We start from the raw sequence: 144179 nt of genomic DNA, 5'->3' as shown, positions 1-144179 counted from the left end.
ATTTTCTATACAATCCTATTAATCCAAAAAGGGATGCCAATTGCTTTTTGTTTCTTGGAGCATGGAAACTAGCGATGACTTTAGTTTTGTCAATGTCTGGTAATGTCTCCCTTGGTGTCCCAAAAACTTTGTTTATTTTACGACAAATTTACATTCTTTCAGTTTTAACATCCCCTTTCCCTTAATTTCAAACTAACCTACCTTAATAATCCAAAATATTCTTCCCTAGTCCTTCCAGTTATTAGAGTGCCATCAAAATAAACAGATAATTTAGATAAAATTTCATGCCCCAAAAATAAAGGGTTATTCATGAAGATATGCAGATATTTTAATATGTTATTCTACAAGTAAAACTAAAGAACATAGGTCCACGAATGTTTAGTTACAGAATTATGGCTAATGAAAGATTTTGCCTGAAATTTAGCAACTTTGCTAATATGTAGCCATCACAAAACTGTACAAGGTTAAAGTAAAGCACTATTTCCATCTTTTTGTTGTTATTGATCTAATGAATCTATTAAAACATCTACCAGGCATGTATATGCAGTAGTTTTCCAGAACATCCAGAGAAGCAAAGACATGACTTCATAAAATTTTTAATTTATTAACTACTAGATGCAATTTGTTTTTTAAATTTCAGGCAATTGCACAAAGTTTTCAACAGAAGTTGTAGAGAATTTAATTTTGTAAAAATGATGGTAATAACATTAACTGGCACTGTATTAACGTGTCAGATAATTTGCTTTTATTAATTAATTCATGTTAAACCAGAAAAAACAAAGCTCACTGTTAAGGAAGTTGTACAGTGTACATACAATTTCACAATACATTCACAATAAATGTTCAAAAATGTCTCCACTGAGTTCAGTGCATTCAGCTTCATGTGTATGAACAGATTTTGTTGCTAATTTCAGTTTCACAGTGTTGCTCTTTTAATTTTAACTATTGCATACGTAATGCGAGCAAGTAATGCCTCATGTGGATTGACTTTGTCCTCATAAACTATGTCTATCATCCATCCCCATACACAAAAGATCCATTGGTATTAAATCGACACTGAGCTTTGTTTTTTCCAGTTTAATGTGAATTCACATGTGCTATGGTATTAATAAAAGCAGATTATCTGAAATATTCATACAGTTTCAGTTAACGTTATTAACATCATTTTTCCAAAATTAAATTCTCTACAATTTCTGTTGAAAATTTTGTACATTTGTCTGGAATTTAAAAAAAAAAAAAAAAAAAAAAAAAAAAAAAAAAAAAAAAAAAAAAATTGGGCCAACTAGCCGATAAATTAAAAATTTTATGAAATTCCATCTTTGCTTCTCTGGATGTTCTGGAAAACTACTGCAAATACACGTCTGGTACATGTTTCATTAAATTCACCAGATCAATAACAACAAAACAAATGGGAATCATGCTTTACTTGAACCTCATACAGTTTTGTGATGGCTTCATATTAGCAAAGTTGCTAAATTTCAAGCAAAATCTTTTATTGGCCATAACTCTGTAACTAAACATTTGCGAACCTATGTTTATCTAAACTTTTTCCTTTAGTTTTAGGTGTAGAGTAACATATTAAAATATCTGCATATTTCCATGAGTCACCCTGTATTAAATAATGCCCTAATAAGCTCTGCCACAGAAACATTTAATCAAAATGGAACAACACGTTACTGGTAAATCTTAACTCCATAGAGGATAGCAGTGCACTGCCTTGAGTCAGGATCAAGTGGTATCTCACAGAAACCTGCTGTTAAATATACACCGCTCACGTACTTGACACTTTCAAATTTATGTGAAAGTTCATCAATATTTTCCAAATGCTCATTCTCTATTTATAAAATATTTCTTGACTGACTAGAATAGATCACCAGCTGAACAGCCCATCATTTTTTAGACTACTACCATAGGGTTATTGGACTGGCTATTACTCTTCTCTATGACCCTGTGGTGATCGTCTACAACAAGAACACTATCATTCATCTTTGATGTTATGATCTTTGACTCTGCTCTCTTTGTCTTTGTGTCTGTACCCCATTAAAAGTTGCTCAATCGCATTGCACTTTTACCTTTCATTCAAATCTCTTATAACAAATTGCTTGTTGGTAACTTTCATGCTCTACCATACCATCATTAGGGCTGGAATTACAACAAACCCCTTGTATACATGTACATCTGCATCTTTACTCTGCAAAATCACAGTGAGGTGCATGGCAGAGGGTAAGCCCCACTGTACCAGTTATTCAAGTTTATTCCTGTTCCATTCACTTATAGAGTGTGGGAAGAATGATTGTTTGAAAGCCTCTGCATATGCAGTAATTATTCTATTCTTATCCTCCTGATCTCTATGTGAGCAATACATAGGAGGTTGTAGTATATTCCTAAAGTAATCATTTCAAGCCAGTTCTTGAAACTTTGTTAATATACTTTCTCGGTATATTTTATGTCTATCTTCAAGAGCCTGCCAGTTCAGTTCCTTCAGTATCTCTGTGACACTATGCCACAGATTAAACAAACCTGTGATCATTCATGCTGCCCTTCTCTGTAAACATTCAATATCCCCTGTTACTCCTATCTGTTATGGGTCCCACACATCTGAGCAATATTGTAGAACCAGTTGCACAAGTGATTCATAAGCAGTTTCTTTTATGGTCTGATTGCACTTCCCCAGTATTCTACCAATAAACTGAAGTCTATCAACTGCTTTAAAACTGACTGAACCTAAATGATCATTCCATTACATATCCCTATAAAGTGTTACACCCAGGTATTTGTATGAGTTCGCTGATTACAACAGTGACTTACTGATATTATACTCATAGGATATTACGTTATTTTAATTTTGTGAAGTGCAACATTTTACATTTTTGATCATTTAGAGCAAGTTTTGAATCTCAGCACCACATTGAAATCCTTCTAGATCTGACTGAATATTTATGCAGCTTCTCTCAGATAGTCTGCAAGGTTATTAACATACAACATGAACAGCAAGGGTTCCAATACTCTTTCCTGGGGCATACCCAAAGTTACTTCTACAGCTCACACTCACTCTCCATCCAAGATAACGTGCTGTGTCCTCCCTACCAAAAGTCCTCAATACAGTGACAAATTTCACTTTATATCCTATGAGACAGAACTTTTGACAATAAGCATAGGTGTGGTACTGGGTCAAATTCTTTTCGGAAATCAGGAAACACTATATCTATCTGGTTGCCTTGGCTCAAAGCTATGTAATGTGAGAAAGTGCGATTTGGGTTTCACATGGTCAATGTTTTCATAACCTTGCTGGGTGGCATTGAGAATGTCATTCTGTTCAAGACACCTCATTATGTTTGAGCTTAGAATATATTCTAAGAGTCTGCAACTAATTGATGTCAAGGATATTGGATGGTAGTTTTGTGGACCACTTCCACTACCCCTCTTGTAAACAGGTGTGACCCGCATTTTTTCCCAAAAACTTGGCACAGTTTTTTATTTGAGCAATCTACAATAGGTTATAGTTAGAAAAGGGGCTAACTCAGCTACAAATTCAGTATAGAATCTGACAGGAATTCCATTGGGGCCTTGAGTATTGTTCAGTTTTAATGATTTCACCTCTTTCTCTACACCACTGACATTAATACTTACTTCATTCATCTTTTCAGTGGGATAAGGATTAAATCGGGGGAATTCCAGCAGTGCAGCTGGCTATTATTCATAATACCTTCTCCAGGGTTTTCCTTTGTAAAGGAATATTTGAAAATGGAGTTAAGCATTAGAACTTTTGCTTTGCTGCCCTCGATTTCAGTTCCTGTCTCACTGCTAGGGACTAGACGGTAACTTTGGTGCCACTAACAGCCTTTACATATGACCAGAATTTCTTTGGATTTTGTGATATGTCATTTAACAACATTCTGCTACGGTAGCCATTGAAGGCACCATGCATTGCACTCTTGACAGCCAAATGCATTTCATTGAGCACCTCTCTTTATATAGCCCTACACTTTGTTTTATACCTATTATGTGGTAATGTGTTTCTTTAGCAGATTCTTTACAGTGACTGTATACCATGGAGGTTCCCTGCCATTATGAACAGTTTTGCGGGGTATGTATCTATCCAGTCCATGGTCAACTATTCTTTTAAACTTGAGCCAGAGTTCCTCGGCACGCTCCTGCCCTGTGCTGAAAGTTTCAAGTTCCTCATGTAATTTTTCCTCCAATCTACGTAATTCTGTAGCTCTCAATTCGTTCGAGCAATCAATCATTCATGATAGGAAACACAGTCATAGCTCAGTCACTCAAAATGATTCTGAAATTTTACTTGTTAGAATGAAATCAGGCGCTGATTCTTCTTCTCTGCAGGCTCGTGCTTTGCGGCAGTCTGCTAATCTGTACAAATAAAAAGCCTCATAATTTTGGGAGCGTTGTATAATCAGTTGGGAAACCTCAGATCAGGCGGATATTTGGCTTTGATGAAGTTTAACCTTCCAAAGAAGTAATGGAGTTCTTGGATTATTAAATGCAGGTTCGTATCCAGTCTTTCGGAAGTCCCTTCTGATTAACAACTACGCAATATATCGATAAATATCATTAATTCTCAAATTTCAAATACACACCATTTACTTGAAGGAGCCATCTATATATATTTCCTTTTAATCGTACAGTTCGTATCAGTTATCTTCTGTGATAAATCTCAATAATCAGATTACAGTTCTTCCAAACCAAGCACAGGCTAATCGGCACGAAGACAATCTCGGAAGCTCCCTTTCCTTTTTTTTTTCTAACAACCACCAGAGAGAGTACTACAAAGAATACTTATGCGCTCATGGCATAGCTATTGTATGAACTACTTTTTGCATAGATTCTGCGAGTATGAAGATAGAAAATTAGTAAACGTCATTCAAGGGTAGAATTGTATCAGAATAATTCATCGAATATAAAGAGATATAACACTCACTAAGACATGACACTACGGATTTTTTATCCAGTTTACTGAACTTATATATCTTTCTGCTTGTTTTAGTTGTTCTTTGTACTTTGACAACCATTGTTGCCACAACCACATCATGGTCACTGAAACCAGTTTTGATGGGAGCATCCTCAAAACTGTCATGTCTATTTGTTGCCATTAGACCCAATATATTTCCATCACAAGTGGGGTTCCTAACTATCTGTTCTAGGTAGTTTTCAGAGACATCATTGAGTAATGTTGCACAGGATGTCTTATCACACACTCCAGTAACAAAAGTGTAATTTTCCTGATTAATTGTGGATGATTAATGTCTCCACAGATGAATACAGTATGATTGGGGAGCTTACATACAAGTGAACTGAGGTTTTTCTCTGAAGTTCTCAGTTACATCAGGAGATGGGTCTAGTGAGTGATAGAAAAATCCAATTATAATTTTATGCCCATTCCTGCTGACTCTTGCCCAAAAAATCTCACATGCAGCTTCAATTTCTACCTCAGTGGATTTGAGTTTCTTGTCTACTGTAACAAAACACCACCTACATTTCCCATTAGCCTATTCTTTCAGTATACACTTAAATTTTCCCCAAAAATCTCACTGCTATGAATTTCAGTTTTCAACCAGCTTTCTCTACATAGTATTAGGTGAGTTTCACTGCTTTTCATGAGCAGTTCAAGCTCTGACACTTTGTTGCAAATGCTTCGGCAGTTTGCAGTAGGATTTTAATACTCTCTCAGCAGTGGGAGGCATTTCTTTTGCTCTTAGACTGATACTTCTGGATTTCGTACTGCTTCATTATCTGGTTGGATGGAGCATTGCCTGATCTAAAAAACCCTTGTATGCACCCCACACACAGTCAGTTACCAGAAAGTAAAACACAGCAGCATTACCAGTCAAGGGGAGATGCAAAACATATTGCCCATAAACGCTAAAGAGCTCCTAGCAGCTGATGTGTTTGGCCCGTTACCATCTAGAAGGGGTGGACAAAAGTACATTCTGCTGGCAGTTGATGTATTCTCCAAACACGTAAAGATTTATGGGATGAAAAAGGCCAGTAGTGGGACAATGATTAAAAAACTGGCGTCCTACTACAATGAAATTGGTAAGCCGAGAGCAGGGTTATCTGACAATGCATCCCAATTCACCTCCAAGGCATGGGAGAACTTCATGGAGCAGAGAGGTGTGAAACATATAAGGACCTCAGTTTACCATCCGGCAGGAAATCCAGCTGAGAGGTAGATGCATGAGCTTGTACGATTGTGCAGGACACACTGCAGCCACAGACATACCATCTGGTCAGAATATGTGACCAAGTTTGAGGACATCATGAACAGTGTGAAAATCAGTGCCACTGGGTTCACACCTTATGAAGTAATGTGGAATAAAAAGATTGCCAACCTGATAGCTGAGGTAGTGAGCTTTCAGCCAGGCACATCTATTTCTGAACAAGAGAGACAGAAGCTGATTACTGAACATCTGGCAAAAGGGGCCTTACACAGAAAACATAGGCATGATTTAAGATACAAGCCTACAAAGTACAAGGTGGGCGATGTGGAAACAGTAAAGACAAAAGAATGGTCAAAGGATTTAGATGGTGAGATCAAAAAGCTTTTTGAATTGTACCATGACCCATTTGTTGTGGTAAGCTGCCCTTAGCCAAATGCTTACAGGTCGGAATATCATAAGTCACATAAACCATTGTGACTCAGGAATGTAACTGAGTTGTGACTGTTCAAACAGCCACTGTAATGGGGTTCAATCCTTTGTAGTGCCTCAAGAATTTCGGGGTTAATTTCTAGAAACACTGGGCCTTCCACCATCTCGAACACCTGATATTTTAGGTACGAGTGCGAGATAGTGAGAACATTTCTACCGATCCACCTGTTTCTACGTGCAGGTTGGAAGTTTGTTATTAGAAGACTGTAAAAGGGGTGAGTCACTGACAATGACAGGTGTTTGCCGCCAGTTCCACAAAAGACATGATGAAAATCCAAGTAATAATTATGTAGTATTCTTCGGTATGTTAGTGTCTGTGTTGATTGTAAAAAAAGACTAATGAACAACTGAATATAGATTTCTATGCACATTCATGTCTTGGACTCGGAGAAGTCAAGAAGTATGTTCATATTTTTGTATGGTTTTTAGATCAACTCTTATGTCTCAATGTACTTAATTATTTCTAAGGCTCAAGATACGAGTGGGACGACGAAGATATTTATATGTCTAAGAAGAGAATTTTGTTCTGCACAGCAGTTCTAGTACATCGTTAATCAATGAGTATGCTGACACTTAAGTACCTATATGTGATCAGTAGATTACAGAAATAAGAAGATAGTATTTTCTGTCATCTGAAAAACGTTAGAAAGTGGCGACCTAAGTGACAGGAACCGAAGAAAATGGGAATTTCAACACATAAAAGGAAAGATGAGATTAGGCATTACCATAGGAATCAGGCCTAACAAGATATGAGAACTGTTTCCAATAATCGTATTGAGTCCAATAAACTAATGGAAGATAGTTGCAAATGTAACACAGTAAAAGTTGTGAGAAAGTAATAGCGGAGAGTACTGGAGAGAAGACCTCAACTTTTCGACTATGAAGATTGGGTGTGGAGAGTAAGAAGTCTTCCTCACATACCTCACGCTGACGCCAACGCAGTAACCAGCCACCAATGCCAACTGCACCAGCTGCTGTTCACCGGTGCTGACTCCACATCTGCTGGCTGGCGACGACGCTGAAACCAACATTCAATGCCACCAGCGATAGTGCTGTCTACTGGCACTGATTACACATTCACTCACCAATGCAGCTAGACGTCTATGCCGGCTGAGAGAAAACTAATAAATATTTGGTAAAAGTTGAGGGGATTTTCCTTTAGATGATTACTAGGTGTAAGATCAGTAAAATTATGGATCAAGAACAGCAACAAACTTCTAGACCAGCCATGGCAATGACAGACTGGACTGAAGTGACAAATTTAATCAAAGGACTAAGTCTAAAGTTAGACTCAGTAAATACTCAGTTAAATGCTAGATTAGATGACCAAAGTGCTAAGTTGGATGACCAGAAGGCTGATTCAGCCACTCTAAGTGAAAAATTAGATGCTCAAAGCGAAAACCTGAACAATCAAGCAGCTAATATAGTTTTATTAAAGACTGAATTTGACTCTTTAAGTAATAAGGTAGAAAATCTGAAGTTAGATTTAAAGAGTGAACTCACTAGTTCTTTGAATACTCATGTTTATCAACTATTTACTGAATTTAACCAGAAACAGGATGAACAACTTCACAATTTAACTAAAAAATTTGAATTTGACATTGAAGATAAATATAATAACGTAGAATTGGAATTAAGTCAAAAATTAAAATTTTGTGAAAATGTTTGTTATGTTAAATTTAATTCCATAAGACAGGAAATGAAAACTTTGAAAAAGAGCACAGGTAAACCTAAGGAAGTAATGTCGATTATTCAATCGAAATTCCTGGGTGTTAATACATGCATTGTTAGTTCATGAGCAGATAATATAGGACAAAGTTTTTAAGGAAAAATAGCCAACTTTTACATTATAAATGTAAGTAGGTTGGCGGAACCATTTGACCTAATTATAGATCAAGAAGTTGCCGAGAGTATAGTCTCCAGAAACATTTTGACAGTTGCTTTTCCTGAACTTAATGATGCTCAGAAACATTTCGACAGTTGCTTTTTCCAAACTTAATGATGCTAGCAAGGTTATGGACAACTTAGTAGTAGTAGTAGTAGTAGTAGTAGTAGCAGCTTTATTCAGCCATAGATCTCTTTTTACAAGGATATAAGACATGTCAAAGTATTTACAAGTTTAGACCAATTGCAAATAAGCTAATTCATATACACATATATTTACAGACTTATACTTAGAGACAATCATTAGATTTACTCCTGGTATACAATACTTTTTTACAAATAACTTATTAAATAATGTAATGCCACACTGTTCACTCATATCTCACTATCAGTCACTGCACAAACAAGATGCACATTGTTTCACAACACTTCACTCACTACACACACACACACACACACACACACACATACACATACATTGGTGGTCTCTGGGCCATTTTCTGGACTGCAACATCCCATTTGCTATCCTGAAAAACTGAGTCAGCATCCCTCCATAATGAGTGAGATGTTGAGCTCAGAAAGAGGAAGAGGTGTTACTATTGTGTTATGCATAGCTTGGGGGTAAGTATTTCTAGAAAGGAAAAAAGAAGGAAAATACCATAAAGTGAAGGTGTTATGTGGAATGTTGGATGTTTTATAACCATTATTATTTTTTTTTTTATTTGCATAGCATTTTTTTAATCAAACCCCTACTCTATTTTATCTAAGTAATCCTTCAATGTTTAAAATGTATTGCATGACAGGTACTTTTTAGCTGCATTTTTAAATAAGTGTATTGTTTCAATTTCTTTAATTTCTTTTGGTAATTTATTGTACAGTTTTATTCCTTGGTAGAAAATGCTGTTTTGAGTTTTATGTTTATTTTTTCCTTGGTAAATGTAAGTTGAGTCTGTCTTTTGTTGCATGGTCATGGACACAGCTGTTTGTGCAGTAATTATCAATGTTATTTTTGATGTGTACAACTGACTGGTGAATGTAGCAGTTAAAATCCCCAGTGTTCTGAACAGGTCTTTACAATAAGCTTGACTAGTACTTTTGGTTATTATTCTTAAGACTCTTTTCTGGAGTTTGTAAACTGTGTTCATATTTTGTGCATTTGTTCCCCAAAAAAGAATGCTATAGCTAAGAACTGAGTGTACAAATCAATAATATGTAACTAGAAGACACTGCATATTACACACTGATGACAGGATTCTAAGGGCATAACATGCTGATGACATTCTGTTTGCAATTACCTTTGTGTATTCACACCACTTCAACTGAGAATAAAAATTCATTCCTAGAAATTTAGCATTTATTACACAGTCTATAGAGGTGCCATCTACATTTAATTTAACATTGTCGTTTTTCCTCCTCAAACTGAAATTCATGGCATTAGTTTTGTTTGTGTTCAGTGTCACTTTATTGCTTATTGGCCAATCATAAACTGCCTTGAGAGTTTCATTTGCTTTCTCGGCAAGGATTTCTCTTGTTTTCTCAGTGACTATAATATTGCTGTCATCAGCGAAGAGAATTTTTTCACCTTGAGTCACACTACTGGGAAAGTCGTTAATGTATATCAGGAGTAGCATTGGTCCTAATATGCTACCTTGTGGAACCCCTATATTAATGTATTTTGGTTTTGTTAAGTGTTTTACTACATGTTTAGATCTATTTGAAGCATGTGTTATCTCTACTCTTTGTACTCTATCTGGTAGGTATGAGCGAAACCAGTCATTTGCCACCCCTCTTATTCCTAATGCTTCTAATTTATTTAATAGAATCTTGTGGTTGACTGTATCAAACGCCTTAGAAAGATCCAAAAATATGCCTGTGACACACTCATCTTTATCAAGAGCATCAAGTACAACTTTTGAGAATTATACTATGGCTGACTTCATATTTTTGCCACTTCGGACAACTTATGTGAAGAATTCAAACTTGTCCATGATAAAGTAGAAAATAGAATAACTTTACCTATTGTTGTTTCCTAGAAAAGTGGTAACCATTTTGTTGTGGGGAGGCTTTCACACAAAATTTAATGAGCAGTATTGGTCTGTAAGTAATCGAGTGAGGTTAATGTCATATCCGGGCAGAGTCACATCTGTCTCTCAGGGATGTTAATGTTCTGTGTTAACGGGTGGAGTGACAACCATCAGATCCCTAGTTGTTTTCGGTGTTTCTTCAAATTTACTTTTCCTGCACTGAATTCCCTCCAATTCTTCAACTAGTCTGTAATCTATTCCTCAATTCTTAAACCTATAATGTTAGTAATTAGGACAACAGATATGACTACAAGATTGAGACCTATTTATTAGAATCACGGATAAACAGTGATCTCTAAACATGGAATGAAATGAATAGGATATAGTACTAGTATAAAGATAACATCATGGTACTATTCAAGCAGAGTGATATCTAGATGACATAAACTGAACAGAATATTTTATGTGCGTATAAAATATAGTGTAAAGTGATTAGCTAAACAACTATTTGATTGTAGTGTAAAATTTTCTATTTTTATAGAATATTTTATACCTTTTGTAAGATGTATATGGGAGGGTTTGTATCACTTTTGGAAGGGGTCAGTAGTGTAAGTACAAGCATGACTAACACTAATCACACACCCCACCTTTCAGACAACCCTCACAGACAGGTGTAACGGATTCGTCACCATTTGCCTTTCCATAGGTGTTGCTAAGATTTTTCTTCTGGGGCTTCAAAGGTGAAGGTGGGAATGTCCATTCTCAAGGAGATGTTTAACATCATACCTCCTTCGGCTTCTCTCTCAAGTACTGGTGAAGTAGGGATCCTGGGGAAGGGGGTTAGGAAGGGTTTTCCTGTCTTTGGGGCTATTTTCTCTCTCTTCTTCGATCTTAGCAACCAGTTCTACTTTTTCCTTTCTTACTTCTCATTTGAGTACCGGTCTATCTTTCCTTTTTTCCACATGCGTATACTTCTATCGCCGAAGTCATTATTTTCCGAGGTTTCCAATAATCTTCAACTTATTTCATATAAGTAGGCCGAAGAATCAGAATACACAAATACACATCTACATACACACAAAGATACACTTAAACACAAACAGGAGAATTACGAATTAGACACCTGAAGTGATGTCAGAACCACCAAGGTATGTAGGGTAATTAAGATATATGTACATCTGAATAGATGCAAATATTACATTGTTGATATGTGACGGTTCTGCATTGTTATTTTTTTGTCACTCTCAAATATATACGAGGTGTGTTTTTTAAGTAAGTAACATTTTGAAATTAAAAAAAGACGTGCTAAGATATCTCAATAATTTTATTTTTAAATGAAAGCCTGTACCTTAATCTACTTTTCTACATAATTTCCGTCAATATTGAGGCATTTGTCATAACGTTGTACCAGTTTTTGAATACCCTCCTCATAGAAGTCTGCCGCCTGACTTGTTAACCACTGCATCACCACTGTTTTGACTTCGTCATCGTCTTGAAGACACTGACCACCCAGGTGTTTCTTCAAGTGCACGAATCGATGGTGCACTGGGCACAAGATCGGGGCTGTACGGAGGATGATTTAGAGTCTCCCATTGAAAAGATGTGATAAGATCTTTGGTCTGATTCGCCACATGTGGATGGGCATTGTCTTGCAGAAAACAATGCCCTTGCTCAACTTGCCACATCTTTTGTTCTGAATTGAAAGGCGCCAACTGTGCAATGTCTTACAGTAATCTGCTGCATTAATTGTCCATTACGAGGCAGAAATTCCACAAGCAATATTCCTTTTCTGCACATGATTTTCCGGGCAGAAATTGTTTGCTTAAACTTCACTTTTCTGGGTGAATCTGAATGCCGCTATTCCACGGACTGTTGCTTTGATTCTGGTGGGATGTAGGCCACCCATGTTTCATTGCCCATAGCAATTTGGCTTAAGAAATCATCACTGTCATTGTGGTACCGCTCAAGGAAAGTCAATGCACTGTCTAAATTTTTTGTTTTGTGCACATCCGTCAACATTTTCGGTACTCAAAATGTGCATAATATTCGGTAATTCAAGTGCTCGTTCACAATGCCATGCAAAACATGATGAGAAACATTAGGATAGTCATCCTGCAAGGAGGAAATTGTAAAGTGTCTGTTTTCTCTCACCTTATTGTCCAATTCCTGCGCCAAACTTTCATTAATGACTGAAGGATGCCCACTCCATTGTTCGTCATTCACATTTGTGCGGCCATCTTTAAATGGTCTCACCCCCTTTTTACCATTCCATCACTCATAATGTTTTCTCCATAAACTGCACAGATCTCACGATGAATATCAATTGCTTTTAGGCCTTTAGCACTAAGAAATCTTATAAAAACCCATACTTCACAGTCGGCAGGACTCATGATTTTTGGAGGCATCTTGAACACTCAGTACACAACATAAACAAGGAAGAATCAGACTGTAATGGCGTCTGTGTGTAGACAACAGATGTAGGTACCCAGTGTGCATCCACAAAACTCCGACAACAGCGCTGCGGCTGCGGTGTGGCAAAACAGCAATAACTTAAAAAACATGCCTCGTATTTGCGTGTATATAAAGACAGGAAAATAACAATCAATGCACATGCCATGCTAGTCCTTTGAGAAAAGGCATAGTATCTACTGGGAGTTAGTAAATACAGATAGACATAGCATCAACTAGGTGTGGGCATGATATCTGTCTATATGGTAGGAGTGAGGAGTGAAAGAGGACTCTAGGGTATTAGAGGGAGTATTGGAAAGTGGACTTAAGGTGTAAAGTAGATTTGTAATTTTAGCAGAGAATACATAGAGGACGGTTTTGAGAAGGGAGAAAAAACTGGCGTGGTGTTTGTCGACTTATCAGCAGCTTACAACACGATAAACCACAAAATCCGCCTGGGAAAAATTTTCAAAATGACGGGAAACTACCACCTTACTGAAGTTGTGAGATCACTGATCTCCATCAGAAGATACTATGTGGAATTTCAAGAACAAAGACGTCGCTGGAGGAACCAGAAGAACGGGCTCCCACAAGGTAGTGTTTTGTCCCCCCTACTTTTTAATCTGTATACAAATGACCAACCAGTTGGACCGACGACAAGAAGCTTTATCTATGCTGATGATGTAGCCATTGCATGCCAATCTAGATTAATCAAACAGATTGAGAGAAACCTAACAGATGCCTTAGAAGTACTAACTGAATATTATAACGGGAACCAGCTTCGACCTAATCCAGCAAAGACGCAGACTTGTTTATTTCATCTAAACAACAAGGAAGCAAACAGGGAATTACAATTGGAATGGAACTCAGTTAAACTTCAACACTGCCCAAACCCAGTTTATCTTGGAGTCACGTTAGATCGAACATTGTCTTACAAGAAACACATAGAAAAAACTAGAGCGAAAGTCAACACACGGAATGGCATAATCCGTAAACTTACCAACTCACACTGGGGAGCAAACCCTGAAATTCTATGTGCATCATCCCTGGCATTGTGCTTTGCTCCAGCTGAATATGCATGCCCCATCTGGAGAAGATTGACACATGCTCAGAAGCTAGTCGCAGCACTGAATGCCTCATGTCGATTAATCACGGGATGCCTGAAGCCTACAAACCGTGATCTCCTTTATATGTGTTCTGGAATAACCCCCCCCCCCCCCCCCCACAGATCAGACAGCAAACGTTGGCGATGGCCAAACGAAGCAGGCAGTGCGAAGATAGAAGACATCCCCTGTACGCACATCAGCCAGTGGAGGCAAGACTTAAATCTAGGAAAGACTTCATAAAAGTTGAACATCCACTAACCGAAAGTCAATCTACAACTAGAGAATCAATGTGGAAACAGAAATTGGATAAAGGCAGTCTGAAAAGTTGGAACATTAAAGAAAAACTTCCTGCTGGATCACAATTGGAATGGAGAGTCTGGAAGAGCCTAAATAGACTTAGATGTCAAATGGGAAGATCACAGGATAACCTGATCAAGTGGGGATACGCCAAAGAAGAGCCCTGCCAATGTGGAGGAAAACAAACTATGACACACCTGCTGACCTGTCCATCTTTGCTGGCCCCATGCACTTTCCAAGACCTGTGGTTGGCCAACGACGCTGCAGTGAAGTGTGCCGAACACTGGAGAGAGATATGAGCCTTGCTTTAGACAATAATGACGACTTACAATATGTGAAGATCATGAATGTACATATGAATGAATAACTATTATTTACTTGTATTTGTAATCTAGTATATATAGCGTATTAATTAATTACAGATGTAGCTCAGACATGATTAAATAAAGCAGAGAATATTTATGAATAGTATACTTAAAGATGTATGCTAGGGCAATGAGCCAGGAGGCCTACTCAAGAAGGATACGGAGGGCGCACTCAGCATTTATTGGATGAGAAAACAGGCAGATAGGCAGACCTATGAAAATCTGACCTATACTGTGTGGACAGGGGTACCAAGAAGGGGATTGATCTGTACCATAGGAGGGGAGGAATAAGAAAGGGGTGTACCTACCAAAATGGAAGGAGAAAGGATACTCCTAGGATCAACCAATGTAAGATATAGGTACTGTTCCTAAAGGGAAAAAGGGCAGTATCATGAGAGAAGTCACATGTTTAAAGCAAATAGCCTGGGAAGTTTGAATTCTATGGATCAATAGCCTTATTATGTTTTAGATTTACAAGTGTCAGAAGAAAGTAACACTTTTATTCTACCCAGAGTTCCTCCAGATTACAATAAGTAATGAAGAAGTACATACTTAGGAAAAGTAGTATGGGAAGTAAGGACAAAGCAGTAGAGTATTCATGAATTATGTACACCTGGAATTTACAATTGGAAGAGGAATAGAAAACAAAAATTTGGTACTCACAAATTTTTGAGATTGAAAAGAGCTAACTCCAACATGGATTGAAAGGTTCATGCTTTATAATTGTGGTATAATATGCATGGTTACTAGGAGAAAGAGATGTAATGTTAAAAGATAAAGAATTATCTTGTGGGATATTATTGTACATAATGAATATGTATAAAATATCACGTGTTCGAGCTAAGGGGAGGGATATGTAGTGCCTCAAGAATTTTGGGATAGATTCTAGAATCACTCGGCCTTACACCATCTCAAACACCTGATATTTTAGGTACAAGTGTAGGAGAGTGAGAACGTTTCTACCGATCCACCTGTTTCTATGTGCAGGTCGAAATTCTGTTATTAGAAGACTGTAAGAGGGGCGAGTCACTGATGACGACAAGCATTTGCCACCAGCGCCACAGAAGACGTGATGAAAATCCAAGGAATAATTATGTAGTATTCTTTGGTACTGTAAAAAAAGACTAATGAACAACTGAATATAGATTTCCATGCACAGTCATGTATTGGTCTCACTTGAGACTAGAGACTTTTATCTTACATGTCTTAGCTCTGCATGAGGCAGGACACATGTGATGACCATAAATTATTGGATTGTTATTAGGATACTGAACTTGTGTTTTATCGAGTATAATGTTTAAAGACACCAGTTGGCTTGCCATAGTTCACTTACTTATGTGAAAAAGAGTAAATGTTGCTTAGTATTGAGAGATGAAAATATACCAAAAATGAACTGAAACTGTTCCATGAGTACACAAATTATTTCAAGAATAGAAAAAGTAGCTTAATAAATTCCTGTAATCCACTATAGTCTTCAGAGAAGAAGCTTTTGAGAGATCAACATAGCTGACTACCCAGACAAGAGAATCGGCTGCACAAAATACAAAGTCAACTTCGAGAGATGTGTGAGTCTTACACCTCAGTACTACACTGTCTCATGTTGTCAAAAAAAAAAAATGTTACAGTGTTTACTAAATAGTGCTTATATACCAAGGATAATTTATCATGTGAATGTTAGCTAAGTTGTTTTTTTTTTTTTGTTCCAAGAGACTTCTTGCCATATACTATTTACATATGCGTTTCGTTTTAATAATTTTCTGGATGGCCTAGTGGTTTTCATGTTTATCTTGATAAAAGTATAGTGGTATCTGAAGTTGTGGAACAGCTGGTTGACAAAGCTAATTCTCTCATAATGACTAGTGATACTAGCTACAACAGTTGTAGTCACAATACAGCACTTGTACATGATAGGATGTAAATAGGGACATTGAGTGGCATTTTTCATATTGTTTATAATGTTATCAATATTGATTGAATTTTTCATGAATGGTGATTGTGGTTTGGTCACACACCAATTGTTTTTGATGTGTGGTGGTGGAGATAGTTCAGCATGGGATTGACTGATGAGAATATGGAACTGAATGGTATTCATATAATATGTTGTCCTTATATTCATTGAAGAAATTTTTTGGTTTGGAGGGATATATAATTTGTTTTTATTTTTGTTTATATGTTTAAGATTACTTAGTTTTGGGGGAATATAGGCTGATTTGTGGATTATGTTGTACCATGGGGTATTTTATATATTTGATTGTATTCAGTTTGTAGTGCTGAAATTTTCATTGGTCACTGAGCGGCAGTTAGATTATTGTTTACTGGAACCTACCATGGTACCCACTATATAATAAATTTTTGAGTACTATTCTGGTCATGTTTTCTTAGTTTCACTTTGATTAGAGAAACCTTGTCTCAATGTTGTACAGTTGCAATGATTTGGGCCATTTCTGTTCTTCAATGTATCAAATTGTTGCGATCAAAGAAAAGTCTGTAGCCAGCATGTATTTCGTGGTAAAACTACCAACTGTATGTCTGTGTCAGGTTTCATCCTGAAATTTGGCTTTAACTGTGTAAAGTCTGGATAGCAGATGGGGTGGGTTTACATCCAACCGGTTCTTGGTACCCAGACACTCTGGTGGTTTCTGGCAACTAGAGGGAGCAGTGTGGTGCTGGTGTGCCAGACTCACACTCCCATTTTATTATTGAGCTTACGTGGGGTTGATTTGCTGATCTTCTTTTCAGGATAGCCGGCTGCTATTGTCTGCCCAACTCCTTCCCCAAAGATAAGATGCTGTTTTGGAGGAATTTTTTTATCTGTTGCCATCACGATACTGCGCTGTTCCTTTTAGGCACAGTACTGACTCTTAAAGAAACTCCGTACACTCAGCATACTTTTAAACTAATCTCACTATATTTTCACTTCCACAAACAAGACACCATATAAATGATTCACTTTTGTAAGCCCAACAATTACCGGTCTGACAGATGCTATTACATACTTTATAACAAATACAATCTAGAAAGCTCTAGCAAGTCCACCATACGGGCCTCACGAAAGTAAGTGAAGAAGTAAGTGCCTTTCTTTTCTTTAATAACATTCAACTGTTCTCAATAATGACTGACGTAGCACCATCACAGAATATGGCACGTTTGCTCCTTGTGCTGGGCATGTAACTTCTGAGGTGAATGCTGCGACTACCTGCCCGCGCCGATCAACCATTCGATACAGGCCAGTCCTGCACATACATGATTGTGGCGCAGTAGACACAGTTATACTTTCACACACTCATCTTTAAAATAAAGCATGTTCGAGATGGTGGAAAAGGGAGTGTCTCTAGAAATTACCCCCAAATTCTCGAGGCACTACATATCCCTCTCCTTAGCTTGAACACTTGATATTTTATACATGTTTATTATGTACATCAATATTGTATTCATATAACATTAATTTATAGTTCAATCAGTTTGCATGACATTCCTTTTAACAATAGTGTACTTAATCTATAGCTCTCCTTTTTTTCCGTTTTACTACCATTATAAAACTTGAGCCTTTTGATCAATGTTGGAGTCAGCTCTTTCGAAATCTAAAATTCATGAGGACAAGAATTTTTCTGTTTTTTGTTCCCTTTTCCTATTGTAAATTTCAAGTTTGCATGACCCATGCGTATTTGTTGTTTGCTCTTACTCTGCTTCCTACTTATTCTAAGTATTTATTTATTCCTTACTTATTACAATCTAGAGGACCTCTGGGTAAATAAAGGAGGTCTTTTCGACCCTTGTAACTTCAAACAACACCTAACAATGTGAGTGGAAAAGAGAATTCAAAGTTACCAGAATAATCTCTACAAAATGTGTGACTTTTGTCACGATACTGACCTTTCCCTTTCAGGTACAGTACCTATACCTTACATATGGGTAGATACTATGAATGCACTCTCCTTCCATTTTGGTAGGTATGCCCCTTTAAACAAATTCCTAATATACTGTGGTACAGGTCAATCCCCTTCTTGGTGCCCCTGCATGCACAGTATAGGTCAGCCCTTCTTTGGTCTGCCTACCCGCTCTTTTCCATCCAATCTACGCTGGGTGCGCCCTCCTCCTCCTTCCTGAGTAGGCTTCAAAGTCCATTGCCCTAGTATACATCTTTATGTACACTATAATTCAAAACTACCTCCTAGAAATACTAAAACTCTACTTTACCCCTCCCACTCACTTCTCAATACTTTTTTAACCCCTTAGAGGCCTCCCTTACTCTTCCAGTCCCAGTCCTAAGTTTCCAATAGACACCACAGTTGGATATATATATATATATATATATATATATATATATATATATATATATATATATATATATATATATATATATATATATATATAAAAATAGAGGGAAACATTCCACGTGGGAAAAATATATTTAAAAAGAAAAATGATGAGACTTACCAAACAAAAGCGCTGGCAGGTCGATAGACACACGAGGGAAACATTCCACGTGGGAAAAATGTCTGCTTGTGCCTGTATATGTGTGGATGGATATGTGTGTGTGTACGAGTGTATATCTGTCCTTTTTTTCCCCTAAGGTAAGTCTTTCCGCTCCCGGGATTGGAATGGCTCCTTACCCTCTCCCTTAAAACCCAAATCCTATCGTCTTTCCCTCTCTTTCCCTCTTTCCTGACGAGGCAACTGTTGGTTGTGAAAGCTAGAATTTTGTGTGTATGTTTGTGTTTGTTTGTGTGTCTATCGACCTGCCAGCACTTTACTTATACTCTACTTGTACCACTATCCTACAATTTGTCAGAATAGTTGCTAGACTGACATCAAATCTGAATATATTTCTGTACACTTACGTATACAATGTAGCACAATGAACCACAATGTGTACCATCATAAAACCATGAATACTCTTCGTTCTTACATATATAAATATATACATGTACATACCTGTATGTGATGTGGAACTGTCACCTCACATAACCATGTGCGCATAACCATAATTATGTGCACAAATTTCCCCCTCCAACACATTATGGTTCTCACAGTGTCTTTTATGTTTGTGTCTTTGTGTTTCATTGTGTGTGTGTGTATGGGTAGTCATGTAGCCTGATTCTTTGGTCTGCTTATGTAAAATAAGTTGAAGGTTACAGAAAACCACAGAAATTGAGATGGACTTCACTGATAGCAGTGTATGCATATGGAAAGAGAGAAACATAGACCGGCACTCAGATGAGAAGTAAGAAAGGAAAAGATAGAAATGTTTGCTAAGATTGAAGAAGTGAAAGCCCCAAAGCCAGGAAACTCCCCCCCCCCCCCCCACCCCTTCCCCAGGATCCCTACTTTGCCGGTACTTGAGTGAGAAGCTGGAGGAGGTATGATGTTAAACGTCTTGTGCGGAATGGACATTCTCACCTTCCCCTTTGAAGTCCCCAAAGAAAGATCTTAGCAACGCCTATGGAATGGCAAATAGTGAAGAATCAGTCACACTTGTCTGCAAGGGTTGCCTGAAAGGTGGGGTGTGTGTGTGTAGTGTTAATCATGTTTGTGCCTACACTACCCACCCCTTTCAAAATTTATATAAACCCTCCCCATTCACATCACATCTCACAAAAGGTATAAAATATTCAGTAGTAAGTAGAAAACTAAGTATCATATCATCACAAATATATACTTATTCATATTACATCGTATTGTAACTTTCACATCATTTCTCGCAAAGGGTATAAAATATTCAGTAGTAAGTATCATAGTATGACAAATATATAAATATTCATATTAAATTGTAAACTCCAATAATTTAGGCCCTAATCAGACCTAAGTATACGTTGGTTGGCTAGGCAAAAATATGACTTATCTATAAGTGGATGGCGGGAGAGACTGGCTGGTTAGGAGAAAATATGAGCTAACAATCCATGGAGCCTTCGTCAGCTGCTGTCGACACTACAAACGAGACCCTAGGACAAGTCACAAAGACCAGAAATAGCGGTCCCGGAATAACCGAGGAGGACATCATAAAATGTTCCAGCGGGTATAATTCTTTTTTTTTTTTTTTCTGTTGCCATTCATGGCTACCTCTGCACACAGGTTCGTATGGAAAATTGGTCAAGAAATTACATTCAAAGACTACTTTCAGCAAAAATAAAACCTAACTACGATCGGATTTGAGATTCTTGATGGCTAGAGTGGAGCATGCTGTCATCTCACCTTTACATTGAAACTAGAGCGGAGCATGCTGTCAATTCACTTTTACATTGAGAATAGAGCAGAGCATGCATCTGACTTACATATTACAAGGCATTACCAAATGCTTCAGACTTGACTCAATATAACAACAAATCCATCAAGGTGATTATATAACTGGGGATCCTAGCACCCATAAAACAAGTAAGACTGCATATAATGACTAGATCACTTACTGCTACCTCCACAAGAAGCAGTATGACCTTGATATCAGTGATTTGCTGCAACTCTTGCTTGTCTGCCCCGTCAAGACGAGTATGCTGAAGTACTAAATTGTATGACAGTATAAGAGGATGAGAACAGAATACAGGATAGTATAAGACTTGAAGAGAATTCCGTGTGGCCATGCGGGATTAGCCGAGCGGTCTAAGGCGCTGCAGTCATGGACTGTGTGGCTGGTTCTGGCAGAGATTCGAGTCCTCCCTCGGGCATGGGTGTGTGTGTTTGTCCTTAGGATAATTTAGGTTAAGTAGTGTGTAAGCTTAGGGACTGATGACCTTAGCAGTTAAGTCCCATACGATTTCACACACATTTGAACAATTCGGTGTGGGAAAAAAAGTATGGAAGTAACACCAAACCCAACTCGGGATCCAACAGTCGTCACTCTGCTCGTTAACACAGAATGTTAACATCCCTGAGGAAAAGAGGTGGCTCTGCCCAGATCCCATGGATCTGATATTAACCTCACTTGAGCAAGTGCATGCCTGTACATCTCATTAAGTTTTGTGTGAAAGTCTCCCCACAACAAAATAATTACCATTCTACTAGGAAGCACAACATTATGTTAAGTTATTTTATGTTCTATTCTGTCCTGGAAAAGTTTGAATTCTTTCCATGAGTCATCTATAACCTTGTTAGCACCAGTAAGATTGGAAACTAAACGTGATGGAACATTGTCTGGGTTTACCCTCTCAGCAACTTTTTGGTCGATTAACTCCTCTACCTGTCCTCCAGACCGCTTACATTTATGGTGTCTGAGGTTGCTAGCTTTTCCTTAAAATTTCTCTCTACATCATCTACTTGAGTGTTGACTCCTGCAATTTGTGATTGGACAATAGGGAGAAGTTTATCCTGTCTTTCAACGCTATCTTTTAAGGTGTGTAGTCTTTGTTACACTGCATCGAACGTAACATTACATACATTTTGAAATGATACTAATTTTTCATTAAATTCAGACTCTACATTGTTACAATTGTCTTCAATATCAAACTCTAATTTCTGGGTGAACTGCTGAAATTGATCATCCTGCTTTTGGTTAAAGTCCATAAACATTTGATTTATGTGCAGTTAAATAATTACTTAATTCATTCTTTAAATCTACTCATAAATTATCATTTAACACCTCAAATTTAGAATTTAAAGCTTCACCCTGTGCTCCTAGTTTTTCACTTAAAGTTGTACTTATTTCATTTCTCAAGGAGTCAATTTGAGCAGTTGCAGCTACACTTTGTCCCTCTATTTCTCTTAATGAAGCATTTAGTTCTTGTCTTAAAGAAGCTGAATCTGCATCTAATTTTTCACTTAAAGAGGAAATTTGAGCAGTTATTAAATTTGCCAATTTAGTCCAATCTGGGATCTCTCTACTAATGCTTGAGGCCATGCCCGGTTCAGAAGTTTCTGTAGGTTGTTGTTCCTGCTCCATATTTTTATTCTTTTTTGCCCTTGTGATCATTAAAAAAAATCACATCTGTGAATAAAGACCACACTACTTTACATTCAAATAGTTATTGACTTTAGCTCACCTGGCATAGAGTTGTAAGCTGTGTCGGTGAAGTGTAGAATCGGCACCGGTGAATAGCAAGGGCGACGGTAGCTTCGAAGGTTGGTCGCAGCATTGGCATTGGCGTTGGCAGGTGTGAAGTCAGCAACTCAAATGGCAAATAGCAACGGTGGAGGGTTACTGCATCGGTGTCGGTTGGTTACTGCGTCGGCGTCAGCTGTTTACTGTGTCGGCGGCTGCTGGTTACTGTGTGTGAGGATTGCTTCCTCCGCACACCCAAATCATCTTAATCAAATCCTATGAACCAATTTCTCCGTCTTGTTATTAAGGGTTGCTATGGCAACTCTTAACTTCTTCTAGTCTCAATTTACTCCAAACAAATTCCTCCTTTTCGAGTCCTGGCCACTTTGGTCACCACGTCCTGGCGGTTTCTGGTGACTAGAGGGAGCAGTGTGATGCTGGTGTGCCAGACTCAAATTCCCACTTTGTTCTTGAGCTTACGTGGAGTTGTTTCACTGATCTTCTTTTCAGGATAGCCAGCTGTGATTGTCTGCCCAACTTCTTCTCCGAAGATAAGATGCTGTTTTGGAGGAATTTTTTATACTCTTAAAATAACTCCATACACTCAGGATACTTTTAAACCAATCTCACTATATTTTCACTTCCACAAACAAGACACCATATAAATAATTCATTTTTTGTAAGCCCAACAATTGCTAGTCCAACAGATGCTCTTACATACTTTATAACAAATACAATCTAGAAAGCTCTAGCAAGTCAACCATCTGGACCTCATGAAAGTAAGTGAATAAGTAAGTGTCTTTTCTTTTCTTTAACAACATTCAACTGTTCTCAATAATGACTGATGTAGCACTATCACAGAGTAGGGTGCGTCTGCTCCTTTTGTTGGGCGTGTAACTTCTGAGGCGAGTGCTGTGACTACCTGCCCGCGCCGATCAACCGTCCGATACACACCAGTACTGCACACACGTAATCATGGCACAGTAGACGCTGTTCACTTTCACACACTCATCTTTAAAATAACGTGTGTTCAAGACTGTGGAAATACGAGTGTCTCTAGAATTTACCCCATAATTCTCGAGGCACTACAACACCTTTGCTGAAAGGAAATTGATTTGTTAAGTTTTGTTTAGGTTAGCTGACTGGCAGGAGAACTTGAGAAAATGGGAGGTCTGAGCTGCAGCACTGATGCAGGTCAGAGACATACCACAGAAGACAACAAAAGGTGTAGTGCTTACTGAATGTGCTGTGTAATTTCTACTGAGAGATATAGTGCATCAAAATTAAAAGACTGAAGAAAAAGAACAATATTTAGAGAACTTTAAGAAAAATTGTTGGTCCACATTTGATTCATTAATGTTTTGTTACTCACAACCTTTGGCCAGTCATATCACCATCATGGAAATGCTGATGAATAAATATATTTAGCATATGTTTAGTTAAGTTAGGGTAGGAAGTGCTCCTGCATAAGATAATATAGGGACTTGTCCATTTTGAGTTTTCTGTTATCATATGTAGAGTTTATTTTTGTGCATTATTTCATTTCTAAGGTCGCAGATTGGATTTGATGCTACTTGCAACACCATGCACTGTGTTTATGGAGTAGCAAGTGGGGGTAATAGTGAGTGTACAAGTTGTGGTGGGAAATTAAAAGCGACAGTTTGCCACCGCCGAGCACGTGGCTGGCGGTTGCTACAGGCCTGTGGCAAGCGGCTAGCATGTATGCGGTGTTGGAAAAATCTGAGTGGATGCTTGGCAGGGGCACATATGGCCATGTTGGAGAAATTTATATGCCACAGAAATATTGATAAAACAGAATTAAGAGTGATACAGAGGTGTGAGTTGGCACTCATGGACAGAAAAATATGTAAAACTAAATTATCTAGATGCACCATAAAAATACGTAATAGCTTAAAAGTTATTGTTGTCTTAAAAATTGTAAATTTATGAAAGTTCAAAAGCTAATATTTTGGCAATGCTTTGGCCGATTAATATAAACAAAGTGTTTATGGATGCAACTAGTAGAGCTGCATCAAGCTATCATAGTCGATTTAGCTGAATGTGTACCATTCTTGAATGAGAGGTTGGAATATGGGATTCGGCTGAGAGAAACTGTGTTTCTGGTAATAAATAAATTTAAAGAGACGAAACTAGCAGCAGAATTCTAAAGTTTACAGAGGTAGATGAGTAATTAAGTGTGTATTTTTATTTCTTTACTTATGTTTAGTATCAAAAATCTGAGAAAAGCAAAATGGCAAAATCACGCCACAAGAACATTATTTGTGAAACAACAGTGGCAGATACAAAAAATTGGACTTTAAATATTTATTGGCCAGAAAATTTCCATATTTTTCAATATATAATATATGTTTTTGTGTTTAGTTTTAGAATATTCATAATTCCTTCTTGTCAAACATTGTTTTGAAATAGGCAGTCGTTTTGAGGGTGCATAGGGTGGCCATCTTTGATGACAGGGAGTTGGTTCTGAGATGTGCTGCACATCTGGGGATAGTAATGGGTTGGTAGCCACATTTGTAAGTGATCAAGTGGAGCACAATATAGTGGTTTAGGACAGCAGACAAGAGTGTATTTTGTGAGTTGTGAACAGACTGTGAAGTGCCGTGATCACAACATATGAATTTTATGGTGAAGTGTTGCAGCATCAGTTATTAACAGCTGCCCTTACATTAAAACCCCCCTGACTGCATTTTAAGTGTTTACTCAATATACTGGAGATGAGACTATTTGTGGAAAAATAGAAGTAAACTACTTGTTTGAATTATAAATCAACGTGAGTGACTCAGTATGTTTTAAATATCACCGCAATACCTGATTGCATTGTTCTTTTTATTTTATTTCAGCTTAAAAATTGATTTTAGGACAGGTGTGAGCTGGCACCCTATGACGAAAAACATAGCCAAACACTTAGGCCAGCCACATCTTTGGGCCGCTCACTTAAGCTGAGTGTAACAAATATATATATCAAAAAAAAGAAAGATGATGAGACTTACCAAACAAAAGCGCTGGCAGGTCGATAGACACACAAACAAACACAAACATACACACAAAATTCTAGCTTTCGCAACCAACGGTTGCCTCGTCAGGAAAGAGGGAAGGAGAGGGAAAGAGAAAAGGATTTGGGTTTTAAGGGAGAGGGTAAGGAGTCATTCCAATCCCGGGATCCCTTAAAACCCAAATCCTTTTCTCTTTCCCTCTCCTTCCCTCTTTCCTGACAAGGCAACCGTTGGTTGCGAAAGCTAGAATTTTGTGTGTATGTTTGTGTTTGTTTGTGTGTCTATCGACCTGCCAGCGCTTTTGTTTGGTAAGTCTCATCATCTTTCTTTTTAGATATACACTCCTGGAAATTGAAATAAGAACACCGTGAATTCATTGTCCCAGGAAGGGGAAATTTTATTGACACATTCCAGGGGTCAGATACATCACATGATCACACTGACAGAACCACAGGCACATAGACACAGGCAACAGAGCATGCACAATGTCGGCACTAGTACAGTGTATATCCACCTTTCGCAGCAATGCAGGCTGCTATTCTCCCATGGAGACAATTGTAGAGATGCTGGATGTAGTCCTGTGGAACGGCTTGCCATGCCATTTCCACCTGGCGCCTCAGTTGGACCAGCGTTCGTGCTGGACGTGCAGACCGCGTGAGACGACGCTTCATCCAGTCCCAAACGTGCTCAATGGGGGACAGATCCGGAGATCTTGCTGGCCAGGGTAGTTGACTTACACCTTCTAGAGCATGTTGGGTGGCACGGGATACATGCGGACGTGCATTGTCCTGTTGGAACAGCAAGTTCCCTTGCTGGTCTAGGAATGGTAGAACGATGGGTTCAATGACGGTTTGGATGTACCGTGCACTATTCAGTGTCCCCTCGACGATCACCAGTGGTGTACGGCCAGTGTAGGAGATCGCTCCCCACACCATGATGCCGGGTGTTGGCCCTGTGTGCCTTGGTCATATGCAGTCCTGATTGTGGCGCTCACCTGCACGGCGCCAAACATGCATACGACCATCATTGGCACCAAGGCAGAAGCGACTCTCATCGCTGAAGAAGACATGTCTCCATTCGTCCCTCCATTCACGCCTGTCGCGACACCACTGGAGGCGGGCTGCACGATGTTGGGGCGTGAGCGGAAGACGGCCTAACGGTGTGCGGGACCGTAGCCCAGCTTCATGGAGACGGTTGCGAATGGTCCTCGCCGATACCCCAGGAGCAACAGTGTCCCTAATTTGCTGGGAAGTGGCGGTGCGGTCCCCTACGGCACTGCGTAGGATCCTACGGTCTTGGCGTGCATCCGTGCGTCGCTGCGGTCCGGTCCCAGGTCGACTGGCACGTGCACCTTCCGCCGACCACTGGCGACAACATCGATGTACTGTGGAGACCTCACGCCCCACGTCTTGTGCAATTCGGCAGTACGTCCACCCGGCCTCCCGCATGCCCGCTATACGCCCTCGCTCAAAGTCCGTCAACTGCACATACGGTTCACGTCCATGCTGTTGCGGCATGCTACCAGTGTTAAAGACTGCGATGGAGCTCCATATGCCACGGCAAACTGGCTGACACTGACGGCGGCGGTGCACAAATGCTGCGCAGCTAGCGCCATTCGACGGCCAACACCGCGGTTCCTGGTGTGTCCGCTGTGCCGTGCGTGTGATCATTGCTTGTACAGCCCTCTCGCAGTGTCCGGAGCAAGTATGGTGGGTCTGACACACCGGTGTCAATGTGTTCTTTTTTCCATTTCCAGGAGTGTATTTTTCCCACGTGGAATGTTTCCCTCTATTATATTCATATCATTATATATACCTAAAAACAAAGATAATGTGACTTACCAAATGAAAGTGCTGGCAGGTCGACAGACACACAAACGAACACAAACATACACACAAAATTCAAGCTTTCGCAACAAACTGTTGCCTCATCAGGAAAGAGGGAAGGAGAGGGAAAGACGAAAGGATGTGGGTTTTAAGGGAGAGGGTAAGGAGCCATTCCAGTCCCGGGAGCGGAAAGACTTACCTCAGGAGGAAAAAAGGACGGGTATACACTCGCACACACATACATATCCATCCACACTTATACAGACACAAGCAGACAACTCTCTGCTGGAAATATCACTTTGCCATGAAGAAAAATGATCCTAATCCTACTCCTAATGATCCAACTCCCCAAGATACTATCCAAATTGAACCATGCCTGGAACAGTTCCGTCCTCCGTCACAGCGGGACCCACCTCCTCTTCCTCAAAATCACCCTCTCCTAACCTTCCAGGAATTTCTGACTTCCAGCTTTGCCTCTCAATCCTTCTTAAAAAACCTTAATCCTACTCCCAACATCACCACTGCTGAAGCCCAGGCTATCCGTGATCTGAAGGCTGACCAATCCATCGTCATTCTTCCGGCGGACAAGGGTTCCACGACTGTGGTACTTGATCGTCGGGAGTATGTGGCTGAGGGACTGCGTCAGCTTTCAGACAACACTACTTACAAAGTTTGCCATGGTAATCCCATTCCTGATGTCCAGGCAGAGCTTCAAGGAATCCTCAGAACCTTAGGCCCCCTACAAAACCTTTCACCTGACTCCATCAACCTCCTGACCCCACCAACACCCCGCACCCCTACCTTCTACCTTCTTCCCAAAATTCACAAACCCAATCATCCCGGCCGTCCCATTGTAGCTGGTTACCAAGCCCCCACAGAACGCATCTCTGCCTATGTAGATCAACACCTTCAACCCATTACATGCAGTCTCCCATCCTTCATCAAAGACACCAACCACTTTCTCGAACGCCTGGAATCCCTACCCAGTCTGTTACCCCTGGAAACCATCCTTGTGACCATTGATGCCACTTCCTTATACACAAATATTCCGCATGTCCAGGGCCTCGCTGCGATGGAGCACTTCCTTTCACGCCGATCACCTGCCGCCCTACCTAAAACCTCTTTCCTCATTACCTTAGCCAGCTTCATCCTGACCCACAACTTCTTCACTTTTGAAGGCCAGACATACCAACAATTAAAGAGCACAGCCATGGGTACCAGGATGGCCCCCTCGTACGCCAACCTATTCATGGGTCGCTTAGAGGAAGCCTTCTTGGTTACCCAGGCCTGCCAACCCAAAGTTTGGTAAAGATTTATTGATGACATTTTCATGATCTGGACTCACAGTGAAGAAGAACTCCAGAATTTCCTCTCCAACCTCAACTCCTCTGGTTCCATCAGATCCACCTGGTCCTACTCTAAATCCCATGCCTCTTTCCTTGACGTTGACCTCCACCTGTCCAATGGCCAGCTTCACACGTCCGTCCACATCAAACCCACCAACAAGCAACAGTACCTCCATTATGACAGCTGCCACCCATTCCACATCAAACGGTCCCTTCCCTACAGCCTAGGTCTTCGTGGCAAACGAATCTGCTCCAGTCCGGAATCCTTGAACCATTACACCAACAACCTGAAAACAGCTGTTGCATCCCGTAACTACCCTCCCGACCTGGTACAGAAGCAAATAACCAGAGCCACTTCCTCATCTCCTCAAACCCGGAACCTTCCACAGAAGAACCCCAAAAGTGCCCCACTTGTGACAGGATACTTTCCGGGACTGGATCAGATTCTGAATGTGGCTCTCCAGCAGGGATACAACTTCCTCAAATCCTGCCCTGAAATGAGATCCATCCTTCATGAAATCCTCCCCACTCCACCAAGAGTGTCTTTCCGCCGTCCACCTAACCTTCGTAACCTCTTAGTTCATCCCTATGAAATCCCCAAACCACCTTCCCTACCCTCTGGCTCCTACCCCTGTAACCGCCCCCGGTGTAAAACCTGTCCCATGCACCCTCCCACCACCACCTATTCCAGTCCTGTAACCCGGAAGGTGTACACGATCAAAGGCAGAGCCACGTGTGAAAGCACCCACGTGATTTACCAACTGACCTGCCTACACTGTGAAGCGTTCTATGTGGGAATGACCAGCAACAAACTGTCCATTCGCATGAATGGACACAGGCAGACAGTGTTTGTTGGTAATGAGGATCACCCTGTGGCTAAACATGCCTTGGTGCACGGCCAGCACATCTTGGCACAGTGTTACACCGTCCGGGTTATCTGGATACTTCCCACTAACACCAACCTGTCAGAACTCCGGAGATGGGAACTTGCCCTTGAGCATATCCTCTCTTCTCGCTATCCGCCAGGCCTCAATCTCCGCTAATTTCTAATTTCAATCTGCCGCCGCTCATACCTCACCTGTCTTTCAACATCGTCTTTGCCTCTGTACTTCCGTCCCGACTGACATCTCTGCCCAAACTCTTTGCCTTTACAAATGTCTGCTTGTGTCTGTGTATATGTGGATGGATATGTGTGTGTGTGTGTGCGAGTGTATACCTGTCCTTTTTTCCCCCTAAGGTAAGTCTTTCCGCTCCCGGGATTGGAATGACTCCTTACCCTCTCCCTTAAAACCCATATCCTTTTGTCTTTCCCTCTCCTTCCCTCTTTCCTGACGAGGCAACCGTTGGTTGCGAAAGCTAGAATTTTTTGTGTGTATGTTTGTGTTTGTTTGTGTGTCTATCGACCTGCCAGCGCTTTTGTTTGGTAAGTCTCATCATCTTTCTTTTTAAATAAATATATATATATACCTAAAAACAAAGATGATGTGACTTACCAAATGAAAGTGCTGGCAGGTCGACAGACACACAAACGAACACAAACATACACACAAAATTCAAGCTTTCGCAACAAACTGTTGCCTCATCAGGAAAGAGGGAAGGAGAGGGAAAGACGAAAGGATGTGGGTTTTAAGGGAGAGGGTAAGGAGTCATTCCAGTCCCGGGAGCGGAAAGACTTACCTATATATATATATATATATATATATATATATATATATATATATATATATTTTTTTTTTTTTTTTTTTTTTTTTTTTTTTTTTTTTTGTGCCGTAGCACATGGGGACTTGAGCCAAACTATTCAAACCACAATGTGTAGTGCCCAGTACAGTCATAAGCATCATGCATAATTACCACAGTTTTTTTCTACTCCACAGAAGAATATTTGAATTTTTAATAATGAACTGTTCAACAAAAGTATTGTACCAACCTCATGTCTTAAGTAGTTGTTGTCTCCTTTTTTCCAGAAATATCTTTCTCACATTGTAATGCCCCCAGGAAATCATTACAAACAGCCACCTGTGTAAAGCAGTAAAAGTAAAACTGCATTCTCAGTGCACTTCAGTAAAGCACATTGTATCTCGAGTCATCAGTCAGACAATGCGGTATTGCACCACAGATAATTTTCTCTGCACAGCTGGATAAAATTAAGACACCTTCTTCAGTTAAAAACAAGAAGCCAGGGAAGCAGGTTAAGTCGAACGGCTGAGGAGTTAAAAGTAAAACTGCATTCTCAATGCTATCAATAAAGCACATTGTAACTCCAGTCATTAATTAGACAATATGGTATTACACCAAAAATACTTTACTTTGCATGACTGGATAAAAGTAAGACACCTTCCATGGTTACCGCAGAATGCCAGGGAAGCAGGTCAAGTTGGACAGTTGAGGAGAGTTATGGAGGGCTTGCCTGCTGATGCACTGAGTACTGTTAATAAAGTCTTGAGGTGGTTATGTCATTTTGTCACCCAGAAGAGGGGCCAGAGGCATAGATAATATTGACATATCAGAAATACAAACACACAATGGTCTAGATGACCTGGATCTTCACATTTGAGCCACAGACTTGTTATGACTTATATGATCAAAACTGATGCTGCAGTAAGCCAAGGGCAGGCCAAGACCATAAATATACCTGTCATTCTTAGTAAAATGAATCTACTGGCCACCTGTTTTGAGGATGGATCTGTGTAAGTCTATAAGTCTCCAGAGCTTAATCATCAATCCCTCTGGACTTTGCAGCTGATACTTGCACCCCCCCCCCCCCCCCCCCCCCCCCCAGTGCTGGTGCTGAGTCTGATGTAGTGGATTTAGTGTACTCTAACCAATGGGCCACTTGGGGGGCCTACTTCAGCTACAGCCTGCCTTCCACCCTCGCCATGGAGTAGAGACCTCCAGCTTTGTCCAGAGCCATACAGTGATTCAATCGCGATCACTTGTGTGGGCAAACTCCTTGCTGCCTTCCTCTGGGAAGACTATGCTGTTGCGATCTGCCCTCTGCAATGGCTACATGACAGGATCCTGCATACCATGGTGGACTTTGTCCAGGGCTGGCTATCCATAAGCAGTATGGGATGACACAGAGTACTCATCCCACTGGGTCAATGGCCTTGCCATCCCTTTGGCATCACTGCTTCCTTGCCTACACACTGTCACCATCTGACTGTGGTGCAAACCACATTCTGGCTGCAGCACTTCCTCACCGGGCAGGTACTGCTGATATCCTGTGAGCAATGGCTCCCTGGGACAACAATCCAATTATTGCAATACTCAGTAATAAAAGAATGGTTTTACAATGCTGCTTCTATGATATCTCGCTGGGCATCTACCAGGAAACCAGTCATCTCTCCACTGCTACCCAGCACAGACTGGTGGACTAACAACGTTCTGACCTTAATTTAGCAGCTCCACCATCCACCATAGTGGCCAACCACCCTAGTTGCTGTAAGTGGAATCAGAGTAGTTTCTGACACCACAGTGGTGACTCTGGATCATAGCTCAGGCTGCAGCATGTAGTGCAACAGTATGGTTTTGGTTGATGAGCTTTGATTTTTCTGGTTTTTCTCATTCCTTTATTTCACAGCCATTGTAAATAGATGGGATGTGCACTGAAATATGAAGGTGCAGTTTGTGAAACTGGAGGAAAATGTAGACACTTCACATTTTATGGGGACTTGTAAAGTATATCTCTTATGGCCAGTGAGATGCCAGTACTGTAATTTAGCAGGTCATGAATTGCCATGATTGCAGGCAGTGTCAGCTATATGTGACACATGTTAAAATGGCTCTATGCACTATGGGATGTAACATCTGATGTCATCAGTCCCATAGATGTAGAACTACTTATACTTGACTAACCTAAGGACATCACACACATACACGCCCGAGGCAGGATTCGAACCTGCGACCGGGGCAGCAGGGCGATTCCGGACTGAAGCGCCTAGAACCGCTTGGCCACAGAGGCCAGCGTGACACACGTCACCATTATGAGCATGAAGCACATCCTTGCTCAGAGTCTCAATGAGCCCATGATCCACTGTACGATTTAGAGTCATTTTCCTTGTATTTCTGGTCATATGTATTGTATTGTTAAATGGAGTTGCACAAATTCCAGAAAGATGAGCAATGATAATCCAGCAAGTTATTGAAGTTTCAACAAAACAGATAGCTGAACTAGAGGGGAAGAACGTTACATTACAAAAGCAGGTAGAAACTTCCGTGGTAGATAGTGAGTGTGGACAACCCAGAAAGGTGTAGGCAAGAACTTCAGTTAGTGTACCTCTTCCTATCATGGCCAGTTTAGTGGCTCCTTTTTTGGGTAAGCCAATGGAGGATGTGGCAGTGTTTATTGACAGTCTAGAAGCTGCAGATAGTCTGGGTAACCAGCCAGACAATGTGCAGTTGCATATGGCTAAGTTATGATTAGTAGGTATCACAAAGACATATGTCTACATCTACATAGACTCACATAATTCACAAGCCACTAATATAAGCCATTCCCTTTCCTGTTCCACTAGCAAATGCAATGTGGGAAAAACAACCACCTATATTCTATCTTCTTACCTTAGTGCCCCTTGCCCAATGTATGTTGGTGGCAGTAGAATCATTCAGCAGCCTGCGGCAAATGGTGGTTCTTAAATTTTTCTCAAGACAGCCTCATGAAAAGAATATCACCTTCCCTCCAGGGTTTCCTGTTTGATTTCATGAAGCATCTCCATTATACCTGTGTGCTGCTCGAACCCATCGGTAACAAATCTACATCTGTTCTCTGGAAACCACCATGAGGTGCATGGCAGAGGATATGTACCATTGTAATAGTTATTAGGGTTTCTTCCTATTCCATTTACATATAGAGCATGGGAAGAATGATTGTTTGAATGTCTCTATGCATGCCATAATTATTCTAATCTTATCCTCATGATCCCTATGTGAGCAATACATATGGGATTATAGTATATCCCTAGAGCAATAATTTCAAGCCAGTTCTTGAAACTTTGTTAATAGACTTACTCGGTACATTTTATGTCTATCTTCAAGACCCTGCTAGTTCAGTTTCTTCAGTATCTCTGTGACACTATGCCACAGATTAAACAAACCTGTGACCATTTGTGCGGTCCCACACACTTGAGCAATATTGTAGAACGAGTTGCACAAGTGATTCGTAAGCAGTCTCTTTTGTGGACTGCTTGGACTTCCCCAGTATTCTACCAATAAACTGAAGTCTACCACTTGCTTTAGCCTCGAGTGAACCTATGTGATCATTTCTTTACATATATCTACAAAATGTTACACCCAGGTATTTGTACGAGTTGGCCAATTCCAACAGTAACTCACTCATATTGTAGTCATAGGATTTTACATTTTTTTTCATTTTGTAAAGTGCAACATTTTACATTTCATAACATTTAGAGCAAGTTTCCAATCTCTGCACCACATTGGCATCTTATAAAGATATGAGTGAATATTTATGCAGCTTCTCTCAGTTAGTACTTCATTATAGATAACTGCCTCATCTGCAAAAACTTGATTTTACTATTAACACTGTCTGCAAGGTCATTAATATACAATACAAACAGCAAGGGTCCCAACACACTTCCCTTGTGCACCCCCAAATTTACTTCAACATCTGAAGATGACTCTCCAGCAAAGGTAACATGCTGTCCTCCCTACCAAACCGTCCTCAATCCATTCACAAATTTCACTTGATACTCCATATGATCATACTTTTGACGATAAGTGTAGGTGCAGTACTCAGTCAGAAATCAAGAAACACTGCATCTACCTGGTTGTCTTAATCCAAAGCTTTCAGTATGTCATGTGAGAAAAGTGTGAGTTGGGTTTCACATGACCGATGTTTTTGAAATCCATTCTGGAGGTCGTTCTGTTCAAGATACCTCATTACGTTTGAGCTCAGAATATAGTCTAAGATTCTACAACAAATTGATGTCAATGATATTGGATGGTAGTTTTGTGGATCACTTCTACTACCCTTCTTGTAGATGGGTGTGACCTGTGCCTTTTTCCAAAAACTACGCATGGTTTTTTGTTTGAGGGATCTACAATACATTATAGTTAGAAAAGGGACTAACTCAGCTGCAAATACAGTGTAGAATCTGACAGGGATTCCATCAGGGCCTGGAGCTTTGTTCAATTTTAACGATTTCAGCTGTTTCTCAACACCACTGACACTAATACTTATTTAATTCATCTTTTCAGTGGTATGAGGATTAAATTGGGGCAATTCTCCTGGGTTTTACTTTGCAAAGGATCATTTGAAAACAGAGTAAAGCATTTCAGCTTTTGCTCTGATACCCTCAATTTCAGTTCCTGTCTCATTCGCTAGTGACTGGACACTAACTTTGGTGCCACTAACAGCCTTTACCTATGACCAGAATTTCTTGGGATTTTGTGATATGTCTTTTGACAAAATTCTGCTATGATTGTCACTGAAGGCATCAAGCATTGCTCTCTTGACAGCCAAATGCATTTCATTCAGCATCTCTATGTAAAACCCTACACTTTGTTCTACACCTATTATCTGGTAATGTGTTTCTTTAGCAAGTTCTTTACAGTGACTGTATATAATGGACATTCCCTTCTATTATGAATTGTTCTGCTAAGTACATGACTATCCAGTGTGTGGTCAACTATTCCTTGAAGCTGAGCCAGAGTCCCTCTACATGCTCCTGTCCTGTGCTGAAAGTTTCAGGTTCATCATTGAGATATGACACTACTGACTCTTTATGTTACTGAATGTATATGTCTTTCTGCTTGTTTTAGTTGTCCTTTATACTTTGGCAACCATAGTTGCCACAACCGTATCATGGTCATTGATACCAGTTTTGATGGGAGCATCTCCAAAACTGTCATGTCTATTTGTTACCATTAGATCCAATATATTTCCATCATGAGTGGGGTAGTTTCCAGAGAAGGATATTTAGTAAAGTTTCACAGGATGACTTATCACGTCCACCTCCAATAGAACTGTGATTTTCCTAATTAATTGTTGGATGATTAAAATCACCTCCAATGATTACAGTATGATTGGGGAACTTGTGTACAAGTGAACTGATGTTTTCTCTTGAGATTTCGGTTACATCAGGAAATTAATCTGGTGGGCAATAGAAGAATCCAACTATAATACTACACCCATCCCTGATACTGAGTCTTACCCAAACAGTCTCGCATGCAGATTCGAGTTGTATCTCAGTGGATTTGAGTTTCTTGTCTACTGCGATAAATACACCTTTTCCATTCCCCATTTGCCTATCCTTTTGATATACAGTTAAATTTTCCCCAAAAATCTCACTGCTATCGATTTCACATTTCAACCAGCTTTCTGTACCTGATATTAAGTGAGCTTAGCTGTTTTTTATGAGCACTTCAAGCTCTGACACTTTGGTAAGATTGTTTTTGCAGTTTAGCATTAGGTATTTAATACTCTCACCAGTGGGAGGCATTTCTTTAGATCTTACACTGATACTTCCGGGCTTCCTACAGCTATCGTTATCTGGATTGAATGGAGCATAACCTAATCCAAAAATGCTTGTGTGTACCCCCTTACAGTCAGCTACCTGAGTAGCAGCCTCTGATGTGCACACCTGAGCTATTTTGGAAGCCCTACAGTTCTTAACCTTGAGGTGCAAGTCCAAAGTATAGCTGTACATCTTTGAATTGCTGCAGTGTCTTCCAATAATGCAACCTGTGGGGATGCCACACAGTTTTGAGTAGTCAAGAATGGATCACACTATTATTCTGTACACTGTGTCATTTATAGATGAGATATACAACAGAAAACTCTTCCGATAAACTGAAGTCGACCTTTCACCTTCCCTACTATTGCCCTTATGTGCTCATTCCATTTCATATCACTCTGCAACATTATGCCTTGATAATTAATTGACATGAATGTGTCAAGCAACACACTACTAATGCTGTATTCAAATATTATGGGATCCTTTTTGCTACTCACCTGCATTAACTTACATTTTTCTACATTTTGAGAAAGCTGCAGCCCATCACACCAATTAGAAATTTTGTCTAAGTCATCTTCTATCCTCCATTCACTCAGTAACAATATCTTTCCAACACCACAGGGTCATCATCAAACATCCACAGATGGCTGCTCACCCTGCCCATCAGATCATTTATGTATGTAGACAATACTCTGAGGTGACAAAAGTCATGGGATACCTCCTAACATTGTGTCAGGCCTCCTTTTGCCCAGCATAGTGCAGCAACTTAATAAAACATGGACTCAACAAGTCATTGGAAGTCCCCTGCACAAATATTGAGGCATGCTGCCTCTATAACCTCCGTAAGTGCAAAAGCGTTGCCAGTGCAAGCTTTCGTACATGAACTTACCTCTTGATTGTGTCCCATAAATGTCGGATGTGGTGCATGTCAGGTGGTCTGAGTGGCCAAATCATTCACTCAAACTGTTCAGAAGATTCTTCAAACTAATCATGAACAATTATGGCCTGATGATATGGTGCATTTTCATCCAAAAAAATTCCACTGTTGTTTGCTCCAAATGGTTTCAAAGTAGTTGAATATAACCATTTCTGGTCAATGTTCAGTTCAGTTGGACCAGAGCCCCCAGTCCATTCTATGTAAACACAAACCAGCCATTATGGAGCCACCAGCATCTTTCACAGTACTTGTTGATCACTTGGGTCCACAACTTTGTGGGGTTGCATCACACTCAGACCCTACCATCCTCTCTTAACAACTGAAATTGGGACTAATCTGAACAGGTAATGCCTAATATTTGGCATTCTTGGCATATTCTTGACACTGTGGATCTCAGAATATTAAATTCCCTAAAGGTTTCTGAAATGGAATGTTTGTTTCTAACTCCAACGATCATTCCACATTCAAAGTCTGCTAATTCTTGTCATGGGGCCATAAGCATGTTGGACACATTTTCACACGAATCAACTAAGTACAAATGACAGATCTTCCAATGCACTCCCCTTTTATACCTTGTGTACATGATACTACCTCCATCTTTATATGTGCATATTACTTTCCCACTGGGTTCTACTACTTAAGAAGTCTTCAAGCCACCTATTCCATATGCTTGTACCTTCATTAACAATCTCCAGTGGGGCATTGTGTCAAACATTTTCTGGAAATCTAAGAATATGGCATCAACCTGTTGCCCTTCATCCATGGTTTGCAGAATGTCTTGCGAGAAACAAGCAATCTGAGTTTCACATGAGTGAGGCTTTGTAAATCTGTGCTGATCTGTGGACAGTAGCTTTTCTGAGTCAAGGGAATTTATTATATTCGAACTCAGAATAGGTTCAAGAATTCTGCAGCAAACCAATAGTAAGTATATGTACCATAAGAGGTTAAATAAGGCACATGTTTGAGCACCATAACAAGGGATTCTATCAGCAGAATAGCGAACTGAATAGTGCTACATTCATCAGGGAACAACTTAACTGAATGACTCAGAAAAGAAATGAATTGGTCGAGGCATTCTTGGATACAATCAGAAAAATAAGTTCAGAGAGTTGACACAAATGAAGGGGCTGATAAGATTGTTTTGAAAGTGGCAGAACACAGGATACTGGATGTGCTTTTGAGGAGAATTCCAGCAATATGCTGAGGAGGGTGTGGATGGAAAATCTAAAGGATTTGGCTGCTGTCATTATGGTTACTAAACAGTTCAAGGAGATGGACATAGTGACTTGGGTGCAAGATGAGCAGAGTGCTTTCTCTACAGAAGGAAAAAGCCAGTTTCAGAAACAATGTCACCAACCACAGTGTTATGAATGCAGAGTGGTGGGGAATTGGATGTGGGACTGACAAAATAGAAATGAAACTGACCAGCATCATAATAAGTTGTTCATTAAATGACAATGGAAAATCCTCAACAGCTGGATGGCATACCCAGTAAAAAAAATAATGCTGCAAAGGCATATGCACAGCGAGACTGCTGCTTGTTAGGCTTGGTAAGCAGAATGTAGCATTGGTTTTTAGTGGGCACAGAGGCTCATATGTTGGTAAGTAGTGTGGATCTCTTGGGTAGGATGAGATTGATGTCCCCACGATGTAGGTTATGTGGACTAGGGGACAATGATGTGACATCATTTGGGTCAGCATTGCTCAGTTTCTGTATCGGAAGAAGGTATTTTGAGGAATACATGAAAGTATTATCTCATGTTGTTGGGGGTACTGTGCAACCGAAGGGCTGGATTTTCCAACTAAGCATCTTGCAAAAACTTATCTTTCACAGCATACTATTGGACTCAGTGGGATGTTGTTCCAGCTGGGAATGACAACTGCAAATGATACATTGATGAAAGGTTCACCACTCAGGAAGGTGGACACAAATAAAATGTGTACATATACATTACAGCTCAATTTGCATAATAAATCACAGAGAGGTACAGGAAATTTTTCTCTTGGTGAGCATTGTATGATAATACCTAAGTTTTCAGGTGCTGAGTCATTGCTCTCTAGCCAGCAGAAAGTGAGGCTCAGATAAATGGAAAGTGGTCCAATGATGTCCAATTAAAATGCAGGTTGAAAATAACCTTAATAAATGCAGTACAGTTAGTTGAGAGTGTTATGAGAATGGTAGCAGTATCCCAGGTAGCAGAATCCCCAGTCTAAACAGTCATTCAACATAAGCAAAAGTTAAGTTCATTTTATGATAAAAATACACTAAATATTCACCAGATCAAAACAGTTCAGAGTTCAACATGACAATTTACAAATTAAGACACATGAGATGATGAATAGAAACTCATAATCTCTCTATTCTCAATTCCATAATGAAACTGGAAAAAGTTACAGTGTCGTAGCAGCTGTTCACGTCTCAGAATCTGCTAACAACTCAACTGGAAAACACATGCTATATCCCTGGCAGATCTGCCTTCTTCAAGGTCCCAACCTAAAAAGTGCCCTGCTTTGAGATCTGACGAACAGTGTCACAAATCGCTCCCTTGAGCTCTTCACTCAAAAAGTGTACCTCCAGTTGACTCCAGTGCTGTTCTGCCACTATCTGCTTTTCCACCAAAAATGCATCATTCTTAAGTTTGACAGACATCATTTGACTCAACTTGACCACTTCCCAAACTAGACTAATATACTACAACAATATTTAAATTAAATGGTGGAAACTGATAATACATAAATGACTGAAATTTAAGAACTCAAACAACTGAAAATCCAGGACGGAATGTAACAATGTTATGAAAAGGAAAGTTGCTACTCACCAACTAACCTTACACCTGCAGAAAGAACAGCAATCCACCATTTAAAAAGTGATCCCAACCTGATCTGAAATGCAAGGATTACCTGGCAGAAGGACTCCGCCAGCTGTCAGACACATCCACCTACAAAGATTGCCTCTGTGATCCCATTAGAGAAATCCAGCATGATCTGCAGTCTCTCGTCAAATCCTTAGGCTCACCGCAGAATCATCTTTCTGTTCATCCCTACCACTCCCTGCACTCTTACCTTCTACATGCTTCCTGAAGTCCATAAACCTAACCACCCGGGACGCCCCGTAGTGGCCAGTTACTGTAACCCCCCCCTCCATCACTGAGAGAATCTCTGCTCTCGTAGACCAACACCTTCGGCTTATTACCTGGAACGTACCCTCCTGTATAAAAGATACCAACCATTTCCTCCACCAGCTCTCCACAGTTCCTGTCCCTTTACTACACAGTGCCCTGCTCCTCACTACTGATGCCATCTCCCTTTACACTAACATCCCTATTGCCCATGGCCTTACTGCTGTTGAACACTACCTTTCCCAATGTCCGACAGGTTCCAAACCAACATCCTCCTTCCTAGTCACCATGACCAACTATATACTTACCCACAATTACTTCTCCTTTGAAGGCATTACCTACAAACAAATCTGCGGTACAGCTATGGGCACCTGCAGGCCACCATACTATGCCAACCTGTCATTTAGAGGAATTCTTCTTAAACACCAAGAATCCTTAACCACTCACCTGGTTCAGATTCACTGATGACATCTTTACGATCTGGATCGAGGGTGAGGGCATCCTATCCACATTCCTCCAGAACCTCAACAGCTTCTCCCCCATTTGCTTCATCTGGTCCTACTCAAACCAACAAACCACCTTCCCAAATGTTGACCTCTACCTCAAAGATGGCTACATCAGCCCCTCTGTCCATATCAAACCTTCTAACCACCATCAAAACCTCCACTTTGACAGCTGCCACCTGTTCCATACCAAGAGGTCCCTTCCATACTGCCTAGCCACTCATGGTCATCGCACCTGCAGTGATGAGCTGTCCCTCTTGAAATATACCAAGGGTCACACTGAAGCCTTCACAGACCGTAATTATCCTCCCAACCTCGAAAAATAAATCTCCCCTACCTTATCTTTCCAGTCTCCCGTCACCTCCCAAAGTCTCACTGTCTGGCCACAGAGGAGCATTCCCTTTGTAACTCAGTACCACCCAGGACTGGAGCAACTGAATTACATTCTCTGCCATGGTTTTGACTACCTCTCGTCGTGCCCTGAAATGAGAATGTCCAGCCCACTATGCTTCCCACCCCTTCCACATTCCACTGTGGTATTCTGCTGTTCACTGAACCTACACAATATTTGTCCATCCCTACACAACCCCTGCTCCCAACCACTTACCTCACGGCTCGTATCCCTGTAATACACACAGATGGAAGACCTGTCCCCTCCAAACACCACCTACTCCAGTCTGGTCACAAGCATCACCTATACCATCAAAGGCTGGGCTGCCTGTGTAAGCAGTCATGTGATTTACTAGCTAAGCTACAACCACTGTGCTGCATTCTACATGGGTGTGACAACCAACAAGCTGCCTGTCCACTTGAATGGGCACTGACAAACTGTGACCAAGAAAGTGGACCACCCTGTTGCTGAGCACGCTGTCCAATATGCCATCCTCCATTTCAATGACTGCTTCACAGCCTGTGCCATACAGATCCTTCCCACCAACACCAGCTTTTCTGAATTGTGCAGGTGGGAACTCTCCCTGCAATATACCCCACATTCCTGTAACCCTCCTGGCCTCAACCTTCGTTAGTCATTGTTCTCACCCATACAGCCCCTTCTCTGTTCCCATTCCAGCACTACACAGCCCTCAGTCCACCAACGCACCCAGTCTTTTTACTTCTCTCCGTTTCTCCTACCCCTTCACCCCCCCCCCCAAAAAAATCTCTCCCCTGCCCACCATCTAACCTCCTGACTGCACCTAGCTGCCCTACCCTCTCTCCACCTTGTCCCTGCACACTCTCCAGCAGCACTACATTGTCCCCTACTCCAACCCTGCTATCCCTGCCCCAGCCTCCTCCTTACCCCCATCCAGTTGCCACTCTCATCATGCGCTGCTGCTCGTAGTGTGGTTTTAGCTGCCAGAGGCTGCAGTCGTGTGTGTGAGTTGCATTCGCATGTGTGTGTGTGTGTGTGTGTGTGTGATCTATTTTTGACAAAGGCATTGTTGGCTGAAAGCTTATATTGTGACAGTCTTTTTGTTGCGCCTATAGGTGTCTCAGCATCACTGCTATATGGTGAGTAGCAATTTTCGTTTTTATAATACTGAAATTAAAAAAAAAATCTGTTCTCCTGAAAAACCTGAAATGACATAGAGTTATCAGAAATTACATTGTCCAACAGTTTCCTTAAAAATGCTTTCCATGGTCTAAAAACTTCTTCATCGGGAGTCACATTGGTTGTTCTGGGTAGAATCTAAATGATATAAGTTGAATGTGGCAACTCTTATGAATTCAATTTCGCATGTAAAGATGACGTGTGCTTTACTAGGCACAGTGCTATTGCGTTTGGTACACCCTTGATTCCTCCAACCATTGAACTGACATAACCAGCCAGTATATGTACATGTACTCCAAAACACTGTGTAACTCATTGTTGTCCACAGTAACACACAATATCAGAGAGGAAAGAAGTGATAAATGACAGATAAAAATCAAAGTATGACCAGGGTAGAATCCAATATATGTAGTTTTGTAGCTTTGTTGCTTAACCACTGCATTTAAATTACTTGTGTGACATGGATAACACAGAGTGACTTTAAAACAAAAGCTGATCAATCATTTCAAACAGTCAAATAACAACTACTGAATGCTGTGGGTATTTACCTGGAGCAATTTAAGGAGAAATAATGATGTACGGTATGGGTGGAGCAGTTCCAATGAAAGAATCCTGAGGAACTGTACTTTATTGATGAAAACAATAGCTTACTAAAGATTCTTCTGAAAAATTTGAGTATGGGTAGTACCAAGTTGGGTTAATAATAGATAAAGAGAGGTATGTGCTTTGTCCAAGATTTGTTTCTCATAACAAGGTCTTCAGAGAAGTATTCAACAGTGTCCATGAGAAAGGCTGTGGAAGGCATGTTGCCTACGATATACTTATTCTTCATATTACAAGAGCATAAATATAACTCACTCAAAAATCATGTTAATTAATTTGGGCAAATCTCCTCTTATAATTTTCATGCATACTCAGCAGTCCATTGTGAAGAACATAGTAGAGGTTACATCTTTTTGAATGAGACATTAGGGTTTCTTTTGCTCCATTCACATCAGGAACATGTGATGAATGACTGCTTAAATACCTGTGCATGCATTGTAAGTAGTGTAATCTTGCCTCCGTATTCTCTGTGGGAATGATACATAGAGGGCAGTATTATTTCTCAGATTACTCTATTAAACTGGCCCCTAAGACTTTTCATATAGTTTTCCAACAAAATTATGAAAAGGATAGATTGCTTCTCACTATACAGAGGAGAATTCGAGTTGCAGACAAGCTCAACAAAAACACTGCTACACATTTAAGCTGGCGCGCCGCCACATTTGCGTAAGCCAGACGCGGCTGCGGGAGGTCAGCCAGGTCAAACGATAAGTCTATTAATAGAACAAAACTGTTGCATCCTTGAGCCCCCCGGTTCGTGATGTACCCTTGTCCGGTTAATGGCTGACGCTACAGATCAGTTTGCATAAAGATGATTTTATTTATGAAAATACAAAGTACAGTCACCAACAAACTTTACATATTCACATACTCCTTTACCTTTAACCCAAATGAATACAGACTCATTTAGAGATATTTTTCTCTTATTATGAGTATACAAAGACAATGCAGAAGGTGACATATAACCAGATTTACCAAAGTCTTTATTAGCAAGTTCTGCCTTGTGGTAGGTATGATAGGCAATAATGGCTCTATCAACAAAACTATCAAGTCCAGGTACGTTAGGAACTCCCGTACCTCCACGTACTATGGCTACAGTGAGCCAACCATTACCATGGTCGAAAGTATCATTAATGTCAATACTAAAATTAAGTCTACAGCCACAGAAAACACAAGGTCCGTCGACAAGTGCAGTAGCAGCAACACTCTTAACTGGTATGCGGTTCTTCTTGTCTCCAGATGTTGTGGCGAACTCGATGGTTTTATAAACTGTCTGTTTAGAACGGCGACGAATTCTCCAGTAAGGCATCATGGCGGTGTTCAATGCAGTTGCCTGTGCAGCAGCAGCAGCGCGAATGAGCCTCTGCGCGGCTCTCGCTCGCTTATGTAGTATATGCAGTAGCTTAGACTTAGAATATTTTCACATTGCCAGCGGAACGTTATCCCGTACGCGCACACTGGCTGTTCTAGATGCAACAGTTTGAAAAAATTTATAAAACGTAGTTCCCCATTCTGGGCCCCCAGCCGCCAGACTGCCCGCTTATCGTCTAGACGGTGGTTACGTAACCGTCTGGCTTGGTGTTGGCGGCACGCCAGCGGGACGCGCACACCGAGAACACCCAGTGTGCGCGTCCGGGATAATGCTCCCGCTGGCCACTGTGAAAACGCTAAGTCCACACACAGTATATAAGTGAGCGCGCTCTTGCGCTATGCTCACACTGTGACTTGCTGCTGCAAGTTTTGTTGATACAGACATTATCGCCTATCATACCTACCATATGGCAGAACTTGCAAATAAAGACTTTGGTAAATCAGCTTATATGTCGCCTTCTGCATTGTCTTTGTATACTCGTAATAAGAGAAAAATATCTCTAAATGAGTCTGTATTCATTTGGTTTAAAGGTAAAGGAGTATGTGTATATGTAAAGTTTGTTGGTGACTGTACTTTGTATTTTCATAAATAAATTCATCTTTATGCAAACTGATATGTAGCGTCAGCCACTAACCGGACACGAGTACATCATGAACCGGGGGGCTCAAGGATGCAACGGTTTTGTTCTATTAATAGACTTATCGCTTGACCTGGCTGACCTCCTGCAGCCACGTCTGGCTTACGCAATCGTGGAGGCGCGCCAGCGGATGCGGACATGTAGAACACCCAGTGTGCGCATCCGGGATAACGTTCCACTGGCACTTTGAATATATTCTAAGTCCAAGCTACTGCATATACTATATAAGCGAGCGAGAGCCGCGCAGAGGCTCATTCGCGCTGCTGCTGCTTCACAGGGAACTGCATTGAACGCCGCAACGATGCCTTACAGGAAAATTAGTTGCCGTTCTAAACATACAGTTTATAAAACGATCGAGAACATCGAGTTCGCCACAACAGGTGGAGACAAGAAGAACCGCATACCAGTTAAGAGTGTTGCTGCTACTGCACTTGTCGACGGACCTTGTGTTTTCTGTGGTTGTAGACTTAATTTTAGTATTGACATTAATGATACTTTTGATTACGGGAATGGTTGGCTCACTGTAGCCATTGTACATGGAGTTTCGGGAGTTCCTAACATACCTGGACTTGAAAGTTTTGTTGAAAGAGACATTATCACCTATCGTACCTACCATATGGCAGAACTTGCAAATAAACAGCTGGAGACAAGAAGAACCGCATACCAGTTAAGAGTGTTGCTGCTACTGCACTTGTCGAGTTTTGTTCTATTAATAGACTTATCGCTTAACCTGGCTGACCTCCCGCAGCTGCGTCTGGCTTGCGCAATCGTGGTGGCGCGCCAGCAGACGCACACATCTAGAACATGAAGGGTGCGTGTCCGGGATAATGTTCCGCTGGCAATGTGAAAATATTCTAAGTCCAAGCTACTGCATATACTATATAAGCGAGCGAGAGCCGCACAGAGGCTCATTCGCGCTGCTGCTGCTGCTGCACAGGCAACTGCATTGAACGCCGCCACGATGCCTTACAGGAGAATTCGTTGACGTTCTAAACAGACAGTTTACAAAACCATCGAGAAAATCGAGTTCGCCACAACATCTAGAGACAAGAAGGCGACATATAAGCAGATTTACCAAAGTCTTTATTAGCAAGTTCTGCCATGTGGTAGTTATGATAGGCAATAATGTCTCTATCAACAAAACTTTCAAGTCCAGGTACGTTAGGAACTCCCGTACCTCCACGTACTATGGCTACAGTGAGCCAACCATTACCATGGGCGAAAGTATTATTAATGTCAATACTAAAATTAAGTCTGCAACCACAGAAAACACAAGGTCCGTCGACAAGTGCGGTAGCAGCAACACTCTTTAACTGGTATGCAGTTATTCTTGTCTCCAGATGTTGTGGCAAACTCGATGGTCAGCTGATCAATCATTTCAAACAGTCAAATAACAACTACTGAATGCTGTGGGTATTTACCTGGAGCAATTTAAGGAGAAATAATTATGTACGGTATGGGTGGAGCAGTTCCAATGGAAGAATCCTGAGGAACTGTACTTTATTGATGAAAACAATTCTTCTGAAAAATTTGAGTATGGGTAGTACCACGTTGGATTAATGATAGACAAAAAGAGGTATGTGCTTTGTCCAAGATTTGTTTCTCATAACAAGGTCTTCAGAGAAGTATTCAACAGTGTCCATGAGAAAGGCTGTGGAAGGCATGTTGCCAACGATATACTTATTCTTCATATTACAAGAGCATAAATATAACTCACTCAAAAATCACGTTAATTAATTTGGGCAAATCTCCTCTTATAATTTTCATGCATACTCAGCAGTTCATTTTGAAGAACATAGTAGAGGTTACATCTGTTTGAATGAGACGTTAGGGTTTGGTTCTGAGCACTATGGGACTTAACATCTATGGTCATCAGTCCCCTAGAACTTAGAACTACTTAAACCTAACTAACCTAAGGACATCACACAACACCCAGTCATCACGAGGCAGAGAAAATCCCTGACCCCGCAGGGAATCGAACCCGGGAACCCGGTTGTGGGAAGCGAGAACGCTACCGCACGACCACGAGCTGCGGACGTTAGGGTTTCTTTTGCTCCATTCGCATCAGGAACATGTGATGAATGACTGCTTAAATACCTGTGTATGCATTGTAAGTAGTGTGATCTTGCCTCCGTATTCTCTGTGGGAATGATACATAGAGGGCAGTATTATTTCTCAGATTCCTCTATTAAACTGGCCCCTAAGACTTTTCATATAGTTTTCCAACAAAATTATGAAAAGGATAGATTGCTTCTCACCATACAGAGGAGAATTCGAGTCGCAGACAGGATCAACAAAAACACTGCTACACATTTAAGCATTTGGCCAAAATGGCTTTTTCTAAAGTAGAAAACACACACATTCCCACAAGCACAACGCACACACATGACCAGTGTCTCTGGCCACTGAGGCCAGACTGTGCTGACGGGAGAAGCAATATGTGGTTGGAGGGGGTAAAGAGGAAGGTGGGGAGGGGAGGGGGAGAGAGAGCAGGGCAAGGATGGAGGAAGGTGAAGGGCTGCTTTTAGTAGCATGCAGGAACATGGTGGGGACAGGGTGAGGCTGTTAGGTACATCAGGACACTGGAAGGCGGGGGGGGGATGGGAATGCGGAGAAGACGAGGTGCAGAAAAAGACTGGTAAGTGCGTTGGTGGAATAGAAGGCTGTGTAGTGCTCCCCACTTCTTGCTTGCGCCTCCCCCTTGAAACTTCCCGACTGCATCTAGCAGCCCTCCCCTGTCTCCACCATGTCCCTGCATATACAACAGCAGCAACAGACTTTCACCACTCCCCCTATCCTGCTACCCCTCACCACCCCAGCAATCTCCCTACTCTTATCACCCATCACCCACAGATGCTGTGGATAGTCCGGCTGCTGCAATCAGAGACAGTGGTTATGTGTGTGTGTGTGTTGGTGGTGGGGGGGGGGGGGGGGGGCAAACGGCATCTGAACTTGAAGCATCCATAGGATGGGTTGTATCGAGTCAAACAGCGTACAGAAGGCTTCAGCATAGTAGCCTTTATTGTTGGAGACCTTCTGTATGTGTACCTCTGATGCGTCTTGAAATAAGGGACCATCTAGATCGGAGTCATCAACATGTCAACTGGATGGTAGAACAGTGGGCCACTGTTCTTGTCACACATGAGTCCCTATTCGATCTGGACAGTGATTCTCAATGCATTTGCATCTGGAGGGAACACAATTTCAGAATAAAAACATTGTGGAAAGAGAATGATACCGAGAAGGATCCTTAATGGTGTGGGCAGGGATTATGTTGATCACTCAAACACCTCTTCATGAAATTGTATAGGTGAATCAGCAAGGTTTAACTGCTGTCAGGTATCACGACAAGACCTCGAGACCTCTTGTGATTGTTGCAAAGTGATGTGGAGACCAGACTTCATCTTGATGGACAATAATGCTCAACCTCATAGAGTACGGCTGGTTGACATTTTCTTGGAGATGGGAGATACTGCACGTATGGTGTGGCCTGCTCACTCTCTAATTGAATCCCATAGAACATGTCTGGGCTGCACTAGGGAGACAGGTTGCATCACAACAGCATCCACCAACCACTCTCCAAGACTTGCAAGCAGATCTGCAGGAAGAATGGGCATTATTACCTCAACATGAGACTGATGACATTACTCACAGCATGCTCTCTCATTTTCAGGCCTGTACTGCAGCAAGACAGGGTAACACACCGTGCTGAGCACATTAACCAGTTGCTGGAATGCATGTGCAAATCTGTCAAGTTGGAAAGAATGAAGAACATTTTTGTCTACCATTATGCATATTGCATTTGTTTATGTTCTGTGTTCTTTACATTGTTTCTACTTTACTATCACCGGTTTACACCATTTTGTTGCAAAATAAATGCAACCTTGCAAAATTTCTGTTTGTTGCTCTAGTTTTGAACACAGTGTATTTTTGCAGCTTTACTCAGATAGTATTCATTATAACTAGTCCATAGTTTTCAAAATGTCTGCGGCTACTATTGACTTCCACATCATTAATTTGTAGCATTAACAGGAAGTGTTCCAATGCACTTCCCCGGGATCTCAAGTTCTTTCTACTTTTGTCAATGACTCTCCAGTGAGATAACATTCTGTATCCTCCCTCTCAAAAAATCCTCAACCTAGCCACAAATTTAGTATGGTTCTTCATATGAGCACACTTTCATTAAGAAATGTTGCTTTTTGGAGGTAAGGAAATACTGCATTGACTGACTGTCTTGATTCATGATTTTCAGGATGTCATATAAAATAATTGTAAGTTGGGTTTCATGTGACTAGTATTTTTGAAATCTACACTCACTGTCATGGAGGAAGTCGTTCTGTTCAATAACTATATTATATCTGAGTTCCAATTACGTTCTAAATTCTACAACAGTGATAGTGGATAGTAGTCTTGTTGACCACTTCTACTAATCTTTCTGCAGGCAGATGTTGCCAGTACTTTCATCAGGCATTAGGTACAGTTTTTGTTCAAGGAATCTGTGATAAGTTATGGGTAAAAGGGAAGTTAAAACCAACTGCAAAATCCTGTATAGAATCTGAGAGTGATTCAATGAGGCCTCAGCATTTAGTACAATTATTGCAGTTTCAAGTGTTCCTGAAATCCATGGTCATTGTAAATAGTCTTCATGGGTTTGCCACAAACCCGTGAAGACTATTTACAACACATCTGCTGGTAAAGCTTGAACAGTCACGCCATGGACATTGCTGATAACTATGTAATTCATCTTTGCAATAGCACAACAATTAAACTGGGGTGGTACTCCTGAATCTTACTTTGTAAAGAAATGTTTGAAGACAGAGCTCGGCACTTCTGCTTTGGCTTTCCTACTGTCAGTTTCACTTTCTGTATTATCGTGAAGTGTCTAGACATTAACTTTGGCCTCACTGGCAACCTAAAGATATGGTACAAATTTCTTTGGGTTTTGTGGGAGATCTTTTGGGGAGAAGATTATGTTACTGATACTTAATAACTTATCTTTCCATGCACGCTCTACGAAATGAATAGGAGTAACAAAAAATTGTACTTATATACTGTGTACTATTCACAAACTGTGGCACACAGAATACAGATGTGAATTAGAAGTAAAAATAAGTTTCCAGGAAAAATTTTAACACCAGATTTGATGCTCAATTTTGGAGTGGAAAACAACAAATAGATGTTACAGAAACAAAAGTAATCATTTGGCACATGTAAATGCTTAAAAAGTGTCATATAATATATTCAAGAATTAAACACAACTTTACTAGCAATGAAACTGAATATTGCCTTTCATTAATTAATAATGTCTCTTACATTTCACAGTAAACATATGAAAGACTAGATTTAGATAACAGTCTATAATACACTAGTAAAACATGTTTATGCTTTGGGTAAATGATGGCTATAAATTCATTTTCTTTCGTTTTCATTTTTACAGCTGCTGTCTTCAGACGTTGCATCTCTTCCAGGCATTCTATTCCAGTAATTCACTGAAACAAAATCTGACAATATTTCGTAATTTTTTATGGTCCAGAGCAGAACAATCAATATAAATATCAGAACAATTAATAGCACTGGTTTGTAAATCAACACTGTTTTTGGTACATGGTAATGCACTTGGAAACATTGAATATGTTTGTCAACCAAATTGTTTATATGGAAGCTTACAGCAGGCCTTCCTACAGTGTCCAGTAGCATATAATATTTGCTTGTATCTTTCCTGTCAACAGGGAATGGAATAACTAATTCTCCACCTACTGCACCTTCAGGAATTATTACCACAGTTTCCAAAGTTTCTATAAACATACCTTCATATAAATTATTAATGAGAGGCATATGTAAGACATAGTCATCTTCAATGTGGAAAACATATTCACTAGCTGGTACATCATAGCCAATTATTAAACTAATATTCCAGCCACCAAGTAGTGGATATCTAAACTCTAATGTGAGATTAATTGAATCTTCTGTGTTTAGAACATGAGAAGTTGAAATATTCCCAAGGTCATCAATGTAATAAATATTGTTTGCACTCTTCGGCAGAACTGGTGTAATGTTGTTAGCACTAGCTGTATCTGACATTCCACGGTGCATCATATAAACGTATCTGGAGAACGGCCCTTTTAGGGCAGCTCCAGTGTTCTGTAATCTGATTCTCTCTGCTACAGCAATGTTACCCCAAGGAGATATTTTGATAACACGTTTGAGACTTTTTACAGTTAAAAATGCCGCATTGTACTCAAAATGAATCCGCATGTCACTTGTATTGAATGCTGAGATGCCTCTGTAAGGTCCATACGAAATGGTGTTTAAATATTTTTTTGTTGGCTGAATAATTGAATAACTTTCTACATTGAAACTGGGAAGTTTAACAACTGTGACCTGTTGATCAGTGCAGTAAGCACTATAAAAATAATGGCTAGCATGTAATACAACTAACTGCGCTTCTTCTTGATTTATGTAGGCTGGTAACGGGCGAAGGCATCGTGCAAGTACTGCGCTCGTTTTAAGGCGAACTGACTGACGATTCAGCAGTGGGTGCTTGAAACCTATAAACCAGTATACTCCACTCAAATTCTCAACATTTACCTCTTGTATTCTCAGCTTTGATTCCGTGAAAGAATCCAACTGCACTGCCTCCAGATGCATGACATTGTTTGCTAATATACTTTCCACAGAAAAGATGAAACCAACTGCGGATGTATTTCCATGGTATTCCATAAGTATTTCGTAATCAATGTGGAGTAACTGATTTTTTGTATAGAATGTCCTATTAACTGATCTGTTCAGCAACCATGGGTTAATAGTTTTATCTATTAGTCGTGTGGCACAGTGAAAAGTAAACAGATAACATACTATAATTAAAGCTGACTTTTTCATGACTGACTTGCGCTAATGTTATCTAAGACCTAGAAATGACTGTATTACATACAACTACCGGCCAACACAACGAATTATTTAGGCAGTTAACTGTGCTAAGTGCTACTATTCCACCAGTAATAATGTTTTCCCTAACAAACGCCAGAGATTGTAAATCATGATAATAAGTTAATAACTTACTAATTTATCGTTGTTACAGAGGTAATATAATTACATTATACAAGAATGTCAACGAAATATTGCCTTCGAATGTACGTCAAAACTCTAAATTCCTACAGTTACTTTTATGGTACGGTGTTATCAAGATGCTGCTTCGTTAACGAGAATTAAAAGTTAAGCATGAAACCGATAAACTTTCTGAAATACATCGTCTCGTCTCCCAGATTCCCAGTGATTTTTAAAAGTAAAAGTTTTTTCAACCTTTCGGAAGCTCACATATTTAATACGAAGATACATTTTTTTTTACATATTCCCAGCAAACTGGTTAGATTCCAACCTCCTCGATTCACAAGACGCAAGTTCAGTATTAGCACATCTGCCGATTGTGACGGAAGTTCTTTGCGGCAGACGATAAAATCATGACGTGGGGAGTTGGTTTGTTGACAATCATTGCTTTTGACGTATGATTGTTGTTAGTCAGGTTTTGCGTGGAGATGAACGAAGAACAGTTATTAGAAGATGGACCAAATGTTGATTTTAGAGGTGTAACGCTGCAGATACAGCACGATGCTGACCAGAGTAGAAGTCCAAGTAGTCAGGGAGACAGTGATTCAGTTGCAAAGCTGTCATTGTCTCCTGACACGGGAAATGAGCAAAACAGGGCTAATAAAGAAAGTGGTGATCTAAAGCCAGCAATTTCAAGCGGCACAGATGTTATATCTCCAATAACGTCAATACCAAGGAAAAGTGAGTTTAATAGCACTTCTATGCTTACTTTCAGTTAGCTATTTACTATTTCAGCTCAGCTGACGCGCGCAATATATACAGTCTTAAATGTAGCATCTGTATCACTTTATTTGTTTACGCTGTCCTAGGTATAGTCGTGGAACAGTACTGAAGTTAAAGATTGATGTCATTAAACATTCACTGTTATCAATTCGTCCTTACCACAGTGAGATGGAAAATTACCATATATTTAACGTCTTTCTGTTTCCTAATAATGTAGGTAGACTTAATTTTCTTCTCGGCCCTGACTCAAATGCTTTCATTGTTGGGATGTTAACATTATTTCTTCCTTTCCACCTTTGGTTTCACTTGGTCATATTTCTTCTGTGTTATTATTTATAGCATCAAAGACAGATAACTTGGTGCTCAGGTTTTGTTGTTCAAAATTTTTGACGAAGGAATATATGACAGCCAACATGCAAGTAGTTTTTCTCCAGTGTCTAAGAATTGTGTGAGATGAATACTACAGTTGCTGTTGAAGTTATGTGAAGTTTTCAGTCAGGCACATGGCTCATAAACATTTGGATTGGGGAGGGGAAGGGGGGGGGGAAGAGAGTTTACCATGAAACACAATAATATCCACTTGGCTGTAAACATATTAATCTGGTGATTACGCATTCTAGGACAGAATCTCGTGGAGTTTTTTTGCTGCCGGAAAGCTGAATACTTGTCAAACCTTGTTAATACGCTGTAAGAAAATGACCATTCATAGAAGCTGTTTATATGGCTAGCAGGAACAATTGTATGCTTTTAGAAAATTCTATGAAGTTATCAGTCAATGGTAAGGAAAACATACATAATTCTTCATCAAAATTCTCAAAATGGATCAGACTTTCTTGACCCTTTGCTGACATATTGCCTGTAGGCTTCTGTCTCAGATTCTTTGGCTGATGCTTGATGCCACCACGAGGGGTAGGCATTTTTGGAGCTTTGTGTACTGCCAGCAATGAAGAACAAAGCTTTGACAAAGCCAGCCATTCATGCAGGCAAAATGTCAGAAAAAAGGTAAAACAAATGTTGGACAAAAAACCCAAAAGAGAGCTAACCGGCAGTATGTCAAAATTCTCTAAGTAAGTATTATTCAAAGGAATGGACAGGTGTAGTGGAACAAATGTAACAGGGCTCCATTCTTATGTAGGTATTGATATGGGTAAGAGTTGTGCAGTCCCACCCCTTGCACTTTTTGTTACTGATGTATGATTCTGTACATAATATGAACCAAAATGCTCATCAGAGATTTGTGTTTTATGTAATACAGATTTTCTGATTTTATCAATCAAGTTTAATTTTCACAATGAAAAATGCATTAATTATTGCCTATTGACTTAGGATATGCTGTAGAACGATCTGTTACTGCAGCCTTTTATTTCATTTTCAGATTCATAGCCTTCATTACCTTACAACCAAATTGTCACCTACCAAGCTAAACTAAACATCATATTACTACATTATACCACACATCTGTTGCTACCACAGCCAAAAAAACTTCTGAAACCTATCCCTCTTTCCTGCCTGATGAAGCAACTAACAGTTCCGAAAGCTAGGAATAATTTTTTCAAACATTTTTGGAAGGCATCAAGTGATGCATAAAATGCATGTTTGACCATAAGCTGCTTTTTCATTTAAATCCCAATGTCAACTGGTTTCAGTCACAGGCCATTTTCACAGAGTAGGGTTAAAACTTGACTACTGGTCATGTCAAATATGTAGAGCACGGCATGAATTCCAGTATATCACACAGAACTTTAAAGGTAAACATATAAATAACATGTGTAGGCTAAACAGAGCATTACTGGTCTGTCAGTTTTGACCCTAAGAAGATGGTCTGTGAATGAAACCTGTCTTATTTGGGTTTTAAATAAGAAAGCATCTAATGGTCAAACATGCATTCTATGCTTCTTTTTTTTAAATTTTAAAGTATCTGTTGGCAGAACTGGAATTTTGCTTCCTGAGTGTAAGTCTTCTTGTAATTTTAAATGGCATGTTTTTTTTTTTTCTTTTGTATTGTATCTAGACAAATATTTTATCCTTGTAAAATAGTATGGCTTTCGCACCCTAGTACTGAAGACCTTACTACTCTACTTACGTGCTTGTGCTTCAGTTACACTATTAATAACTTTCCTAATTTGTCTATTAGTCTCTTCCCATCAGTACCCTGATAAATGCTCACTGATGTTCTCTTACAGAATATGACATTCATCCATCTTTTTCCTCTCCATTCCTTGTAGCTCGTATATGTAGGCCTATTTTTATGTTTTGTCTTCCATTCACTTTACTTTTTATTCTATCCTTTTATGTCCGTTATATTCAACATTGTTTACAGTTAGTATTGAATTTAATAACTGAAATAATAAAATAAGGTAAATGCTCTAAATTTTTGAGGTTTTTGTGACCACTTGTTGATGAATTGCCATTTGGTGTCTGTCTCGAGGATTTGTTGAAGGATGCAGGGCACTTTTTAATGATGGAAAATTTGATTTTTTATTACTTTATTTAGAATGACAAATAGCCGCTGTATTTTGAACTCATGGCCATATATGCTTCCTTGCTGCCCTCCCACTGCCATTACCTAAATTATTGCAAACCATTAGCATTTCACAAAACACTTGGAAAATTTTTGCTTGCAGTGTTTGTGTTTGGGATGTATTGTTTGTGTTAGTAACACAGATAGTTTAAAGAATCTGTAAATGATCAGCTTTGCTCTTATTGATTTTTTGTGTTGGTGAAGTGCTTTGTTTATGTCCTTTGAAAGTTTGCTGCCAAGTACTACAGATTTTTGTGAATCTAGATGTCCATTAGTGTGCAATAAATACTAATAATGCCACACATCAAGAAATTCAATAAAAGAAAATTCAAGGGTACTAACAAAAAAAAAAAAGGCAGTCCATACTACTGAGAAGAACTAAAGCGGTCGACAGAAGCGACCGATCCCACGCGTTGGCTTTGACCCATGACGTAAGGGTGCTGTTGTGTGTGATGTCATGATGGCGCGGAGTTTGGTTTGTGAGTGTGGCGTGTTTGTAGATGTCATCCTGTTTTAGTTTGTTCTGCTCTCTGGTGGTATGTGCAGGGTTTTTGTTTGTGTGGTGTAATGGGCTCAGTTTGCTTTTGCTCATTATCCAGAATTGTTCGAGTGTCGGCTGTGTTTGCAGTGGACTTCTTTTCAGTGAGTTAACGATTTTGTGTGAAGGTTAATGTAGTGTTGTTCACTGTACATCATGTGGTAATTTTAGTAAAATTAATCAGTTGTTGTTTTTCTTCAGGAATGGATATGACGGATAAAATTAACAGTGCGCAGGTCAAGGGAAGTGTTTGATCCCAGTGTGTGGCTGTGTATGTTGATATTGGTATCGGGATATGTTTTTGAGCTATATAGGCCAAGAGAAGTGTTTTATCCTAATTTATGGGATCTGGAGCTGCTGTTGAGCTATATAGGTCAAAGGAAGTGTCCGATTCCAGATGATTGTGGTTAGTGGTATTTGGGGAGTTTTGTGATGTCGTTTTTTTTTTTTTTTTTTTGTGGGTGTCTAAATTTGTTTATATTTAGTTTGCCCCCACCCAAAAACTCCCCATTTCCCGCGCTTGTCCCGTTAGTGTCATTAGGCTTTTTGTGGAAGGTGTGAAAGTGTGTGTGTTTGTTTTTCGATGTATTTTCGTCCTCATAATGTGTACGAACCGGACCGGTCAAAGCGGACAGGCGGGATTGGACGCTTCTGCATTTCTGAACTTAAGTATCAGTTCTTGAGGGACGATCAAATTTTTGTGTCAGCGGTGGCACTGCTTGTCTTTCACCCTTAACTCTTCCTACTAGTTTGTCATTCAGTTAGGTTCAGGCAATGTACACTATTACATTGTTTACGTTTTGCTACTTCTTTTATGAAAGAAGATGATTCAGTAAACAGTAACTGAATACCGGTATGAAAGTACATTGCAATACCCCCACATAATGATATGTAGAATTCTGCTACTAGGCAATATAATTTCTTCAATTTTTGTAGTCCTGTCATCCTTTGCATATAATTTTGTGGTACGTTGTTAATTTTTACTTTGGAACATTCTGATCGCAACTGAATAAAACACAATTTTTATGTCATATGCATTTCATCTTTATTCTTTGAATGGAATATAATGTGGTCTAGAATATGTTCATATTTTTGTTTATACTATTTAGCTTACACTTAGGACATTGTATAAAGGTTTTAAACACAGTGTCCTAAATGTAAACTAAGTAATATAAACAAAGCTGTAGATGAAAAACATATATAACACAAACATTGTGTTTAGTCAGTTTTGATTAGGTACAGCAAAAAGAACTAGCAGTTATTTTTGCTGAGATATGTTGACATAAACATAATTAATTTACATTCACAAATGGCACAACAAGAATAGAAGAATTCCTAGAAAAAGCTGGAAGATGAAGACATGCAGCAGATTGAAGACCGTGCTTCAGTTGTGTTCTGAGGCACATTTTAATACGAAATTATACAATAACTTGCAAAGAAATCGAAATTGCGGTATTAATTTTCTTCATTGATGACTAGTTTTCAGACCTAAGGTCATTGTCAAATCATCCACTAAGCTATGCAATAGTATCCATTATGACAGCCACATGACTGCTCATTTTAATTGAACACATCATTGTGTAAAGTGATGCTGGATTGAACTTCATTCACCTAATGTGTTGAGTCATGCATAACTTCGTGATGATGTGTTTAACTAAAATGAGCAGTCATGTGGCTGTCATAATGGATAGTATTGCATAACTTAGTGGATGATTTGATAATGAGCTTAGGGCTCAAAACTAATCTTCAATAAAGAAAATTAATAATGCAACTTAGGTGGTTTTTTGCAATTTATTGTATAATTTGGTAAACCACAGTCGCCGATGTCATGCCTTCCAGAATCCTGGAAATTAATAAAAACCTTTTAATATGACTGAAATTTTAATTCAAAATTTTCCTGAAGTAGTGCTTTTCAAAATTTAGGTATACTTATCTATAAAGTATTGAACTATTTTATTTATTTATTTACTTTTGCAAATTTATTTGCTTTTTTAATATTCTAAAAATTAAAATGTAACATATAATAATTTTTACTCTGATTAGTGTAATTACTGCATCAAAGTAAATACATTAGCATTTCGGTCAACATATCGTACATATCTGGTAAAAATTTGGTTTCCTTCATATTTTTATTATTAGATTAAAAGGTACCTGAATTTGAAGAAATATTTTAGAAAATCACGTGCATCACTTTTTCAGTTATTGTTTCTTTCTATAAATACTAATGCATCCTAAATTGTTCCAACTACTTGTAAATTGTGTAGATAGTATTCCGCATTAGGTGTGAAACGTATGCAAAAGAAATGGTGTACGAAAGAAATAGGTGTTGATTTCCACACAGTATGAAGCTGTAAAAGTATCCTCTGTACTTAACAATTTTCCTCACGTTTCACTGGTATGAGTGGCTGGCATTGCTGGTGGTGGCCTGAAATCGAGCCCATGGCCTGAGATTATATGTAATTGTCATACTAGTGTCTGAGCGCTTTGTGAATCTTTGTCTGTAACAGTCTCTTGCTCTGGAAAAGCATAAGGAAAATCAATAAACAAATGTAGGCTGATGACCCTGTGACAGAAGCCAACAGGCAATACATAAAAGCTCGGTTTGTATTAGAAAGCACTTAGGATAATAGTAATGCACTGAAAACCTGTCTTTGGTCTTTGAACAAAGACAACTCTCCCAGTCCTAGTGATAGCTTCACATCATAATTCCATGAAATTCAAAATAAAATTAAAACAGATGAGTAAATAAAATTTCAAGGCTAATGTTCCAAGAAAGACAAATCATTCAAAGCAGAGTAAATGAAGTAGAATTAGAGAGAAAGAGAGAGAGAGAGAGAGAGAGAGAGAGAGAGAGAGAGATTGATCTATGGTTGATGGGAAAAGAGTCCATAGAGCTGGAATGCTCTCGGACAATAAGAGCATCAACAAAGAACAACAACACCTATGAACAGTATTCTAAAGGAATAGATACTCAGATCAACAAATTGGGAAGACATTACAGTCATGCGGTCAAGATAGACTATGCCTGCAGAAGGAGCTGAGAGAGAAAAAGAGATAGTAATGCCAAGAGTTGTTTGTCTGACTTGTGCTGGTATAAACTCCAGGAAGATCAGTCGACTGATACAGAAACATTGCATCCATTGTATTTTGCTGTTATTAACTAAAACAGAAAGTCTTCTTTCTACTGTTAAGGATGATAAAGACCTCTTAAAGCTGAGTGTGTACTGCATTCCATTTAAATTTAGCATGTGTAACAGGGTGACAATTATTGAACTATATATAATAAAATCATCATAACTTCTGAATGGTTTATGTTAGAATGTACAAACTGCACAGTTGGCCGCCGGGCATGGTGGGAATTAATATGCACGTGCTTGATGAACCCCATCCAGTAAAGAAGAGAGCGGCTTAAAATGCACTGGTACACACAGCAAAAACCATTTCTGATGAAGACTACTTGAATTCCAAAATCAGTTATCTGAAGTTCCAGAAGAATGACTACGGGTCATGTGATATCAAATCAGCATTCACCAAGAAAAGGAAATATGAAAAGTTAAACATTCAAGTGATGAGCCGCCGACTGCATCCCCTCTCTTCTGCGGCATTACAGCCAGCAAAATATGCAGGGTCCTGGGAAGATGAGGCATCAGATCTGTTTTCTGCCCTGCTAAGAAGATAAAGCAGATGCTACACCTTGTTAAGGACAGTCTCAGCTTCAGGATTCCTGAAATTTACAACATCCCATGTGAATGCAGAAGCAATTACATCAGTCAGTCTATCCTACCACATCTGACCGCTATGCAGAACATCAACAGCATATTAAAAATTGTGAGCTGGAAAACATGCAGTTGCTGAGCACAGCCTCGCAAACAAACATAAAATACTGTTTTGATGAAAAAATTTGTGTACTGGGATCCCACATAGAGGGATTATATAATTCAAGATTCTGAAGAATTAAGAATGTGTGAGAAAACCTTCAGCCATGACAGCAGATATTATCTTAGCAGTATGCGGAAGTGAGCTCTCGACGCAGAGTAAATCCACAGATATTCATCGCAATGTTCGCGTTACGGTGGGAGCAATGGTGCCGCAAGCACAGACGTTGACAGCATGATGTAACTACTTACCGATCAGAAGCCATCTTTGGGATTTATAAGATCACAACAGCAGCAGTTTTGATAATCGGTTGTTGCGGACAATGATGATGGTTGATATCGTCAAAAGATCGAGGTTTCACCCTGGATTGATGCAGCAAGAAGTCTGAGAATGTATTTTACAACAGTGGCATCATGAAAAACTTTGTTCTCATACAACTCAGAATATGTTATAAGATTCTACAGCAGGTGAATGATGGAGATATTGGGTGGTAGTTTTGTGAATAACTTCTGCCATCCAGTTTGTAGACAGCTGCGACCTGTACTTTCTTACAACTACTGGACACAATTCCATATAATGCTTGAAAATGGGACTAAATCTGCAAAGGATCTGGTAGTAATTGAATCATACCCTGCAGCTGTGTTCAGTTTTAGGAATTTCAGCTGTTCCTTGTCATTATTGCTGCTGAAAATGACTGATATGGCCACATACTTGTGGTTAAGGGCGTGGCTAGTGTTTTTAATACTTTATGGAAATTAATACATGTAGAGATTCAATTTCTTTCCAAGGCTTTACCAGGCCCCCACATTCCCACTTTAAATAAATTTGTGGAATCTGTTTCGAGTGTACTGCACAGGTTATGACAACCATAGTATTTACTAACTTTTTAAGTTCAAACATTTGGATATAAGTCACCATAAAACAGAGGTCAGCATTTACCTAAAATACATTTACCTAAAATAAATTTTCTTTGAATGTAGAAAACACTTCACTGCCAGAGGGAAAAATTTTCTCCTTGTGGGTAAAGTAATTTCATTGCTGACAGGACGTTGAATCACAATGGATCTACAAAAGGAAGAAATTGATGATATGAATATAATAGAGGGAAACATTCCACGTGGGAAAAATATATCTAAAAACAAAGATGATGTGACTTACCAAACGAAAGTGTGCTGGCACGTCGATAGACACACAACAAACACAAACATACACACAAAATTCTAGCTTTCGCAACCAACGGTTGCTTCGTCAGGAAAGAGGGAAGGAGAGGTAAAGACGAAAGGATGTGGGTTTTAAGGATGAGGGTAAGGAGTCATTCCAATCCCGGGAGTGGAAAGACTTACCTTAGGGGGAAAAAAGGACGGGTATACACTCCCGCACACACACACATATCCATCCACACGTATACAGACACAAGCAGACATATACAGAGGCAGAGAGTTTGGGCAGAGATGTCAGTCGAGGCAGAAGTGCAGAGGCAAAGATGTTGTTGAATGACAGGTGAGGTATGAGTGGCGGCAACTTGAAATTAGCGGAGATTGAGGCCTGGTGGATAACGGGAAGAGAGGATATATTGAAGGGCAAGTTCCCGTCTCGGATAGGTTGGTGTTAGTGGGAAGTATCCAGATAACCTGGACGGTGTAACACTGTGCCAAGATGTGCTGGCCGTGCACCAAGGCATGTTTAGCCACAGGGTGATCCTCATTACCAACAAACACTGTCTGCCTGTGTCCATTCATGCAAATGGACAGCTTGTTGCTGGTCATTCCCACATAGAAAGCGTCACAGTGTAGGCAGGTCAGTTGGTAAATCACGTGGGTGCTTTTACACGTGGCTCTGCCCTTGATCGTGTACACCTTCCGGGTTACAAGACTGGAGTAGGTGGTGGTGGGAGGTGGTGAGAGGTTCTGGGTTTGAGAGGATGAGGAAGTGGCTCTGGTTATTTGCTTCTGTACTAGGTCGGGACCCACAGAAGAACCACAAAAGTGCCCCACTTGTGACAGGATATTTTCCGGGACTGGATCAGACTCTGAATGTGGCTCTCCAGCAGGGATACGACTTCCTCAAATCCCTCCCCCTGCGGGTTCGGGGGTTAGAATAGGCCCGTGGTATTCCTGCCTGTCGTAAGAGGCGACTAAAAGGAGTCCATCCCCCTCAAGGGGGTAGTTAGCGCCTGCGTCCGGAGACGGACGGTTCCACGACCTATAATTGTGGTCTTTTTGGTTTTTCACTTCTCGTTTCTTCCTTCCTTTGGTTGGTTCCTTTCTTTGTTCTTCTCCATCTCACTGTCTTCCTTACTCTTTCCCTTGCCTTCTTCTCCTTGCCTTCTTCTCTTTGCCTTCTCCGGTCTCCGCCTCGGCGTTTGAAACAGTCTGTCCTCTCTCTCTTCCTTTTCCTCTTCTTCCTTCCTCCCTGTGCGCGCCTGAAGGCCGACCCACGCGTTCGCACGCGTAGCCGGTGACGGGGTAACGCGTAATTCCCCGCCCTGGTAGACAAGTAAGGTACGCACGTACCCCCTGTTAAAGGCCAGGCCCAGGGAGGGGTGATTGCCTGAGCTGATACCTTCTGACCATGCCGATTGGTCCCTCCGTCTGTTTCTCGGGAGGTGTGACCTGAGGTGTAAACATTCACCTAAGGTGGGAGTGCCCTCTGAGAGGGTCCCCATAAGGAAGGAGCGCGCCATCGGAGACGCTGGCAATCATGGGGGATTCCTCCACAATGGATTTCTCTTCTTCTCTCTCGACTTCTGCCCACAAACGGAAACGTGACCAGCCACCAGTGACAAAGGTGCTACCGCCTGCCCCACAGTTCCTCGTCGTTTCTCGATCTGAGGATGGAAAGGATTTTTCCTCTGTCAACCTTTCGTTATCCAGAAGGGCGTAGATGCCATAGCTGGTACTGTTAAGTCTTGTACAAGGTTGCGTAATGGTACCTTGCTACTAGAAACTGAGAGCGCCCTTCAGGCACAGAAACTGCTTCGAGCTACACTCCTGTACACGTTCCCTGTCCGGGTGGAGGCTCACCGAACTTTGAATTCATCTCGTGGTGTGGTCTATACTAGATCTCTCGACGGATTGACTGACGAGTAGATTCAGTCTTTCCTCGCTGAGCAGGGCGTGACGGCTGTCCATAGGGTCATGAAAAAGGTCAACAATGACCTTGTACCGACCCGGACGCTTTTCTTGACCTTTGATAGTGTTCAGCTGCCATCGCGCATCAAAGCGGGCTACGAGGTTATTTCTGTTCGCCCCCATGTCCCGACACCTACGCGCTGCTACCAGTGTCAGCGTTTTAATCACACTCGCCAGTCTTGTTCCAATGCGGCTAAATGTGTCACTTGTGGCAGGGACGCCCATGAGGGAGACTGTCCACCTCCGTCTCCTCGTTGTGTGAACTGTCAGGGTGACCATGCAGCGTCCTCCCGCAACTGTCCCATCTATAAGGAAGAACGATGTATCCAAGAAATTCGGGTCAAAGAGAAAGTGTCCACCTCGGCTGCTCGCAAGCTATTTGCTAGTAGGAAGCCCACGCTGCTCCCAGCTGGTAAATTCAGTACTGTCCTCGCCTCTCCTCGGACTACCAGAGAGGCGGCAACCCAGACATGCGATCTGACCTTCAGCACCACGGTCGTCCATTCGGCCAGTGTTAAGATCGCGCGGTCGACGTCTCCTCTTCCTCCCATCACCCCACAGACACAAGCCCCTTCATCAGCTTCTGCTAAGACGAAGACCCAGAAGTCAGATGCACGGGCCTTCAAGAAGGAACCGTCCCGTGCAGACTTCCTACGTACCTCGACCTCCCAGCCATCGACCAGTACTTCCACCAAACGACCTTCCAAGATGGCTCATAGGAAGCACAGTTCTCCTTCTCCGCCATGGCGCATTTCTTCTCCTGCGCCACCCAGCGGTTGCCGCCCCAGGCCGTCATCCGTTTCGCCTGGCCGCACCGCTGGTAGCCGAACATCTGGCCATTCACCAGCGGAGGAAGCTCCCCCTCCCGGCCATCTTACCGAGATGGCCGATGAACCTATAGAACCAATGGACAATGACTGTCCGCCTACTGATAGCAGCGGCAGTGCTCGCTCGAAGCCAGGCCCTCAGCGGCCTTCGAGGTGACCCCTTCTTTCATCTTCCTTTTCTTCTTACGATGGCACTTATTCACTGGAATATTCGCAGCATTCGCTCCAACCGAGAGGACTTGAAATTGCTGCTCCGCTTGCACCGTCCGCTCGTCATAGCCCTCCAGGAAACGAAGCTACGCCCATGCGATCAAATTGCCTTGGCACACTACACCTCTGTGCGTTTTGACCTACCCCCTGTGGTAGGTATTCCAGCTCATGGATGGGTTATGCTGCTGGTCCGGGATGATATTTACTACGATCCCATCACATTGCACACCGGCCTGCAGGCAGTTGCCATCCGAATTACTCTCCCCACTTTCACATTTTCCATTTGTACCGTTTACACTCCATCGTCGTCTGCCGTTACCAGGGCAGACATGATGCAAATTATAGCTCAGCTCCCTGCACCATTTTTGTTAACCGGAGACTTAAATGCCCACCATCCCCTTTGGGGCTCTCCAGCATCCTGCTCGAGGGGCTCCCTGTTAACAGACCTTTTCAACCAGCTCACTCTTGTCTGCCTCAATACTGGCGCCCCTACATCTCACACCTATTCCCATTTAGACCTCTCTATATGTACTACCCAACTTGCATGCCGGTTTGAGTGGTATGCACTTTCTGATACATATTCGAGCGACCACTTCCCGTGTGTTATCCATCTCCTGCAGCATACCCCCTCTCTGTGCTCATCTAGTTGGAACATCTCCAAAGCAGACAGGAGGCTCTTCTCTTCCAGCGTGACCTTTCAGGATCAAACCTTCACAAGCTGTGATCGTCAGGTCGCACACCTCACGGAAGTCATTCTCAGTGCTGCTGAATATTCCATCCCTCACCCTACTTCTTCTCCACGTCGCGTACCGGTCCCCTGGTGGACCGCAGCATCTAGAGACGCTTTACGTGCTCGTCGACGTGCTTTACGCACCTTTAAACGCCACCCTACAGTGGCGAATTGTATCAATTATAAACAATTACGTGCACAGTGTTGTCATATAATTAAAGAAAGCAAGAAAGCCAGCTGGGCTGCTTTCACAAGAACCTTCAACAGTTTTACTCCTTCTTCTGTTGTCTGGGGTAGCCTGCGCCGGCTATCTGGCACTAAGATCCACTCACCAGTTTCTGGCTTGACGGTCACGAATGACGTCCTTGTGGCCCCTGCGGATGTCTCCAATGCCTTCGGCCGCTTTTTCGCAGAGGTTTCGAGCTCTGCTCATTACCACCCTGCCTTCCTCCCCCGAAAACAGGCAGAGGAGGCTAGGCCACCTAACTTCCGCTCCTCGAATCACGAAAGTTATAATGCCCCATTCACCATGCGGGAGCTCGAAAACGCACTTGCTCGGTCACGGTCCTCCGCTCCACGGCCTGATTCTATTCATATTCAGATGCTGAAGAACCTTTCTCCTGCGGGTAAAGGTTTCCTTCTTCGTATTTACAATCGCATCTGGATTGAGGGACATGTTCCCGCATGCTGGCGCAAGTCTATTGTTGTCCCGATTCTTAAGCCGGGGAATGACAAGCACTTGCCTTCCAGTTATCGACCCATCTCGCTTACCAGCTGTGTCTGTAAAGTGATGGAGCGAATGGTTAACTCTCGTTTGGTTTGGCTGCTCTACATCTACATCTACATTTATACTCCGCAAGCCACCCAACGGTGTGTGGCGGAGGGCACTTTACGTGCCACTGTCATTACCTCCCTTTCCTGTTCCAGTCGCGTATGGTTCGCGGGAAGAACGACTGTCTGAAAGCCTCTGTGCGCGCTCTAATCTCTCTAATTTTACATTCGTGATCTCCTCGGGAGGTATAAGTAGGGGGAAGCAATATATTCGATACCTCATCCAGAAACGCACCCTCTCGAAACCTGGCGAGCAAGCTACACCGCGAAGCAGAGCGCCTCTCTTGCAGAGTCTGCCACTTGAGTTTGTTAAACATCTGCGTAACGCTATCACGGTTACCAAATAACCCTGTGACGAAACGCGCCGCTCTTCTTTGAATCTTCTCTATCTCCTCCGTCAACCCGATCTGGTACGGATCCCACACTGATGAGCAATACTCAAGTATAGGTCGAACGAGTGTTTTGTAAGCCACCTCCTTTGTTGATGGACTACATTTTCTAAGGACTCTCCCAATGAATCTCAACCTGGTACCCGCCTTACCAACAATTAATTTTATATGATCATTCCACTTCAAATCGTTCCGCACGCATACTCCCAGATATTTTACAGAAGTAACTGCTACCAGTGTTTGTTCCGCTATCATATAATCATACAATAAAGGATCCTTCTTTCTATGTATTCGCAATACATTACATTTGTCTATGTTAAGGGTCAGTTGCCACTCCCTGCACCAAGTGCCTATCCGCTGCAGATCTTCCTGCATTTCGCTACAATTTTCTAATGCTGCAACTTCTCTGTATACTACAGCATCATCCGCGAAAAGCCGCATGGAACTTCCGACACTATCTACTAGGTCATTTATATATATTGTGAAAAGCAATGGTCCCATAACACTCCCCTGTGGCACACCAGAGGTTACTTTAACGTCTGTAGACGTCTCCGTTGATAACAACATGCTGCGTTCTGTTTGCTAAAAACTCTTCAATCCAGCCACACAGCTGGTCTGATATTCCGTAGGCTCTTACTTTGTTTATCAGGCGACAGTGCGGAACTGTATCGAACGCCTTCCGGAAGTCAAGAAAAATAGCATCTACCTGGGAGCCTGTATCTAATATTTTCTGGGTCTCATGAACAAATAAAGCGAGTTGGGTCTCACACGATCGCTGTTTCCGGAATCCATGTTGATTCCTACATAGTAGATTCTGAGTTTCCAAAAACGACATGATATTCGAGCAAAAAACATGTTCTAAAATTCTACAACAGATCGACGTCAGAGATATAGGTCTATAGTTTTGCGCATCTGCTCGACGACCCTTCTTGAAGACTGGGACTACCTGTGCTCTTTTCCAATCATTTGGAACCTTCCGTTCCTCTAGAGACTTGCGGTACACGGCTGTTAGAAGGGGGGCAAGTTCTTTCGCGTACTCTGTGTAGAATCGAATTGGTATCCCGTCTCAACGCCTCCTTACCAATGTACAATGTGGATTTCGTAGGCGCCGCTCTGCTGTTGACCATCTGGTTACCTTGTTGACCTTCATTATGAATACCTTCTTGCGGAAGCGCCCGACCGCAGCTGTGTTCTTTGATTTGGAGAAGACTTACGACACCTGTTGGAGGGCGGGCATTCTCCGCACCATGCATACATGGGGCCTTCGCGGTCGCCTCCCTCTTTTTATTCGTTCCTTTTTAATGGATCGACAGTTCAGGGTACGTGTGGGTGCTGTCCTGTCAGACACCTTTCGCCAGGAGAATGGGGTGCCACAGGGCTCAGTTTTGAGTGTCGCTCTCTTCGCCATAGCGATCAATCCAATAATGGATTGCCTCCCAGCTGATGTATCGGGCTCCCTTTTCGTGGACGATTTTACCATCTATTGCAGCGCTCAGCGTACATGTTTCCTGGAGCGCTGTCTTCAGCGTTCTCTTGACCATCTTTACTCCTGGAGTGTCGCCAATGGCTTCTGTTTTTCTGCCAAGAAGACGGTCTGTATTAACTTTTTGCGCTACAAAGAGTTTCTCCCATTGTCCTTACGACTCGGTCCCGTTGCTCTCCCATTCGTGGAGACAACAAAATTTTTAGGTCTTACATTTGACAGGAAACTTAGCTGGTCTCCACATGTGTCATATTTGGCTGCCCTTTGTACCCGTTCTCTAAATGTCCTTCGTGTTCTCAGTGGTATGTCGTGGGGAGCGGATCGAACCGTCCTACTTCGTCTATATCGGTCGATCGTCCGCTCCAAGCTGGATTATGGGAGCTTCGTATACTCCTCTGCACGGCCATCCATCTTACGCCGCCTCAACTCCATACAGCATCTTGCGATCGGAGCGTTTTATACTAGTCCCGTCGAGAGTCTTCATGCTGACGCTGGTGAATTGCCACTCACCTACCGGCGCGATATACTGCTTTGTCGTTATGCCTGTCGGCTACTGTCAATGCCTGACCACCCGTCTTATCGTTCCTTTTTTGACGACTCGCTCGACCGTCAATACGGGTTGTATGTCTCTGCCCTGCTACCCCCTGGAGTTCGCTTTCGTCGCCTCCTTCAACACCTTAATTTTTCACTCCCTGCAACCTTTCGAGTGGGCAAGAGCCACACGCCACCTTGGCTCCAGGCTCAGGTTCGCGTTCACCTTGACCTCAGCTCGCTCCCAAAGGAGGTTACCCCCGGTTCGGTCTACCACTCCCATTTTGTCGAACTTCGTTCGAAGTTCACTAATATGACCTTCATTTATACAGATGGCTCTAAGACCAATGACGGGGTCGGGTGTTCTTTTATTGTCGGGGCACAAAGTTTCAAATACCGGCTCCATGGCCATTGTTCGGTCTTCACAGCTGAGCACTTTTCCCTCTACCAGGCTGTTCTTTACATCTGCCACCACCGACATTCTGCTTATGTCATCTGCTCCGATTCCCTGAGCGCCATCCAGAGCCTCAGTGATCTGTATCCAGTTCACCCTTTCGTGCACCGGATCCAACGCTCTCTTCAGCAGCTGGTGGACGTCGGTTCTCCGGTTAGCTTTATGTGGGTTCCTGGCCATGTCGGTCTCCCTGGGAACGAAGCTGCAGATGCCGCGGCCAAGGCTGCGGTCCTCCAGCCTCGGACAGCTTCTTGTTGTGTCCCTTCATCAGATTGTAGCAGGGTCATTTGTCGGCACATTTTATCGCTGTGGCATGCTGATTGGGCTGCACTTACAGACAACAAGCTTCGGGCCTTGAAACCTCTTCCCGTGGCTTGGACGTCCTCCTCCCGCCCTTATTGGCGGGAGGAGGTCGTTTTGGCCCGGTTACGAATTGGACACTGCCGGTTCAGCCATCGCCATCTGCTGACGGCTGCACCGGCGCCGTTCTGCCCATGTGGGCAATTGCTGACGGTCCGCCACATTTTAACGTCCTGCCCGGATTTTAACACACTGCGTCTTGATCTTGGCCTGCCATGTAGTCTAGATGCCATTTTAGCGGATGACCCACGAGCAGCTGCTCGCGTTCTTCATTTTATCAACTTGACCAACCTCTCTAAGGACCTTTGATTATACTGTGTTTTTTTTTAATCCTATGCCTGTCAGTCTGTCTTTTATCGTGTTTTCCCTTTTAGTTGCTGTTTTAAACTTGTGCCTGGCGGTGCGTTCCTAACGTAGTCTGGGCGCTAATGACTATTGAAGTTGTGCGCCCTAAAACCACAAAAAAAAAGAAGAAAATTCCTCAAATCCTGCCCTGAAATGAGATCCATCCTTCATGAAATCCTCCCCACTCCACCAAGAGTGTCTTTCCGCCGTCCACCTAACCTTCGTAACCTCTTAGTTCACCCCTATGAAATCCCCAAACCACCTTCCCTACCCTCTGGCTCCTACCCTTGTAACCGCCCCCTGTGTAAAACCTGTCCCATGCACCGTCCCACCACCACCTACTCCAGTCCTGTAACCCGGAAGGTGTACACGATCAAAGGCAGAGCCACGTGTGAAAGCACCCACGTAATTTACCAACTGACCTGCCTACACTGTGACGCATTCTATGTGGGAATGACCAGCAACAAACTGTCCATTCGCATGAATGGACACAGGCAGATAGTGTTTGTTGGTAATGAGGATCACCCTGTGGCTAAACATGCCTTGGTGCACGGCCAGCACATCTTGGCACAGTGTTACACTGTCCGGGTTATCTGGATACTTCTCACTAACACCAACCTATCCGAACTCCGGAGATGGGAACTTGCTCTTCAATATATCCTCTCTTCGCGTTATCCACCAGGCCTTAATCTCCGCTAATTTCAAGTTGCCGTCACTCATATCTCACCTGTCATTCAACAACATCTTTGCCTCTGCACTTCCGCCTCGACTGACATCTCTGCCCAAACTCTTTGCCTCTGTATATGTCTGCTTGTGTCTGTATACGTGTGGATGGATATGTGTGTGTGTGTGCACGAGTGGATACCCGTCCTTTTTTCCTCCTAAGGTAAGTCTTTCCGCTCCCGGGATTGGAATTACTCCTTACCCTCTCCTTTAAAACCCACACCCTTTCGTCTTTCCCTCTCCTTCCCTCTTTCCTGACGAAGCAACCGTTGGTTGCGAAAGCTAGAATTTTGTGTGTATGTTTGTGTTTGTTTGTGTGTCTATCGACGTGCCAGCGCTTTCGTTTGGTAAGTCACATCATCTTTGTTTTTAGATATAAAGAAAGAAATTGGAAATTTTGGACTATGGCTTTAGTGGATAAAGTAGTAGAAGCTAAAGATCTTTAAAAAGGAAAGTACACGTTTTTTAAATCACCCACAGAGTACAGAAGACAAAATTGATGTAAAAAGTATTTAATCTTCCTGCCAATTAAGTTTCTTTCCTAACTGATCTCTCTCTATTTGCAGAGTAGAAGAAAACCTGTTCAGAAACCTAGAGCTTCAACGTTTACTGCTGTGAATTTCTGTTGGTTGTTAATGGTTTTGATCAGTTAGCTTAATTTAGGTTTTGCTTGTTCTGTTATCATATGTATGAAACTTTAGTATGGTGTGCTGTGTATGAGTGTATTATAAAGACAATGTTCGAGATGTAAACTTCCAATTTTGCTTCTTCTCACAATGGTGCTTCAGTTACATGTAATAATTTGACTCTGAACAAATTGCTCGTAATGGTAATAGCAATAATGTAATGTACCATGCCTTGATTCTTTGCAAAGCTCATTATGTGATGAGCCATATGATAACAGCACATTATTTACCAGTTTCAGAACATCTGAAGAAATCTCATTCAAAAGAAGGTTCTGCTGTGCAAAGTGATGCAATTTGCCAGAATAGTGCTCTGGAACATGATAATGCCAAAGATTATTTTACATATAGGGATGGCATAGTAGAAAATGCAGTAAAGGAATGTGTTGAAAAAATACTAGTTCCAGAAAAAGATGGAGAATTTATTGGATCTTGGCTTATGACAGAGTAAGTATTTATATAACATACTAGCTTAGCACCTGCTGCTTTGCTTATGTAGACTGTATGGTCTGTATAGATTTTTTGTTTTGTTTTCCTTTAATTAAATTTTTATGTTGTTTACAAATTGCAAAGAGTTCTAAACATTTCATGCTAATTTAGGCCATAGAAGCATGGCTTTTTCCAAATTTGCTTTTGACCAAAAAGTGATTCTGGTAGCTGGAGTCACTGTTAATTCTGCCTTTTGAGTTCTTGTGATATTTTCATAGAATCTATCATCTCCTAACACATATTTCTTTATTTTGAAACAAAAAGCCAAGTACCAATTTTCATTGATTCAGCTTTAAAAATGTTGCAATGCAATGAAATATCTTCTTAAAAATTTTCAGCCATTATTTCACCCACTTAAGGGCTGAATTTGCAAAAACACTGATACATTTGTTTTTAGCCAAGAAGTCAAATACCAGTTTTCATAGATGTAAATTTAAAATGCTTTATTAATTCTTTAATAAGTGATTGAATTTCCTAAACTCCTGAACCACATTTTTTTATTTTTTTTATTTATTTCTGACCAAGAAATTAAATACCAATTTTTGTAGTTTAGCTTCAAAATTACCTTAATAGCAACATATTTTCAGAAATCTTTTCGTCCACTGTTTCACCCCCTTAGGGATGGAATTTAGAAAAATCCCTTCGTAAATGATGCCTACCAGTAGAAGATCAACACCCTCTCCAAATTTCAAGTTTCTTTCCTTAGCAGTTTTGGCTGTGCATTGGTGAGTGAGTGAGTCAGTGAGTGAGTCAGTCAGTCAGTAAGGACATTTCCTTTTATGTATAGACATAGTGCTATGATAAGATGGAGCACATTCATCTGTATCAAAACCATTGTGGATAAATATAATTGTACGACTGGGTCATGTGAGCCAGAAATATCGAAACAAAAAGTAGAAAGATGAGTTATCTATGAACAGCACTGATAAAGTATTTCATATGTGCTATTTTATTACTGTGTGCAATGTAATTGTAGGGGAATGGGGAGGAATCTGAATAAAATGGAAGTGAGATAAGGAGGGGAGACATTTTTCTGTTTCATGTGCATATTTAAGAAGGGAAAGAATTCAAACTTACCTCTTATATCAGGTGTGTGCATCTTTTTTCCTTGTGCTCTGTTCTGTGTGAATAACAAATTTATGGTTCAGTGACTTAAGAGTCTGCTGAATCCTGCATTACTACAGGGTGTAATATTGCTAGTAATAAATGGTTTCCCCTCATATGTTTTTTGTGATTTATTATAATACCATTATTTTTTACTTTGGTTTTATTTCCACAGGATAAGTTTTTGGGATAATGAGAAAGAGAGACTAGTTCTTCTTTCAAGTGCTACATTAACCACTGTAAAATATGACTTTATTGCCCTGAAACAGCTAGAATACCGCAAAGTTCCTCTAGATCTTCTTGATACTCTTGTTATCGGCGATCTTATCTATCCACCAGGATCTCTTGTTCCGTGAGTATTAAAGATTGAGTTGATTTCATTAACTAACATGTTTCACAAATGAGACTAGAGTTAAGTCTTGTTATATCTCTCCTGAGACTGAATATTTGTATGATTATTCATATTTAATACTTGTTTAACATTGTTTTCTTGAAACCCCTTTTCCTTTTATGACAGATGAAGGAATCTGTGATTCTAAAATCTAGCATGTCACGAACACCTCTGAGTGATTAACAGGATTGATGTTTTCAGGGTGTATACGACCCAGGAGATCCACGAAAAACCCGGGAATTTTTCTGTACAGGAGAAAACTGGGAAAAACCCGGGAATTTTTTAGAATTCCAGGCATTTTTCATTGTTTAGTTACCAGTTAAATTTTTGTGATTTAATAACCAATACTCTAACGAAGGATATTACTGTATCCTGCTTCTGCAGAATAATACTGCAGCAACAAAACATGAAAGAGAGAAAGAAAAAAAAGAAAATCAAACTTAAGTCGCAAAGGAAATGTGCCGTATACAACAACAAAACACAGTGCTCATACAAGCGTCTGACAACCAAAGTGTGTCAAACAACAAATTGCCTCTGATGAGTGTGACGTGACAGCTGTTTTTTCATTAGATTCATTTGAGCAGTTGCGGGCGAGCTCTTGCGCATGCGCAGTTGAGTCGCATCTGAGTAGTACATTCTCCCACTTCTGGCTACAGAAGTGTGGCTGGGTGCCACTATCTAGTATTGTCCCGGTTCGGAAATATCATAGATCCAGGGCTGATACACAGAACAGTCTGAGTTGTAGTGGGGAGGTGGGTAGTCTCCACGTGACCTGTGTTTACGTTTAGTGATTTTGATGTTTCCTCTTCGTTTATTGTTCTCACATTAAATGAGAACAAAACGAATTTCTGTAGCCTGGGACTACCAAATGAATTAAAATACGTTCGCATAATTACGGAAGGCTAAAATATGTTGTTAGTTTCTGGTTTTATTTCCACCTTTCTGACAGTCAAGCATTAATCGCCTTGCAGAACAATGATGTTATTTTTGTCGGTTTGCTAAAGAGATTAGGCTTTTATTAGTCTTTTGCACTGAGGCAGTCAGTTTATTTGAAACGAAGTGTTTAATTTCACACTGTTGGCTAGTTTCAACTGTTCGCTGCATTTCAAGTGCACGTTTTCCATCTTCTAGCTCGTGTGGCATTATGCCATAATAAAGAACTAAACATGAGGTAATGCAGTACTGGAACTCAAGAAAATTTACATCCGAATCTGGACACACGATTCTGCACTTTAAGGCGAATTATGCATTTTAGTATGGTTCACGAAATTACGATGCTCTTGAAGTATGCTTTGATGTCTTGTTTCTTTTATGGCATAATGTATGATCTTTCATTGTTTTACACGTACGAACATGTGGGCTTCCTGCATCATCGTAGCTGCGCAGGCGCAGTGGAGCCTGTTATCTGGCGCTTTCTGGTAACTGCTGAAATGAACCCATTTCTAACAGGTCACAGGAAAATATTGCGAATGGTGGTTCGAAAAGTAATACTTTCAAAGTAAATTTCCTTTTACGCAAGACGAACTATGTGCGAGATTGTACGATGAATTTCTTAAATCACAGAGCAAATGATTCTGATTTAAAAATCAACTCTTTGAGGATGACCATCTAGAAGAATTTCGAGCCCAGAAGATCAGACATTTACATCGTTATTAAAAATTTTACTGGCACATTTGTGTGATGTTTCTTAAAGTGTGCCGGCCGGAGTGGCCATGCTGTTCTAGGCACTACAGTCGGGAACCGCGAGACCGGTACGGTCGCTGGTTGGAATCCTGCCTCGGGTGTGGATGTGTGTGATGTCCTTAGGTTAGTTAGGTTTAAGTAGTTCTAAGTTCTAGGGGACTGAAGACCTCAGAAGTTGAGTCCCATAGTGCTCAGAGCCATTTTTTTTATCTTAAAGTGTAACGTGCACAAAAAGACCAGCAATATATGTGGAAGCTTAGCTTCTCTTGCAGCTTATTAATCTTCATGACCAGTATTATTTGTGAAAGCCCTTTTTTTTTTTATTTAAAGCAATACTATGTATCTTAATTTAAACCATTAACTTTTCTTTTTTGTGTGTTCATGATACTTAAAAGGGTGATCTTGCTATTGATTGACTACATCAAATGTCCTATGCTGTCATCAGCTGGCGAGATCACGTGACATGAGCTGTAACTGGTTTACAAAAATGCATCACAATCTTGATTTTATTGCTTCGGAAAGTAACATGTAGTGTTTGTGGTGGAATTCAAATTTATACCTCCGTAACACGAAAAAATGCAGCGTACATGTTGCTGCACATTAAAGATCTTTCCAAAATGTGATTACCCCCTCCCCCCGCCCTCCCAGGTTTTGTTTTCTAAAGTGGTGGCAAATTCTATGTCTGTGTAGAAAACCATAAACATTCTAAGGATTGATAAGTTTTACAGTGCCGAGTAGAAGTATACTGTCACTTAACACGGAAAAAGTGTATTTTCACCCGGGAAATCTGGGAATTTTTTTTTTTTTCTTGTCCATGTATACACCCTGTGTTTTGAAAAGTTTCCTTTCTAAATATGACATTAAGTTGGTGTCAGAATTATGTCCACTGTCTCTCAAATGATCTTGCTTTTGTGCAATCTTGTACATCTGAAAAAAGGGGAAAGGGGGGGGGATGTTAATACTTGCCATGTCAAGGCCACTTAGTAAGCCACCCATACCTCCTGGATCACTGCTCAGTTTTTTAGTTTATTTGATGCTTAGTTGACACAGATACCAGTATTTATCAGCATAAAAAGAGGTACCCATTCTGCAGATTGCTTAGATGTGCTCTGGTAGAGCGTGGTGGGTCAGGATGAGTCACAAGTGACCTTTTACATCCTTTAGTTTGTAGTACATCTTGGGCCCACGTCAGTGGTGCTGGAAGACAGGCCTTATCTCATGCACCTGCTGCAAAGCATTGTAGTAGAAGTGCGAACCCAGGTGTAGCACCACCTTATATGTAGTCATAGACTGTTGAGTGCCACACAGGCCATGGCAGGTGGTGGGCAGAGATGTCGGGGGAGCAAACTTTGGACTGGCAGCACACTCGTGACAACTGGCATTGGATAGGAGGCCCTCAGTTCACCCTTATGATAATCGAAATTTCTGATTGGAATACAAACAGTGGAAGGAGTAAAGCAAGCTATTCACCTTGTAGCTGAAGCATTGAGTAGCCTATAGTTACATAAATAACATTAAAAACACAGCAGAGCTTACAGGCAGTGTATGTCTTCAGACACACACACACACACACACACACACACACACACACACACAAGTGGAAACATGATGACCACTTCTACTGGGAGGTTAAATGCTGCCTGGTGGTGGTGTTGCAGGCATTTCATGTGGTAGTATAATCAGAGCAGAGGCAAATGAGTAGTTATTCTAGTGATGATACAGGTCTCAAATGGGTAAATCTACTGAGGTAAGAGACTTCCACAAAGGGCAGATTGTTATGGCCTGGTGCTTGGAAGAGTATCTCTGGTTGGATGTTCATACGCTACCGCTATGAGCATCTACGAAAAGTAATTGAAGGATAGTGAAACCATTAGCAGGCAAGAAGGTGTTGGATGTCCACAGCTCATCACATAGTGCAGAGCTCGGAGGCTCGTCCACTCTGCAAAACAGGATAGATGGCATTCTGTGCCGGATTTGGCGACAAAGTAAAAAAACACCTAAGTGTTTCGGATTTGGTGACAAAGTAAAAAAACACCTAAGTGTTTCTATGTTGGCCCGATGACATCTTAAATTATGATTGCAGTGGTCATAGGATTATTAAGATTGGACTGTGGACCTATGGAAAGGTGTCACGTGGTCGGGTGAATCATGTTTCTTGTTACAAAAAGTTTATGGTCATGTTCAGGTATGCTGTCATCCAGGTGGAACAGATGCTTGTGCATTTACCATGCCACAGACATAGGCCAGTTTGGGACAGTATTATGTTATTGGGGACATTCACCTGGTATTCCATGGAGCCTATGGTAGGACTCAAAGGCACATGTCAGCTATGGATCACGTGGAATTTCTTATGGACCACATTTCTTCTTGTTTGAAGTCTCCCCCAATGGCAGTGGCATATTCCAGCAGGATAAATGACCATATCACGATGCTGGAATGATGATACAGTGGTTTGAGGAGCATGACAGTGAACTCACATTGTTGTCTTGGCCACCAAATTTTCCTGATTTGAACCTGATGGAACACATCTGGTATGCTATTGGGTGCAAGTGTTCTGTGACTGCAAAACACTGCCCCATAATTTAAGGAAATTACATGACCTATAAATAGGCATCTGCTGTGGTTTTTCATTCTAAAAGTACACACATCAAAAAAGTTCTGCATCACCTCGGTTCCGAAGTTCCGGAACCTGTACAGAAAATTGGAATAGAGATCAACATAAACATCATTTACGCCCCTTCTATTGCTCATCAGAACCACACATTGTATGTTGTACTACCATACAGCGAGACTTTCAGAGGTGGTGGTCCAGATTGCTGTACACGTCGATACCTCTGATATCCAGTAGCACATCCTCTTGCATTGATGCATGCCTGTATTCGTCATGGCATACTATCCTCAAGTTCATCAAGGCACTGTTGGTCCAGATTGTCCCACTCCTCAATGGCAATTTGCCGTAGATCCATCAGAGTGGTTGGTGGGTCATGCTGTCTATAAGCAGCCCTTTTCAATCTGTCCCAGGCATGTTCAATAGGGTTCATGTCTGGAGAACATGCTGGCCACTCTAGTCGAATGTTGTCATTATCCTGAAGGAAGTCATTCACAAGACGTGTACAATGGGGGCACAAATTGTCATCCATGAAGATGAATGCCTCGCCAATATGCTGCCGATACGGTTGCACTATCGATCATAGGATGGTATTCATGTATCGTACAGTCGTTACGGCACCTTCCATGACCACCACTGGTGTACGTCGACCCCATATAATGCCACCCCAAAACAGCAGGGAACCTCCACCTTGCTGCACTTGCTGGACAGTGTGTCTAAGGCGTTCAGCCTGACCAGGTTGCCTCCAAACACGTCTCTGACGATTGTCTGGTTTAGGCATGTGCGACACGTTCATGAGAACGTGATGCCAATCCTGAGTGGTCCATTCAGCATGTTGGGACCACCTGTACTGTGCTGCGTGGTGTCGTGGTTGCAAAGGTGGACCTCGCCATGGATATTAGGAGTGAAGTTGCACATCATGCAGCCTATTGCGCACAGTTTGAGTCGTAACATGACATCCTGTGGCTGCACAAAAACCATTATTCAACATGGTGGTGTTGCTGTCGGGGTTCCTCCGAACCATAATCTTAGATAGAGGTCATCCACTGCAGTAGTATCCCTTGGGCAGCCTGAGCGAGGCACGTCATCGACAGTTCTTGTCTCTCTGTATCTCCTCCATGTCTGAACAACATCGCTTTGCTTCATTCCAAGGCTCCTGGACACTTCTCTTGTTGTAGCAATGCAGATGTGATTTAACCACAGTATTGACTGTCTAGGCATGGTTAAACTACAGACAACATGAGCTGTGTACCTCGTTCCTGGTGGAATGACTGGAACTGATCGGCTGTCGGACCCCCTCTGTCTAATAGGCGCTGCTCATGCGTGGTTGTTTACATCTATGGGCGGGTTTAGTGACATCTGTGAACAGTTGGAGGGATTGTGTCTGTGATACAATATCCACTGTCGATATCTATCTTCAGGAGTTCTGGGAACTGGGCTGATGCAAAACTTTATTTGATGTGTGTGTATTAACAAACTATTAAGAAGGTGGTCATAATTGTTCCTTTCATCAGTGTATATGTGAGGTTATTAATTAATAATTGTAAATAAAATATTTGAGTTTTCAAACATTAAATGGCTTGGTCTGCATGCTACTCTCAACATCCTTATTTCGCATATATTACGTAAATGTTGCGTGCGTTTTGAACTCTTTAATTACAGATCTTAATATGATTTCTTCCAAGGGTTCAAAATATAAAAGTTAGTTGTGTGAGGGCTTTTTCATTCTGTGCTTTATGAACCATCCAAATTCTTGTATGAAATAGAAAGATTTCGACTTACCATGTAGATAAGGAGGTGATGAGTGCAGACAGGCACATTGAAAGAAGACTTCTAGATATTATTAAGTATCGGACAAAGTCCTTCATCAGATGTAGACAAAACACATGCACATTCACTCTTGCGTAAAACACATACATATGACCATTGTGTCCCCGGCCACAAAGGGCTGACTGGCTGGGCCTTAGTGCCCATAAACAACAGTAGCCTTATGTGTGTGAGTTATTTATGTGTGAATGTGTCTGTGTATTGTCTACATTCGAGGAAGGACGTATTCTGATAGCTGATAACATCTGGCAGTCTCCTTTCAATGTACCTGTCTGCCACTCAATGTGTTTTCTGCGTTATGAGTAGCAATTTATCCATTTCATATTGTTGTTTTTCCATCATGGATTTTTCATCATTAGACTTCATGTATGATTGATATTTGTTTTAATAAATGTAACTGAGATTGTGCTTCGTTGTGTATGAAAGCCAGTTTAGTATGAACATTTAAGCTAATTGTAATGGCTTACAGCAATGCCATCCTCAATACGGCGATTATTAGTGTGCTTACAGTAGACATTCTTGTATTACTGTATTACATTGATGAAAGGGCTCTGTTCATGTAAAACTGGCTAATATTTGGAGACATTTCACATAATTGGAAGCGTCTTTTATCTTCGTTGTTTGTCCCAACATCGTCAATAATGTGAGACTTACTGAGGACAGGAGAAAAGAGAAGCAAAGCTGTTTTCACATAGTGTACCTGTACCACTTACAGAAAAGTTGTACACGGAGTTTGTGTTGCATTTAAAGATTTGAGAGAAGAAAATCATAGACTGACATACGTTTAAACTCCATCCATTCTACTTATCCACATATTGATGTGGATAGAGTTGGCTAAATTTCTGGAAGTTTATTAGCAAAAAGTTGTACAAAAGTTTTCAACATGATTTTGCTGCACAATAAATTCATTTTAATTGAGTTGCTTTATCTCCAGCTGAATTTAATCATGTGTCTGTTTTTCCCATTCATGTGTAATATATGAAATAATGAACACACCATAAAATGTATACCAGGGGCATTCAATAACTAATGCAACACTTTTTTTCTGAAAACAAGTTGGTTTTACTCAGGATTCCAATAAACCATATTATTCTCCACTCTTCAGGCCACAAAATCCTATTTTTCGACATAATCTCCATTCAGTGTGATGGTCTTACGCCACCTTACTGGGAGAGCTTGTATGCCCACATGGTACAACTCTACTGCTTGACATCAGCCAAAGTCTTGCTGCATCAGTAACTTCCCCATCATCCACCAAGTGCTTACTGTGGAGTGCCTCCTTCATTGGGCCAAATAGAGGGAAGTCGGAAGGTGTAAGATGAGGGAGGACAGTCAGTTGAAGTTTTGTGAGCTCCTCTCATGTGGGCAGACTTGAATGAGGCCTTGCATCATCATAGTGAAGGAGAACTTCATTTGCATTTTTGTGGTGACAAGCACACTGACATCATTTCTTCAATTTCCTGAGGGTGGCACAATACAATACACTTCAGAGTTGATTACTGCACCTTGAAGGAGGACATCAAACAGAATAAATCCTTCAGAGTCCCAGAAGACCACCACAGTCACTTACTGACTGAGGATGCGACTTTGAACTTTTTCTTTGGAGAAGAGGTCGTTTGGCACCATTCCATGGATTGTTGTTTTGTTTTCAGTTCGAACTGATGAACCCATGTTTCATCACGTTTAAAGATGTTTGACAAAAAATTTTAACATTCAGCCTCATAACATATAAACAGTTCCACACACAGAGTGTTTCATTGTTCTTTGTGGTCTCCTGTTAGGTAGCAAAGAAGCCAGTGGGCACACATGTTTGAGTACTCCAACTGGTGGATGATTGTATCAGCACAACCAGCAGAGACATCCAGTTGAGCAGCGAGGTTTTAGATTGTGATCCATAAGTGACTTCAGATGAGAGTGTCCGCATGTCCCAATGTTCCAGGAGTCATAGCTGTTTGTGGTTGGCCAGCACAAAGGTGATTGGGTAGGTTTGCATTCCCTTGTTGTGATAATGAGAGATGCCTCGCCAAGTGATTTACCGTGGTTTTGTTCATTGGCAGGTCTCTGTAGTCATTCTGCAGGTGCCTATGAATAGCTGTGATGCTCTGGAGTTCCGCCAAAAGAAACTCATTGACAACTCTCTGTTTGGAACACCCTTCTATTACAGAAGCCATTTTGAAGCCTACGTATAGCACCGCTACTTGTTGAAACTTCGTGAAACTATAGGGACTGAAGTAGGAATATTCCACGAAGGCCCACAGCAAATACCACATTTTTTTCAACAGAAATTGTCTGTGAAAAAAAGTGTTGCAGTACTTATTGAATGTCTCTCATTGTTTGACTATGCACTGCATGGAACAAACAGTTTAAAGCACTTTAATTGAATAAATACTTGTAATGTGGAGCTGTGTAATGAGTAGTCCATAAACTAGCTAAAAAATGTATATCTTTCAGCTGAATATAATTAACATATTTAATACTTCATTACTTATTATGTGGTGTAACTCGTATGCCAAATGTTCACAGTTCATTGACAAATAAATGTGTTATTTTTCAAAGCTAAACTTGGAGCCTTCTGTCTCATGTAACATTGTGTAGCTGTTAATGGCATATTTATCCTGTGGGTAATGTGTTTCCTGATGAATGAAGCATTAAAAAAGTTACTTAATATGCAAAATTAGGCTGTATATTTTAAAGCACTTGTTATCTCCTTGATAAAATATTCCTTGAAAATCATAATGCTGATGGGAACCATAGTGCTAGTTTACACTGATATTGGTCTGTGCCATGAAAACAAATTAGTAAAACTTATGGCTCTCAAGAGTCAACCAAAGGCAGTATGTTACTATTAACTGGAAGAGAAGAAATTGTAATACTGTTTTTGGATAATGAAAGACATAAGAGTAACAACTTGCTGGATTGTTGAGTCACTTATTTGTTGATATTTACCAGTAAATTTTCTTTGGTGTTGAAAGACTATGGTTGTTTATAGCGCATAATGATGTGAAGGAGTGAAATGGAAAAGAGAGGTAGTGCAAAGACTGCAAGAAAGAGACTGCAGGGTGTGAGTTTAAGATGAGTGAAGTGGGAGGATCATGAGACCAGAGATGGAGGTGGATGTGGGACAGGCTGGTAAACATTGAGGTAGGAGGACTATGGGATCAACAGATGTGCTGCAAGGACAGTTCTCATCTATACAATTCAGAGAAGCTGGCATTGTCAAGAACGGTCAAGATGGTAGAGGCTGTGAAGAAGCCATTGAAAATGAGCGTATTGCGCTCAGCAATATGTTCTGCCATTGGGTGATCGACTCTAGAGATGGGCAAACTGAAACACGTAACTGTTTCGATACAAATGAAACAGTACAATGTAATGTTTCGATACGCTGTTTCGAAACAGTGAAACAGTTTGTGTTTTGTAATCTAATAAACCTACACATTTTATCATCTTGAATGTCTACTATATAAGTATATCCATTTAAACACAAATGAGGTGCGATAGCCCTAATCATATCACAGAAAGTATGAAACTATCACTTAGGCGCCTTGGCAGTTTCGTATTTCCTGCAGGAAATGCGCTGATTTCGTGTCGTGTGACATTCATACTTTTCAATTGGCTGAGGACAGCCATAGCTGAAGATAGAAGAACCACCACGAACGAAACTGGGGAGCAAACTGCAGAAACAACGGATATGCTACTGGGATTCCCATATTCCATTAGTATGGGTAATATACACATCCTGATAATTTCCATGCACACAAAGGGAATCATTGTGGATAATAGGCACAGTGACTATAGACTCACAAATAATGCCAAATAATTTGAATAAATAACAAAATATAACAGAAAAAAATTTTGTCTTTCAAGGTGTTTCGAACCGTTACTATAAATTCACCATGCTTCCCAGCCCTTCCCATTCACCATTACACTATCAGTGATAATGTCAAACAGATTGCTTGCAATTATACCTACATCAAATTTATGTATATGTCAAATAACTGTCACTCTACGCTTTTTTTTATTCAAAATGTTGTAGGCTTACTTGCGTTTCTTATGACTACTGTACATGAACAGAGAAGCATATGTTATAAAAAAAGTGTAATTTAACTGAATGATTTTCACATATTTATTATTTTGAATGTGAATAGTATGTGTTGTTTTATTGTTTGGTTAGTGTTTATAAAGCAGATGTTACGCCATTTCGCAATAGGACAGTCAGCTAGAAACGAAGCTTTATTTTCAGATATCTTAAGCTTCATGCTATTGCTTGTCAAAAAGATTTCGACACTCTTGAAAGTGTTTCACGAAGTGGTATGTTGTGTTTCAGTACCTGTGCCAAGCCCGAATCTCGTGCGACACAGAGTGGAATGAAACATCACTGTTTCGATACAATTAGTCCATTCCAAGCACAGGTGGACTGAAACAGCCTTATTTTGAAACAACAATACAGTTTCTGTGTCTGACTCGAGATTGAATCTGGTCCGGTTATCCGAGACAGGGGCGGAATGAAACACCACTGTTTTGAAACAGTGAACCACAGCCGTTCTGAAACACTGAAACAGTTCCACGTATCGATACACTGTTTCGAAACATAGAAACAGTGGCCAAGTCTAATCAACTCTGCTTTTGGCCACAGTTTTGATTTGACCATTCATTTGGGTAGACAGCTCGTTGGTGTTCATACCCCCATGCAATACTGCTCAGAAGTTGACAATAGAGCTGGTATATGACATGGCTGCTTTCACAGGCAGCTCTGTCTCTGGTACAGGGTAGGATAAGTCTGTGACAGGGCTGGATATTAGGATTTGCTGGTGGTTTCATTGGACAGGTGTTGCACCTGTGTGTTCCAAAGAGGTATGACCTCTGGATAATGGTTGAGACCAGATATGGCATAAGGATGGACTAGGAAATTTCATGTATTGTGTGGGTGATGGAATACCAGTGTGGTAGTTGAGGGATGATTATGAGTAGGATGGTCGCCATTTTGATACAGGCAAGTTGTCGAAGCCCAGCAGAGGATATGGTTACAGTGCTCTAATTCAGGATGATGGTGATGCTCTTTTACAGGTATTCCTGAGAGTGTATGACACAGGAATCTGTTTATGCACTAGCTTTTGGGGTACAGTGTGTTCTGTGGACACCTTGGTAAAACCTTCAGCATAATAGTTGAGGGATTGCTTGTCACTGTCGATGTGCCATCCACAAGTGGCCACACTATGTTAGATGTTTTAGTGCGGAAGGTAAGGCAGTCATCAAAATGCGTGTACAGTTGATGGTTAGTGGGCTTGATGTGAACTGGGGTTTTATGGAGTCATTGAAGAAGTGAAGGCCCAAGTCCAGGAAGGTGACACAGTGGGCTGAGGAGAAACAAGTGAGGCTGACGAGAGAGAAGGTGTTGAGACTGTAGTGCAAGGGATCTAAATCATGAAGGTGTAATTAATGAGCCTGAGTCAACGAAGTGATTTGGGATTTTGAGCAGCTAGGAACATTTGCTGTAGATGGTCCATAAACAGGTTGGCAGAATAGGGTTATATGTGGTTTCCCATGACATGTAGCCATGCAGGTGGTTGAGTTTATAAGTTTGTAAGTGTATGTATATTTTGTAACTCTGAAGAAGGATTTGTCTGAAAGCTAGCAATCTTTTAGTCTTGTTTGTACCCTTGTTGACATCTTGAACCTTCAGCAGTTTCGGATTTGCTACCTCTTACTCCTTCTGTTATTTGTGTTTTACCAAAGACTGTAATATTTCTTTTGTATGTTTTGTATGATGAATGTATTCTTGTTGTAAAAATTCAGCTATAAGTTTGTCTGTAATTGGAGTCAGTATCCTACACGAGGTAAAACTGGAAATGATGTAGCAGTTGTCTGCTAGATAAACATTCATGTTAATACCAGAGGGTTATCTGAAATATTACTTTTTCACCTACATAATATTTCATTCAGAAAATTGACTGTTACAAAATAGGTTACTCCATCTTTTAATGACTGTTGCTATCTGTCTGCCTGTCAAATTTCTGGTGTGGCTGGATTGTACTTTGCCTTACTGTAACTGTGTGGCTAAAATGTATAAGTTGTGTTATGTTTCTGGCTTACATTGTGTTTATAGTACGTGGTGCATGTGTGTAGGAGGCTGAATGGTCTAGCAACGGGGGTTGTCACAGTCGTGAAGGGCTGTCTGCTGCGACCTCTGCAGGAACGCTGGTCACACACAGCATCTGCAGAGTTCTGTGCTAATCCATTTGACATCCGTAATTTTGAGCCCAGGTACCACTCTTCGTGCTTGGGCACTTGTTTTTCGTAGATAGTGTGATGACATTTGTTACTGCTAACTGCTTGCAATTACATAGAAAACTTTAGACTCTTATTTTGCATGGAAAAAAAAGAAAATCAAGCTCTAAGATTTATGTAAGTGCTGTAGTCTGTAGTTGGCGTGCAGTTGCATTAGCTGTTTTATGATTCTGAAAATTTTAGGATGTCAGGAATAAGCAAATATGAGGATCGGCATTCATTCACTTGCAGTTGATTGATGCGTGGCCTGTGAGGGACATCTAATAGTGCAGAGAATTTCACTAGTGTTTGAGTTACTGACCTTTCTCCAGTTTAAGTGAACTCTCCCACACAAACATCCACAGACATACCAAACTCAACCACCCATTTATATCTGCTGTTACACCTGTATGTTGCAAGCCACTCCAAGTGTTTGATAAAGGATACTTCTAGTATCATTATCTTTTGCCCACTTCCCTCTTCCATTTGTGAATGACAGGAGAGAAGAATGGTTCAGTAAAATCTTCTCAGTGTTCAGCGACTGATTTTAAGTCCTGATGATAGTGGTGACAGTTATCGAAAGCTCAAGTGTTAGCTATTGATAGCTCAAGTGTTTTATTTGAAATGACATGGCTTGTAAACCAAGAAGATTTTATTGAACCATGCCACTATGAAAGACTCTGAGGACAGGAAGAATGGTTGTTGGTAAACCTGAGTTTTAACTCAATTTCTTACATGTACTTGTTGGGGTCATTTTGCAAGATGTATGTCAGAGGAAGTAATATGCTGCCCAACTGTTCTTGAAATGTTCTGTCTTGGACTTCTAGTTCTCTCACACAACCCCTATACTGTCCCCCCAGGGGGTCCACAACTCTTTTGTGGATACGTGCGTAGCGAGCACGGGACCCCGAGCTAATGTGGCCTTCCTTCCTTTCCGGGCTGCATACCTTCCCATTCCGCATCCTTCCCCATCCCTATCTTCGCCCCTCCTCCCCTCACCTCTGGCTCTTTCCTTCCCTTTCTCCCCATCTGGGAGTATGGTTTGTGCCTACGTCCGGAGACGGACGCTCGTAAATGTACTGCATTCTTTGCCTTCCTTGCTTTTATGTCTTCTTCCTTCCTTTGTCCTTCTCTGTCTTCTTCCTTCCTTTGTCCTTCTCTTTTCCTTACCTCTTCTCTTTCCCTTTTCTCCGCTGCGGCGTTTGAGACCTCTCTTCCTTCCTTTCCCTTTCTCTTTCTTCCTCCCTGTGCGTGTCTGAAGGCCGACCCACGCATTTTTGTGCGTAGCCGGTGACGGGGTAACGCGTAATTCCCCGCCCCGGGTAGACAGGTAGGACACGTACGTACCCCCTGGTAACGACCAGGCCCAGGGAGGGGTGATTACCCGAGCTGATACCTTCCGAAAATGCCGTTTGGTCCCTCCGTCCGTTTGTCGGGAGGTGTGACCTGAGGTGTGAACAATCACCTAAGGCGGGAGTGCCCTCAGAGAGGGCCCCCACAAGGGAGGAGCGCGCCATCGGAGACGCCGGTAATCATGGGGGATTCTTCCGCAATGGTTTCCTCACCTTCCACTAAGTCTGCTCACAAACGTAAGTATACTGAGTCTCAGCCACAGACGATTCTTCCATCGTTGCCACAGTTCCTTGTTGTTTCTCGGTCTGATGAAGGTCACGACTTCTCCACGGTCAACCCTTTCATTATTCAGAAAGGTGTCGACGCAATAGCAGGTCCTGTAAAGTCTTGTTCCAGATTACGGAATGGCACCCTGTTGTTAGAAACACACAGTGCCCTCCAGGCACAAAAATTGCTGCGTGCTTCTCTGCTCCACACCTTCCCTGTCCGGGTGGAACCGCACCGAACCTTAAATTCCTCGCGTGGAGTCGTTTATACACGCTCCCTCGATGGATTGTCTGACGAAGAAATTCAGCACTATCTGTCTGACCAGGGCGTAACGGCAGTTCATAGAGTAATGAAACGGGTTGACATGAACATCATTCCAACCCGCACTGTCTTCTTGACATTTGACACAGTTCAACTCCCATTGAAAATCAAAGCAGGCTATGAGATAATTTCCGTTCGCCCTTACGTCCCAAACCCTACGCGTTGTTATCGATGTCAGCGGTTCAATCACACCAGCCAGTCCTGTTCCAATCCAGCCAAATGTGTTACGTGTGGCAAGGATGCCCATGAGGGTGCTTGTCCACCTCCATCCCCTCGCTGCATCAACTGTGTGGGTGACCACGCTGCTTCCTCTCGAGATTGCCCCGTTTTTAAGGACGAGAAGCTCATCCAGGAAATAAGGGTGAAGGAAAAGGTGTCGACCTTTGCTGCTCGAAAATTATTCGCCAGTCGACAGCCCACCGTGCCTCAGACAGGAAAATACAGCACTGTCCTTGCTTCTCCTCGGCCAACAAAGGAGGCGGCCACGCAGACTTGCGACCTCACCTTTAGTATCACGGTCGTCAGATCGGCCAGCGCAAAGATCGCTCGTTCAACCTCACCACTTTCGCCTGCCCACTCTATGGCTCACCCTTCGTCGGGTTCTGCTACATCTCGAGCCCAAAAGTCGGACGCCAAGTCTTCGAAAAAAGAGCATACTCGTGAAGAGTTTTTACGTACCGCAACTTCACAACCATCGGTTCCTCCTTCATCTAAACAACATTCTTCCAAGAAGGCTACAAAGAAACCCAGTTCCTCTCCTTCTCCGCCAAGGCGTGCCCCCTCTACAGCACCACCTGGCGGAAATCGCCCTCGGCCATCTTCTGTGTCGCCGAGGCGCACTGCTGGTGGCCGGTCAACCGGCCGATCGCTGGTGGCAGGGACTGCTCCTGACCAACCTATGGATCAGGATCTTCTGCCTTCGGCTGAATGCCATTCCATGCTGTCGGTTGCTAGCTCCGAGCAGTCTTTGAGTTGACAGCAACTTTGGTCACATTCCTCCATTTTCTGTTCACCCCATGTCCATTATCCACTGGAATATCCGTGGCATTCGAGCCAATCGGGATGAATTGTCGGTCCTCTTACGCTCCTACTCGCCGGTCCTCTTCTGTCTTCAGGAAACAAAGCTGCGTCCCCATGACCGCTTTGTTCTCCCTCACTTTCAGTATGTCCGTTATGACCTCCCCTCTGTTGAAGGCACTCCAGCCCATGGAGGACTCATGATTCTTCTCCATGATACTCTCCATTATCACCCAATCCCCTTAAACAGTTCCTTCCAAGCTGTCGCCGTCCGTCTTTCCCTTTCTGGATACACGTTCTCTCTTTGTACTGTATACATTCCATCATCCACACCAATGGCACGAGCTGATCTCCTTCATCTTCTTGGTCAGCTTCCACCCCCCCTATTTGCTGGTTGGGGACTTCAATGCCCACCACCCGCTTTGGGGATCTCCTCATCCTTGTCCACGTGGCTCTCTATTGCTAGACGTCTTCCACCAAGCGGATCTAGTTTGCCTCAACACTGGGGTCCCCACATTTTTGTCTGCCTCCACGACAAATTTATCTCATTTGGACCTTGCGGTCGGTACTGTTCCGCTAGCTCGGCGCTTCGAATGGTTCGCCCTTGATGATACACACTCGAGTGACCACTTTCCATGTGTCCTTAGACTGCAGCCTCAACTGCCATACATGCGCCCGCGACGCTGGAAATTTGTCCAAGCCGATTGGACACTTTTTTCGTCTCTCGCGACATTCGATGACCGTCGCTTTCCCAGCATCGACGATGAGGTCACACATATTACCGACGTCATTTCTTACAGCTGCGGAACGTTCAATACCACGCACCTCCGAATTGCCCCGGCGCCCCCCAGTTCCTTGGTGGAACGAGGCATGCCGCGACGCACTACATGAGCGGCGACGTGCTCTACGCAATTTCCGTCACCATCCTACTTTGGCCAACTGTATCCGCTATAAGCAGCTCCGTGCGCGATGCCGTCGCGTCATCCGCGATAGCAAGAAGGCAAGCTGGAAATTCTTTATTAGCTCATTTAACACCTTCACTCCCTCCTCGGAAGTTTGGAGTCGGCTTCGACGGTTCTCAGGCGCGCCTAGTTTCTCCCCGGTCTCTGGGCTCACTGTCGCGCATGATACCTTAGTGGACCCCGTCGCAATTTCTAACTCGTTGGGTCAGCACTTTGCTGAGATTTCAAGCTCTTCAAATTACCCGCCAGCGTTTCTCCCGAAGAAACGTGCAGCAGAAGTGCGACATCTTGCTTTCTCCTCTCCAAATCACGAAAGCTACAATACTGTTTTCTCCATGCGGGAACTCCAACATGCCCTCTCTTCTTCTCGCTCCTCCGCCCCAGGACCGGATGGAATCCATGTCCAGATGTTGCTGCATTTATCAACCCATAGTCTGCGTTACCTCCTTCGCCTTTATAATCGAATTTGGACCGACAGTACCTTTCCCAGACGGTGGCGGGAAGCTATTGTCGTTCCCGTTCCGAAACCTGGACAGGACAAACATCTCCCCTCTAGCTATCGTCCCATTTCTCTCACGAGTAGTGTCTGTAAGGTTTTGGAGCGTATGGTGAATTACCGTTTAGCTTGGTGGCTGGAATCCCGCAGTCTTTTAACACCTGCCCAATGCGGATTCCGAAAGCATCGTTCTGCAGTTGACCATCTTGTTGCTCTCTCCACTTACATCATGAACAATTTTCTCCGGAAACGCCAAACGGTAGCAATATTTTTTGATCTGGAGAGAGCATACGATACCTGTTGGAGAACAGGCATCCTCTGCACACTGTTCTCTTGGGGCTTTCGAGGCCGGCTGCCCCTTTTTCTTCGCAAATTTATGGCAGAGCGCACATTTAGGGTGCGGGTGAACACTACTCTCTCCCGTACTTTCTCCCAAGAAAACGGGGTACCCCAGGGTTCCGTGCTGAGTGTTGTACTGTTTGCCATCGCCATAAATCCAATTATGGATTATCTCCCTCATGATGTCTCGGGCTCCCTCTTTGTGGACGATTTTGCGATCTACTACAGCGCTCAACGGACCAGCCTTCTTGAACGACGTCTTCAAGGATGTCTCGATCGCCTCCACTCGTGGAGCATCGAAACTGGTTTCCGTTTCTCACCCAGTAAGACCGTTTGTGTCAATTTTTGGCGACGTAAGGAGTTTCTTCCGCCCTCCTTACATCTAGGTCCTGTCAACCTTCCGTTTTCAGACGTCGCTAAATTCTTGGGTCTTATGTTTGACAGAAAACTATGCTGGTCCTCCCACGTTTCCTATCTTTCGGCTCGCTGTCTGCGATCGCTTAACACCCTCCGTGTCCTGAATGGTACCTCCTGGGGAGCGGACAGAGTGGTCCTTCTCCGCCTCTATCGCGCCTTAGTGCGCTCGAAATTGGATTATGGAAGCATAGTCTACTCCTCTGCTCGGCCGTCTATTCTTCGGCGTCTCGATTCTATCCACCACCGTGGATTACGTTTAGTGTCTGGAGCTTTTTACACTAGCCCTGTGGAAAGCCTTTATGCTGAGACTGCTGAACCTCCACTGTCCAATCGGCGAGCAGTCCTCCTGAGTCGTTATGCTAGCCATCTGTCTTCCATGCCTGCTAATCCAGCCCACGACCTTTTTTTCGATGCCTCCTTTGATGTAGGGTATGCAGGCCGCTCCTCCTCCCTACTACCCCCGGGAGTCCGCTTCCGTCAACTGCTCCATTCTCTTTCCTTCCGCTTTCCTAAAACCTTCTTGACAACTTGGGGTACAGCACCGCCTTGGCTCCGTCCCCGGATCTGCCTGCTCCGTGACCTTTGTCAATTTCCCAAGGATGGTACCCCTACACTTATTTATCGTCGGGCATTTGCTGCTCTATGTGCACAAATGACGGACGCCACATTTATTTACACCGACGGCTCGAAAACATCGTTAGGTGTAGGGAGTGCCTATATTGTTGGCGACACCCCAAATCGCTTTCGGCTTCCCGACCAATGTTCGGTTTATACTGCGGAGCTTTACGCTGTTCTCCAGGCTGTCCACTACATCCGCCGCCATCAGCGGATACAGTACGTTATCTGCTCAGATTCTCTCAGCTCTCTCCTCAGTCTCCAAGCTCTTTACCCTGTGCACCCTCTGGTCCACCGGATTCAGGACTGTCTGCGCTTGCTCCACCTGGGGGGCGTCTCGGTGGCGTTCCTCTGGCTCCCGGGACACGCTGGTATCTGTGGGAATGAGGCGGCCGATATAGCGGCCAAGGCTGCAGTCTCTCTTCCTCGGCCAGCTATTCAGTCGCTTCCCTTCACCGATATACGGAGCGGTTTATGTCGCCAAGTTGCTCATTTATGGCATGCGCATTGGTCGGCACTTCCCCGTAATAAATTGCGGGAAGTGAAAGCCCTTCCTTGCGCTTGGACCTCTTCCTCCCGAACGCGTCGTCGGGAGGAGGTAATTTTAGCTAGACTCCGAATAGGGCACTGTCATTTTAGCCATCGACATCTTTTAAGCGGCGATCCTCCCCCACTCTGTCCCCACTGCTCTCAGCTGTGGACAGTAAGACACCTTTTAATTGAATGCCCCTATTTTAATCCGTTACGCTCCCGTCTACAGCTATCGCCTGATTTATCGTCGATTTTAGCAGATGACACGCGCTCAGCCGACCGCGTTCTCCAGTTTATTAGTGACAGTGAAATGACGTCAGTCATTTGAAGCTTTTTTTGAGGACAACCACCCCCTTTCTGTAGCAGATTTTTAAGCATTCTTCTATTTTTAGTTTCTCCAATTTTCTGACTTTGTTCCCATTGCTGCTGGTTTTCAATTTCGGTTTTTTACTGTCTTAAGTCACGGGCTGGGCGCTAATGACCATAGAAGTTTTGCGCCCTAAAACCACAAACAAAAAAAAACCCCTATACTGTAGTTTTTGACACCAGAGTTTGTTGACTATCTCTGTAAGGCTTTCGCATTGTCTAAAATATGCTGCTCTTCTTTATCTCTTCTATATACAACCTGCTAAGAGTTCCAGACTGATTAGCAATATTCAAGAATCAGTTGACCAAATGTCTTAGAAGACACTTATTGCATAGATAAATTACATTTCCTTAAGAGTCTTAAAACGTTTCTCAGCTGTGGATCTGCTTTTCCTACTTTTTGTTTTACATGGTCACTCCATGTTTAGGTCACTCTCGATTGTTACTCTGAGGTAATTTACAGCAGCTACAGTTTTCAGTGATTTCTCATCAGTAATGTAATCATATGGTTGATGATCTTTTTTTTTTCATCCGTTTATGCACAATATGTTACATTTATTTACATTCACTGTCGACAGACAGTCGTTGTACCAGTTATTGATCCTCTGCAGGTCGTCTTGCAATTTACTACAATCTTTGAGATGGCCTCATGGATCTTCTGAGATTATCCACTAGATCATTATACACAGTCCAGTCACATTAATGTGGCACCTGCCTGTATTCAACATCACTGTGCTATAACTACTCACAGACAGCAGGTGGCAGCACTACCAGTGGAGGAGGTATGCAGGAAACAGTGCAGTTGTTGTAATGTGGAAACAGAAAAATTTATCCGACATCGATAAGAGCAAGATTATTGGCTTTCAGGCCAAGTTAGGAAGCATTTCCAAAATGGCAAAGTTTGTAAACTGTTTACATGCCGCCATGGTTACTGTGGACAGCAACATGGCACTATCCAAGCCCAGCACTGGGGTAACTGTGGTGCACCAACAGGCATAGGTGATGGGTGAACAATGGCTGTGGAGTTGTGTACAAACAAATAGACATGTAACTGTTGAGCAACTGATCGCCCAGATGAACCAAGGGGCTACCAACAATGTTTCCTCTACGACCATTCAGCAGACTTTGCTGTGTGTGGGCCTCCACAGCAGGTGCCTGATTCATGCACCCACACTGACTGCTGTTCATCGGCAGTGAAGGCTGTAATCTGCATGCCAATACCAGAATTTGATGCCCAGCGGGCTGAGTGACGATGGGTGGCCTTTTCAGATGGATCACATCTTATGGTCCATCTGACAGATGGCTGTTGGTATATACATTTGTCAGAAGGGGCCAGGCTGGAGGAGGGAGCATTATGGCCTGGGGAATGATTTTGTGGCTCATTCTGGAAGGCAAAGTAGATCAACACAAGTATGCTCCTATCCTCGGAAGTCACATACATCGTGAAATGCAATTTGTTTTTTATTTGGCACAATGGCACCTGCCAGCAGGTTTGTGGAGTGTGTCGGGCAGCTTGCAGAGTACATGCATGGTTTAAAGAGCACAAGGATGAGTTTACCACACTCCCCAGATTTACATCAAATAAGACTCTGTGCAGCCACCTCAGTCGGGCTGTTCACACATGGGTCATCAACTGAGCAACCTAGTGCAGCCTGCCACAGCACTGGAGTCAGCATGGCTCAAAATTCCTAATGGTACTTTCCAGAACCTCCTTTACTCTCTTCCTGCATGTCAGCAGGGCAAAATAATGGTTATTCAGGCTTTTGACAGGTGGTCACATTAATCTGATTGGAATGCATGTACAAGTTGATTCAAAAAAACATAAAAACTGGGGGTTGCAAAGGCCTTCCGCACTATGAGGCAACTAAATGGTGTTGCAGTTATTTAATCACATGCTTCAAACGGACGCCTACTGTAGGAGATGCTCAAAGTTTGTCTAGATGCATTGAGACATGCCTGACATTGACGCTGCATTGAACGGTGCACCCTCTGAATGATAGCTGGTCTATCTCAAAGACATTCTGCTGCCACAACAATCCTGCCCACTAGGTCCATTGGCATTGTAACAAGTGTTCGATACACAGGGCGCTTCAGTCTCCCTGTCCTCCAGCACGCTCAAGATACATCATCAGCAATCAAAGAAGAAGAAGAAGTGAGAACAAAACAAATCATCAGAGCATTTGTTCTTACAATGACAATGATCATAGATATTAGTTTCCCATATGACTGTTCTTTGTAGATCATGACATATTTAATTAATGTTTTTCATAATATTTTTGTGAAGAAAGTTTGTTATTATCAGTTCTTGATGCTTTTACAACACATAACAAAATTTTTCATGATAAATAAAGTTCACTTTGATGAAAGTTTATGGGACAAGTGTCTGCTTCAGGAGGCAAGCAGTACACAGCGATAGACCAGCCTTACAAAATTGCAGATATGCAGCTTTATTTGAATACAGTGCACTGAAACACAGTGATACCTATCGCCTGAGGATGACACAGTGGTCAGTCACCACCATTAGGCTTTCCAGGGCCTGTTCGGATGGAGTTTAGAGTTTAGTTTTTTAATAGTGAAACTGACCAACAGAGTTGAAGACGTCCAGCATGTAAACAGGTAAGCATTGGACAAAGCATGTCATGAAATGTTGTGGCGTAAAGTAACACAAGTGTGCAAGAGTAATTTGGCATGAAAATTATGATTAAAAGTATATCATAGGAATTAAAAATAGGGCTACTGGACAAAGCATTCTAAAGATTGCTGTTGGTCATCTATGGAAATGTTTTTCTAATATTTATATGACATATCCCATTATGTTTGTTTATTATTTTAATATATTTGATCATTATAATTGGGAGAGCCAGTCCTGACAAAACTCTTATCATCTGGTGAGCAAGATGTATGAGACCGGTGAAATGCCTTCAGACTTCTAGAAGAATATAATAATTCCAATCTGAAAGAAAGCAGGTGTTGACAGATGTGAAAATTACAGAACTATCAGTTTAATAAGTCACGGCTACAAAATACTGACACGAATTCTGTACAGACGAGTGAAAAAACTGGTAGAAGCAGACCTCGGGGAAAATCAGTTTGGATTCCGTAGAAATATTAGAACACGTGAGACAATACTGACCCTACGACTTATCTTAGAAGGTAGATTAAGGAAAGGCAAACATATGTTTCTAGCATTTGTCGACTTAGAGAAAGCTTTTGACAATGTTGACTGGAATACTCTCTTTCAAATTCTGAAGGTGGCAGGGGTAAAACACAGGGAGCGAAAGGCTATTTACAAATTGTACAGAAACCAGATGGCAGTTATAAGAGTCGAGGGACATGAAAGGGAAGCAGTGCTTGGGAAGGGAGTGAGACAGGGTTGTAGCCTCTCCCCGACGTTATTAAATTCGTATATTGAGCAAGCAGTAAAGGAAACAAAAGAAAAATTCGGAGTAGGTATTAAAATCCATGGAGAAGAAATAAAAACTTTGAGGTTTGCCGATGACATTGTAATTCTGTCAGATACAGCAAAGGACTTTGAAGAGCAGTTGAATGGAATGGATAGTGTCTTGAAAGGAGGTTATAAGACGAGCATCAACAAAAGCAAAACGAGGATAATGGAATGTAGTCGAATTAAGTTGGGTGATGCTGAGGGAATTAGAATAGGAAATGAGACGCTTAAAGTAGAAAAGGAATTTTGCTGTTTGGGGAGCAAAATAACTGATTATGGTCGAAGTAGAGAGGATATAAAATGTAGACTGGCAATGGCAAGGAAATCATTTCTGAAGAAGAGAAATTTGTTAACATCGAGTATAGATTTAAGTGTCAGGAAGTTTTTTCTGAAAGTATTTGTATGGAGTGTAGCCATGTATGGAAGTGAAACATGGACGATGAATAGTTTAGACAAGAAGAGAATAGAAGTTTTCGAAATGTGGTGCTACAGAAGAATGCTGAAGATTAGATGGATAGATCACATAAGTAATGAGGAAGTATTGAATAGGATTGGGGAGAAGAGAAGTTTGTGGCACAACTTGACTAGAAGAAGGGATCGGTTGGTAGGACATGTTCTGAGGCATCAAGGGATCACCAATTTAGTATTGGAGGGCAGCGTGGAGGTTAAAAATCGTAGAGGGAGACCAAGAGATGAATACACTAAGCAGATTCAGATGGATGTAGGTTGCAGTAGGTACTAGGAGATGAGGAAGCTTGCGCGGGATAGAGTAGCATGGAGAGCTGCATCAAACCAGTCTCTGGACTGAAGACCACAACAACAGCAACAACAACAACAACGTTTTGTTCAGTAGCCTAATTTTTAATATCTGTTATGTGATTTTAATTAAAAATTTTATTTGAAATTGCTGATGCACACCATCTGTGTGGAAATGAAACTTTACGTCTGTAAGGGTAGTCCTTTCACTGCACTGCTATGCCTGCCGTTATGCACGTATCGAAGGGAATGTTTGCACTTTTCAATTTTGCCTCTGCTACAGTACTTGGTTCATTTTTTAAAGATCTTATTACTTCATATTTACTGTATAGGTACATGCACTGTGTTGCATGATCTTGATGTTTGCTTATTTCATAGCATGACATCAAATGGAAGTTTTCTTTCTAGTGGTTTGTAGATTCTTCATTGACATTTTTATTTCGAGCTGTGTATGATAGGAACAAGCTGTTTATATTTTACTGTCTTCTTTGTCGTAGAAAATCTGATGATATCTTAAAAAGGTGAAATGCACCATTAAACAATAATTTTTGCAATGAAGACTGTTTTTCTTCAAAACATTTGTAGGTAATTTGAGGGTATATATGGTGTAACTCTGTAGATAGAGCTGCCACCTCTGCCAGCAGCAGTGGCTTTAATCCAACTGGACACAGAATCAAACTGAGCTAATATACGATTTCATCATTCTATGCTGTGTCCACTGTGGTAGCGTTCTTCAATCATAGTGCCAGGCGAATTTTGGCATGCCTGTCTCTCAGCAACCCATGATCTGATGTTTTTAATGGATGAGAAATCTGGAGAATGGCTGGCCAGGACATCATAGGCAATTTAGGATCTTGTGTTTCTTGTGCAAAGATGACGTCATGAAAACCCCGAAGATAGGGCACAGCCACTGGCCTTAATATATCTGCTGCTTAAATTACCAGCTGAGTGAACTGAAGGTGATTATGGCATGTATCCAATGGCATCCCACACCATCACACCAGGTTCTGGACCTATGTGGCAACAACAAATGCAGTCTGGTGGGATTTGCTCTCCTTGGAACCTAAACAAGTGGAGACATCCATCATGATGCTGTGAGCAGAACAATGATTTGTCTGAAAAGAGAACAGGATGCCACTCTTGTGCCCAGTGTTGTCATGGTTGTACCTCTGTCAGTAAGCGCCCCTCTGCAGCAATAATAGTCACTATGCTGATAGTTTGTAGTGCTCTAGATGCCATCACACTGCCCCTGTGGATACTTGTCAAGTTGCAAACACGTGCATTTCTTGAGTCAAGGTATGTGTCTTGGCCGTATGACCATGCATGGTCACAAAAGGTTGTTAAGATTCTGCGTGGTGTCAAGTATGGTGCTTCTAAAACCATTGAGTCCACTTCACATGACAGTGATGGGATCCCGATAAAAGCAAGCAGCAATATCGCAAGTATATGCAAGTATCCTGCCACTGTTGATAGATGTAGCTCCTCCTTACATAGGACATAACATGATCTTCTCACAAATAATCAACATTCAAATGCAATTCCTGAATGTCAGACTCATTGTGTAATCTATATTTAAAAAGAAAGATGATGAGACTTACCAAACAAAAGCGCTGGCAGGTCGATAGACACACAAACAAACACAAACATACAAACAAAATTCTAGCTTTCGCAACCAACGGTTGCCTCGTCAGGAAAGAGGGAAGGAGAGGGAAAGACAAAAGGATATGGGTTTTAAGGGAGAGGGTAAGGAGTCATTCCAATCCCGGGAGCGGAAAGACTTACCTTAGGGGGAAAAAAGGACAGGTATACACTCGCACACACACACATATCCATCCGCATATACACAGACACAAGCAGACATTTGAAAAATGTCTGCTTGTGTCTGTGTATATGCGGATGGATATGTGTGTGTGTGCGCGAGTGTATACCTGTCCTTTTTTCCCCCAAGGTAAGTCTTTCCGCTCCCGGGATTGGAATGACTCTTTACCCTCTCCCTTAAAACCCATATCCTTTTGTCTTTCCCTCTCCTTCCCTCTTTCCTGACGAGGCAACCGTTGGTTGCGAAAGCTAGAATTTTGTTTGTATGTTTGTGTTTGTTTGTGTGTCTATCGACCTGCCAGCGCTTTTGTTTGGTAAGTCTCATCATCTTTCTTTTTAAATATATTTTTCCCACGTGGAATGTTTCCCTCTATTATATTGATTGTGTAATCTTATATACAAAATGTAGATGATGTTACACATCTCTGCTGTGTCCAGTTGTACTGATATGCTAATCATTTACATATCCAAGCATGTTGTACACTCCTCAACATTTGTCGCATGCTCTTTTCAAGGTGTTAAGATTATAATGGCCATTGGTTTGCATTAATGAATGTAATAAACTTCAACATTGGATATGGTAGTGAAATAGGCTTTAGTTTTTTTTTTCCTTATGCCGTGCTTTGTGTGTATAGTCTTTATTACAAACTGAGCTTACTTATGTGAATGTGGATTACTGTTTTATTGTTTCTAGTAATTCCAAATAGTGATGGTAGTTTCGCTGCTTTTTCAAAATTTGATTCATTCAATTCATAGTGCATGCTCTGTAATTTATGTACTTTCACTGTTGAAAAAGAACTTTTAATTTGTTAGTCAGAAGTAACAACAATTTGTAGTATAGGAATTTTCATTGAACTGTTGATAGAAACAGGGAGAAAAAGTATGGTTGTTGCTGTATTTACACTCCAAATTTCTCTGCTGGTTGAGAAATCAACAAATTTTTCTGATCTATTCAGCCCTTCCTCTCTTTCTTCCCTTGTCAGAAGAAAACCTTAACTATTGAAAAATAGGTTTTTGGCCTTCCTGTTTTGATTTGTCTCTCTTTAGCCCTTCTAGAGCTGTCCTTGTTTTTGTTGTTGGTAAGTAGACAATGTTTTTGTACCTCCTGTGACCTTTACATTAGCTTTGTATATTTATGTTCTTAAATAAGTGAATTGCATTCAGAATAGACAATAAGGAATGCACCAATTCATAAATCTGATTATGCACAATAATGTTTTCACATTTTTCTTTGACTGTAAGGATGCAAAATTGACAACTGATTGAAATGCAGATATACTTTTCAGACTGTTACTACTATTATTTCTGATATCTACATACCTCTGTTCTATACTTGTACTTTCTAGGCCTTCCTTAGTAATGCAGGAAGGTTAGCACACAAGCGGTATGGTCAAGATTGGCTGACTGTAGGTTTGGATATTGTAACTGCCCATATTTGGGGGCTCATGAATACAATTCGTTTTCTCTTACTGTACAATCTGTGCATGTTTTAGGGCATATTGTAGGACACCGTGGCACGTCCAAAAATCCTCCTCAGTATATTTCTTTCATGTGATCTCAGTTTGTTTCCTCCCTGCTTTGTAATTGTCCATGTTGCTGAGCCATAAGTAATCACTGGGCATATCAGCATTTTGTAAAGCTGGCACTTAGTCCCTTGTTATAGAAGCTTGGATTTAAAATGTTGAAACATTCCAAAGTAGCATCGATTAGAAGCACTTATGCCAGCTGTAATTACAGTAAAGGTGGTGCCATTTGCTTCTATCTTGAGCCCAGATAGGTGGAACATTCCACTTGCTCAAATGTCATTCCATCAAGGGTTATCATGCGCTGTCAGGGTGGGTTAGTGCCATTATACATAAACTTCATCTTTCCTTCATAAATTCTCACACCCATCTTCTCTGCATTCAGTTTTAGAGCTGAAAATACATTTTGTAGATCTGTAAGTGTTCTGCTCATTAAATCCAAGTCATCTGCATATCCCAGAAATTGTACGGACTTATATCAGATAGTACCTCTTGTCTCACTACCTGATTCACGTACTCTTTTTCAAGTGCCAGGCTGAAATGTAGAGGCAGGAAAGCCCATCTCCTTGCCTTGGCCCAGTTCGGATGGGAAACTGAGGTGATAGCCTGGACTGCACTTGTATGGTACACTGAGGGCACTTTAGGGTGACATCTATTAAATGCACCAATTTTACAGGCACTCAAAATTCCTGCATTGCCTCATAATGTTTGGCCCAATTTTTTGTCTCACATGCATGTTTAAAGTCAGTGAAAAGATGATGCACTCCAACATTGAATTCATTGGTTTTTTCTACTATTTGTTGGAGAGTAAATATCTGGTTTACAGTTGACTTTTTTGGTCTGAACGTGCATTGATAGCTTCCAATAATGTCTTCCGCTATAGGTGAAAGTCTGCTAAACAGGATATTTGATAGCACTTTATGTATAATATTTAACAGTGTTATGGCTCTGTTGTTGCTGCATTCAAATAGATATCCTTTCTAATGCACCAGACACACTATCCCTACATTCCATTCTTCTGGTAACTCTTCCTTTTCCCAGATGAGGCACACAATCTTGTAGATCCTACGTTTTAGCTCAACTCCTCTGGCTTTCAATAGGTCATATGTTATATTATCAGTCCCTGGTGCTTTATTGTTCTTCAGTCGGGCAATTGCTTTGTTCACTTCTATGGCATTATCTTCTGGAGGGACTGGGATATCTTCAGTAGGGGACTCTGAAGCATCCAACAGTCCACTGAAATACTCTACCCAATGCTCCAATACCTCTTGATCATCAGTTAGTAGTGTCCCATTTTTACTTTTACACAGGTTGGTGCACTGCTTGAAAGCTCTTCTTTCACTATTAATGTTCTGATAAAATTTTGTTTTTCCAATTGTCTCCAGTTCTTCAATCTGATTTCTTTTCCATTCCCTTTTTTTTTTCTCCGATGCAGTTTCTTCTCTTCTTTCCTTTTATCTTGATAATTTCTTACTGCTAGATGAGTATATGATTTCTCAAGCATTTTCCTGTACACCAGATTTTTCTCCTGACTTATACTCTCACATTCTTCATCAAACCAGGAATTCCTCCGTTGTTTTCCTTCTTTCCCTAGTACTTCTGCTGCTGGCTTAATGACTGCGTCCCTACAAGCATTCCATTCCTGATCCAGATTTTCACTTACACTAGGGGTTTATAATGCAAGATTCTCAGCAACCTTCTCAGAGTATGTTTTAGAGATGTCTTCATTTTTTAGCTTCGATACCATACACTTACTTTGAGGTGTTCCTTTGACTTTTTTTTGTATTGGATATTCAAGCTTTTAGGTTTGCAATTACAATGTAGTAGTTTGAATCTACATTAACTCCTCTGATGTATGTACATCTAGTAAGTTTGAGGAATACCTCCCATCAATAATTACATGATCAGTTTGTTGAAGGTACACTGATCAGGGCTAAACCATGTTGTTTTATGAATTATTTTGTGTGGAAAACATAGTGGGACCTACAGCCATGTTATGTGACAGTGAGAACTGAATGACTCAGTAGCCACTGTCATTTGTATATTCATGGAGGCTGTGCTTTCATTTTGCTGGGAGATAATGGTCTTCTTTACAGATCTGTGCATTGAGGTCTCCAATAATTGTTTTAGTGTCATACGCAGGGCATCTGTCATAAATTCTCTTGAGGTTCTCAAAGAATGTGTCTTTATCTTGGTCATCTTATACTTCTGTGTGTGTTTGTACATTGATCAATGAGTAGTTTGAGAATCGAGCCTTAAATCTCGTATGTGAAATTCTAGGTGTTATTTCAGTGAATCCACTCACTAGGTGCTGTACCAAATTCATGGTGGCTCTCTGGACCATGGTAGAAAATTATCCAGCTTCCCATATCAAGCACTCTATGTCCAGTCCATCACAGTTCTTGTAGTGCAATTACGCCTGCCTTGGTTTTATCGAATTGATCTAGCGGCGACCTCAGGGCTCCCACCATGTATAGCGATTGTATGTTCCAGGTTCCAATAAAAACATTTTTATTTTATTTTTTTCATTTGCCATGTCATCGTCCGTAAAACTGTCCGGCTTCTTTACTTTGAGGTTTCTGAACAAGAATTTTTTTACAGAGAGGGGTTGTTAGCCGCTTGCCCAACCCCCAACTAAGAGGACCAGGATTTGTAGGAGGTTTACTCCTTTAGGGAAGCTGGCTTCGCTACACCTATAGATCCCTCCCTGCCCTATGTTGTGGGACACACTTTGTCTGGCTCCTTTGTCAAGCTTGGGTAACCCTGTCAGTAGTTACGCTACCGACGACCCAGCTCTTGACTTCATCAGAGCACCATCGGAGCATGCAAACCCTCCCGGCATTGAAGGTGCCTTCGATAAGGTGGTGTCCCCTGGGAGGGGACAAGCTCAACTATTATGCTAAATTCTTATCTCAGGCGGCCCACATTGCACAACCTTTCAATCAGTTGCATAAAAAGTGGGTCTCGTATACCTTGACCCCTGCATGCGACCTTTTGTCAAATTGAAAACTGTGTTGACATCCACACCCTGCCTCACTCCCTTTTCTTCCAACTGCCCATTTCTTGTGGCCACTGATGCATCCACCTATGGTATAGGAGCAGTCATTGCACAAAGGAATAGGGATGGTTCTGAACAGCCTATTGCATATGCATCCAAGAGCCTGACCCCAACACAGTGCAACTATTCACAGATAAAAAAGGAGGCCTTGGCAATAGTGTTTGCAGTGAAGAAATTTCATGTCTACCTTTTTGGGATACAGTTCTCTGTAATAATTTATCACAAGCCGTTGGTGGCATTATTTGTGCTGCGTGTCAGTCTCCCAGAATGAACAGCACAATGTCTCTAGTGCTGGTCATTGTTCCTCAGCACCTACAGTTATACTGACCGGTACAAGCTGACAGCCCAGCATTCTAGTGCTGATGCATCCATCTACCGACTGGATGGACCCTTCAACAGGAGGTCTTCTGCTTCCACATTGATGCTGAACATCAACATACATTGGGCGGTTTTCCCCTTTCTGCCAAGTGTGTTGCTGCTGCAACATGCCAAGACCCACCCTGTGACAGGTCCTTTGTTATGTAATCCATGACTGGCAACATTATCTCACTCGTAGTTTGATGACAGGGCTCTGCCTTTGGAGACAACTTTCTCACTGACTCTTGGTTGTGGATGGTGTCATCCTTTTGGATACTGATACATATGCACATTGAGTGGCTATTCTTACAGAATTACATCGCTGGGTTTTGAGTTTGTTCCATCGGGTTCATTGGGGCATGTCCAGTTTGAAGACGCTTGCATGCTACCATGTGTACTGGACAGGTATCAATGGCGACATCGAAAAAATGGTCCTTAGTTGCGCAGCATGCACCCGCCACCATGCAGCATCCCATCAGTCCTTTCCTCCTTGGCCTATCCTCGCCTCCCTTGGGACCACATCCATCTTGATTTTGCAGGCCTATTCTTGGGTTCTATGTGGTTACTTTGTGGATACTTATTCGGAGTACCCCTCTGTCATAAGCATGGCATCCACCATGACCAAGACCACCCTTACTGCCTTAGCCCAAGTTTTGGCCATTGAAGGGCTCTCTCGCACCTTGGCCTCTGACAATGGCCCACAATTCACGGCCTCTACCTTTGAGGACTTCTGTGCCACCAATGGCATCAAACACATTCGTAGCTCTCCGTTCCATTCCTCGAGTGGTGAAGTCTTGTCCAGTCTCGTCCAGACATGTAAGCAGCACATGGAGAAGGCTTTCGAATCCTCTGCCACTATGACAGCTTTTACTTTCTTTTTGAGGACTTATCGCACCACACTGATTAACAATCATAGCCCTGCAGCGCTCTTCCTTGGTCTCCAGCCTCAGACCTTGCTTCATCTGCTGTCACCGTTGCCATCGGAACCTTGCTTGCATCCCACAGATGTTACATCTCTGGCATGGCCATGCGGGCATGCTCCTAGGGGACTGCTGAGACTTGGTCGCCAGCAACAGTAGTGCCCAATCACAGGTGATGAGTTATGTTGGTCCACACACAGAAGGGGCTTGAGCACCATCACTATAATCAGCTTAGGCTGCAGACACGAGCATCCCCTTTGCAGCCCCTCTTCCACTGCCTTCTGGTGCCGATGTGCCACAATGACCAGAACCTTGGGCGGCTACTGTAGATGTCCCATTGCCACCCCACTCTGCCCTCTGGCTTTCTGTGGATCAGTGGTTCCCCTCGGAAATGCCCATCTCCAGCGATGTTCCGAGGGGCACCGCTGACTGCACGTTCTCCATACAGCCTACAGTCAATGCAACTGGACCTTCACAGGCACCTGCATTTCACCTTCCAGGGCATTTATGCCATTAAGCACCAGTTTTGAGGAGGAGGGAACAGGTATCAGGCCGCGTGGATGTTGAATGCCCACAAGTACAAATGGATCTCGATGGCCAATAGAGGGCAGTGTTGCCGCAGCACTGCATTCGCCTAGTGGTGCTCCACCATCTCACCATGTGAATACATCAGTCCATGGTGTCCCTTGCAGCCAGCATAAATACCATTCACTCAGTCATCTACTTCCTCTGATAGGTTTATTTTCTATCTCCTCCATACTACTGACTACTCACCAATGACGTTTTGTTTTTGGTTTTTCTCTCTGCTCTTGATTTGAATTGTGGTTGTACTTGATCTTTAGACAGCATTGTGTCAAAAGTTCGACGTACTTCGTTGTAGCGTAGATTTTGTTGCACTTATTGTGTCGGGTCCACCGTTCATCTGCCCTGTCGCCCTCTACAGCATGGGTTTAGTCCTGTCTGCAGGCGGTCTTCCTGCCTTGCCTTGTCATCATTTCTTGCCTGTTCACTGACGTGCAGAGGTATCCTTTGGCTCATAGATAATGCAGTAAGAAAGTCGCAAGTGTGACAATAAAATACAGACCATCTGTAATTAAAATCAGAAAATTCTAACGCTTTTGGCCCTACTATAACTAACAAAATTTAAAACAATATTGCAGTAGTTAATGTAATCTCAAGCGGAATAGCAGAAACCAGTAAATCCCCAATATTTTAAAGAATTGAATTCTCATGTATAAAACAGCTTCAAATGACTGATTAATATACAGTTGGGTTAATGTGTTAAATATTTGACTTTAAGCATGTAAGCAAGGAAAATGTTGTAGGAAAGTTCTTATAGAATGTCAGTACTTTTCAATTAAAGGAGACTACTCACCTAAAAGCAGCAACATGGAGTTGTCTTTATTATTATTTCTTTATTTATTTCTCTCTTTTGTGGGTGCTTATTGACAACTCAACACTTCTGCTTCTCAGTGAGTGTCTCCTTTTCTCCGAAAGTGCACATGAGCAAGAAAAAGTTTAAGAAAGGTTTCAAATTATGCTTGAAGTTTGTTGGAAGTCACTGTGTGCTCCCTTTATGAAACCCTTGCTGAATGTAGTTTATTTTCAGTAAGTGGTGCCCCACAGCTCATAGATATTTGAAAAGTGTCAGGATTATCATCTTGCACTGCTGAGAAAATCTGTACAGGGTGAGTCACCTAACGTTACCGCTGGATATATTTCGTAAACCACATCAAATACTGATGAACCAATTCCACAGACCGAACGTGAGGAGAGGGGCTAGTGTAATTGTTTAATACAAACCATACAAAAATGCACGGAAGTATGTTTTTTAACACAAACCTACGTTTTTTAAATAGAACCCCGTTAGTTTTGTTAGCACATCTGAACATATAAACAAATACATAATCAGTGCCGTTTGTTGCATTGTAAAATGTTAATTACATCCGGAGATATTGTAACTTAAAGTTGAAGCTTGAGTACCACTCCTCCGCTGTTCGATCATGTGTATCGGAGGGCACTGCAACACACATCGCGTTTCTACCGAATGATCTGCCAACGTTGCTCGAAAATGTCCCACTGGAAACGCGTCGACGTATGTGATATCAGCATGATGGTGCACCTGCACATTCCGCAATTAACACTAGGCTGACCTTTGACAGGATGTTGGACGGGCGTTTCATAGGACGTGGGGGACGCATAAATTGGCCAGCCCGTTCTCCTGATCTTACACCTGTGGACTTCTTTCTGTGGGGTACGTTAAAGGAGAATGTGTACCGTGATGTGCCTACAACCCCAGAGGATATAAACAACGTATTGTGACAGCCTGCGGCGACATTACACCAGATGTACTGCGGCGTGTACGACATTCATTACGCCAGAGATTGCAATTGTGTGCAGCAAATGATGGCCACCACATTGAACATCTATTGGCCTGACATGCCGGGACACACTCTATTCCACTACATCTATTGGCCTGACATGCCGGGACACACTCTATTCCACTACGTAATTGAAAACGGAAACCACGTGTGTACCTCACCCCTCATGGTAATGTACATGTGCGTCAGTGAAAAAGACCAATAAAAAGTTGTTAGCATGTGGACGCAATGTGCTGTTCCAGTCTCTTCTGTGCCTAAGGTCCATCACCGTTCCCTTTGGATCCCTACGTAATTTGGTGCTCTCCAATACACACGATCGAACAGCGGAGGAGTGGTACTCAAGCGTCAACTTTAGGTTACAATATCTCCGGTTGTAATTAAAATTTTACAATGGAACAAACGGCACTGATTACGTATTTGTTTATATGTTCAGATGTGCTAACAAAACTAACGGGGTTCCATTTAAAAGAAACGTAGGTTTGTGTTAAAAAACATACTTCCGTGCATTTTTGTATGGTTTTGTATTAAACAATTACACTAGCCCCTCTCCTCACGTTCGGTCTGTGGAAGCAGCTCGTCAGTATTTGATGTGGTTTACGAAATATATCCAGCGGTAACGTTAGGTGACTCACCCTGTATTTAAAGAATCAGTTTCTTTCATCTGATCATCATCAGGGTCCTGTACACCAAATTGAAACAAAACATAAATAGCATTACAAAGTTAAACTGCCACAGATCTGTTAACTGATGTAAATGTTAACAACAGCACATACATAATAAAATCTTACCCTTACATAAAACCATTTACAGCATCATATTAGGCAAATACTGATGTCAGATAATAATATCACTAATTTAGCACTGAAAATAAAAGTATGACATAAATGGTGATGTGACCCAATATCTAATATAATCTGAGAGTTTTGCACTCCATTTTAAACAAAAGCAAGTTTTTCATGCATCTCAGTGTTTCTGATGTCATATGTTGTGAACTATGTGTTGTACAGTGATAAAATATTGCATATACAGTCAGTGAAATATTTAAATATTGTCTGCAAACTATATTAAAAATAGAGTGGGTAGTGAATAAGTAATAAATTAAAACATCATGTGTGATGCTGAAGTTTTACCACATGAACAGTAAAATTGTAGTAGACAATAAACTTTTTTTTTTCTTCAACATTTTGTGTGTGTGTGTGTGTGTGTGTGTGTGTGTGTGTGTGTGTGTGGGGAGGGGGGGGGGGAGTGTTAGCGAGAAAAAGTTTCATAAAGATTTGAAATTAGTGTAAAGTTTGCTGGAAGTTGCTATGTGCTCTCATTCTCACACATTGTATAAAATGAAATGAAATGAGCATATGGCATTTTTGACTGAGAGACCCCGTCTGCTGTTATTCAGCCACCTAGTGCAAATCTTTTTTATTTGATGATGAATGAAGTCTATCTCCATACCATCAGTCATGCTACCTCTAGAAACACAGTTCTGTCTGTAATTATTGTCTTATTGTGTTAAACCTACAATAAGATTACAACTCTGGGTGAGTACACTATGACAGCATCTTAAATTTTCGAATTTGGACAATAATTACACGAAATATTGAAAATGAACTTTTTGTTGCTCCTGGAAGCCTTTAGACAGGCAGCCTGCAACTGGTAATGGTTCTAGGATAGTCGTTTGTTAGTGTAGATTGTTTTAAAAATAAATAGAAGGTATTCCACTGAAACTATTAAAGTATATGCACAAACATACTCACATTTTAACAGCGAAATATAAACATCTGCAAAGAGGTACGCAAATGTTAAGTGCCAGTAAATGTCTGTTCAAGATTATAGTGGTAGATACTAAAACTGAACAAAGACTGAAGAACAATGTTTTAATAGAATATTATGCATATGACACCAGAATTGACAGAGTTCTACAGTAATAGAAATTTCTGAGAAGAACTACATATTTGTTCTTGACACATTCTTCCAAAAGAAAGCAAATAAAAAAATGGATTTAGCAGGAAGCAAATGTAACAAAAAATGAAATCTCTAGTACTTTATCAAGCAATAAATAAATTTCATCAAAATGAAAATTTGCTTGTGAATGCTGTATTATTACAGAGAGGTAGAATGTTGTCTATTACAGAAAAACCCCATTTTTGCATTCCCACATTTTATATTTTCCCGCATTTTACGTTCATTTTTGTTGGGCCTAACAGAATTCCTATTCTCTGCATCGGTGCTTACCCAACATCAATGATTCCGTGTTACATTGCCCTCATTTTAAGTTTTCTTTGACAATATCACAACCTTTAACACTGACTTTCATACAGATTTCTGCAAAAAGTGCATTATATTCTTGCTAAAGTCAGCCTTGGAACAAAGCAGGAAAAGCAGACGGTATGCAAAGCTATTGATCTTGTAACATAGTGTTAGTGCGGTAAGTAAGACTTTCATTGTCTGCATATTAGGTCATGGCCGCTTATATTACAGGTTCACAGTGTTTGGAAGGGTGGGCAAATGTGCTGAGTCTCAGCCTTAATGATAATCACAATCTGATGATAGTGACTCTGACAGAACTCTTCCTTCAGCTTATTACGTTATATTACTACAGCTTTAATTAAATTTCTCAGTCATTTTATGAAAAACACCACTTTTGAAGACTTTCATGAATTGTTTTTTCTTCTAAGTGAAATACGCTCATCCATATTAGGTGCACAGTCTTAGGTTGGCACAACTTGATGTCAGACATAAACTTCCTCTCAAGATGCTCCCTAACATGATGTATTATCCAGGACATCCCTGAACTGAGTGACTGATGTATTATCCAGGACATCCCTGAACTGACTGTCTTGTTGGCAACCAGCCATAGATTTCATTCATACTATTCTCTTTTTACAAAGACTGCCAGCTTTAGTGTTTTAACCAATATTGTGTTACAAGTTTCATTTACTTAATTGGATAGATAAAAAATCTACTCACCAGATGGTGGCAGAATACACACATAAAAGACAGTTGTAATTGGCAAGCTTTCAGAACCAGTGGCTCCTTCATGCAGAAGGGTTGAAGGGGAAGGAGGAGGAGTGAAGGAAAAGGACTGAAGAGGTCTAGGAAATGGGATAGAATTCAGGAAAGTCACCCAGAACCACGGGTCAGGGGAGACTTAAGGTATGGGATGAGAAGGAAAGACTGATTGCTGGGGACTGCATCAGATGAGATTTGAAAACCTGAGAACTTAAAAGAGGAAGACAGGGTAATATGTAGACAGAGATTATTGCTTAAACATAATGCATGAGTTAATAAGAGTGAAAAGTTAAGTGCATTGTATGTAATGGAGGTGCTAGCGGGGTGGTGAAAAATAGATGGGGAAGACAATGGATGTAGAAAATTAAAACAGAGTGAAACAAAGAGTAGTTACAGTGAAGTAATGCTGAGATGGAAAAAAATAATGTAATTTAAGGCCAGTTGGGTGGGAAGAACCAAGGACATGTAGTGCTAGTTCCCACCTGTGGAGTTCTGAGAAATTGGTGACTTGGGGAAGAAACCAGATGACGTGTGTGATGAGACAGGCACCGAGGTCACGAATGTCATGTTGTAGAGCATTCTCTGCGGCAGGATATTGCAAGTTGCCAGTATACACCCTCTGTCTATGCCCATTCATTCTACTTGATAATTTGGTGGTAGTCCTGCTGATGTAGAAGGCTAAACAGTGTTTACATAACAGTTGGTATATGAGGTGTCGTTTCGCAGTTGGCTCTCCCTTTGATAGTATATGTTTTACCAGTTACAGGTCTATTATAGGTGGTGGTATGAGGGTGCAGAGGGCAAGTTTGCAGCAGAGACAGTCACAGGGATAGGAGCCATTATCCTATGAACCCTCCTACCACCACCTATGCCCTGTAACTGGCAAAACATATACTATCAAAGGGATAGCTACCAGTGAAACGATATGTCATATACCAACTGTTATGCAAACACTGTTCAGCCTTCTACATTGGCATGATTACCACCAAATTATCAATTAGGATGAATGGGCGTAGGCAGAGGGTGTATACCGGCAACTCGCAATATCCTCTTGCAGAGCATGCATTACAGCGTGACATTTGTGAGCTCGGCGCATGTTTCACTACGTGCGCCATCTGGATTCTTCCCCCAGAACTCAGCAGATGGGAACTAGCACAACAACATCTCCTTGGTTCTCGCAGCCCACCTGGCCTTAATTTAAATTAATTTCTTCCATCTCTGCATTTCTTCACTGTAACTACTCTTTGCTTCACTCTGTTTTAGTTTTCTACATCTTTCATTGCCTTTCTTGTCTGTTTTTACCATCCCCCTCCCACCTCTATTACGTACAATGCACTCTAGTAACTCGTGCGTGATGTTTAAGTAGTAATCTCTGTCTGCATATTACCCTGTCTTCCAACTTTAAGCTCTTAGGTTTTCAAATCTCATCCAATGCAGTCCCCAGCAATCAATCTTTCCTCCTCATCCCATACGGTAAGTCACCCCTGTCCCCGCAGTTCTGAGTGACTTTCCCGAAATCAACCCCTTTCCGTAGACCTCTCCGGTCCTTTTCCTTCTCCCCTCTTCCTTCCTGTTCAACCCGTCTGTCTGAAGAAGGAGCCACTGGCTCCGAAAGCTTGCAGATTACAACCGTCTTTTATGTGTGTGTTCTGCCGCTGCTTGATGAGTAGCTTTTTTATCTATCCAATTAAATAATTTTGTCAATAATTGATTGTTTTTGTTGTTCAGTTTCATTTACTGTAATTTTATCTCTCACATTAGAAAACTACATCTTTTTAATGTGGTTCGATGAAAGACTTTTGCTTCTGTGTTCTATTTACACCATTGGACATAATCAGAATGAAGAGGGAAACCTGCATGCGCATTTGTACATGTCAGCACTCGGGCAGTGCCTTTGTGATTATCACAAAGACAGTGGCTCCACACAAACGCACATTTCCTTCTCCATTCCGATTGTGTCCAGTGGTGTAAACAAAAAATGGAAGCAAAAGTCTTATGTGAAACCATACAAAAAAGATATTTGTGTTATAATGTGAGACTTAGTGTTGATAAACAATATAAAATTATGGTAAATTAAAGTTGTAACAAAATACTGATTAAAACACTAAAGTTGGCAGTCTTCATAAACAGAAAATGATAGGCACAAAGTCTACAGCTTGTTGTGTCTCCTGTGCTTTCTTGTATTTTACTCTTTCCTGTGTTTTATACTTTTTTGAGTCAGACTGCTCATAAGTATAAAAAGGTGGTTTTATTGACTACTTGCTTTCAGGAGATGACAATAAAAGAACTGCAGATAGAACAATTAAAAGTAGGAAAAAAACATTATACCCAGCTTTTGGAACTGTTAATTCCTTCTTCTGTGTGGAAAGATGCCTAGGTTGTGGTAGTCTTAAAGGAGGGATAGCTTACTCAGATCCCAGGTTGAGATGGATCCATGTATTGTGAGGAGGAGGGGAGATACAGGTGGAAGGGTAGCTTTCTCTGACACTTCCTCCTTTATCTTTGTTTGCTATCCTCTCTGACACCACCTAGCCAGACATTCTATTTCCTTTTAATATTAGAATAAATTAATTGTGCAGAATGTGAAAATTCTAAACCACTTTTGAATTGCACTTATCACGGACTTGTAAAGTGCATAGTAAAAATATATGCACAGATAGAAGGGAAGAAAAACTTGTAAGACAAGAAACAAAAATGGGTGTTATAAGAATGTATTGAAGCATAGTTTGGTCTACCAGATTACATCACACAACACTTTAAGCATCTTCAGAAATTAAGATTATCTGGACATAGACCAAAATAGTATTTACTTAAGAAACAGCAAAAGATGCTGTAATTGTAGTTCTATAAAGCAGGGAAACAAAGAATGAACATGTGTTACTGGAGGATAACAAGAATCACTTCAATGTGCTGATGGCACTGTACACTGTAGTGCAAATACATTTCAATGAATAATGGAAGAACTTAATAGAGCATATTTAAAAGTAGGTATGAAAGTAATTCTTCAGTTCTGAAAGTCATTAAACTAAGCCGAGATAATTTGTAATCCACACATCAAAAAGTAAACTCCAAAAACTAACAGCATAGTTACAGAATCAGCAGATGAATGGGAAAAGAAATAAACTGAAATGTAAAAATGGTTTGAAGTGCTTGTGACAAAATAAATATTTTTGAAAGAGTGTAATCTCAAGTAAATAACCAAAAGCCACAAAATGTCTCTTCAGTGCCTCTTTTTTGAAATGAGAGTGAACAGTGACTTTATCCAATTGTTTAGAATATTTCATTACTTCAGTGCTCTCTGTTGAACTATTTTAGTTGATTATATATTCCGCAATTATTTATCTGAGTATTTGTCATTTCAGAATCTACATCTACACTCTGCAAACCACCGTGAGGTGCATGGTGGAGGACATCTCCCATTGTACTAGTTATTAGGATTTCTTCCCATTCCATTTGCGCATGCAATAATTATTCTGATCATATATTCAAGATCCCTGCGTGAGCGACACATAGGAGATTGTAGTATATTCCTAGAGTCATCATTTAAAGCTGGTTCTTGAAACTTTCCTAATAGACTTTCTCGAGATAGTTTACATGTGTCTTCAGTAGTCCACCAGTTCAGTTCGTACCTCTGTGCACTCACCCATGGATTAAACAAACCTGTGACCATTTGTGCTGCCCTTCTCTGTTTTCTTTCAATATCCCCTGTTAGTCCTATTTTGTACAGGACCCACACATTTGAGCAATATTCTAGGATGGGTGGCAAGAGTGATTTGTAAGCATTCTCCTTTGTAGACTGATTGCATTTCCCCAGTATTCTATCAATAAACTGAAGTCTGCCACCTGCTTTAACCACGACTGGGCCTACATGATCATTCCATTTCATGTCCCTACGAAGTGTTATACCCAGGTATTTGTATGAGTTGGCCGATACCAACAGTGACTCTTTGATATTAGAGTCATAGGATACAATGTTTTTATTTTTTATTTTGTAGGAGCAGTTTTACATTTCTGAACATTGAGAGCAAGTTGCCAGTCTTTGCACCACTTTGAAATCTTTTTAAGATCTGAGATAATATTTATGCAGCTTCGTTCAGATAGTACTTAATTATAGATAACTGCATCATCTGCAAAAAGCCTGGTGTCACTATTAATACTGTCTGCAAGATCAGTAATGTACAACATGAAAGTAATGGTCCCAACACATTTCCCTAAGACACATCTGAAGTTACTTACAGCTAACATGCTTTGTCCTCCCTACCAAAAAGTTCTCTGTCTTGTCGCAAATTTCACTTGATACTCCATATGATTGTATTTTTGACAATAAGCGTAGGTGTGGTACTGAGTCAAATGCTTTTCGAAAATCAAGAAATACTGCATCTACTTGACTGCAGGAAAGTGTGAGTTAGTTTTCACAAGAATGATGTTTTTGGAATCTCTGCTGGTTGGGATTGAGGAGGTTGTTCTGTTCAAGAGACCTCATGAAGTTTGAGCACAGAATATGTTATACAACAAATAGATGTCAAGGCTATGGGATGGTAGTTTCGTGAATCACTTCTGCTATCCTTGTGGACAGGTGTGACTTGTGCTTTTCTCCAAGAACTGGGCACCGTTTTTTGTTCGAGGTATCTACGATAGAGTATAGTTATAAGAGGGGCTAACTCAGCTGCAAATTCAGTATAGAATCTGATAGGGATTCCATAAGGCCTTGGAGTTTTGTACAACTTTAATGATTTCAGCAGTTTCTCAACCCACTGACACTAACCCTTAGTTCATCCAACTTTTCAGTGGTACGAGGATTAAATCAGGGCAATTCTCTTGGGTTTTCCTTTATAAAGGAACATTTAAGAACAGAGTTAAGCATCTCAGCTTTTGCTTTGCTACCCTCAGTTTCAGTTCCTGCCTCATTCACTAGGGACTAGACACTAACTTTGGTGCCACTAACAGTCTTCACATAATGTTTGAAAGTACAGTCTTCTTTAGTGAAACAGTTTCAAAATCTGAATTCAGAATTTTGACCATCCCTGTGTTCATCCTCAATTTCAGTGCTGGTGTAATAACTGAGTGACAATTAAATATCTTAAGTCCATTTCCTGACTTTGTATCAGATCAGAATGTCTTAAGATATTTCATCAGGTTGGCAAATAGAAATTTGACTTTTGAATTTTTTAAAGTCAAGACCAACAAGTCATAATCGATCATACAATGTAGGCTTTCACGGCCGGTGGTGTCTTCAGTTAAAACTTCCGGGCTGAGAGGTCGTGGTCGATGTATAAAATTTCCACCTAACGTTTTGTCTCTATCTGCGGGAGACATCTTCTGAAGTCATTCGGCTGCTGCCACTGAGGCTCCAGGTACTCTCGCATTTATAGGGCACATAGAGGACACGACCATTTGTCACGTGATCCTGACGTTATGCCTATCTTTGGAAGGCGTCATCATTCTCGATTAAGAGTAATCGATTGTCATTCTGCTGGCGCAGTGTTGACATCCATATTTTGTCCAACTTTAAAACTTTGTCTTTTCTAATAAAATTATTATGGTGTTTGTGAATCTCTATTGCTTCTCTATACATGTGGGCATGATAATGGAATGTTCATGCTATAACGCTTGTCACATTAAATTTAATTTCGTGGTTCCCATCTCAAAAAACATGCTCAGCAATGGCCGATGAGAACCACGAAATTAAATTTAATGAGACAAGCGTTTGAGCATGAATATTCCATTATCATGCGCACATGTATAGAGAAGCAATAGAGATTCACAAACACCATAATAATTTTAAAAGAAAAGATGAAGTTTTAAAGTTGGGCAAAATATGGATGTCAACATTGCACCAGCAGAATGACAATTGATTACTCTTAATCAAGAATGATGACGCCTTCCAAAGATAGGCATAATGTCGGTATCACGTGAAGAATGGTGGTGCCCTCTATGCGCTCTATAAATGCAAGAGTACCTGGAGCCTCAGTGGCAGTAGCTGGACGACTTCAGAAGATGTCTCCTGCAGATGGAAACGAAACGTTATGTGGAAATTTTATACTTCGACCACGGCCTCTCAGCCCGGAAGTTTTAACTGAAGATGTCTTACTTGATTTTATGTTTCTCAGTTTGGCTTTGTTCAGCATTTGCTTGTCAAGTAAACTTTAATTATTATGAATCTCTGTTTGCTTTCATTGCAGCTATAGGACTTTGCTATTTAACTACATTGGGTCTTTCCCAACCCTTGTTACTCTGGTATGTATCTGTCTAAATTTCATTGTACATCACTCATGAATTTACCCATTGATACTCAACATTTTAAGCCCCAGAAATGAATGTTTAATACTGACTATGTACTTGCTGTTTGTTTCTTGTCGCAATTGCTAAACAGAAATATTTTAAGGTCCCCTTTAACTCCTGTGGGCATTGATACTGTAGAGTCTCGCGGCCAATGCTTCTCTCCTCACTGTCTACTGCACATGAAGGAAGAATGGACAGAAGAGCTGTGTGATGAGGTTAATATGAGTCACTTAGTCAGCTGATTATGAAGAAGGTCTGATGGAGGAAACTACTGTTCTCTTTTGATAAACTTGTGTTGTTGTAAGCTCTGCATGTGCATTGATAGCAAGAGGGAGATGGAAGGAATATTATACGTCACCTACACAGATGGCTCTGTCTACCTAAAGCTGTTGTTCTTCCTGTGGAAACCATGACACATTAGCAAATGGATGTCATGTAACTTAAAATGTGTTTCTTGAAGGGAAAAGAAGAGGTGCCAATTATGTGTCATTCTGCTCTCCTGACCTCACAAACACTGTTCATTGTTGACAATTTTTCACTTCGGTGATCAGTGCCTGAAAGAAAGTTGTGCAGATGAGTATTTAGCCTGGGAAACTAAACTTTGCAAAGCTGTCTGTTTTGAATGTAAGAGACTGGTGGTACTGCATCACTAGAGAGATCCTCCTTTCTGGTAATACATCGATGTAGAAGTCCTCAGACTGTGTAGCAGGCAGCCTGTTTTCTGGTCGACTGAGGAGTGCCACTGTGGGATCAGAGATAAGTATTTGTGGCTTTGTGAGTATTCAGTTGTGTAACATCTGTTGAGCTCACTCAGACTGTGCAAAGAAGATTAATATTTTAATAAACAATACTTCCAGTATTCTCCGCAACTCGTGGTCTCGCGGTAACGTTCTTGCTTCCCGAGCACGGGGTCCTGGGTTCGATTCCCGGCGGGGTAAGGGATTTTTCCTGCCTCGAGATGACTGGGTGTTGTTGTGTCGTCTTCATCATCATCATTCATCCCCATTACGGTCGGAGGAAGGCAATGGCAAACCACCTCCACTAGGACCTTGCCTAGTAAGGCAGCGTGGGTCTCCCGTGTCGCTCCCCTACGCTCTGTAAAGGAGTATGGGACTCATCATCATCATCACTTCCAGTATTATCACTAGTTGCCTTTAATCCACCCCATTGGAAAAAATTTCTCTCGCCATTGCTCTATCAAACACAGAACAAAGTATGGTACTGATAAGGGATTCAGTATGCGCAATTTTTCCCAAAATTGTTTCAAGACATCGGCATGGCTAGGTTGCCTGAAGAACCCTTTGCAGGTTGAGGACTGAAGTGGAGAGATTCAATTCCAGGGTAATTAAATGGGATGTACTATTTCCAGGAATCTGAGAGCCCATTTTCAGAACACTAAACTGGTAAAATGAAGGAGTAATACTTGTTTAATGGAACACATCTGAACCACCTTGATTTTGTGGAGGGCAATGTACACTTTGCCTTAAGTGCCCATAAACAACAAATAGAACAACTTAAAATAGCAGGTTTCTGTGTAAATATAAATGAAAATAAGGAAAAAACTTTATAATAAGACTGAAATAATTTACGATGGCTATGTCAGAAAGAAAATAACTCAAATTAACAACTGAGTAATAGAGCCAGTTGATAACAACTGAATGGATGACAAATGAAACAAACAGAAGGTTGAAAGTGATTGAGGCTATTTTGAGAAAGTAAGTAGATTTTTCAAAGTGAAGATTATGGTGTGCCCAACATGGTAAGTTTATAGTTAGTGTTTTTTGCTTGACTAGTGGTAATGAGACCTGTGCTTGTAATACAGAAATATTGAAAAACTGAGAGATACACAGTGGAAAAATGAGAAGATGCTTGTTAGAAATTACCAGAAGAGACAGGAAAACAAATGAAGTTGAAAGAAGAGCAACATATTTTGCATTACTGAGAAAGAGGGGGGAGAGTATCATGGGCACAATACAGGATTTGGGGGTGGACATCATTAAAACCAAGGTGTTCCTCATTGTGGCGGGATCTTCTTGCGAAATTTCAATCACCAACTTTCTCCTCTGCAAGCAAAAATATTTCATTGACACTGGCCTACATAGGGATAAACAATCATGATAACAAAAAAGGGAAACCAGAGTGCACTTGGAAAGATATGGGTGTTCATTTTTTCTGCGCACTGGTTGAGAATGGAACAACAGAGAATTACTGTTAAAGTAGCTCGATGAACCCTTTGCCAGACACGTAAGTGTAATTTGCATTGTATCGATGTAGATGTGAGAAGTATCAGCAAATACTGTGGAGTGGAAGATGTGATTATGATGAAAATTAAGTGGACTTGAGTGAGATAAATAGCCACCAGATGGGTGTTAGTTGGACCTACAAATTTGTTTCCCCCCATATTCGAAGAAATAAGGCAAAACCTAGACTGTGTCCTGATGGGACAAGATGTAGAATGTGTCCTGACGAGAATGACATTGAGATAAGATGCAAGAGTGGTATAGATTTGTGTATTTGTGTCTTTAATTGCATGGAAAAGTCTAAAGGTAGCATGTATCTACCAGTGAATGTTCCATGACTGGTGGTGGTGGGGGTGTTAATAATGATCATCTTATTTTAGTTTTTCAGGGTTGCGAAATCTGAACTGAACTACAGTGTCCTGCAAATATCCCAAAGCTATTAGAACTGTTGCATTACTTCTGTTCTATTCTGTCAGTAAGCTAATAAATGACTTTTGCCACAGTATTGATTAAATGTCTCAAATCAAGGCAACCTGTGCAACACTGTGTTGCCTTGTTGACTTGTAAGAAATGGATTTAATAAATAGTGGGCATACTGAATAACCTTTGTTTTGGAAGTATATAACTTAATTTTGTTGACCTGTACTGTAGGCACTAGTATATTATTAATAATTAATATTACTTGCATTTAACTGTCAGCATTCCATGATATGTAGTTGACCAGATAAATGTAATGAATGAATTTTTTTGCTTATTTAAGGAACTTTAAATTTAGTTAGTGCAATTTCAGATTTTATGCAAATTAATTTTTAATTACAGTAGAACATGGCAGTGAAGTCAACCAATGTTATTTTGAATTAAGATCATTCTGTAATACAATATGTTGTCAGTACCTTCACATGTGTTGTATTTAAGACTATTATGTGGAAAGAAGCTTCTGTATGAGTCCAATAGTTAACATTAAATTTCAGGTCACGCAATGTACGTGGATTACGTGCAATGTGGAATCGAGGGGAACCATTAACTTTTACCAAGAGATGGAATCCATTTAATAGTGATATACCTTTTACAACATATACATCTCACCCACTTCTGTGGCACAAAGGTAAGTTTAATATAGACTATACTTTGTCAGTATGGTTCATGTATGTGTGTCGCATAGCTTTCAGTGATTCTCAAAACCCCTATACAAAGTGAACATCATGCTTGTTCACTCAGTTTCAAAGTATGGAACCACTTTAACTTCAGGAAACTCAGATTTTTAAAGTGTTGCTGATGTAATACTTTCGTGTTTGTTACAATGGCATTTACTTTCATGGTCATTTGGTGCCTATGAACTACATTCAGGGTTGCCACAAGTTCTGGAAATCAGGGTAATCAGGGAATTTCAAACATATCAGGGAAATATCAGAAAAATTTGAAAAAAATAAAAAAATAAAAACACTGGAAACACCTCATTTTTGTCTCAGTAGATGAAATGGTTTGTCTACGGAGATGTCACGCATCGTCGCTAGCTGGGCACAGCTGAGTACATGCAATGCTTCCCTACTCCCTCATTCTTACTGCTTCTCCCCTCCCTACCACTCCCCTCAGCTTGGAGTCAGTGCTGCCACCACTTCATGCAGCTAGCCTAGTGGCTGCCAATGAGAAGTGGTTTGTTTGGATCTGATTCTCAGAGGTCGTTGAAGCAGTGGCTGGAGGTGGAGGTCATGTGTGCATGAGTTATGTCCGAATGATTGTGTGAATGTGTGTGCACTCGCATATTCTGACAAAGGCTATGGCCAAAAATTTAGTTGTGAGCGTGTGTCTTTTCTATGTGCCTGTCTATGGCTCAGTGATGATTTACGGTGAGTTGCTACCTATCCTCACTAGTATTGGTTCTCAGAGTATTTGTGCAAGTAATCTGTTGCATGGATTGATTACTACGGTCTCATTTCATCAACATGTTGTCCATGACAAGTGAACAGCTGGCCACATGAGCTGACTTTCATGATGGGCCAAAACCGTATGCCATTGCTGTGGTTACCTCCAACAGATTGGGCCCACTAATGTGTGGGCCCTGCCTGTAGGATCTAGTCTCAGCGATCTGCCCACAGGCCAGGACTGTTTGTTTGTGGCGTAATGCAGCAGATTTTTGTGGTTTATCCATGGACCCCAGTACTGTGGTGCTTCTTGGCAGACCAGAGGCCCCGGGTGTTGGATTTCAGGAATTGCAACTGTCTCACCACAACTACATTGTACAGTGCGACATTTTATAGATATTTTATTTATTCTAGTACATTTTGGCACTTCGAAAGTAGTTTATATGTTGGAAAGTGTGGACGATAAGAAGAAGAAAATTGTCACCATCACTGGCGCTTTGAACGTACATAGCATTCAAACTGCCAGTGACTGCCACAATTTTTTTCATGTATTTCTTGAAAGAAAAATCACACAACACCTGTAAAATAATAGACATAACACAGTGGGCCCCCCATGAACCATGGACTTTGCCATTGGTGGGCAGGCTTGCATGCCTCAGTGATCCAGATAGCCGTACCATAAGTGCAACCACAATGGCAGTGTATCTGTTGAGAGGCCAGACAAATGTGTGGTTCCTGAAGAGCGGCAGCAGCCTTTTCGGTAGCAGCAGGTGCAACAGTCTGGGTGATTGACTGATCTGGCCTTGTAATATTAATCAAAACAGCCTTGCCTGAGCTAGTACTGTGAACAGCTGAAAGCATGGGGAAACTACCACCATAATTTTTCCCAAGGGCATGCAGTTTACTGTGTGGTTCAATGATGATGGCAACCTCTTGGGTAAAATATTCCGGAGGTAAAATAGTCGCCCATTCGGATCTCCGGGTGGGGACTACTCAGGTGGACATCGTTACCAGGAGAAACAAAACTGGCATTCTACGGATCGGAGCATGGAATATGAGATCCCTTAATCATGCATGTAGATTAGAAAACTTAAAAAGGGAAATGGACAGGTTAAAGTTAGATACAGTGGGAATTAGGGATGTTTGATGGCAGGAGAAACAAGACTTCTGGTCTGGTGAATATAAGGTTATAAATACAAAATGAAATACAGGTAATGCAGGAGTAGGTTTAATAATGAATAAAAAAATAGGAACATGGATAACCTACTACGAACAGCATATGAACGCATTATTGTAGCAAAATTAGACTCGAAGCCCACACCTACCACAGTAGTACAAGTTTATATGCCAACTAGCTCTGCAGATGATGATGAGATTGAAAAAATGTATGGTGAGATAAAAGAAATTATCCAGATGGTTAAGGGAGATGATAATTTAATGGGGGACTGGAATTCGATTGTAGAAAACGGAAGAGAAGGAAAAGTAGTAGGTGAATATGAACTGGGCTCAAGGAATGGAAGAAGAAGCCACCCAGTAGAATTTTGCACAAAGCAGAGCTTAATCATAGCTAACACTTGGTTTAAGAATCGTGAAAGAAGGCTGTGCACATGGAAGGAACATGGAGATACTGGAAGGTTTCACATGGAGTATATAATGGTAAGACAGAGATTTAGGAACCAGGTTTTAAATTGTAAGACATTTCTAGAGGCAGATGTTGACTCTGACCACAATTTTTTGGTTATGGACTGTAGATTAAAACTGAAGAAATTGCAAAAAGGTAGAAATATAAGGAGATGGGACCTGGATAAACTGAAAGAACCAGAGGTTGTAGAAAGATTCGTAGGGAGCGTTAGGGAACAATTGACAAGATCAGGGGAAAGGAATACAGTAGAAGTATAATGGGTAGCTTGGAGAGATGCAATAGAAAAGATAGCAGAGGATCAAGTAGGTAAAAAGATGAGGGCTAGTAGAAATCCTTGGGTAACAGAAAAGATGTTGAACTTAATTGATGAAAGGAGAAAATATAAAAATGAAGTAAATGAAGTAGGCAAAAAGGAATACAATTGTCTCAACAGTGAGATCAACAGGAAGTGCAAAACAGCTAAGTAGGAATGGCTAGAGGAGAAATGTAAGGATGTAGAAGCATATATCACTAGGGATGAGATAGATGCTCCATACAGGAAAATTAAAGAGACCTTTGGAGAAAAGAGAACCACCTGTATGAATATGAAGATCTCAGAGGGAAAACCAGTACTAAGTGAAGAAGGGAATGCAGAAAGGCGGTATAAACATATAGAGGGTCTATACAAGGGAGATGTACTTAAGGGCAATGTAATGGAAATGGAATAGGACATAGATGAAAATGATGTGGGAGATATGATACTGTGTGAAGAATTTGACAGAGCACTGAAAGACCTAAGTGGAAACAAGGCTCTGGGAGTAGACAGCATTCCATTAGAACTACTGATAGCCCTAGAAAAGCCAGCCATGTCAAAATTCTCCCATTGGTGAGCAAGATATATGAGATTGGTGAACTACCCTCAGACTTCAAGAAGAATATAATAGTTCCAATCCCAAAGAAAGCAGGTGCTGACAGATGTGAGAATTAACAATCTATCAGTTTAATAAGTCACGATTGCAAAATACTAACACGAAATCTATACAGACGAATGGAAAAACTGGTAGAAGCCAACCTCGGGGGAAGATCAGTTTCGATTCCTTAGAAATGTAGGAATACGCGAGGCAATTCTAACCCTACGACTTTTCTTAGGAGACAGGTTAAGGAAAGACAAACATACATTTATAGCAATTGTAGACTTAGAGAAAGCATTTGGCAGTGTTAACTGGAATACCCTTTTTCAAGTTCTGAAGGTGGCAGGAGTAAAATATAGGGAGTGAAAGGCTATTTATAATTTGCGCAGAACCATAGGACAGTTATAAGAGTCAAAGGGCACAAAAGGGAAGCAGTGGTTGGGAAGGGAGTGAGACAGTGTTTTAGCCTATCCCTGATGTTGTTCAGTCTGTATATGGAGCAAGCAGTAAAGGAACCAAAAGACAAAACTGGAGTAGGAATTAAAATCCAGGGAGAAGAAATAAAAACCTTGAGGTTTGCCGGAGACAATGTAATTCTGTCAGAGACAGCAAAGGACTTGGAAGAGCTGTTGAACAGAATGGACAGTGTCTTGAAAGGAGTGTATAAGATGAACATCAGCAAAAGCAAAAGAAGAATACTGGAATGTATCAGTTGATGCCGATTAAATCAGTTGATGCCGAGGGAATTAGATGAGGAAATGAAACACTTAAGGTAGTGAGTGAGTTTTCCTACTTGGGATGCAAAATAACTGATGATGGTCTAAGTAGAGAGGATATAAAATGTAGACTGGCTATGGCAAGGAAAGTGTCTCTGAAGAATAGTTCTGTGATTGATACACTGCTGTAGGTGATGTGTGCACAACTAGCAAGCAAGCAAGATACAAATTTCAGAGTATCTGGGCAGTCAGCATCAAATATTCAGTGATGAGGATGAAGATCTGGGGAACAAATGGAAGAAATTCAAAGGCATCGTGCAATATGCCCTAGACAAGCATGCTCCGAGTAAGGTCTTGATGGGAAAGACCCACCATGGTGCAACAGCCTTGTTAGAAAACTGCTCCATAAACAAAGAGAACTTTTGTATCGGATTCAAGAGAAGTAAAAACCTACCTGACAAACAAAATCTGAACAAAGCAAAAATGAGCGTATGGAGAGCAATGAGAGAAGCGTTCAACGATTGTGAAATTAAAACTTTGTCAACCAATCTGAGTAAAAACCGTAAGTGGCTTTGGTTGTATGTAAAATCAATAAATGTGTCAAAACCATCTATTCATTCACTCAGTGACCATACTGGCACCGAAACAGAAGACAACAGAGATAAGGCCAAAATACAGACTTTCGTCTTCTGAAATTGCTTCACCGCATAAGATCGTAACACAGTCCCTCCTTTCAGTCATTGTGTGAACATTGAAATGGCAGATATTGAGATAGCCAATTGCGGAATAGAAAAACAACTACAATCACTTGGTAATGGTAAGACGTCAGGACCAGATAAAATACCTATAAGATTCTACAAAGATTATGCAAAATAACTTGCTCCCCTTCTAGCAGTAATTTATCATAGATTGCCTCAGCATTAATGGGTCCCTAATGACTGGAAGAAAGCGCAGGTCATTCCCATTGCTAAGTAGGTGCACACAATTATAGACCTGTCTCGTTCACATCAGTTTGATGTAGAATTATGGAACATGTTTTATGCTAAAAATTGTGATGTTTTTGGAGAATATAAATCTCCTCTATAAAAATCAAAGTGGATTCCGCAAACAGAGAGCCTGCGAAACTCAGCTCACTCTGTTCCTCCATCAGATCCACAGTGCCATGGACAACAGCACTTAGGTTGAACTCGTGTTCCTTGACTCCATGAAGGCATTTTGTAGCAGTTTGCCTACTTTGTTTTCTTCGTTTGTTGTCCTCTGTGTCAACGTACTGGCTGCTACACTGGCTGAAAAATGGGTTGTGGAAGTACAACTACTGCCTGCTGTAAATGATGTAACCAACAGATGCACATTTGTATTTCGCTGTCTTTTACTTTCACTGTTCACAACCCCCCCCCCCACCGTATTACACAGTTATATGGCCAATGTGCTATTGTTTTAACTTTTCATAAGCCTCATTAATAGGTTTTAGGCAAACATCCACATACTGCTACAATAGTTTACTGTTGAACATTAGGAGCAGTAAAAAACATAACCGCATAATCCACAGTTCTTTCATAATAATCAGGTACATATGGAGCAGACACTGTCATTGGTTTAACACACGGCCTACTGGTGTAACACTTATCTCACTGTTAAGTTGATGCATTGTTGTAGTTCTAACCAACACAGGTTCCTTGTCTGAAACTCAGCCGTGGACTGACTGTCTCGTGACCAAAAATCAAGCTCTTATATGTCATCACAATAATATATACTGAAACTACACATTGTTTGAAGTTAAATTCATGGAAATTACAATTAAAACTTAACTCATTAAATTAACTGAATACATTGAAAAATTGTGTCTTTTTAACTGTTTCTTCTGCTGCAAGAGTTAGACCGAATTATTTGTTTAAATTGTAAAATTAGCAAATATAGTTATGCAAACAATACTTTTGACAAAACTATTAATTACTTTGGAATTAATTAAGGGCTGGCTTTGTTAACATGTTTTCGAATAGAGCCAAATAGATAATTTTAATATTACTAGCATTTCGTCTTCCAAATGTTTATCATTAGTGCAGAATTTATATTTGTTTATATGTCAACAATAGAGTTTAAGTTACGAAACAATTACTGATTTCACTCTGTAATGAAAGTTTTAACTAAGAATAGTCAAAATAAATTAGAAAATCAATTACCGACATAAAGCTAAGCACAAAATTAGATCTGGTGTTATATTCTTTAAAACTGAGGGCCAACCTTTCTCTTATATGAAAATACAGATTATATTCACGTATGTTAATAGTAATTAGTTAGAAGTGAAAAAATGAATTTTAAGGACACAGATGGCAAAACAAGAGGGGAAGTAAAAAAATCCCAGCTGCTTCATCTCAATTGGACACCATCCTGCACTGCCGTCTAGTGAAAAAAATTATGAATTTATCAAATATCAGAGCAGATTTGTGACTAGATTCAAGACTTCCTAGCAGATAGAACTCAACATGTTGCCCTTACTGGATCAAATTGACTGATGTAAAGGTAATTTCCGGAGTACCCCAAGGAAGTGTGATAGAACTTTTACTGTTTACGATATATATAATTTATCTAATAGAAAGTGTTGGATGCCCTTCAAGGCTGTTCACAGATGATGTGGTTGTCTATAACAAAGTAGCAATGCTAGAAGATAGTAACAATTTGCAGAATGATCTACAGAGAAGTGAGAATGGTGCAGGCTCTGGCAGCTTTCCCTGAATGTAAATAGTGTACCAAGGGGGAAAGTAAGGTTGCACATCTCATAAAGGGTGTTGCTGAGGACATGTATCATGCCCTACTCCTGAAGGAGGTTTCAACAGCAGACAACTTCGTAAAATGGTGCCACTATATCGAGACAATCCATCAAAAAAGAATTACACGCAAGAAGTTTTAACAGCTTCCAAATGTCGTATCGATGTCTGTGATGGAGGAAGGAACTGATTTCACAACTGTTCTTCGTCAGGTAGTGAGAGAGTTCAGAAGGCGCTTGGATTGCAAGGCGAGCAAAAAATGAAGAAAGACATTGAACCCAATCTTTCGTCCTTCATCTCCATTTCAAACGGTGAAAAAGTCGAAACCCAGGCGAAGTTATGTTCCTACAATACCGAATGAGAAACGTGTCTGAGTGCCAAGGAAGACTGACATTTGGAGGACCCAGGATAACCAACCTGTATGTTACCACTGCAGACAACTGGGACATGTGGTGTGCTATTGTCAGTGCCCACACCATAAGACAGCAGACCTATCTTAGCCAATGCCAACTCCGGGACGATGAAGATGAACAACAAGATGTGGGTGCAGGACAACATAGGTCACCGTCACCACAAGCTAGCCGCTGGAGAGTCAAGGTCTCCATCACTGTTTAGAAGCTACAGCCAATCACCTAGCCACTGCAACCTGGAAAACTAAAGGGTGCGGCCTTTCTTGGAGGTGAGGCTGCCGAAGAGAAAAATCTCTCCCATCGATTACTACAAAAATGATAGGAAACTACGTTGATATCCTTGTGGATGGCTGACCAGCCCAAGCTCTTGTGGACTTTGGAGCATCATATTCAGTCATTCCAGAGAAGTACCGTCGTCAGTTGCAGGAAACCATATTTGTCGACACAAGACATCTCTGCTGAAGGTGGCTAATGGGAAATATGTAAACCTGCAGGAAGATGTGTCATTTGTGTGGGTGTAAGTGGCCATACACAGCCCTTAGAAATCCTCATCTTACAAGAGTGTAGAGTGTAGTCATGACGTCATTCTCGGATGGGACTTTTTTGAAGCTTCTCGGGCAATTATAGATTGTGGTCACGCGAAGATTATGCTAGACATGATGAGATACTGTGGACAGGAAGATGCGCATCCGAGTGTGTTGAGACTGTGTGTACTGGATGAAGTGATCATTCCTGCAGTCAGCGCTAGAAAAGTAACTGTCATGTGTCATGCCATGCATCAACCCATGGATCTTGAAGTGGATTGTAAGAGAAGCATACCACTGGAGAATAATTTGGTCATCCCAGCCACTGCCATCTCATTTAAGAACGGATTCGGTGAATTGTGGATAGTTAACTGTCGCTGAGAACCGCAGATTCTTCCAAGACGCATGTGCGTAGCAAATGCTGAGCCATTAATTGCCAAACAGCTGAGCGTTGTAGAAACCTCCCATGCTGAGTCTGTGGGGGAAATTGTTGCTTCCACTATGAGACAAGATCTTCTAGCTTGACTATCACCAGATCTCACTAAGGAACAACAGAAGAAGCTACTTGCCATTTTTCAAGAGTTCTCTGAATGCTTCAATCCACAGGTGATGAGCAAATTAGACAAATTAATTAGACAAATTGATGGTTTAGCACTGGAGACAATCAACCAATAAGCCAGAGCATATTGTGTGTCAGCAACGGAACGTCGAATAATTCACTACGAGGTAGAGAAAATGATGAAAAATGACATCATTCAGCCTCTGCAGAGCCCATGGTCATCACCAGTGGTTCTCGTCAGGAAGAAGGGTGGCAGTTGGCGCTTTTGTGTTGATTACAGGAAGCTTGATAAGGTAACTAAAAAGGACTTTTACCCCCTTCCACAAATTGACGATACACTTGATTGTCTGAAGGGAGCTAAGTTTTTCTCAACCATGGACATGTGCTCTGGATACTGGCAAATCGGAGTAGATGAGGCTGATCGTGAGAAAACTGCATTCACTTCCCCTGAGGGTCTGTATGAGTTTAAGGTAATGTCATTTGGTTTGTGTAATGCACCAGAAACTTTTGAACAGATGATTGATAATCTTCTAAGGCACTTGAAGTGGGCAATGTTTCTTTGTTCTTTAGATGACATTATAGAGTTCTTTGAGACATTTCATGAACACGTAAAAATACTGAGGGCCGTTCTTAAGTGTCTCCAACAAGGTGGACTGAAACTTAATCCAAGAAAGTGTCTCTTTGGAGCAAAAGAAATCAAAATACTTGGACACCTTGTGTCAAATGAAGGTGTTTGGCCAGACCCAGAAAAGGCGAGATCTATAAAGGAATTTCCTATTCCTAAAAGTATTAGAGATGTGAGAAGCTTCCTTGGATTATGTTCTTATTACTGTCGTTTTATCAAAGACTTTTGTATCAAAGCCAGGCCACTCCAAGAATTGTTAAAAGCTGATGCTAAATTTATCTGGGGTGGTACTGAACAGGATTCTTTCGATGTGCTGCGAAAAGCTCGGATGACTGATCCTGTACTTGGTCTGTGTGATGAGAGAACACCTACAGAGCTACACACAGATGCCAGTGGGTATTGGATCGGTGGTGTTCTGGTGCAAATTTCGGATGGAAAAGAGAAGGTTATAGCCTATGCTTCTAGGTCACTTACAAAAGCCGAGAGAAACTACTCAACTATAGAAAGAGAATGTCTTGCTATGATCTGGGCCATGTGCTAATTTTGACAGTATATTAATGGAAGGCCATTCATAGTTGTTACAGTCCATCATTCACTTTATTGGTTGACAGGCCTTAAGGATCCAACAGGACGACTCACCAGGTGGGCACTACGTCTTCAAGAGTATGACATTACCATAGTGTACAAAAGTGGAAGAAAACACCAAGATGCCGACTGTTTCTCAAGAAACCCTGTACAAGACCATCAAGACTTTGATGAAGATAGTGACTGTCTCGCTACACTCCAGGTTCTCTCTGCTGAGCAGAATGACGACACCACAAATTATGCTAGCCTTAAATTGGTCAGAGGATATGAAAGGACAATTTAAGTTAGTTAATGGATTACTTTGCAAGAAAAACTTTGATCCATTTGGAAAGAGGTGGTTACAAGTGATTCCTAAACACATGCACTTACATGTTCTACCGAAATTCCACGAGATGCCTGAGGCCGGACATTTAGAATTTATTAAGATACAATAGGATCCGCAAGAGATTTTTCTGGCTAGGTTTATTTAGGAGTGTCCATCACTATGTGTCACACTGTCGAGAGTGCCAGTGGAGAAAGGCAGTTCCTCAGAAACCACCTAGCCGACTCATACAAATTTCACCAGCCGAAACACCTTTCCAGCATGTTGGGATTGACCTTCTTGTCCGATTTCCAACATCTGCTCGTGGCAGTAGATGGATTATTGTTTGCACTGATTATCTGACATGCTCTGCCATTACAAAAGCCATGAAAACAGCGGAAGCATTCGAGGTAGCCAAATTCATCATGGAAGAAATTGTACTAAAACACGGTTCCCCAAAGATCGTTAATTATGGATCAAGGGAAAGTTTTTCAATCAAATCTTGTGACAGAGATAAACCGTCAGTGCAACATTACTCATCACATGATGACTGCCTACCATCTGCAAAGTAACGGGCTTACTGAACGCCTTAATAAGACCTTGGCCAACATGCTATCAGTGTTCATCAATGTTGAGCATAGCAACTGAGATGAGGTGCTACCTTTCGTGACGTTTGCCTACTACACCACCAAACAAGACACCACAGAATTTACGCCATTTTTCTTGGTGCAAGGGCGTGAGGTGACTACAACAATGGACACTGTGTTTCTGTTACATCCTGATGATGTGGACAATGACTACATTGGCGAGGTGTTAACCAGAGCTGAGGAATCCCAGCAGTTAGCTGGACTCCACATGCTGCAGGCTCAAGAAAACTATTGCCGAAGGTATGACGCAAGCCACCACCCTGTTGTCTACCAGCCTGGTGACCTCGTCTGGATCCACTTCTGTTCAGAAGGATGGTCTCTCTGAGAAGCTCCTCAGGCAATACTTTGGACCTTATAAAGTTGTAAAACAGTTGTCTCATGTTACTAATGAAGTTGAAGATTTCGACCCCCAACACAAGAAGACGAAAGATCAGAGATACGGTCCACGTCCTTCGAATGAAGCCATATAAGGATCCTGCAACCCAGGGTAAATTCGAAGCTCCAGTGACAGGCAACAAGCGGAAAGGTGATGAAGAGTGTAGCGGCAAAGGAGGTTCTAAGAAGATCACTGCAAGGGCGAGCACCAGTCATCGGGAGGTGGAGTATGCAGGACCGATGACTCGTTCCCTGACTAGGAGGACGTAACGCCGAGACACTGTTCTCTTAAGGAGGGAGCAATGTCGCAGAAGAAGCTGAGTAGTACAGTCACGGTGGTGTAGTGGTTATGCTAATAGACTGTTGCATGGAGGTTCATGTGTTCAAAACTCACCTGAACTGTAAAATTTTAATTTCTGTATTCGGTTTGAGTACATTCTAGAAATACCCACAAATGTCGAGAATCATTGTACTGGAATGTTCTGTAACTGTTTATATACGGTATGTTTTCTGGCCAGAGGCAGTTCGGTCTGCACTCTTGTATGTGCAAGTGCTGAATAAACCTTCATTAAGTGAAGTTAGTGTTTGTCATTCATCTAATTACACCTTCTTCTACGTGACAATATTGTAAAGAACTCATTTCCTTGTTTCTTGCCTGATAACTTTTTTCTATGCTTTCAATAATTTTATGACAGTATTCTAGGCCTTGCTAAGTTGAAGCCAATGTTCTGGTTGATAAGATTTTGTGCCAACCTGATCTCAGTTGCTTCTTTAATAGTATTATTTCTACAACACCATGCTTCTGTGGCACCACAGCCCACCTTCCCGTAGTAAAACATCCTCCTTCCCCAGCACAGTGCCCCCCCCCCCCTTGCCGACGTGCCCCCCTCCCTCTAGCGCCACTGCCTCCACTGCTGGAGCCATACTGCCCCCCACCCCCTTCTATCTCACCCGTGCTTCACCTCCCCCCACACCACCACCACCACCACCACCACCACCACCATCACCATGTCTGCGCTGCATGCACACCATGCTCCTTTCATCTGCTGGCACTCTGCCTTCTCCCACACCTCTCCGCCTTGCAGCACACTCAGCCTGATGCTGTCCTTGCACTTGAGCCATCCCCCTGCTTGAAGCCACCATCCTCTCTGCGGTAGAAGAATTGAGTAATGTCATGTACTTCATAGTCATCAATTTGATGTTAAGTTTGTAGTGAATCTCATTTAGTCTACTCCATATAACTTTGATCTATCTTCAGTTTACCCTCAATCCATATTCTACTATTGAGTCGAAGTACTGTAATTTTTCTTCAGGATAGCAATGACATCGGTGAATCTACTCATCAGTATTCTTTCATCTGTAATTATAATCCCAATTATGAACCTTTGTTTTATTTCCATCATTGCTTCTTCTGTGTGTAGATTGTGAACAGTATGGTACTGTATCTGTGTCATACACATTTTTTTTAATACTCCTTATATTGACTCACACCCCATGTGAGCCCTAAAGCTCTTACGACCCTTATACCCACCTATGGATCCAATAACCCTCCACTGCATCGTTCGATCTCAATGACCCATTACTCCTTGCAACGACCTAATACCCTCCTAACACCCTATACTCCCCTTCAGTGGCTCCATACCTTTACTTAACCCACATTCCCATCCAGTGACTTGAAATACCCACTGACCTCTTGCCCCCCTATACTGACCTCTTGCCCCCCCCCTATACTGACCTCTTGCCCCCCACTATACTGACCTCTTTCCCCCCCTGTACTGACCTCTTGCCCCCCCCCTATACTGACCTCTTCCCCCCCTATACTGACCTCTTGCCCCCTCCCCCCTATACTGACCTCTTGCCCCCCTCCCCCCTATACTGACCTCTTGCCCCCCTCCCCCCTATACTGACCTCTTGCCCCCCTCCCCCCTATACTGACCTCTTGCCCCCCTCCCCCCTATACTGACCTCTTGCCCCCCTTTACTAACCTCATACCCCGTACCAACACCATACCACCCTACAGATGTCATACCCCCTACCAACGCCATAAACTCGCCATGATTAAAACCACTCTTCCTCACACAAGATTATGCCTCCTGTAAGAGATCATGCCTTCTGAACACCATCATGTTTTCCAAACATCATGCCAACTGAACGACATTATGCCTACCACATGAGAACATCCACCCAACACACTCACCTACTCGAGAAATATGCGTCCCTTTATGACCCTCAAATACATCCTCACTTATGCCTCCCCAGAACACACTGTGACACCACAGGGCAACATTAGCATGTCACCTAAGCCCTCTCATGCTTGCCTACCCCCTTCATAGTCACCTACCCTACTTCACAATTACCTATGTGCCTGCATGTGTCCAGTGCTTACACATGTCCAGGGCCTCTGCCTTTGGCCTTATGCCCGTGGACATGGCCCTATGCCCCCGCACACGGCCTCGCATCCCTGCATCTGGCCCCTCAAACACTCACATGACCTGATGCGCACTCGCGTGGCCCTGCTTTGCCCTTTTTGGCCACACATGGGCCTACAAAGCCTAGCATGGCCCTATGCAGTGTTGCTTGGTGTTATGCAGCCATACGAGTCCCTATGGCCCTGCACTGGTCCCTTTGTGTACCCCTATGCATCCCCATCCCCACACAAGTCAGTTCGTGAGCCTCTAGTGTCCATTCATTAACATTGATGCCATGACATAAGTCCCTTTGTGTGCCCCTTCCCTAGCTCCTACGCTCCTGCATGGGTCAAACTTGTATGTTCCTTCATGGGTCCCCTCACAAGGCTCATCACTCCTGTGTGGATGCCCTACATCCCTGCATTCAACCCCTTCACAAGGCCACCTTGCCCCTGCATGGGTCTTTCATGAGGCACTACACCCCCCAGACAGAGCCCTTCATGGGGCCCTGCACCAGCATGTGGGTCCCGTCAAGAGTCCCTGCGCCCCCATATGGGTCCCTTTGTGAGCCCCTATGCCACCATATGGGTCCCAACGCAAGCCACTTCACCCCCACAGTATATTCCCTTCTGTTGGCTGCCTAGTGACTGTTCCTTGCCCTGTCTCCACCCTCCTCCTTTCTTCATCCCTATCGCTTTCTCCATCCCTCTCCCTCTTTCCATCCCTCTCCCTCTCTCCATCCATCCCACCCTATCCATATCTCTGCACTTCCATTAGTCCTGTCTCCATTTCTCCCTGTCCCCTGTGTCCATTTCCTTCCCATTTCATCATCTTTGTTCCCCCTTCTCCCATTACGCTTTTTGATCCCCCACTCTCTTATTCTCTTTCCTTTTTCACTCTCTCTCATTCCCCCTACCTCTCATTTCCCCTCCTTAGTCCCCCCTTGTTTCTCACTCCTCTTCCTTGTCCCCTCCTTTATCACATCCTTTCCTTGTTCCCCATTCTCACTCATCCTCCTTGTGTCCCCCTGTCTCATTGCTCTCCCTTGTTCCCCCTTTCTCACTCGCCTTCTTTGCCCCCCCCCCCCCCTACCTTTCACATTGCTCTTATTTGTTCCCCCCTTTCTTACTTCCCTTCATTGTGTCCCCCTTTCTCACATCTCTTCCTTGTTCCTCCTGTCTCACTTCCCTTTTTAGTTTCTCCCTTCTTTGTTATCCTCTCTCATTCAGTCTTGTTTTCACCTTGTTTATATTCTTCTCTCCTGATGCTCCCTCCTCGTCTGTTCCCCTTTGTCTTCATCTCCTCACCTTTTCTCCATACCAATGCCCCCCCCCCCCCAACCCTGTACCACTAATCCCTGACCCCCACACTGTTAGTCCCCTACCACTAATCCACGAGCTCCACCCCACTAATCCCCCAACCCCTGCCACACGAATCCCCCCCACACACTCTGCTAATCTCCTGTCCCTGTCTGTGTCCCATTAATCCTCTAACCTCACTCCACTAATCCCCCACCTCGATCCGACCCGCAAATCGCCCACTCCTACCACACTAAATGCCCACCCTGCCCCGCGAATCCCCGCCCTGCTAAATGCCCATCCTTACACAAGTAATCCCCATTCTCAGCTCCACCCACTGCTCCCACTGGTCTTCACCACCACCGCCACTCTGGTCCCCTAACCCAGCCTCACTCATACCTGTATTTTCCAGCACCTAGCCTGTGTGCTGCTATCCTGCCAGTCCTGCTGGTCCATCCTTTCCCATTGTTCACTTTGTCCATTCCTCCCCTTTAGCATTTACTGTCACTTGTATAACTAACTCTCTTGTCATACTACGGAGCGCTATTTATTTGTTAATGTTCATTTAAATAGAGCTAACTCTTTTAACTGCTATGCGGATTAATACCAAAACTAAAATAAGTTTTTTATTTGTGTTTAATTTCAGATGGTGATAGCAATAAAATGTATGATGTTGAAGACTTTGCACGTAAACTTGTGGATGCTGTGGAACACATACAGAAGGAGGCTGATGGTCCAGTATGCAGAGTGGAACACAAGTCTATCGTGCTCCAGAATTATGTTGGCCTGGGTTCTGTAATACACAACAAAAATTCTTTAGGGTTCTTTAAAGTACGTGGAAAATTTAGTTTTTAATTGTTCCTGGACGAAACTTTGTTCGGGGCTGACAGGCAGGCTAATGCAACTGTCATCTACAGTAATTAATTTACAAAAATATGTTCCTATGTTCGAAATTCCTCAAAACAGACGTGTAAGGCGTAAAGTTATTTGTTTGTGTTACTAATCCTTGAGAAACTACCTGTATAATAGTATAATGGCAGAAGTACTACTATTTTAGGTTCAATTGCCTTCGAATTTTACATCATTATGTTTTGACCTGTGTGACTGTTGTTGTGGGTAAAAATTTGTATGTATGACAAGTTTTTGGAATTTTGAAATGTAGCTTCTGTTATTTAAATATACTTTGTATGGTGTTACACACTGTATTATATACTAGCAGTAATCTGCTGTTTCTGTAAGTTGTAAAATTTGGTGAGGTTATTGCCATTCTTTTTTGCACAGATTTTGTTTATGTTTACCATTGATAGTTTTTTATGCTGCACTGTAGAAATATTTTGTAAATCATAGTTTTATCCATCTTAAGATTAGTCAGTAGTCCTTGACACTACATTGATGTGAAAGCAAATTAACATGACAGGTAGTAAAGACTAATGTACTGAACAACCAGGAATGGTAGTGCACTTTTTCTTTAACCCACTTTTAAAATCTCACATAAAATAATGAAGTATCATATTTATTTCACATGCCACTGTTTATATTTATTTGTTATTGTATTTGAAGATGTGAGTAGATACAGAGGTGTGATATTTATGTTGAAAATAAGTTAACACTTTACATTTCAGGCTTAATCTTTCAGCAGGCATCTACAGAACCATTCAGTATATGATGTCTCAAAATATTATACTGTCCTTTATTATGAATTTAAACTTTGAATTTAACAAAAAATTTAAACATTGAATTTAACAAAAAATTTGCTTTAAACTTACTTTATACTACAAATGAAACTGAAATTGCCCAGTTGTATTGCGTGTTTAAATGGACAGTAAAATTTAATATTTGCAGTTTATCAATGCATTCAAAAAGAACTGAAAAAGAAAATACTGCCTGATTGTTTTCAGCCAAAGCCATGAATTTTCATGTTGAAGAAGCTAGTGTAACTGTTGAAATCCACCAGTTAGACACAGTTTGTGTTACTGTCATCTTGTTTATGGGATAAAAATTGTTGATTTCCAGACCCAATTACTGACTGTAATTGTGGAATAGGTCAGTGGCCTTGATCATTATGGAAATCCACTGACTTGAATTTATGATACTGAATTTTCTGTACATCATGTGTATTAATACGCCTTGAAACCATTGGAAGACTATTGAAATAGGAAATAGTTTTTGACGTGTCCCTAAACATAGTTTAATTTAATTAACATCAGTAGTTCAGTAGTAATGCTCTGAATACTTATTTTTTTCTCATGCTTTTCACTTCTTGATGATGTTGATGAATATCAGAAGTAGTTGGACTGAGCTGTTGTCCGAGATGTTGCCTTACCAAAATAACTAAACAATCACAGTAATTCATTTGTGTAACAGATTATGTCTGTGTTGTAATGCAGCAAACAGTAGGTTTGAAGGTGTTATTCACAATATGAATTGCATGAAGAATTGCAGTTAAGCTTTGTCATGGAGTGTAGTTATTGACGGTTGATTTGTCCTCTACATTTTGTGCTCTACAGCGTCCTCTTAAGTGATATCATTTACTGAGACATAACTAGTATAAGGACCTAATTTACAGACTGTTTAATTCTTTTAGTGTTCATAGTCCATGATTCCTATACGGAAAACCATGACATGTAACTCCTATGAATAACGGTTTTCTTTAAAAATGGAATAGAAATCAAAATGATGTTTTCACAAATAATTCTTTGTTAGCTAAACTGTACTTCTGTATGGCCCATGCTATTGTGAAACCATCATACATTTTGAAACTCATAAAGCTCTACTTTTAATTTACTTATGTGTTCTCGAGAGAGTGTGTTGTTTATTATTGTAAAATTCCATCTAGATTGTAAGAATGTTTACCCATTTTTAATTCCTATTTTAGGAAATTTAAGATATACACTATGAGCTTCAGTTGTATTTTTGAATAGATGTACATATATTATATTGTACAAACGTATAAAGCACATTGTATGTTGAGGAGAGTGAAGAAAAGCTGACCATGTACCTAGTCATGTCCTAGTCAGTAAGAGAAATAAAATGGCAATATAGGTCATTCATTATTGTAATAGTTCAACCAAAAAGAATTATTATATCTACTATGTCTGCAGTTCTGTCTCTTAAACAACTGTAATGCTGTAATTGTTGATTGAAATTTTACCTTCCCATTATGGATCTCAAAAAAATGATTTTTGCATGTAGGGGGTGCCATGGTTTATATGCATCATTTCATAATATGTGTAGAGAATGATGAAAGGAAGGCACAGATACTGACTTACAATTATCTCATTCTGGATATAAATTCCATAAACTAGTTTCAAACTGAATTAATTGTTTTTAGACACAAATGTGTCATTTTGGTACTGTCACATCCCAAGAGTGGTTATGTCTGACATTGAAGAAAGCAGGTTCGTGTTGTGGGATTCAGCTGCTTTAACTAGATGGGAGAGAAACTTGACTTGTCTTGATGTTATTCCCTGAGGTACCTATCGGTGATTTAATGATGACTAGAATAAGTGATTCAGAAGATACAGTTGACTAAAGTCTATTCTACAGTTTCAACTACAGGAAATTGCTGACCTTACCACAGTATCTTCCAAAGAGAGACCACAACCTTGTATGGTGGTGATGACTGCTTGTCATCATTCCATATGTTCACAGAAACTCCCACACAAGATGCAATACCCCAGAAAACCAACAGAGAACTATCTCCATATCAACATTTTATAGGGCACATCTTAATCTTTGCCTCGATGTCTGGTGAAGCAAACTAACCAACCACATCATCTCCACTGGACATACTGTCGCTAAATTTTTGTGCTCTCTTCCCTTTAAAATCTTCTGCCCCAGTAGTGTTATAAAATTGTGGGTGTGTCTCTTGATTAGTTCACAGTGAGTGTTGGCATACCAAAAAACTAAGTGAAAAGAAAGGGTTGAGGGTGGGGAATAGATATGACCTTGATTTACAGCCAACTGATGAGTTCATACAAAAACGTGAGTGCCCATTGGCCACCAGTGACATGCTTGACTCCCCACCACGAGACCTCATTCTTTCTCTCACACATCTAATACTTTTGTCCTTTCAAGACTGGTATCTTTAGCATTTTTGCCTAATCCTGTTTTACTTGCTATGCATTGTCAGCTTCACATGTTGTCCTTCCTGTTTTGTTTGAGCCCTGTGTCTGTGTTATTTCCCCACAGGCTGGTGATCAGCCTTGAAGTCAGTTTGGTCTGACTACATGCCACCTTGTGACTGCTCCTGTCAGGCTCAAAATCTGTCTCTTCTTTATTTCGTTCTTTATTATTTATAAGACTTGACTTTTCTGTTGTGAACACAGCATTTCCTTACTCAAATGGAAAATGAGTTTCATGATATAGACTTTTACAATATTCAAACTTAATAAATTACGTACATGAAGGCTATCTGATACACCAATCAAGATTTGATGCTAATACTGCATCAGATGATTGAGATTTTAGTAACACTTCTATTTATAAAATTTAAAATGTCATAGGAAATTACTTAATAAAGAAATACACACTGTATTCTGCTGAATGAAGACAGACCTACTCAGTTATGTGAAAGGCACATACTAAGCTCGATCTGGTCTTTGAGTAATTTCATTGAGAAACACGGCAGTATCAATTGTTGGAAGTATTTGATGCTGAACTACTAAAATAAGACATTTTTTCTTCATAAAATAAAGAAAATTTTATCTTATCTTTGTCTTTTGTTTTTGAAACTATTTATACTCATTCGGTATTGGTAGTTAATAATAATACTCATGTGTGCAAATATATCAAATAAAATGGGAATGGCACTTGAGAGAAATACTTATTGAACTTAGAAGAAAGATTATTATGTTAAAGGTATAAGCTGGTTGATTCACACTTCAACCCTGAATAAACCGAGTGCTTTTTAGAGAAATATGAATGAAATAAACATAAAGTGCAATATGCATTGTGGATAGTGCTTCACTGTCTTCTATTTATTACGCTTTTGCAAAAGGAAGTGTTTGGAGTGAAAAATACTATGACAACATAATTCTGATGTTTTTCATGTGTCTCCCATATAATTACAAACTTCCAAATGTTATTACCCAGTTCACTGCAAGTTGAAAGTTTGCGAAGTTTCTTCACAAAATGTACATCAGCATAATTTTGGTGTTGCCATACTTAAGTTCAAACACATTTCATAAGACACGAAGTTTATTAAACCTGAAAAATGAATTAAAATTTTTCACCATTTTTAATAAACAGTTTAACTGGAAATTAATAGTAATCCTTTTAGTGGTATATCTTAAAGTATGAAACTATACCTTTTTAGAATGTCATCAGTCATCAGTCACCTGCATCAAATACACAAATGCATTGCAAATTCTCTGTTACTTCTCTAGGGGAATCTAGATCTCAATTGATGCACACATCAGAGAAGCCATTGCTTTAACCCTAAATTATGTCAGTTCGAAATGGAACAACTGAAACAAAAGTTGTTGTTGTTGTTGTTGTATATATGTGTGTGTGTGTGTGTGTGTGTGTGTGTGTGTGTGTGTGTGTGTGCGTGTGTGTCTTCGCATGAAATAATACTTCTGTATTACTTCCATATGAGAAAATCTGGTAGTGTTTGGTGCATAGAGTAGAACTTTCATGTGTAAAAGGATAGCACCAAACACTAGCTGCTTTTCTCAGTTGGTAGTATTCTTTCATGTGAAATATTATGTACACACACTTCACATGATAAGTATGTTTATCTAATTGTAATGTGGGTTGATAGTAATAGTGAGAGCTGATAGTAAAACTGGCAGAAATAAGAGCTCACACCTTAAAATAGTGAAACATAACTGGCAATAAGGATAATGAAAGTGTGTGGACTAACTATGATGTGATTGAGGGTCCTGAATTGAATACTTGCAATCGCAAATGAGGAAACTTTAACTTGATTTCTTTGATTCTGAGCTTTCTCCAATATCATTATTTTTGTGCTATAGTTGGAATTCTGCTTCTTATAACTCTGGTGAGTGACGTGAATTGAAGTTGTAAATAATAATGAAACTGAGAAGTGCAATAAAAGTTTTGACACCAATTATAATTATTTATATGATACACAATAGATGTCAGATAGATGTATTTATGTTCAATTTAAGAATGCTCATAAGTGTACCTTTTCAATATTTTGTATGAATATTTTGGTCATAGTCACATTAATCATCAGGAATAGTGTCTAGATTTGGTAGATTAAATGATACGTCCATGTACTTGGAATTATTTGAGTCATTAGAGAGGATGATGTTGCTGATTTTATAAGGATTTATTTAAGTGCAATAGTGTGAGGTAAGCAATTACTAGGTTAACAATTACTTTTGCTACTACTGATTGTCACTGCTTTGTCAGATGGACAAAGCTGATGTACACTGTTACCTTCCATTGTGGATGACCTTTTTGAAGGCTAAATTGAAGCAATAACCAAAGTTGTGGACACCCAACTGTGCAGAAGAAACATTATGTGAAAAAAAAAAAAAACCAAGGTGTTTGTGAATTTATATGACTATTCCAAATGCTGCCTGAACTTTCTCTTTGCAAATTTTGAATGTCCATATACTATAACCATGCTATGATAGAAGCAATATATTATTCTTTTTAATGTACTATGATCTCATATGTTAGGTCACTGAAGTAGCTTACATGCCTAAACAATTTGTTACTGCATGGCCTAATCAGTAAATAAATGTTTCATTGAAACTTTTTAACAAGTAACCCATGAGAAACATATCATTCAAAGTTGTTTGCTGTTAAAGAGTGTGATATTGTAAAATATATTTGGCATTGTGATAATATATAATTAAAGACTTATTATCATCGTCATCATCTGCTAAACTCTATATTGTTCAAGTAAATTAATTCAGAAATACTAATACAAATAGAATGTAATTTGGTACACCATTTATGAAATTTCTGAACATATTTAATAGGTGTGTTTGTCTCTGAATTTGTTAAATTCTAGAATTTTTGATATGCCTGAGACTGAGCACCAAATCTCTAGATTGGTGTCCAACAGCATGGACTTGAGGTTATATACATTTTGAAAATATGAAAGCAATTACCTGGCTTGAATTTTTGAGGTACATTGTACAGTATTGACGGTGCAATATAATGTTGAAATTGGAATCATAATTTTAATACTGTTGCATCAAATTTGAATTTTTAATAAAATAAATTGTTAACAAAGTAGTATTGCTTTCCTTGGCTTCTTAGTATCCCAAAACCTTTTGTATAACATGCAATTCAAAAAGTTGTGATTCACAAACAAAAATTTAATGTTTCATTAATTCAGAACCTATGGTATAAAGTAACTGGATTTTCAGGTGCTATGAAGAAAGTTGAATGTGAAGGAATTAATACACTTAATAAATTGCGGCAATATTGTACAGAAATGAACAATGAGATAAAAAGTATAGAGTAATTTAGAAAATAGATAAAAACTTTCAAATAAAGTTTATACAGTATACACAGTTTATTATTATTATTATTATTATTGAGAAATGTACACTCATATGGAGCATTAATATAAAAACTTATTTAAGTTTTTACAACTCCCCCCCACCCCCTCTCCCCAAGGCATTTCAGCCCTTGATATAGTCCTTTTAGTTTTTGTTCTCTTTGTTCACAATATATCCTTGAGTCTTCTTCTGTTATGTTTGTCACATCTGTTGTATAGATGTTGAACTACGTAGGGCTCAGAGCTTCCTCAGAGAACTTATTCATATGATAATTTTCTTTGAGAATTCCACATTGTTGTTTATCTGGATCAGGTTTTATTGAAAGCATTACTCAATTGTTCTCACAAGTGGGTCCACTTCTGTTCATTCTTTTCAGTTTGTCTATTAGTTTTCCTCTGTCTACAGAGTTGAACACTTTCCTGAGCTCTACAGAGACTGTGTATTACATTCCACTTTGGTGTCGGTGTATCTTCTATTTGATTCATTAAGTATTTTACTGCTGTACCATGCTCGTGCCCTTCATAAAGGCAAATCGACATTTGGAATGTTTCCCTCAACTGTATCAAATAATCATGTTGAGCATTTTTGTAAATTTTTGGAAGGAAGCATTTTGTAGTGCCACTCCTCTGAATGAATCGGGTGATGCTCTGCTTTCCTTCCATTTGTACAGCATCGTAATTGTTGCTGTTTGTAGATTATGTGCAATGGATATAGAACCCAATGAAATGATTCTTCACATTACAAATACATAACCTTTTGATATGTGATGGAGGACATTTGTATCATGACTTTCATTTACCTCCTTTCCTGTTACAATCACAACTGACATACAGAAACAATAATTGTTGATAAGATCACAGTGTGATCAGTACTACACTGATATGTGCTATTTCGTTCTGTACTGACATTATTCAACATTGTAAATTTGTCAGGAAAGCCTCTACTTCACAAATAATTGCTGCATCTGCATTTACATTAAGTAAATATTGTTTGCCACCTACTGCGAGATCAATATTTACAAAGCCACTTTTGATATTTAACAAAAAACCGAAGTAACCTACATTAGTAACAATAGAGACTTGTTTACAACAAATTACTTAGGGTAATGAAAAGTCATATCTGGCTCAAAAGTAATTGAAGGAGTACAAAACAGAAAACATTGCTAAATTTGTGGGTGATGTTCTTCAGAGAAATTAGTGAAGAATAGACGTACTTCTGTGTGGTACCTTATTGTGGCCACCTACATTTTGCTAATGCTGAAATACACTATGTGGATGTTCGTTACCTTTACTCCTTGTATAAGCATGTCTACTTATCATGCAGCTAATACTGTTATTCCATACTTGAATCTATGTTAGCGTATAAGTGGCTGGCAAAGTAGGTTTTCTTTTACTGATAGGAATTCCTAAGATTGTACCTTGTCTCTAATGGGAGCTTCTGAAACAATTTTGCAACAGAGTACTGAATGCTAGATTGGGAGGCAAAGTCTGCATTGAAATCATAAGTAGCAGTCATAAAGTTTTAACAATCGCTTTAACCAAATAAAGTGATGTAATTAACTTTTGGTTTGTTTGCAGGTACAAGTCTCCAGTCCGACACACATTGAAATCCTCATGCCACAATACTGTATAATGCCACAGTGCAGTAGCATACCACAATAGTCGGAGTCATGAACGATGGTGGTCACATTAGACTTGTTTTGCGTATATATGCTGTGTCACGTGACTATTTCAAAGTCTGCTGAAAGAAATATATGGTGAAGTACCACATGATGCATCTCCGAAAGTACAATATTTTGATTTTCTGGTGATTTGTTGAAATGCTACAGACCTCTCTAAATGAGAGAGTTTGTGAAGGTGTCGTAACAAAAGGGGAAATTGAAAAACTGTAATAAAGAAACCAAAAGTGATAGAGATCTGAATTTATTTTCAGTAAATAGTTTGTTCCCAATACTATGAGGCATGATTAATACATACACACTTCTTAGCTTTTTTTTATTTTAATTTTTTTAGGAAAATAGACTTTTTGTGAATTTAAAAACTATGTTTTGATAATACGATTAGTCACAGGATTTTAACTGTCAGCTATGTCATTAATGCATGAAATTCTTAAACTGTCAAAGTACATAAAGATGAAAAAATCTAATTTTTTTGGTTTTTTAGAAATTATTTTCTCCAAAACCCCATCGTAAATGTTCTAAAAATTTCATGGTGTGTTAGTTGGTCTTTGTACTTAGGGAATTTACAGTCAGAGTGGGCAGTTGTTGTCTGTACAAAATGTGAGAAATTTTTCAGGTAGAGGTCAAAAAAACATGGACACTTAAATATTTAAACTAATCGCTGATTTTAAGTAAATGTCATGCAAAACTGATATTTCTCAATCAAAATAGTTACTGTACAACATTATAAGTGAGTGGGAAAACAATTTACAATTTTGTTCGAAAGCATTTTATACTGAAGCGCCAAAGAAACTGGTATAGGCATGCATATTCAAATACAGAGATATGTAAACAGGCAGAAGAGGGCACTGCAGTCAGCAGTATTTGGCACAGTAGTTAGATCGGTTATTGCTGCTGCAATGGCAGGTTATCAACATTTAAGTGAGTCTGAATGTGATGTTATAGCCATCACATGAACGATCACAGCATCTCCGAGGTAGTGAAGAAGTGGGAATTTTCCTGTATGACCATTTCACAAGTGTACTGTGAATATCAGGAACCCAGTAAAGTATCAAGTACCCAATACTGCTGCGGCTGGAGAAAGATCCTGCAAGAACGGGACCAACGACGACTGATGAGAATTGTTCAATGTGACAGAAGTGCAACGCTTCTGCAAATTGATGCAAATTTCAATGCTGGGCCATTAACAAGTAGCAGTGTGCAAACTATCAACAAAACATAATCAATATGGGCTTTCGGAGCTGCAGGCCCACTCGTGTATCCATGATGACTGCACATCATGAAGCTTTATGCCTCACCTGGATCCTTTAACACCGACATTGGGCTGTTGAGACTGGAAACATATTACCTGGTTGTACGAGTCTCGTTTCAAATTGTATCGTGCGGATGGATGTGTACGGTTATGGAGACAAGCCCATGAATCCATGGACCCTGCATGTCAGCAGAGGGCTGTTCAAGCTGGTGGAGACTCTGTAATGATGTGGAGCATGTGCAGTTGTAGTGATATGAGACCTCTGATATCCCCATATACGACTCTGTAGTTACACGTATGTAAGCATCCTGTCTGATCACCTGCATCCATAATGTTGGTTGTGCTTTCTGACAGACTTGGGAAATTCCAGCAGGACAATTTGACATCCCACATGTCCAGATTTGCTATAGAGTGGCTCCAGGAACACACTTGAGTTTAAACACTTCCGTTGGCACCAAACTCCTCAGACATGAACATTATTGAGTATATCTGGGATGCCTTACAATGTGCTGTTCAGAAGAGATCTCCACCCCGTCGTACTCTTACGGATTCATGGTGCCAGTTCCCTCCAGCACTACTTCAGACATTAGTCAAGTCCATGCCACATTGTGTTGCAACACTTCTGCATGCTTGTGGGGGCCGTACATGATATTAGGCAGGTATACCAGTTTCTTTGGCCCTCAGTATATAACAAAAATGAGACATAGAATATGTATACCCA

The 144179-nt window shown here is 40.9% G+C and overlaps 2 protein-coding genes across 4 annotated transcripts; one reads left to right on the top strand and one right to left on the bottom strand.

The window, feature by feature from the left end:
• Positions 1-50372: 50372 nt before the first annotated feature.
• LOC126176065 (dolichyl-diphosphooligosaccharide--protein glycosyltransferase subunit 1-like) lies at positions 50373-52157 on the bottom strand. Its single transcript, XM_049923198.1, has 2 exons — positions 50947-52157; positions 50373-50858 (listed from the first exon to the last, which is right to left on the bottom strand). The coding sequence occupies exons 1-2, from the start codon at positions 52016-52018 to the stop codon at positions 50818-50820; spliced, it is 1113 nt and encodes a 370-aa protein (XP_049779155.1). The 5' UTR covers positions 52019-52157; the 3' UTR covers positions 50373-50817.
• A 415-nt stretch (positions 52158-52572) lies between these two features.
• On the top strand, positions 52573-142634 carry LOC126174774 (tumor protein p63-regulated gene 1-like protein). Of its 3 annotated transcripts, XM_049921115.1 has the most exons (7): positions 52573-52924; positions 70835-71045; positions 72367-72543; positions 84824-84961; positions 118406-118539; positions 133688-133872; positions 142106-142634. In XM_049921115.1, the coding sequence occupies exons 1-7, from the start codon at positions 52672-52674 to the stop codon at positions 142187-142189; spliced, it is 1182 nt and encodes a 393-aa protein (XP_049777072.1). In that variant the 5' UTR covers positions 52573-52671; the 3' UTR covers positions 142190-142634. The 3 variants fall into 3 exon arrangements, with proteins under 3 accessions (XP_049777072.1, XP_049777074.1, XP_049777073.1); XM_049921117.1 differs by lacking the exon at positions 84824-84961 and having other exon boundaries at positions 142106-142629; XM_049921116.1 differs by lacking the exon at positions 142106-142634 and having other exon boundaries at positions 133688-138188.
• The last annotated feature ends 1545 nt before the right edge of the window (positions 142635-144179 follow it).

Source organism: Schistocerca cancellata, chromosome 3 (assembly GCF_023864275.1).
Source record: "Schistocerca cancellata isolate TAMUIC-IGC-003103 chromosome 3, iqSchCanc2.1, whole genome shotgun sequence".
In the NCBI taxonomy this organism is placed as follows: Eukaryota; Metazoa; Arthropoda; class Insecta; order Orthoptera; family Acrididae; genus Schistocerca; species Schistocerca cancellata.
This window is presented reverse-complemented; position numbering and strand designations above follow the sequence as displayed.

Bases quoted from the DNA above. Each gene is read 5' to 3' on its own strand.
- LOC126174774 (XM_049921115.1), top strand. From the start codon at position 52,672: ATGAACGAAGAACAGTTATTAGAAGATGGACCAAATGTTGATTTTAGA. The intron at 84,962-118,405 runs GTACCACTCTTC...ATTAAATTTCAG, and splicing joins ATCCGTAATTTTGAGCCCAG to GTCACGCAATGTACGTGGAT. The intron at 118,540-133,687 runs GTAAGTTTAATA...GTTTAATTTCAG, and splicing joins CCCACTTCTGTGGCACAAAG to ATGGTGATAGCAATAAAATG.
- LOC126176065 (XM_049923198.1), bottom strand. From the start codon at position 52,018: ATGAAAAAGTCAGCTTTAATTATAGTATGTTATCTGTTTACTTTTCAC. The intron at 50,859-50,946 runs GTATGTTTATAG...CCCTGTTGACAG, and splicing joins CATTAATAATTTATATGAAG to GAAAGATACAAGCAAATATT.